The following is a 144,179-nucleotide window of genomic DNA, read 5'->3' as shown; positions in this document are numbered from 1 at the left end:
TTGTACCAGGATTAAGTGAAGTTTTTTACCACGCTGCGCCCATGGTTCCTCCAGTTAGCGTGGAGTTCAAAAACCATTGCTGAAACCAGAATGTGGTGACAGAATTTGAGGGCTGCCCACAGGAAAAAGCAAAAGGCATCCTATTGCTTTCCAAGTGGTCACTGCTTATTCTGGCATTAATCTGCTTCTGCCCATGATGTATTTTCTGTTCATTTTTCTTGTTATTTTACTGGTTGTGCACGTAAGGAAAAGAGACCTGGAGGAGAGTGCTAAAGAAAACAACTGTATCCTTCCATAATTGATGCCTTGGTGAGCTTTGAAGCACATTAAGCAGAGCCTGAAATCCTCCCTAACTATGGGTAAGTTTTGTCAAATTCAACTCCCATGTAAATGGCACCAGGTGCACGCAGTCAAAGAAGAGACACAGAACCAGTGAATGAGATATGGAGTTTTACTGAGGAGTTGCATAGAGGGAGAAAGTCCAGTATCAGTAGGTTTAGCAGGACAACCACCCCACTTGCAAAAAGCATACAGTTTGTACATTATTTTTATTTATCACTTTTTCTATACAACCTTTAACCTGTCCGCATTTATTTAACAATAACAACAACAACAGCAACTTAAATAAATAAATAAACAAATAAGGCCTCAATCCCCTTTGTGTTCCATGCCACAGGATGGAACAGAAAAGGAGCTCAGATGTTGCTTATAGATAAAGATGAATCTCCAGGTTGGCCTCTACTAGTTTGTGGTGGTGTTGTTTGTTTGTTTTGTTTTGTTTTTAGACAGAGTTTCGCTTTTGTTGCCCAGGCTACACTGCAATGGTGGGATCTGGGCTCATCTGAACCTCCATCTCCTATAGGTTCAAGTGGATTCTCCTGTTTCAGCCTCCCTAGTAACTGGGATTATAGGCATGTTTCACCAAGTCCAGCTAACACTGTATTTTTAGTAGAGATGGGCATTCTACATGTTGGTCAGGCTGGTCTTGAACTCCCAACCTCAAGTGATCCATTCACCTCAGCCTCCCTAAATGTTAGGATTAGATTAATGAGTCACTGTGCCAGACCAGGCCACTACTAGATTTTTTAGTTTCGAACTCTGAACACTCAGAAGCATTTTTTTATATAAGGTCAGTCTCCAGGTGTGCCCAAGTCAAGTTAACACTGTCAGTTGCATCCATCATACTGGCTGGTTCAGGCAGTGGAGGTTCTTTTTCCTAAGACTCTAGATTCAAAAATTTTTTTGCTTTTTCTTAAATTATTGGGTTGACAGGAGTTTATCTAAAAGGTCTGATGTGTGTGCACATTGATGGTACATTTCTCTAGGTTAATGAAATGGCTTCATACTTGGTAGGGTCTGTTTCTGTTACAGGTGTTTAGAGGCTGCTGAGCTTCCCTTCACCAGAGTTTTACTGGAAAATGACACTCTGGTACCTCAGTTTTACTATTCTTTAATGTGGGACATGCAGAATCAGACCCTGAAATTGTGATTCTGGGTGACCAACCAGGCTCACACTGCCATTTAAAAGGCAAAAATGCTAGGCTTGTGACTCATTTTGCTTCTCATTCCAACATATATATTTTTATGAAGACCAGAAAAGAATCAGTATGTGACAACTCTCCTGGGGTTGGTACTATTTCTATATGACTCTTAAGTGTCAAGGTAGGTTGGGAGATCTGTCTTCCTGCCACAGCCTGATTCAGGTAGAGCACTGGGATCCTTAATGCGTAGTACATGCAATCTTCAGAGGAATTTCAAAAGCAATAAGATGTAGGTAGTAGAGAAAGAGTAAATACAAAAGACAAGTTGGAGGCAGGAAAAGAATGGGACCTGTTTTGAAGAGTACACGTACTGCCTGGGTGCAGCTGAACAGTCAAGCCAGTTGTCTGATTCAGGCCTTGTGCCGTGGAGTTAACAGGCCCACTTCTGATCTGGCCTCAGTGCTGAACTTTTTGGTACCAGAACCAAAAGTGAATTCTGGACTCTAGATTTCCAATTAAGTTTCGCAGGTCGGTGGAGTGAGGAGTCTCAGGTGGGCCCACAAAAGTGACTGTGGGTGGGCTTAGCACACATGACTGGTTTATTCAGTGCCCACATTCACAGGGAAGAGGAAACTTCTTCCTCAAGGAAAATCCAGGGAGTTCTGAGGCTTATGGGAGCCAGTGAAGTAAAAGGTGATGTTTCAGTCCTGTGCTTTTGCCCTTCTGGCTTATGGCTTTGGGGGCTCAATTTTCTCCTCAGGAAAATGGGCCATGAAAGCCCCTCAGTGACTAGCTGCTCACCCCTCTTTTATCAGAAGACTTCACATGGCCAACCCTGCAGCTCCAGGTACATCCTGTGCTTGAACAGGAAAGGGTATCTCTGCGCTGAGTTCATAGTCCTGAAGGGGTTCTCCCACTTGGGGACCCCTCGTGCCTACCCCTTTATGCCCACATGAAAGAAAGTTCAGCATGTCTGCTGTATGCCACACATATTGTCTGCTCTTGCCAAACCTATGTCTCTCAGGATTACGTAGGAGCACATACTCAGAGAAGCCAAGGTGGCCTGTCCCTTCTTCCTCCAATCCGCAGCCTCAGGAAGATGCCACCAAAATTTTCTCCTAAAATGTAACCTCAGTGGGTCACAGCAGCACATTCTGCTCTAACTTATTGACTAGTTATACAAAAAGTCAGTTAATGTGCCACAAGTTTCAAAATTGGATTAAATAACATTATTGAATTGAAACAAAATATAAAATGTACTAAATAACAAACAACACACAGACTGTGAATTTATTCACAATGGGCCAGCTGGGAACAACATGAGCCAAGGAAACCTCCTCAAGTAGTAAATGTGAAAATTACTTTGTTAATACCATTAAATTTTATCAAAGTCACTTTCGTAATCTCCAAGGGAAATAAACAAATAACTTTTGTTGTCTGTTTGTTTTGAGACGGAGTTTCACTCTTGTTGCTCAGGCTAGAGTGTAATCTTGGATAAGTGCAACCTCCACCTCCTGGTTTAAGTGATTCTCCTGCCTCAGCTTCCAGAGTAACTGAGATTACAGACGCCTGACATATGCCCTGTTATCTTTTGTATTTTTAGAAAAAAAGGGGATTTCACCATGTTAGCCAGGCTGGTATCAAAATCCTTATATCTTGTGAACCACCTGCTTTTGGCCTCCCAAAGTGCGGCCATTTCAGATGTTAGCCACCACTAAAGGCGTCTATATGTTTGGAAGACCAGAGAAGTTATATGCTCAACAACAACAACAGAAAAGGTAGAATAAAATATTGTAAATAATTTTCAGAATTCAGAATCATATAGCTCCATTATACTCATATAATCTTCACAACCATTATAATAATATGTAGTTACATGAAAAACAAAAATGAAAGTTGTATTAACCATATTTTCCAAATTATTTTAAGATGAAGATCACTGACAAACAAATAGTGGCAGTCCTCATCCCATCCAGGCTCTCCCTTTTTCTGTTGTCCCTTGCTACCCCACACCCTACTCCCACTCCAGACTTTTTACTTCCTAACAAGACCCAAGATCCTTTATTCATTACTCATGACATGACCTTCAAACTCCTGATTACTCACCAGTGGGCACATTTTAATTAGTCATTGTCCTTCTGAAGTTGTGGTGGCTAGATCTTAATACAATGCTCTTAGTGATCATATGAAAACGTTTTACCAGCTAAATATTAAGGTTGTAAAGATTCCTTCTATTTCCTTTGTTTTCAGCCAGGAAGTTTTCAATGAAACACTGTAATTGTTAAGTCAATCATAAGGAAATCATAAGACATAAGAAAATTATCTTAGCAAGGAGAATGAGATAGTTATAACCACAAAATTGATTATGGTGAGGAAAGAGCTGATAGAGATGGGATGATTAAAACAACAATATTAAGCAGTCTTCTCAGGTATGTGCATTGTTCATAGCTACACTTGGGACAAAGAAATTACAAGAAGACTAAGGAGAGTAAGGAGAAGATACAGTGAAACACAAATAAAAGAACAAAGGATATGTGTATATGAATGCAGAAAAGGAAAATTCTGGAGTCTGAGAAAGTCAAGAAAGAATTTAACACAGAATTGTGAAGCCCTAGAAAAAAATGGAAACATTCACGGTTTCCCCATTCATTTCTGAGTGCAGATTTTTAAATGGAAAAAGGAGACCAGAGTTTTATTATAACTTAAATTAGCCTCCCCAAGCATTTAGGGATCAGAATTTTTAGAGATAATTTGACGGGAAGTGGCTTGGGAAGTAGGGGGAGATGATTGGTCAGGTTGGAGATGGACTCATAGATGGTGGAAGTGAGTTTTTCTTGATATCTTCTGTTCCTGGGATGGCAGAACTGGTTGAGCCAGATTACAGATCTGGGTGGTGTCAGCTGATCCATGGAGTGCAGAGTTGACAAAATATCTCAAGCACTCATTTTAGGTTTTACAATAGTGATGTTATCTGCAGAAGCAATTTGGGGAGGTTCAGAATCTTAGAACCAGAGGCTACCTGGCCCCTAAACTGTAATTTCTAATCTTATAGGTAACTTATTAGTCCTGCCTAGGCAGACTGGTCCCAGGCAAGAATGGGATCTTTTCTGGAAAGGCCTATTATCAATTTAGTTTCAGAATCAAACCATGAACTGAATTCTTTCCCAAAGTTAGTTCAGCCTATGCCCAGGAATGAACAAGAAGAGCTTAAAGTTTAGAAACAAGATGGAATAAGTTAGGTCTGATTTCTTTCACTGTCATAATTTCCTCAGTTATAATTTTCCAAAGGCAGTTTTCAATTTTCCAATTTATGTATATTTGGATCAGGTTTACATTAATCACAATGTTAACTCTTAGCAATTCTTATTTTTAATGAAAAACCTAAGAGGATGCATTTTTACTTATGTACCAAATGCAGAGCTTAGGATAAAAAACAGAGCTGCAGAGAAGGCACGGCCCTTTCCAGCTAAACCAAGATGCATAGCTGGGCCAGGGAGAGCTCCATGTGTTGTCAGTCTTTACTGTGGACATTTTCTTTAGAGCCTACACTTTTTGGACAAAGTATAGAAGAAAAGTAAGATGAGCTTCTATACATATATATATATATATTTCTATGCCTATATATATATATTCTATATTTTTTTTCTATGCCTCTATATATATGTGTGTATATATATACACACATGTACAGCATGGAAGTGGACCTGAGCAGGTTGCTGCTGCTGTCTCAGGTGGCCAACTTTTATTCCTTTATTTGGCTCTGCCCACATCCTGCTAATTGGTCCATTTTACAGAGCGCTGATTGGTGAGTTTACAAACCTTTATCTAGACACAGAGAGCTGATTGGTTTTTCTTCAGGATCAGAGATAGGAACCTTTTTAGTCTGGGATGTTTCCTTCTGAAATAGGAGATGCAAGTCCTGCAATGGTATACAGGTGTATCTAGGCTGGTCTGGCTGATCTTTGGACTCCTGAGCTAATAGTCCTGCAGGTTCCTTAGGGGGTGTCTAAAATTTAACTCGGGTGGTGAAATCAAGATTCCACTCCTGCCACCTTAACTACAGTGGGGTTAGGGAGGACTACCAAGTATGGTCCTTCCCACAAAGAGTCCTTAGATGCGGAGGTAGAAGGGAGAGATTTGACCAACAGTATATCTCCTGATTGAAACAACTCTGTTCACTTTTCTGTGACATCCTTCAGGCAGGTTTTTAATGTTTTGTTGATATTTTGCCAAAAAAAGTTATATCTTTCAAGTTGGCTGTTTCCTGATCAGGTAGGAGGTCACTTGTGGGAAACAGTCATCCATACAGCATTTCATATGCACTGAGCCCAACTTTTTGAGGAGAACTTTGGATTATCAACAAGGCCATGGGAAAAACAGTAAGCCATGGGAGATGAGTTTCTTGTGTTAGTTTTCTAAAGTGCCTCTTAAGTGTTTCATTTGCCTTCTCAGCCTTCGCTAAGGATTGTGGCCTCCAGGCACGGTGAAAGTGATATTATATCCCTAGCACCCTGGAAATTCCCTGAGTTATCGTGGCTTTAAAAGCCAGATCATTGTCACTCAGTAAGTTTTGGGGAAGCCGAGATCTAGGAATTATTTCATGAATTAGGACTTTAATGGCTTCCTGAAACTTCTCTGTCTTGCAGGGGAAAACTTCTATCCAATTTGTAAATATATCAACACAGACCAACAAGTATTGAAATCCCTTTGTCTTAGGCATATGGGTGAATTCTAACTGCCAGTCCTCTCCAGGATAGTGACCTATGTTTTGTTCCCCCACAGGGGCCTTATGGTGGACCAAGGGATAATTCCTTTGGCACACCTCACAGGCATTAGCTACCTGTCAGATGATCTGGAGGAGATTTGGCCTTATAAATAGGGATTTGGCCATTGATGAGTGTTTTCAATACCCATATGAAAAGTTTGGTCAAGAGTTTTAGGTATTTTCCACTGTCTAGCTTCAGGTATAAGTACCTTTCCTTCTTCTGTCATTAACCACCCCAAGGAGAGAAAACTATGCCTCCATGAAAGTCCCCATTCTGCTTCAGTCAGGGAATACTGGGGTTTAATGTCTTGGAGGGGTTTTTCCATACCAAATGTCCTTCTGTAGGTATTTCTAATGGGAGGTTATGCCTGGCAGCAATTTTGGTCTCAGCCTCTGCCCAATGGTTTCATTCTGCCTTTTCTTCTTCACCTTACTGATGGCTTTGAAAGTGTAAGACTCACACCTCCTTGGGTTTTTGCAATGCGTGTAATAACTCTGTAATTTCTCTCTAGTATTTAATGGGGGTTCCCCCCAGAGGTTAGGAACTCCCTTTCTTTCCATATTGCAGCATGAGCAAGTAGGATTAGAAAAGTATACTTGCTATCTGTATACGTGTTTATTCTTTTTCCATTTCCCAGTTCTATGGCTTGGGTAAGTGCCACTAATTCTGCTAACTGGGTGCTAGTCCCTGGGGCAAGAGGCTTACTTTCAAGTACAGTTACATCACTAAGTATGGTATAACCTGCCCTTCGTATCCCATTCTCCACAAATGAACTTCCATTGATATATACATTAAGGTCAGGATTAGCTTAGGGGACTTCTAAGAGATCATCTCAGGTGGCATAAGTCTTGACTATAATTTGTTGGCAGTTATGCTTGATTGGTTCCCCATCCTCTGGGAGAAAAGTGGCAGGATTGAGGGCCATGCATGTATGTATTTGAAGCACTGGTCCCTCAAGGAGTAGCACCTGGTATCTAAGTAGTCAGTTGTCTGATAGCCATAAACTTCCTTTGGCACCTAGTATGCCATTTATACCATGAGTAGTCCAGGCAGTGAGATTCTTTCCTGTATTATTTTGGTAGCCTCTGACACTAAGGCAGCCACCGCCACAGCTACCCAAAAACAGTGAGACCAGCATTGGCTACTATATCAATTTCCTTACTTGGGTATGGCACTGGTTGTGGGGTTGTCCCACGAGTCTGAGTAATGACGGCAAGTGCTATTCCTGCTCTCTCTGTGATGTATAAAGAAAAGTTTGATCCTATGGAAAGGCTTAAGGATGGAACTTGAATTTGTTCCAATGCCCAGACTTCAGGGTTGGTTCCCTTCTCAAACAGGGGACAACAAATGGATATCTTGTTCCCCATATAGCTCCAGATTTGACTAATATATCCCACTGTAATAAGGGTATGGGACTTTCAGGAATAACAAGAAAGCCATCTGGAAAGAGCAAATTTCACAATTACAACTGAGGAAGTGGGAGAAACACTTGGTTACAGGCTGTCCTGAGATTCCTCGGATGGTAACGGACCTTGAGGGCAGCTGTCCAGGACAGGAGATTAACACTGAGAAAGCTGAATCAGTGTCCATGAGGAAGTCAATTTCCTGGCCCTCAGTGGTTATACATACCCAGGGCTCAGTGAGAGTGATGACACGAGCTGGCGCTTGCCCCAGGTGCCCCCCATCCTGTTGTTGGATCAGCTGGTTGGGGGTTTCTGGCACAGGAACCTTTGTCCTCTGGGCAGTGTGCCTTCCAGTGATTGCCTCAGCATAGTGGACATAGGCGAGGCGGCAGCTTGTTTCTCATAGAACAATCTTTTAAAAAATGTCCTTGTAAATCACATTGATAATACACCATACCAAGCGATTGGCCTGTTCCATTTTCTGTTCTCTCTGAACCACCAAGGTTTGTTTATCTGAGGGCCATGACTAAGGCTGCGGCCTTTCTCTGATCTTGCTTTTCCTATTGGGCCTGTTCCTCTTGGTCCCTATTATAGAACACCGAGGTTGCCAAGTTTAATAATGCCTCCAGATTTTGTTCAGGGCCCAGGGCTCCCTTTTAGAGCTTTCTTCTGATATCTGAGGCTGATTGGGTAATAATCTTATCTTTTAGGATCAATTGACCGTCTAGTGAGTTGAGTGACAGAGGAATATAGTTTCCCAAGGCCCCCCATAGCCACTCAAGGAAGGCAGAAGGATTTTCTTCCTTTCCTTGAGTTATGGTAGACATCATTGAATAATTCATGGGCTTTTTCCTAATTATCCTTAGTCCTTCTAGAACACAGGTCAACAGACATTTATGACCCCAGTCCCAATGATCTGAGTTGTGGTCACAGTGGGGATCCATACTGGGGATGGCTTGCTGACCAGTAGGAAATTTGTCCCTTTCTTTGGCTGTTATTCTGTCATTTACTTGACTAAGATACCAAATATCTCCAAACTCTCAGACTGTAGCTAAAGCAGCATCCTTTTCATTAAAGGCCAGGGTTTGATCTAACAATAGTATGATATCTCTCCAACTGAGATCAAAGGATTGTCCTAGACCCTGTAGGATATCTATGTACCTATCAGGATCATCTGAAAACTTCCCCAGGTCTGCCTTGATCTGCTTTAAATCAGAGAGGGAGAAGGGGACATGGACATGGATGGGGACAAATTCCTGTCCCCATACAGCTTGAAGGGGACATAACTGATAGCCCAGAGGTTTTTGTGGTCCTTTGGAGACTTATTTGCTTATTTCCTTCTGGGAAGGGCAGATTAGAGGAGGCTTATAATTAATAGGAAGGAGAACTATAGGGAGGCTAGAATATGGGGTTAAGCTGAAACCTCCTCCTGTGGGATGTGAATTGCAAGCTTTGAATAGTCATGTATTCTCCTTCAATGAAAAGAAAGCTTGGACATAAGGTATTTCACTCCCTTTTCCTTCCCTCTTATAGAAAAGGTCAAGCTGCAGGATAATATTTTCATTTGTCCTTCCCTCAGGTGGCCATTTTTCCCCATCAGAGAGAGAAAATGGGGGTCAGGCCATAGTGTGGAAGAAATGAGTCACCTGTTTTTCAGGGTTTGTGAGTCAAATTGGTCCCAATGGCTTAGGATGCATTTTAAGGGTGAGCCTATTGAAGCCTGATTGTTTCCCATCTGAAAGACAAAACTGCCTAAGGTTTTGGATTGTTTCTCTCCCTGACCAAGAACCCGCAACAGTCCCTGGCCCCTGCTGATTGGAATAGTTGTGCTCACTGACACAGCAGCAGAAACGCTAGTTTTCCTCCTAGTACAAGAAGGACCAAGAAGGTCAGATTTAGTGGCCGCTACCAATGCATTCTCAAAAACCTGTACCCTTGCCTGTCCTCCTAGACCACAAAGAGGATGAAGAAAAAATTAGATTCATTGGCCCTTACCAAAGCATTCTCAAAAAACTGTTAGAGGTCTAAGCATTATCCTGTTAGTATTGGAAATTTACCTGTGCCCTATAATGATGTTATATCCCAAAAATGAAGTGGAGGGCCATACTCTGAGGAATAGGAGGGATCTCCAGAGTTGGAAGAGTGATGCCTTTTGTCCTCACTTGAATAGGAAGGATAGCATTTCTGAGGCTCCCCATATTCTACTTTCAGGAATAGCTTTTGTTAGGCCTACTTGTCTGAGGAGGGATCCTAAAATTCCAGATAGTCCCCCCATCATGGGGCTTTGGGCAAAAAATTTGTCTTCCTGATTGGTGTGTCTGGGTGGCTAAAGAAGGGAATAGAATCCTGAAGTTTATACTAGAAATCATTCTTATAGGAGAAACTAGAAAAGCACCAGAAACAGGGAGTGGTTTTTAGAAGTAGGACTAGACTCAGAGAAGAGAGGCAAGAGGAAGCTTGTCTGACAGGCATTAGGATCCAGGAGGCAAAGGTCAGGATAGATAGGATAGATGGGCAAGTCTCTCTTTGGTAACATGACTTTGAGAGTTCCACTCATGGTCGCAGGGTCAACCAACTTGTTATCAGACCCCAGAGTTGATTGGCTTTCCTCTCTGTTGACCCTCGGCTCAGCCTGGAAGTACAGGAAAAGCAGAAGCTCATTACAGACAAACCAATGCTCCCAACTCTGAAGAGTTGGGGGTTGTTAGAGAGCCCTTTCTCAGACAGCCTGACACCCATGTTTTCAGTCCAGCAGCTGTGCTAATCACTGACATTTAGCCCCTGAATTTTAAGGAAAAATAGGACAGAATAGCAAGTAAAAGTGGTCTGATGGTACTTACCACTTGGTAATAGGAAATAGTCACTTTGTGGTCACCAAAATGTGTCTAGACTTTGTTCCTTCTGGTGGGTTCTTAGTCTCACTTACTTCAAGAATGAAGCCGTGGACCTTCACTGTGAGTGTTACAGCACTTAAAGATGTTGTGTCCAGAATTTTTTTCCTTCAGGTGTTCAGATGTGTCCAGAGTTTCTTCCTTGTCGTGGGTTCATGGTCTCGTTGACTTCAGGAGTGAAGCTGCAGACCTTCACAGTGAGTGTTACAGCTCTTAAAGGTGGCACATCTGGAGTTGTTTCTTCCTTCTGGTGGGTTCATAGTCTCACTGACTTCAGGAATGAAGCCACTAACCCTCATGTGGAGAGTCACAGCTCAGAAAGTCAGTGCATACCCAAAGAATGAGCAGCAGCAAGATTTACAGTGAAGAGCAAAAGAACAAAGCTTGCAGGGTGTGGAAGGAGACCTGTGCAGGTTGTGGCTGCTGGCTCAGGTGGCCAGCTTTTATTCTCTTATTTGACCCCACCCATGTCCTGCTGATTGGTTCATTTTACAGAGTGCTGATTGGTCCTTTTTTACAGAGTGTTGATTGGTGTGTTTACAAACCTTTAGCTAGACACAGAGTGCTGATTGGTGTGTTTTTACAGAGTGCTGATTGGTGCATTTACAATCCTTTAGCTAGAAAGAAATCTTCTGCAAGTCCCTACCTGACCTAGAAGCCCAGGCAGATTCACCTCTCACTAAGGTGCAATAATAGCACAAAACTGAAGGTTTAAGCAAGTTATGGAAAGTTTATGTAATTGATCTTGTGAAAGGAATTCTGTGTGTGCTTAAATGAGCTAAAATATAAAAAGGATTATTTAGTTTTCCTATAAATTAAACAATATCAAACACAATCCCATGCCAGAGTATGGGATCCTGTGTCTGAATAACAGGGATTTGTTTCTTTGTTTGTGTTTTGCAGGATTGATCCATTCTTTAATAAAGATTCACAAAGTTTATAAAAGGCTTATGAAAATCTTGACTTACGGTCTAACTGACTGAGATCATACAGATTTGTTTATTTATAAGGTTTTGTGAAAAATTAGCTTTAATTCACTGTTCTCCTAAGGTAGGAAATGGTTGGGATTCCTGATCTGAAGAATTTTGTCTTGGGTAGTAATGGCTTCCAGGGATCTATTATTTGGGTACACAGAATTTGAAAAAGGAGTAAACTGGATTATGTTGGCCTCCACCAACTAGAACAGGACAGGCTGAAAGAATTGTTGACAAAAGAAAAAATAAGGAAAGACTGAGTGTTGGGTTTGATGGAAGAACTATGACAGTGAAGATCACACTTGGGAACCACAGTTGGATTTCGTGAACCATGAGGAATTAAGACACCACATCAAAAAACAGAAAAAGAGCACACTGGCCAGAACATATAGCACCTCTCCAAAAAATGCTAGGAAAAAAATATCCAGATCCACCAACAGCAGCTGTGGTAAGACCACTCCTAAATCACTAGGGATTAGCAAACACCATGAATCTAAAAACAGCCAGTTGTTTGCTGCTATCCAGAAGTTCAGGAAAAACACAGTTCCGTCTCCCACTAGCTGTTAGAATATTGACCTAGCAAAGTCAAGTCTCAAGACACTCCTGCTTACGAGCCCCACTAAGAGCAGGATCATAGTGGATAGCTTTCAGAACAAGAGCCCCAAGAAACTGGTGCCTGTTGCATAGTGTCAGGGGTACATGGTGGTACCTGAATAGCGAGTTGGAACTATAGAATAGTGGCAGGAGAATAGCAAGTTGGACCTTTTTGGACCCATGTGTATGGAGCAGGTCAGGATGGGAAGCAGGCCCTGAATACAACCAACAGTGTAGAGAAAGCACTAAAACAGCAGAAGCTATCAGAAACATCGTGAATACTTTCATACAGTTTCAGAAGCCTATTATTGTAATAGTCAATGGCCCAGCCATTGGGCTAGGCTCGTGTATATTGCCTCTGCAATATGGTCAGTACGAATGAAAAGACTTGGTTTCCAGCGCTCTCTACTACCTTTTGGATAGAATACAGATGACTTTTCTACTATTGTTTCCCAAGATAATGGGAGAGGCATTTGCAAATGAGATGTTGCTCAGTGGGTAGGAGATGACCACATGGGAGGCATGAGGCAAATGTCTGTTAGCTCAGGTATTTTGACCGAGGAACTTTTCCCAGGAAGTTACAATTTGAATTAAGGAGCTTGCCTCATGTAATCCAGTTGTGCTTGAGGTGTCCAAAGCCTTTGTGTGCTGTAAAGTGAAGATGGAGTTGGATCAAGCCAATGAGAGGGAGTGCAAAGTGCTGAAGAAAATCTGAGGCTTGGCCCAACTGATGGACTCCGTGTTAAAGCACTTGTAGAGGAAAAGTGATGAGTTGTGAGTGTCAAACTGCCTGCCTATGACACAAGGATAGGCTCAGCAGAAAAACCTCTTTGGTTGCCCTAATCCATCCTTGCAGCCAGAAATAAGCTCACCCATAGTTCACACTTGGAAGCAGGCCTGGAAACACCCGAGTTATTTATTATCAAGAAGCTTTTAAGTACTGTAAATAACTACAAAGCTGCTATGTCCAAATGTCATTATTTTATACTGATATACACACAAGTGTTAAAGTACAATGGTGAGAAGTAGACTGCTCTTGGAAGCTCTAAGTTTTGTTTTCTTTGGCTACTACAGGATTAAAAAAATGGAATTCTGTTTTGTTAGTTTTGAATTTCAGAAAAGTCTAGAATAATGTTTGATAATGCTTTTCTCATCTTTTTCTTCTAGAATAGAGAATCTAAAGAGGGTATTAGCCAGCCTCATTAGTACAGAGATACAGAATGTCTGAGGCATTGCCTTTGTCTCCAAGAAGGTACAAATACTTCAGAGATGGGAAACTCTAAATCAAAATGAGACTTATTTTTTAAGATAAATATATCTGATTGAAAATCCACTGATGAGAACACCCCTAAACCAAACATATGCTTAGGATTCATGCCAAGATAGCAACTGGTTTCCCCTTTTAAAAAAATATATGTCCAGCTCTTACCCAGTTAGCATGAAAAAATCACTGCTTCTCTAAAAGAAAGCTTGTTTTCTAGTATTAGTGAATCACTGAATTGCTTAATCATGAATATCTAAGTTATACGTTAGTCTTAACAAGCTTTAAATAGTTTTTCTTACCCTTTAAAAAATTACGAAAAGTTTTTTGTTACTGGGTCAGAAATACTATCTTATATACAGTTTTTACCTTCTATTTACAGGTATGATGGATGTATTATATCAAAATAAATCATTTTAGGTTTAAAAATGTAATTTTTAGGTTCACTTAGAATATATTTTATTTAATAGTTTTTTTATGATAACATTGACTACCAAAACTCCTTTCAAAACAAAAAAACTACCTTATCTTCAACATTTAGTGTTCTTGGCCTCTGCTTTTATATCTATGCAATATATTAATACAATATGGTGTCCAAGCATGCCCCGTGTGGATAGACATGTGCACTCATTCCAGGAGTGGGTAATGATTCCAGACTACAGATGGTTATTAAATTAGTCTGTTCTCACATTGCTAATAAAGACATACCTGAGACTGGATAATTAATGAAGGAAAGAGGGTTAATGGACTGACAGTTCCACCTGGCTGGGAGGCCTCACAATCATGGGAGAAGGCAAAGGAGAAGCAAAGTCATGTCCTACATGGCAGCAGGCAAGAGAGCTTGTGCAGAGGAACTCCCATTTATAAAACCATCAGATCTCATAAGACTTATTGGCTACCATGAGAACAGTATGGGGGGAACTGCTCCCATGATTCAGTTATCTCCACTTGGCCCCACCCTTGACACGTGGGAATTATGACAATTCAAGGTGAGATGGGGGTGGGAACATAGTCAAACCCTGTCACCTATTATTAGTTAGGCTTCTGAGTTGGCAATCATATTGAACGTATGAAGAATGAGATAAAAACAAAACCTTATTTCTATACAGTTTTGAAGTTTATACTTAAAAATGACTGCTACCCCAGCCATGCAAAGTTCTGTACAGCGTGTAAATCTACCTTTATCTTGGATTGATTGGTACACTAGTTTTGCATCTGTGGGGCCTAAGTTTTTCTCTTTTGAAAAAGATTTTCATGTAACATTAAGATAGAATAAAATATTTTTGTTCATGTTGTAACCCAAAAATGAAATTCTAAGCCCACAACTGACTAAATGGACCCGTCTCTTCGCCAAGGTGTTCCCAAAGAAACCTGAAAAACTAGTTCAGATGTGATGAGAAGTGGTTGCTGGAGGTAACATTGCTTTGGCCCCAAGGGCAGGATATCTTGATGCAGCAGGTCTCTAGGTCATAGGTGGAGTCAGAGATTCTTTGATTTACAGTTAGTTGAGGAAGCAAGGCTTTGTGTAAAAACTTAGGGTTAACAGAAAAAATGTTAATGTGTGCCCTGTGAATGTGAATTTCTCTAAATTTCTCAGGAAGAAATTTAGAACAAAGAATGGTGGACAGAGTTCAGTCTTCAGCTCCTTCTGTGGTCTACATGGCAGCTGTTGTCATTTCCCATCTGATAGGAATCTAGATTTCTGAAAAACAACCAAGGGATATATGTGAAGATTTCATCTTTAGTTTCTGTAGGGAACCAAACATCTTGTGACTCCAATTTTCTTAGGTGGCTACATGTTTTAAGCTATTGTTACCTTCTTGCTTATCAGTTTGCCTATTTGTATGTCAAAGATAACTATGTTCCTAGAATGTCTCTTGAAGGAACTCAACATTTTCCTTTATTTCCATGCTTCAGTTCCTTAGTATGGACCCTTGTTCTGTCTCAGCCTTGTTCCCAGGAAATGTCCTAGAAGGTGGAAGATCTCACAGAGAGTTCTTGGGGACAAAATGGTATGGAAGCCCTAGAGAAAAAATGATAGCATTCCAGGGGGACAAGGACAAGGAGGACACAGTAAGTCTGAAATGAATATCTGAGACCACAAACAGCTCCATAGTTGTTAGTGTGGACCACCAAGGACCAGAGTCAATCACCACTTCCCCTCCACAGCACACTTTACCCAGCACATAGACACCCCTTTCTCCAGCTTTTCCCATGGCAAAGGACAGATAAATAGGTGAAATCTGAACTGACTGTGTTTAAGTGTGATTTAACTATAAAAATATTGACCTGAGTTTGCTAACCAAGAGTTGACTAGAGTACATGTTGTAACAACTACTATAAATGGAGGTTGAAATGGAGAATAAGTGTTTTTTTAATCACCAACAGAACCCTAACTTTATTCGGAATGCTAATGAGTGTAACTAAAAACAACATTGCTAAGTATCCTTTGCAGGACATGTGGTCAACAGAGAAATTAGAAATTGTAGGGTAGATCTTGTTGGAAAATTCTCTTTAAAATGGTGTGTCTTGGTCAAGGACAGTGGTTCATGCCTGTAATCCCAGCACTTTGGGAGGCCAACGTGGGTGGATCACCCGAGGTCAGGAGTTCGAGTCCAGCCTGGACAACATGATGTAACCCCGTCTCTAATAAAAGTACAAAAATTAGCTGGTCATGCTGGCTCATGCCTGTAGTCCCAGCTACTTGGGAGGCTGAGTCAGAAGAATTTCCTAAATTCTTCTGAAGGTTGAAGATGAAGGTTGCAGTGATTGTAGATCACACCAACATGCACTCCAAACTGGGTGACAGGGCAAGATTCCATCTCAAAGATAAATAAATAAATGGAGTGCCTTGGATGGCAATTGCTCCTCTTCCCTTTTCTTTCCTTTTCTCTCCTCTTGACAGGATGGCTGCAGCAATAGCTACCACTTTGTGACCACAAAGGAAAGGCTGAGAGAATCACAAAGACCTTGATTCTAGTGTCATTTAACCACCTGCTTCCAAAATTGACTCCCCAATTTGCCTAAGCCTCTGTTTCTCAGGTTTCCAAATAGACAGCCAAATATAATTCTGAATTGATACAAAGAAAAATATTAAAACTTCTCAAGGTTTTTCCTACTTGATGAGTTGTTATATATTCTTCCAGACTTTTAAAACTTTCATTTATGTGCAATATTCTAAAAAGTAATATTTTATTAGTATCATAAAAATAAGGATTCCTTAAATCTTTAAGAATGAGAGCAAATATCTTTAAAAATAAGGTTCTACACAGTAGAATTTGGTGTGAACATGAAAGCCAAACTTTATTTAAATGACAAATGTCTTGAAAATCCACACAAACCTAAGCGTCTTTTATGAATCACACTTTATTGGATGTCTGTAGAACTTTGTAAATGATCTGTAGGAAGAGAAAAATAATTTATCTTCCACCCTTCATGAGTTCTTAGCTAGAACTCTGTTTAACTAAAGACAGATTAACAAGAGAAAAATAAAAAGTTTAATGGTATGTACCTCTTGAGTACAAAGGAGATAACCAGATCAATGTGTACATCTCTAGAGTGGATCTCAAAAGAGTAGTCTTAGAATTCAGGCTTAAATCCCGTTGTTCTCTGAAACAAAGAATGATATAGGGAGAGTTTCCATTAAGATGTAATAGCCATGAAAATCACTAAAACAAAGGTCAATTTCTTATGCAGATTTAATGGATGCCTTCTCCATTGATATGGAGTCTCTAGTAATTTAGTCATCCTTCTCATTTCTGGTGCAGACAGGAGGGCACCCTTACAAATGGAGAGCTCCTGAATGGAAATTCTGAAAATGGTAAGTTTTCAAGACTCCTCTGTCTGCAATTTCTCAAAATAACCAACTCAAAATAATCCTTATGCAAAGGAGGGATATTTGGGGTGGCATATTCTGGTCTTCAACAGTTACATTTTATGGATGATATGTCCTGGCCTGATCAGGTCAAATTCAAATGATGCTATTAAGTTATCTTGGATTTCAGTAATAATACAATTTTCAAAGACAGACATGAAACTTTCTGATTTATATTCTGAGAGTAGAAATGGAAAATTTAGAGAACAGATGCAACTAGTTATTTGTAATTTTAGGAGTCTGAAAGGACAAGCGAAAAGTCACACTGAAAATGCTAGTTTCAGATATATGCTTGTTAGCTGCAGTGGCTGTGAGAATGTTCCTTTGTGATCTCAAACTGCAGCGAGTAAAACTGACTCACAGCCCCAGGCACTGCACTTATATGTCCACTGCTGTGTTTGCACCAAGCCACACTTCCTATGGGTTGCTCTCCACCATGGATTGAGCAAAGGCAGAGATATTCATGCAGGCCTCAAGATGCAGGACTTCCCTGATGGATGACTTTGGCATAAGAACACTCTGACAGTGTTACCCAATTTTCACGAGGATGATACTGCAACCTCAGATGCTTCTGCCCAACCTTCCTGTCTTCCTTCTGCCTTCCCTTGGTCCTTCCCTATATTCTCTTATAAGTATTTCCCTTAATATATTTCTTGTGCATTTAATTTTGTCTTGGTGTCTCCTTCTTAGAGGACGCAAACTACCATATAATCTAGGGAAACAATAGCTTTAAGTAGGAAGCAACTATTTTAGGGGTGGGAAATGTGATATTTTTCCTCACACATTATAAGGGTCATGGCAGACTTTCAACCCTTAAAAGACAGGTTAACAACAAAGGAATATAAATCATTATATTATAAAGCCACAAGAACATGTATGTTTATTGCAGACCTTTTCATAATAGCAAAGACATGGAACCAACCAAAATGCCCAACAATGATAGACTGGATAAAGAAAATGTGGTATATATATACCATGGAGCACTGTGCAGCCATAAAATGGAATAAGATTCTGTCATTTGCAGGGAGATTGATGAATTTGGAAGCCATCATCCTCAGCAAACTAAGGTAGGAGCAAAAAACCAAACACTGCGTGTTCTCATTCATAGGTGGAAATTAACAATGAGAGCACAAGGACACAGGGAGGCGCCTGTTGGGGATGGAAGTGAGGGGAGGAAGCATATCAGGACAAATAGCTAGTGCATGTGGGGCTGAAAATCTAGGTGGCAGATTGATAGGTGCAGCAAACCACCATGACATACATATACCTATGTAACAAACCTGAACATTCTGCACATGTATCCTGGAACTTAAATATAAAAATAAAAAACAATGGGTTACCGTGATAAAAGCATCACAGATTTACTTAATCTGAGTATCACATGACTTGGAAGCCTTCAGAAATGAGAACCAAAAGACCCAGGGCAAACTATGTTTATGCCTTAGTTCAGTGAAGAATGGATAGCTATGTAGAAATGTGATTGGACAAAAAAGTGAATTATCTGATGATAACAGACTGAATGGGGAACCCAGCAGAGACTCTCTGTTCAGATTCTTCTGAACCTTTCTGTGCAGCATTCCTTCTTCCCGGTGTAGGGCAGGTCCCTATGGATTGAGGGTCTTATATCCTACTATTTTTTGTGGTCAGTTCCTATACAGAGAGGCAGGGGAAGGTTAGAGTAGTGTTCTAGTTTTTGTAACCCTCCTTGGGAAATACATGTTATATTTTACATGACCTGCCTTAGGGGCAAAAGGGGAGCAGGAGACAGGAAGGCAGGGGAAGATCAGAGAGATGCTTTGCTTCTGAGGTCCTTCCATTGTCCTTCAGTTCAAAGTACTTAGCATGCCAACACACCATACTTTGGGGCATTGTTTTCTAAGCTCACTATCATTCCCCCTATGAAAGTACCTCCTGCTTAAAGCTACATCTCATGAGTTAAGAGAACAAAGATGATCATAGCTTAGTTACCCCATACTTTAAGTTGCCATGTTATTTCTAGGTGTTGCCCTTTCCCAGAGCACTGAGAAACACACGTAAGAAGGTCATATGGTTTGGCTCCATGTCCCCACCCAAATCTCCTCTCGAAATGTAATCTGCACATGTTGAGGGAGGGAACTGTAATCCCCACATGTTGAGGGAGGGAGGTGTTGGATCATGGGTGCAGTATCCCCCATGCTGTTCTCATGATAGTGAGTTCTCATGATAATGAGCTCTCTGATGGTTTTATAAGTGTGTGACAGTTCCTCCTTCACACTCACTCTCTCTTTCACCTGCCACGATGTAAGACACGCTGCTTCCCCTTTCACCATGATTTTAAGTTTCCTGAGGCCTTGCCAGCTATGTGAAATTGTCAGTCAATTAAAGCTCCTTCTTTTATACATTACCCAATGTTAGGTATTTTTTTTAAAGCAGTGTGAAAACAGACTAATACAGAAGGTGTTACTCTCACTTATGCAATTTCAGCACACAATATACCTCCATACTAGGGTTTCTCAACCCCAGCATGATTAATGTTTAAGCTGGGTAATTCTTTGTTGTGAGGGATGGCTGTCCTGTACATTATATGATGTTAAGTCACATCCCTAGCGTCTACCCACTAGATACCAGTAGGATCCTCCCCAAAAGATGCCTCCAGACTTTACCAAATCTTCTGTGGGGGCACAAAAACACCCCAGAAGAAAACCTCTGCTCTATACTCAGAAATAAGAAACAGGATAGTGTAGCTTAATGACAATGACAGTCACACGTTATATGCTTGGTTATGAAATTGAGCTCCTGCCTGGACATATTGTAACAGAGACATCAAGTTGCAAACCCTAGCTCCAACACTTCTTAGCTGTGTGGTCTTAATGTTAGTTAATATCTGGAGTTATCCAAACTTGAGGTGAAAGACAAAGTCCTCCCAGACTGTCAAGTCTATCCAAGACTTCTGACACTAGTCAAGTTTGGGAGTCCCCAGGGTCACCCTCACTTCAGACCAGTTGGCTATAAATTCAAGGGCCCCACAAACCTCTTCATGTTCAATAAGTTGCTACATGACTTACAGAACTGAGGAAAGCACTATACTTATGATAACAGTTTTATAATACCAAAAAGGATACAAACCAGAATCCCCAAAGGAAGAGACACATCAGAGGAATCTGGGACTGAGAGGGCTTCAAACACAGAACATCTGTTTCCTCAGGATTGCTTGTCCCTTTGGTGTCCATGTGTAGAAGCATGTGTTTAGAGCACTACCAATCCTGGAAACTCAACAAATTATGGAATACTACCAACCCTTAATGAACCTTGAAAATCTGAGACACCTCTCAGTTAATATAAAAAGTTAATTTTGCCAAGGTTGAGGATGTGCACCAGTGACACAGTCTCAGGAATTCCTGAAAACATGTGCCCAAGATGGTCAGAGCACAGCTTAGTTTTATGTGTTTTAGAGACATGAGACGTCAATCAAAGTATGTAAGATGAACATTAGTTCAGTCTGGAAAGGAAGGACAACTTGAAGTAGGAAGGGGGCTTCCAGGTCATAGATAGGTGAGAGACAAAGAGTTGCATGCTTTTTTGAGTTTCCGGTTAGTCTTTCCGCCTTTTCAAAAGGGGTAATCAGATATACATTTATCTCAGTGAGCAGAGGGATGACTTTGAATAGAATTGGAGGCAGGTTTGCCCTAGGAAGTTCCCAGCTTGGCTTTTCCCTTTAGCTTAGTGATTTGGGGGCCCAAAGATTTATTTTCCTTCTGCATTTCCCCCTTTTCTTTTTAAAATCTTTTGGAGAAAGCATTTGAGAAGAAAACAAGTGTCTGTTCTCAGACTTTGTCTGATCTCTCATGGCTAGGAGAGTTTGTCCCTAGACAAGTAGGTCCCAAGTTATTAGGAAAACTAATTTTTAGCACATTGTGAAGTCTCGTGTCTCAGTGAAGAGAAAATAGGTGGAGGAAGGGATACAAACAACAACAAACAGAATAACAATCCTGGCAAATGAATATAGGTTGCATCACTCTAAAGTCCATACTTCAGTAGGCAGGTATGAAAGTGGTTAAGTATGTAAACAGGTTACCATTGTTTTTTTCTGAAATTTAAGTTGTCTAAGCTTCAGTTTTCAAGGCTTTACAAAAGCACAGCTTAGTGTTCAGTGACTCCAAATTAGGAAAAATAGATTAAAAAGGAGAAAAAAAAGAATACATTATTTTAAAGACTTGTAGCCAAGACAAATTAGAATTCAGTCCAAACTGAAGAAAACAATAAAAATTGAAAAATATTATGCAAGACTATAATCTAACAACAGGTATACTATAGTATTTGAAACATAATTTTTCTCCCTCCAGCTTATAATTTTTATTAAAGACAAATAATGGGCAGACTCATTTTCTTTGTTATATTTGGCCTAATTATTTGTATACAGTGCAGGAAATGTAGGATTTTAAATTGCCTTTAATGGAGCTTTATTCCATAGATGGAATCTCAAATAAGCCTTTTTTAAAGTCAAGTCTAGGCATGGATATGTACTATCAAATACCTGTGAGCTGGGTAATCCTCTCCTCTTGAGGTTCCAAGATAAACTCAGGGCTCCTGGGCCTGTCAGAAAGTGACATACTTTCCTGCCACAGGTCAGAACCCTGAACAGGGACTGTGTAGACAATGTGTGAGGCCAGTTTTTCCAAAGGGCTCTTATTGGCTACATAAGTCAAGTGTGATTCCTTTTAGAAAGGCACACCATTCCCATCAAAGCCTTGGTAAAATAACCAGTTTCTTCAAATGTGTCCTGTTACAAATGGAAACAGATTCTCACTGTATTGGCATAAGTTAAGAATATTCACCAATAATTTCCAAATTCTGGAGAAGTCAGGTAGAGAGAAAAGAAATATCCTTCAAAATTTGTTCAAAAGAGTATACTAACTTGTTAAAAGTTGTCAATAGCTCAAAAGAAAGGTTTTCTTCACTGAAGAAAACAAAACAAAGCATCAGCAACATTTTAAGCAAAACCTCAACATAATTACTTCAGTCTTCTATTAGTTCAGTCCATGCAGTTAATTTCTGTACTGTTGATACTTATGAACATTTCAGTTCTCCACGAGTCCTGAAATTTTTTTTTCTATTCTGATGTCACAGTCTCCAAAGTTATCAGTAACCTCAATTCAGCAGAACCTGTTAGAGTTTTATAGCTGATTACAAAACCACCTTCTAAGGAGGACCAAAACAAGGCAATAATTTTCCATGAATCACAAAAGACTATAGGGTAGCAAGAGTCAAAGAAACAATTGACAAGTAAATTTATTACCTCTGGGGCACACAACAATTACAATTATTACTGATACTTTACACTAATTCATATCAGAATTATAAGAGTTTTCTATAATTTTGGAATGCTTATAAATAACATTTACACAAATGCACCCCAAATATTGTCAAATATGACAATGTTTCTTCTATAATTTTTATGTAAAATAAGCCAAGTATGTTATTTCTGGACTTTAGGAAACCTAATACCTTAAAGGATTAATTAGGTAAGAAAGAGGCATAATTTGTAATTTGATTTTGGGAAGTTTGTCAAAAACCAAAGATTTAAAACACTTGATATCACAAAATTGGATCACAGGTCATTGTCAAATAAGGCATACATTTAACCAAAGCAATAATTCAAGGATATCAAAGAAAGGCAACACCTTCTGTTTTGAGTGGAGACTTAATTTTCCAATCAATAACCCCTAATAAAAGTAGCAGGAAGCCAAACTGTCTTTCAAAATTTTATAAACAATCTATAAAATTTTAACCTTGATCATGAGACATAGCATCCATAAGCCTTTTATAAAGTTTATAACCTTTATTAAGGAGTCAGTCAATGCTTAAAGAAAATCTTGTTAATCTGACACAGGGGCCTATATGCTGGCATTGCATCAGTGTGTTTTGGACATTAATGAGTATTTTATAGAGAAACTGAACTTATTTTATCTCTCAAAATCAGTTCTTATAATCTCACATGCTCACCTCTTCCATGATATTCCATGGGACTTGAGGAGCTGAATAGCTTTTATTTCTGGCCATGTGTCTCAGGAATGCAATTTATTTTAACTGGCATCTTCTACTGGGCCTGAAGATGGGGCTCTAATTGCTGTCAGTGTTTAAAATTTCGGAGGACTTGGTGTCCTTCTTAGACTCAGGAGTCAAAGCCTTATAAGTCAATGTCACAAGTACTTTAAAAGTGCATACATACAGGTACACAGATGTAATAACCTTAATTTAAAAATGTTTTAGTACCAGTTTTTTTCCTAAGCAAAACAAAACTTAACAATAATGACATAGGGGTTATTTCAATAAATGTAAAATCTGTCTGGCTAGTTACCAAAAGGCAAAAAAAACCTTCTGCATTGCACAGAACATTATGTTAGAAGAATATATTTCCTTTCGACCCTTAAGAAACCATTGTTAGCATGAGGCCACAACAAACAGAACTTAAGAAAGAAAACTTTTATGAGCTGAAAATGAATTGAAGACGAGCATTACTCTTCCTCGTCCTTTAAAGGGAGAGAGAAAACAGAAAACAATGAGATGCAATAAAAGTTGAACTTTGGTTTTAAAAAATTAAAATGTCTCATAATAAATTATGACTAAATCAGTCCCTTATGAAAATGTCATTGTTCTAACCAATTATTTAGTGCATCGGTGTATAGGCAATTCCTAGGACATTTTAAAAATTACTTTACCAATACTTTTAAGCTAGCTTATTTTTTAAAGATTTTACTTAAGTTACATAAACTTGACCAAGCATTTGACTAGTCTTTCCTTTTCTGATAAAGTCTTTGATTTAAATACTTTTATTTTTCTTTAAGCCAGAGTTTTAAAATATATATTTTAAGTAGTACAACATTGTGTACACAATACATAAATATGTAGACATATTAGGCATGCCAAAAGAAGTACATCTTATACATTCGTAGAAACCTTTTTTGTTGCTGTTGTTTGCTCTCTTGGACTTCCAGGTTCTTGATAACCTGTTTCACAACCCTAGGTAGTTGTCAGCTAAATAGCCTTACATTTGCATATTAAAGAAAGCAACTCCGGTGAAAATCAAATAGCAAAATTTACATCATAAGATGTAGAGAGCAAAAGTGTGGCGTGCTAGAGGGAGACTAAAGATGGATGCCAAATCAAACATAAAATTATGGAATTCTATTGTAGGAGTGAGTGCCTAGGGACTACTGGATCTCTGAGCTTTGAGCTCTAAGCAGAGCCCATACTGAATCCTGGGTTTCCAAAGGGGGCAATTATTATAAGGCTAGACCATGTGATGTTTTCCAGTTCACTTAAAAAAATTTTTTTAAGCAAAGGCATTTCTAAGTGTCTAAACTACACTATTCCTTGAAATCCAAGAGTAGCCTCTGTTGCAATAACTATTGTAGTAAAAAAAAAAAATCAGGAAAAACAATACAAAAGCAAGCAGTTGAAGAGTTCAGTCAAATTTGTGTATTTATACTCTTAGCCCTTGCACCTGGAACTGTTTGTTCTCCTGTAACCATTTATCTTTTTCCTGTTTTACTTCTGTAAGATTTCTTCAGCTAGCCAACCCACCTCCTTTCTAAACCAAAGTATAAAAGAAAATCTAGCCCCCTCTTCGGGGCTGAGAGAATTTTGAATGCTAGCCCTCTCTTGGTTGCCAGCAATAAAAGGACACCTGAATTAGTCTCAGAGTGTGGCATTTTTCTACAACTCACTGGGTTATAATACCAGGAGGGAGAAAAAGAAAAAACAACAACAGGGAAGGCTTTTTAAATACCAACACATACATGCACATATATGCACATGCATCTTGAATATTAGCTTTTAATTCAGCTGACTTTTAACCATGGAGCTCCTTTAAAAACATATTTAAAACCTCATTAATGTATTTCAGCTAGGGCAAATTGTTGCTATTTCAGAAGTACCAGGTGTCAAACCAAACCCAGGGTGTCATGGTAGTTAAAAAAGGAGGCAAAACCCATAGCAAAAGAACTGCAGCATGAGGCGACAGCCATTGTTCTTTCAGTTTGGCCTGGCTAGCAAAAAGGTAGCCCTTTTATATAAATAAAGTCCCTTAAGTAGTCAAAATAAATTTCTTCCTTTTTTTTTTTTTTTTGGCTGGCCATTTTTCTCTCCCAGTCATACCAACTTTTTGTGTGTGGTGGGGGAATTTAACCATTTCAGAAGTTTGTTCCCCATAATTTGGAATTTTGTTTCAGATTTGATCAAGTTGGGTAGAGTTGGTCAAACTTAATGGGAAACATGAAACAACAACAAAAACAGAAACAAAGAAACAACAACAACAACAAAGCTGTTAAGCCAAAAAACAAAGGATTGCACAATTTATAGCATTGCTGAACACTCTAATGATACGGAGAAATTAAGATGAAATGGTTGTTAATCTTAATTTTAGCCAAGACAAACCCCAGTTCAGTTACTTACCTAGAGATGAGTCTCAGGTTGAAGACTGCTATCTATCATTCTAGAAGCAGTAAAAAATAACTCATCTTCCCTTTTGAAAGCAAGCTCAAACTCCATAAAGGAGTTACCTGTCCCATTGTCATGGAAAACTTGCCTTCCTTGTGTTGTAAGCAAGTAAACGGCAAAATAAAGATTATAAAGATATACAGCAAAATAAACTTCAGGTCTTGACCAAATTGTGGGCAATCATGGGTTCTCTGGAGGAGGTGATTCCAGGCCTCAGCAAATTGTTCAGTTAGTTTGAGCCAAATAGACAGCTCATGCTGGTAGCCAGCACCAATAGGAGATATGTCAAGTGTCAAATGTCAGGGGTACCTCCACTCGTCAACCCTTCATGGTTAGGAAAATGTGAACCCCCAAAATCAGAGACAGGTCTCAGTTAATTTAGAGAGTTTATTTTGCCATGGTTGGGAATGTGCACCTATGACACAGCCTCAGGAGGTCCTAAAGACATGTGCCCAACATGGTCAGAGCAAAGTTTGATTTTGTACATTTTAGGGAGACATGAGACATCAATAAACATATGTAAGACAAGCACTTGTTTGGTCTGGAAAGGCAAGACAACTCGAAGATGCGAGGGGCTTCCCAGTCATAGGTAAGTGAGAAGGGAGGCAGATTTGTCCTAGGCAATTCCCAGCTTGATTTTTTTCCCTTTACCTTAGAGATTTGGGGGCCCAAATATTTATTTTCCTTTCACACCTGGAAACTCACCTAAGCCTCATCAGCATATTGGGGTTTCATTACCACATTAATTCAGTCATTGTTCATGTGGTTGAACTCAAACTCCAGCCCCCTCTCTTCCCAGAGGCTGGGCAGATATCACGTGGCTGATATCCCAACCATCTAATCACATGATTAGATGAGATTCTTTCATGGCCAGCCCTATCCAGAGTCACCTCATTAGCACAAACTATCGTGTGTGGTCCAAGAGGCCTACCATGAATAACAAAGACATTCCTATTACTCAGTAAATTCCAAGAGCTTTGGAGTTACCTTAAGTCCCTCCACTACTTCCAACCCCTGCCAGGATCTGAAACAAAGGCCAGGCCTCTCCTCAGGTAAGATTAGTTCTTCATTACACACTTATCCTCTCTGCAGCTTATATTTCTCATTATGAACTATAATGTAAAATATTTACCTTGCAACCTTGTTGTTAGTATTAAGAGAGACAACATACGTAAAGTTCCCACCACAGTGCCTGGTATACATTGGTGCTCCCATTCTTTTCCTTCTTTGGGTCCCCTGTGTGCCCAGGCCACTTCTGAGAGAAAGAAAAACAGAATAACTCTCAGTTATTTAACAATGTATATAATGACCTGAGAAAAATTGTATTCTATCAGATACTGGTGCCAGAATTTTATATCTTTGTTTGAGAAAATAATTTGATAAACTTTTATGGTTATGTGCTAGTCATGAGTACTATTCACTGATGTTTCTGTTTCTCCTTCTACTAGTACATGGTAGGATGAACTATTCCTCTTGAAGTTAGTCATGGACCTGTGAGTGGAAATGGCACATGGAAGGTCTTATGAATCAGTAAGAAAATTAGTCACATTCCCTTTCTCTTGCCACATTGACAACATTTTGAGTAGTAGGGCATCCTTCAGCTTGTGGCTTTGACAGAAAGTGGTGTAGAACAAAGTCCCCAGATGGGCTATAGTCAACTATATCATAAGCAATAAATAATTTTGATTGTTTTAAGCCACTAACTTTGGCATGTTGTTTGTTACCATAGCATAATGTAGACCATCCTGACTGATACTGAATATTAGGAGTTTAGGGGGAGAGACTGAGGGGACTGAGTTTAGATGTAATGTCTCTCTATGGAACAAGAGGAAGGAATGTTTTACTCCATTAATAGAGGTGGAGGAAGAAAAGAAGAGTAGGAACACAGAAGTGAAGCCATGAAGGCAGGGGCCAAGGCTGTGCCATCTGTGGAAGATGGCATATGCTATCTATTTCTAAAACAATCATTATTGAAATAAGATGTTAGCTTATCCTTCACAGCAGATAGTCCCTCAGCTTTTCTTGGGCAACAACAGATTATAACGAGAGATTGGTATTACCCAAGAAAACCCAAGGTCATTAAGAAGCTCTTCAAATTTGTAAAATGTTTAATTCTGATGTTAGATCACATTTGTGAATGTAATTATTTTATAGATGAGGTCTTTCATTTTTATAATGAAAGGGTCGGAGCTCCCTAATTCCATCCCATGCCAGGGCCAGGGAAACACAGCTGCCCCCTTCATGCCCCTGCCAACTCCAAACCCACAGGCCATTTGTTGGCTTCCATAGATCACAAGAGACACAAAAGCCCAAGTGGCTGAGAGCCTAGAAACTGGAATCAGGATACTGGGTTTGCCTCCTTCCTTGCCATTATCTTGCTGGGTAACTAAGTCAGTGAATTTCACTTTCCCATCTTTAAAATATAGAAACTGCTCTCTACCTATGAAGCATAGGTCTGTTATAAAGAATAAATGAATGACTGTATATAAATTGTCTGTATGTAGTAAGAGCTGCCCATCTAGTACTAAGTTCTCAATAAATGACACAATTACCTCTTTGAAGAATTGCTTTTTATGTGATACAGGATTTATATTTGCTAATGCAGGTAGGCTATACCATTTGTTTATTGTTGGTATGGGTTTTATCATGATATCTTTGTTATGAGGGACTATAGGGAATTAATTAATTGCAGAACCCATGTACTGAAAGTAACAGATCTTCTACTCTGAGTTAGAAATATTGATTGTCATCTTGATAACTCACTTTCCCCAAGTATTACCCTCCAATCCACATATTTCTTATATGGACCCATGTGACCTAGCATCTTCCTAACTGCCACTACCTTATGTCATACATGCTCACTCACATGCTGGGCTCAAGGCACATTGATGTGTCTAATAGTTGGCATTGTTCAAGCAATACCTGCTTCTTCCTAAGTACCTGCTTTGTTCTTCCATATTCTTCCATATTCTTCCTGTTCTATATTCTCTTCCATATTCTATCCTGTTCTTCCATATTCTCTTCCCTTGGCTAGCACCTGCATATCTTTCAGAATGCAGCTTTACTCCTCACTAGGTCTAACCAACACCAGAAACAGGGAAACTCCAAGCAATCAGGGTGCCCGGCCTGTTGCATGATCTGTGAGTCCCAACGGCTGACTAGCTTCTCCTTGAGGTCTTGCCCTTTGTCACCCCAAAATAGCATCCTTGCCCTTCCAGTGCCCCCTCTAGGGGCTTTTGTCTTCAGAGAGGACCACAGAGACTGTCTTACTAACAGTAATTCTCACCACAGCCACTAGTTCCTCTAGTGGACGCAGGAGCTCCTCACTGCTCTGATAAAGAAGTTGGTCACATCCTTTAAGACGGATGCTCCAGAGCAGTGGTCATCCAACTGCAGTAACCTGGAGGGCTTGTTAAAATACAAGTCACTGGGCCACAGCCCTAATTCAGTAAGCCTGCAGTGGGGCTTGGGATTCTGTACTTCTAACAAGTTCCCAGGTGATGCTTATGCTCCTGGCCTGGGATCACACTTCAAGAATGACGGCATTAGGGAAACAAGGCTGGGAAACCTTAGCATAGCACCCAGTTCTTCTGGCTCTTTCAGTTCTCTTAAGGATTTAAGACTGACACAGGCTGCTGTCCCTCTTTTGGCTCATGCTGTGTTCTCCTGTTCTTAATGGCTTTCCTGGAGCCTGTACCATCTGGGTCCTCTTCTGGTTCTCTAATGGTAGGTCCTGTGACCCTCCAGCTCCTGTTTTCTTTTCTCTTCTCCTACTCTCCATGATCAGTCCCTTGGAACCATGTCTGTTTTGCTTACTCTCGTATCCCTAGCATCTAAAACAGTGCCTGGCACAGAGTAAGCATGCAATCAATAAGTCCTAAATTGACCGAATGCCTTCAGAAGTATGTGGTTCTTACATCAGTCAGGAAAGACTAGGTTATGCTGCTAGAAAACAACTCCCAAATCTTAGTAGCTTTGGGAGGCTACTAAGATTTGGCAGGAGGCTCTTCTCCTCATTCCTGCTTCAGGACCCTGTCGGAGATGCCTGCACTATTTGGAACATTGCTGGCCATGACCGCAGATATAACAAGCATATAGAGAAGCTTGCTCTAGCTCCTAAATGCTTCCACCTGAAAAGGACACACACATTTGGCTCATATTTTATACTGAACCTCATCAGCTCTTCTACAAAACTATTTCAGGAGCCTGCTTGATAGTCCCCCTGCCTTCAGGCTCTGACCATCCATGCCACAAAAGAATTGGAAGAGCAGGATTAATCTTCCTACACAAAGGACTTATGTCATCCTCAAAAGTTTCAATGTGTCTCTATTATCTCAAAAATCAAGTGACCTTCAAAGCCCTCCAGTTTCACTCCACTCTATCTTTCTTGCCACTTTTCTCACTTCATTGATTTCGTCAAGCAAAATGAAATGGCTAACAGTTCTCATTATACATTGTCCTAGCTCTGGCTGCTATCACAAAATTCCATAGACTAGGTGGTTTGAACAACAAGCATTTATTTCTCACAGCCTGGAGGCTACAAGTCTGAGATGAGAGGGCCAGCATGGTCAGGTTCTTGGTGAGGACCCTCCTCATGGTCCACAGATGCTCCCTTCTCACTGTATCTTCACACGGTGGAGACAGACTAATTTTGTGTCTTTTCCTTTTCTTATAAGGGCACTAATCCCATCATGAGGGCCCTACCCTCATAACCTGCTCTAAGCCTAATTACTTCCCAAGGTCCACCTCCAAATACTATCGCAATGCTTATTATCACATCAATATATGAATTTTGAGGAGACACAAACATTTAGTCCACAACACACACTGTCCATTCTTTCCAATTCCCAGACCTTACCTTTACCTGGAATATCTCTGAATTCCTTGGGTCAAGGAGTCACATATTTTTCAGATACCAAATCATCAGTGAAGGTTTTCAGTATAAGCCCATCATAAGTAACTTCTCTCTCTTTGTAATGACAATGAGGCTCAATCTGACTCTGTTCTAAGGTACTTGTGTGGCTAATGTTTATATGTGTACTACTACCAGAATAAAAGCGGGATTTCTTTGCCTGGTGAGTAACAAAGGACTCTCCACAGAATGCAGGTTTTGATCAATAGGAGTTTTATTACTTTTTGAAAGTAAGGGGTGTACCAGCAGTGTTCTCCAAAGTAGTGTCTCCCAGAGTGAAAGTTTTATGGGAAAATGGAGAGGGGAGAGGATGCATAATTGTATATATAGAAGGGGTCCTCAGGCCAGGTGAGGCCAAGTCAGGTAGATCACCTGAGGTCAGGTATTCAAGACCAGCCTGGCCAACATGGTAAAACCTCATCTGTACTAAAAGTACAAAAATTAGCCAGGCATGGTGGCAGGCAACTGTAATCCCAGCTACTCAGGAAGCTGAGGCAGGAGAATTGTTTGAACCCAGAAGGTGGAGGTTGCATGAGCCAAGATCATGCCACTGCACTCCAGCCTGGGTGATACAGCGAGACTCCATCTCAAAAAGAAAAAAAAAAAGAAGAAAAGAAATGGTCCCCAGTGGCACAGATACTACGAGTCATCATGCCAGCATATAAGTCACACATTATGGTAATGAACTTACAGCTCCACCCTTGGGGGAGATTTCAGCATGGTCATGAGGAAAGTTCACTCAGGTTCATCTATAAGTTGCTGGAGTTGTCAGGAACCAGTTTCAGGCAACCAGATGATTGTATTCCACAAGGTGTTTGGATAAAAACAGGCAGTAGGGTAAGAGGCTGTAAAACAGACTGATTACTCAAGCTGGTTAAATTTCTATAATCCCTAGAGACCCTGCCTGTCTGCTTACAATATGTTACCCTGCAGGAGGCTGTAACTTCCTTCCTGGTAGTGTGAGGCTTCTTTCTCAGTACTGGTCAGTAGTGTTTTGCAGAGTAAGTTGCAGCTCTCTGTAGAGTCCACCACTGTCCCTAGTGTCTGGACCCAGGATTCTGAGAAGTTTGTTGCCCTCTGCACCACTTCTCCTTTTCTCATAGCAGATGACTTCAGAATGCTTTGAGAGATCCCCTTATTTTTTTCTAAAAAGAAGGATATCCATGACCACATCTACTCCCTGGAACTTTTTTCAACCTCTCAGTAAACCTTTCATGTCAAGCAAGATACAGGTTCCTCTCCTCCTAGCCTGGATCACCCACTGTTTGTCTGCTTTGAATGGATATGTTTCCAATTATCTACAGGACTAGGGGGCTAAGGTCCACTGAGTGGGAGCTCATGATGACTATGGAGACTACTGGCTTTGGTTTGAATCCTAGCTTTCCAATCTAGAGAGGCTGTGATTCTGGGCAAATTCCTTAAGCTTGTTGAATCTCTAAAATTCATCTGGATAATGCGGATATAAGGAAGCAAAAAAGAAATTTCTTTTACCCATCATAGGTTCTCCAGCTGAGGCCCTGTGAATTAGAGTGGCAAGAGAGAGAGTAACAAGGAAAAAAAGCCAGTTTATTAACATGTGCATTGGGCATGCATGTGGGAGCCTCCAGTGATAAGTAACCCAAAGGGTTGGTTAAGATTTGGGCTTCTGTATCATCTTAAGCTAGACAAAGGAAAAGGAGTTTGAGGCTTCAGGGCAGGAGAAACAAATATGACAAGGTGACCATGAAAAGTAGGGTAAACAATAGTTGTTTAATAAGGTTTGTAATGCAGATTTAAGTCAGTGCTTTCTCCATTGATAATAATTGTCAAGAGTCCTCCTCTTTTAGATAAGGTAGAAGGAGATAACTTTTTCAAATGAAAATTTCCTTTATAAATGTAAATTTCCCTTACAAAGGAAAAACTTGTGCCCTATTTTTAGAGGTTTTCCTGACTCTGCTGACTTTCAATGCTCAGTAGCTCAAAAACCCATGTGGCAAAGGGGCATATTCTGGGGTGGCATATTCTGGTATCCTTCAAGGATAATCATGCACCTGTCCCTCAGGCAGAATGGGAAAATAAATTAGATGTGCTTCATTTATTGTTTCCTTCAAAGTATATATCAATAAACTGTCACTATTATTCCAGTCTGTTTTGGTTACCCCTTGCTTTGTTCCTCCCCTTCCTGTCCTTTAACTATGGAACTGCCATCCATCCATCTCCTGCGCCACACCTCCATCTCCTCCTCCCCTACCCACATCCTATACCCTTCTCCTCTTGGTCTCCACTGTGTCCTCCTGAGGAAGGAAAGGGGCAGGTGGGGGAACTAGAATGAAATGGACAAGTTCCAGGGAAGCCTCATTTCAGACTCAGTTACTTCAATTTACTGCTTCTTTTGTCTGGAGAGCAGAGGGCTTTCATGTTTGATCTTACAGAGGGTGCTTTTCTGCTCCCCCAGTGCACACCTCATCCAATCATCACTTTTATGCAATGCCAGCTGCCACTAAGCAGCCAAGGTCCCCCAGCAGCTCAGCTCACTCCTGCGTCCCAGCCTGCTCACATTGTGTGGAAGCCCATAGGATTGAAGTGTATTCCTCTCACATGTCCAATGTGGACCAATCAAAACGTTAAGATTTTGCCTTGTTTTATTTCAGTGTACGATATTACAAATTTATTGTTTTCATTTTTCTCTCTGTCTCCCAGGCTTGAGTACAGTAGCATGATCTTGGCTCACTACAACCTCCACCTCCCAGCTTCAATAAATTATCCTGCCTTAGCCTCCAGAGTAGCTGGGACTACAGGCGGCCGTGACCACACCTAGCTAATTTTTTTTTGTATTTTTAGTAAAAATGGGGTTTTATCTTGTTGGTCAGGCTGGTCTCAAACTCCTGAACTCAAGTGATCCACCAGTCTCATCCTCCCAAAGTGCTGGGGTTACGCTGTGAGCCACCAGGCGTGGGCACCATATTATAGACTTTCTGCTCAAATACTGAACAGCAAAAAGGAAGGTCCCTAGAAAGTCCAAGCAAATATGTTAATGGACATATTTTAACAAATTCCTCATGTTTTTGGTCTGAGTTTAATGTGCTCAGGCTACGGGATCTCAAACAACTTTACCTCTGGGAGCCTGGGTTTCCTTCTCTACAAAAGAGGATAAACCAGAAATGTTCTCGGGTTTCTCCTACAGCCAACATTCTGGGAGTCTAGAGGTAGGTACAGATTTTATGAAATCTTCAAACCCAACTTCCCATGGGTGATTTTGGGTCAAGTCAAGACTATGATCCAATACCAAATATGCTAATTCCAGAGTCTCTTGACTCTATGCAGCTGATGTCCCTTGAAAGCACCAGTTATAATCAGTCAAAAATATCCAATAGCAAGGATATTAAGAATAATATCTAACACATGCCAGACAGGGAGCCAAGGCTTTTATCCATTAACCGTGAATACTCAGCCCTAGAAAGCACTTTTACACAGGAGCAAGCAGAGGGGTCCATATTCTGCATGGATAGACATACAACCCTCCTTCACCCACACTCTGTAGAGGGCATGCTTTTTAGATCCAACTAACATCATCTGATCATATTGTATATATTGTATATTATATGCATATGTTGGGAATTGCTAATTTATTCTGTTAATATTCTGCTATTTTTGTTTATTAAACATCCATTTTTATTATAGATCCAGGGGGTACATGTGCAGATTTGTTACAAGAGTGTACTGTGTGATGCTATTTGGGCTTCTATAGATCCCCATCTCCAGATAGAGAACATAATACCCAATAGGAAGTTTTCCAGACCTTGCCACTCTTCCTCCCTCCTTTTGTAGTCCTCAGTGTCTATCGTTACCCATCTTTATGTTGATATGTACCCAAGATTTAGCTCCTAGTTATAAGTGAGAACATACAGTGTTTGTGTGTTAACCTGTTCTCAAGCTGCTGATAAAGACATACCCAAGACTGGAAAATTTATAAATGAAGGAGACTTAATTGACTCACACTTCAGCATGGCTGGTCAGACCTCAGGAAACTTACAATCATGGCAGAAGGAAGCAAATGTGTCCTTCTTCATATAGAGGCAGGAAGAGAAGTGCTGAGCAAAAGTGGGGGAAACCCCTTATAAAATCATTGGATCTTCTGAGAACTCACTATCATGAAAACAGCAAGTAATTAAATTATTTTCCACCAGGTCCCTCCCATGACACATGGAGATTATGGCAACTACAACTCAAGATGAGATTTGGGTGGGGACACAACCAAACCTTATCTATTGGGTTTTGTATTTCTGCATTAATTCACTTACGTTAATGGCCTCCAGCTGCATCCATGTTGCTACAAAGGACATAATATAATATTTTAAGGCTGTATAGTATTCCATGGTGTATATGTACCACATTTTCTTCATCCAGTCCTCGATTTATGGATACCTAGGTTGATTCCATGTCTCTGCTATTGTGATAGTGCTACAATGAACATATGAGTGCATGTGTGTTTTAGGTATGATTTATTTTCCTCTGGGTGTATACCCAGCGAAGGGATTGCTAATTAAAATGGTAGCTCTATTTTTAGTTTTTTAAGGAATCCCCAAACTGCTTTCCATAATGGCTGAATTAATTTATATTCCCAACAACAATGTATAACCTTTCCCTTTTCTCTGCAACCTCACCAATATCTGCATTTTTCGACTTTTTCAAAAGAGCCATTCTGATTGGTATGAGACGGTGTCTCATTATGGTTTTTATTTGTGTTACTTTGATGATTAGTGATGTGGAGCAATTTTTCATGTTTTTTGTCACTCATGTATCTTCTTTTGAGAAGTGTCTGTTCATGTCCTTTGCCCACCTTAAATTAGGTTATTTTTTTTCTTGTTGATTTAAGTTTGTTATATTTATAGATACTAGTCCTTTGTTGGATACATGGTTTGCAGATATTGTCTCCCATTCTATAGCTTGTCTATTTACTCTGTTGATAAGTTTCTTTTGCTGCACAGAAAGTTTTTAGTTTAATTAGGTTCCACCTGTCAATTTTGGTTTTGTTGCAATTGCTTTTGAGGAATCTCTAAGTACTTTCCTAATCCAACAGAGATTTAACTAAGAGTCTGCCACCTTTTAAAGCCTGATAAGAGACATTTACCATCTATTCTAGATCATAAGAACCTTGATCTCCACAATCTCTTTTTCTGAATCCAGACACTCTTTTCTATTGATTCCAGGTGTTTAGATAATAACGTAACTCTTTCAACCAATTGTCAATCAGAAAATCTTTGAATTCACCTATGAACTGTAAGCCCCTGCTTCCAGTTGCCCTGCTTTTCCAGACAGAACTAGTGCATACCTTACATGTAGTGATTGATGTCTTATGTATTCATAAAACATATAAAACCAAGCTGTAACCCATCCACCTTGGGTACATGTTCTCAGGACCTCCCAGGATGGTGTCATGTGTCATAGTTCTCACACTTGACTCAGAATTATTATCTCCAAATATTTTATAGAGTTTGACTCTTTTCTTTCTTTCTTTTTTTTTTTTTTTTTTTGAGACAGAGTCTCACTTTGCTACCCAGGCTGGAGAGGCGTGATCTCGGCTCACTGCAAGCTCGGCCTCCTGGTTTCACGCGATTCTCCTGCCTCAGCCTCCAGAGTAGCTGGGACTACAGGCACCCACCACGATTATTATCATTATTATTATTATTTGTATTTTTAGTAAAGACAGGGTTTCACTGTGTTAGCCAGGATGGTTTCAATCTCCTGACCTCGTGATCCACACGACTCGGCCTCCCAGAGTGCGGGGATTACAGGCGTGCCACCGCCCCCTACCGAGTTTGACTGTTTTTCACTGATACAAAGGTATGATCTAACAATAATTACCAAGGATGAAAACTCAGCAAGGACTGTCTATTTAGACTCTTCTTGTTCTCTTGGTGTAGCATTTCTTCCTCCTGGGTATGGGGCAAGACCCCCTAGAATGAGGGTCTTCAAGGAAGAAGAAAGGAGAGGATTTTACTGCTTGCTTGCCGGGAGAGAGATTCTTGTTTCCATGACTCGCATTCTGGAAGAGGAATTCGGCTTTCTTTGACCGAATCTGCCTGAGTTCATAGACCTAGGAAGTAACAGGCCTGGGGTTAGATCACAGGGTTTGTTTGCTTCTAGAATCCATGCTGTTAACCACATAGCAGTTGGAGTTAAAGTGGCTGTATATGTAAAATCTTTGATTTAAAAAATAAGGAGTACTGGGGGCAGAGAGAGCAAAAGGAGCAAATCCATGGATCCAACAGGAAATCCAATAGGACCTAGTTTTTGCATCTGAAATCTTCCCTTAATTCCTCTGGAAACTGAAATTCTCAAGCCACAGGGAAGCAAAAGTATGAAATGTCCAGGAAGCCTTATTCAAGAACTTCACAGGGTAGGGGTGGGAAGCTTTGTGTCTCACCTCACACTTTCCTTTCTTCAAATTCATGTCATCTTTCCTGAACCCATATCATTCAGTCCCAACACTATCCTTTCTCCCTGCTTCAAAAACATCATCTGCCCTGTGGATAATTTTTATTGATACCCTATTCCCTTTGAGACTCTTGACTTACAGTAATGCATATTAAGAATTTATAAGCTTCCTTTCAAGACACCACAGGGACATAGCACAATTTTTTACATATTGCTTTGTCCCACTGGAAGAAAAACATAAGTGTACAATGGAATATAGCGAGTTAAAGGAAAGGTCTAAAGTGATAACAATTGATTTTCTGTGAAGTATTTTCTTAGAATGCCTTTTAGAGAACAGCAGGGGTCCTCCTACTTTCCAAGGTTCTCAGAACCATTTTTTCCTCTTATCTTGCTAGTAAAGGTGTCAAGTCACATGGGAGAGCTGTGGGGTTCAGCCCCAACCTTCATGATCTATTCCAGGAGGACAGCAGACTGCTCTCTAAAAGTTGTCTGAAACCAGCTCTAACAGCATACACCAGCAGCATTTAGTCAGACAATGTGGACATAATTACTGCCTTCAATCAAGTAGCCGGGCCGGGGGGGAAACAACCAATCAAAAGCCTTGTAATGTAGCTTCTTTATTAGGACAGGTTTCAGAGATGGCTGCTGCAGGAGAGAAGCCCCCTGGAGGATATAGCTTATGCCAGTAATGATTTCTGGATCGTCTCTTTAACAATTGAAAAGACACTGGGGAGAAATGTGACAAATGACTTTCTTCCTAAGAAAAGCCATTTGTTTTCGAAATTTTTAAGCTGAAGAAGCAATACTTTAGCATTTTCCAATGGACCCTTGAACAACACAGGGGTTAGGAGAGCCCAACTCCCACCCACTTGAAAATTTGTTTATCACATTGTTCTCCCTCAAAGACCTTACTAAGAGCCTACTGTTGACTAGAAGCCTTATTGGTAACAAACACAGTAATTAACACATTTTAATGTTATATGTATCATATAATGTATCCTTATATTAATAATAAATGAGAGAAAATAAAAATGTTAACTAAAAAATCCTAAGAAAAATATATTTACATACTTTTCATTAAGTGGAAGTCAACCATCTTTTTTCTGGTAATCTTCACAATGAGTAGGCAAAGGAGAGAAGGAAGAGGGAGGGTTGGTCTTGCTGCCTCAGTGGTCGCAGAAGTGAAGAGATGGAGGTGGTGGAAGGGGAAGCAGGAGAAGCAGGCACACTCGGTGTAGTTTCACGGAAGTTTATTGTAATTTCTGTCTGACTTTTTTGCTTTTTCATTTCTCTAAAAATGTTTCCATAGAGTACCAATACTTCTACTGTTTGCTTTAGTTTTAGTGCCCATACCATAGAAAGGTCATGTAATAAAAAAAGTTGAAAGCAATCTTGAACAATTGGAACCCTTCTGCCACATTGTCTAAGGTCAATTTGTTTTCTGGCTGATATGGCTTGGATGTGTGTCCCCACAAAACCTCAGGTTGAATTGTAACCTCCAGTGTTGAAGGTAGAGCCTGGTGAGAGCTGTTTGAGTCATGGGGCAGATCCCTCATGGCTTGGCACTGTCTTTGTGATAGTGACTGAGTTCTCATGAGATCCAATCATTTCAAAGCATATGGCACCTCTCGGCCAGCTCTCTCTCTCTCTCACTTGCTCCTGCTTTCACCATGTGACATTCCTGTTCCCTTTTTACATTCTGCCATGATTGTATGATTTCTAAGGCCTCCCTACCAGCTGACCAGCTCCCAGCACCATGCTTCCTATACAGCCTGCAGAACCATGACCAAACCTCTTTTCTTCATAAATTAACCAGTCTCCAGTATTTCTTTATAGCAATGCAAGAACGGCCTAACACAGAAAACTGGTACGGAGAGTGGGATATTGCTGTATATATATCAGAAAATGTGGAAATCGCTTTGGAACTGGTTAATGAGCAGAGGTTGGAAGAGTTCGTAGGGCTCAGAAACAGAGGGTGAGGGAAAGTTTGGAACATTTTAGAGACTGGTTAAATGGTTGTAAGCAAAATATTCAACCTCCCAGACTCCAGCAGTCTTCCCATTTCAGCCTCTCAAATAGGTGGGACTACAGGCATACACCACCATGCCTGGGTAATTTTTTGTATTTTTTCTATAGAGATGAGGTCTCACTGTGTTTGTGTTGCCATGGCTGGTAGCAAACTCCTGGGTTCAAGCACTTCTCCTGCCTCAGGATCTGAATGTGCTGGAATTACAGACAGGAGCCACTGCACGCATAGGTCCCACCTCTTAATGTGGTAGCATTCGAGATTAAATTTCAACATGAATTTGTAGGGGACACAAACATCCAATCCATAGTGTCTCTGAAGACACAAAGATACAGAGACAAATCTGACCAAACAGGCTTTGCTAAAATCCCTCCAGTTTATTGTGACTTAGGGCATATTCTTGTCCTCCAGTCACATTTCACAGCAACTGTCCACGCTTCATCAAGTCTAAGCACAAAAATGCAGAAGTTTACCTGTTTCTTGGGGTATTCATTTTCTTTTTTTTTTTTTTTTTTTTTTTTTTGAGACGGAGTCTCGCTCTGTCACCCAGGCTGGAGTACAGTGGCCGGATCTCAGCTCACTGCAAGCTCTGTCTCCCAGGTTTATGCCATTCTCCTGCCTCAGCCTCCCGAGTAGCTGGGACTACAGGCGCCCGCCACCTCGCCCGGCTAGTTTTTTTGTATTTTGTAGTAGAGACGGGGTTTCACCGTGTTAGCCAGGATGGTCTCGATCTCCTGACCTCGTGATCCGCCCGTCTCGGCCTCCCAAAGTGCTGGGATTACAGGCTTGAGCCACCGCGCCCGGCCCGGGTATTCATTTTCTTATATAGTTTCCTGTGTCAGGTGGAACTTTAATTAAACAAATGTGTATGCTTTTATCTTGTGAATCTGCCTTTTGTTAAGGGGACCTTAGCCATGAATGTAGTGATGGATGAGAAAAAGTTATTTATTTTCCTCTACACATGCTACCAGCGTGGTCCAAGATATCCTCTGCCCACTCTGGATACAGAAGACTTGTTTTAATACAGTAATTTAAACCAGCCTGTCTTACTTTAAAAACCTCTGATAACTCCCTATATTACACTGACTAAAAACCAAAGTCCTGTAAAACTAAATATAATGAGCCTTTCTTCTCCATTACCTCCCAGATCTCATTTCCACACTCATTCTCTCACCCACTCAGCTCAGCCACATGGGCCCTTTGCTGTTCCTTACTTATGCCAGGCACACTCTCGCTTATGGTCCTGTGCCCATGTGGACAATCTTCTTCTAGGTAACCACATCACTCCCTCTCTCCCTTCCTTCAGACCCTGCTCAAAGACCCTTTGCTAAGGGCTGCCTTCTCTGATCAATTTATTTAATCCTACCCTCTCTCCTCCATCTGTTTCTCACTCTACATTCCTGTTTGTTCCTCTCTTGATCTACTTCTTTCCCATAGTCCTGGAACACTCTTCCACCAGATATCTCACTCCCTCACCTAGCACATGGTACACAGGAAACACTCAAATATAACAAATGAATGAAATATCATTCTGCAAAATGAAGTAGACAAGTTTACAAAATGAAGCAAAATTTTTGATAGCTGAAAATATTTATTGAGCATTCCTTCCAACACAATCCACAGATAACTAATGGGAAATTTTGTAGTGTTTGTGACTTCATTATGGCAAAATGCGGGACTAGTTCTACACAAATGTATGCAATTGATAAAATTCCTCTTCTTTACCTTCCCATTTGGTCTTTCAACACCGTGCCCCCCTCTCTTTTATTTTCTATTCTGTGCATCTCCAACTCCAATTTAGTCCAGATATCATGAATGCAACAGAACAGTGATGAACATGTGCTTTATCTTCACCATCCAGTATGGTAGCCACCAGCCACATGTGACTATTGAGCACTCAAAACGTGCCTAGTGAAACTGAGAAGTCGAATTTTTAATTTTATTTAATTTTAGTTGGTTTACAGTTAAGTAGGCACATGGGGCTGGTGACTGGCTTATTATTAGAAAGTACAGATCCATCCTTAAATAACATTTATAAGCTCTTTAAAGAAAATCATGACTTTTTGCCAACGTGTCCTTACAAACATTTCACAAATCATTATATGGATTAACAAAAAACTAGTTGATACTCCCTCTTAGTTATTCCCTTTACTTATTTGGGAAAGTAGTGTATAAAAAAAATTACTTAGAATCAAATTTTAGATCAAATACAAAGTTTTAAGCCCAAGGTGGCCAGTATTGGGAGAAGGGAAATGGCAACAAAGGACACAGATTTCTTCTTCTTTCTTCCTTCACTGCCAAGAACAAAGATGATAATAACATCACTCCGTTGAGCACTGTGCCAGGCACTATGCTAGGATTTTTTATCAATAGTCTGATTAAATTCTTACAATAACTGTGAGACCCATTGAACCACTCTCACCTGCATTATACAGATGAAGAAACTGAGGTTCTGAGAGCATGGCTTCTCCACACAACTGACTTGAGACACTAACAATTTATGCAATCCCAGGGTCTAAGTACGGTGCTGAGTCACTTCTCTCCCTCTCCTCCCAGGGCTGATACTCTATCTTTAACTGTCTAACTTTAACTATCTTTAAAATAAATCAAAGTAAATAGAGAGCATCTCTATCACCTTTACTGCATTTTTATAAAAGAGTAGGTGGTTTAAAATGAGGAATTAAAGCTGACTTACAAGGCACTTATAATTTAGCTTACTTTTTAAAAAAGTAAGAGCAAGGAAATCAAAAAAGAGTAGACCACTGGGCTCTGGTTTTACAACGTGAACAGTTGTGCCCACTTGCTTTTCTCCCTTCATTGTGATTCCATGAGGGGGTACAGATCTTACCCAAGTCTTCATTTTCATTCATTTCTTGGTAAAAACGTGAATATAATAATTCACCCACAGTTAATAGCAATGAAGAATGTCCCACCCTTAAGCATTCTTGCCCCTGCTATGGGCTTTACTTTTCCACCCAGCAGGGGAGTCCCAGCACTTTATAATTACCCATTAATGAAGAACAGAACCCTTTCTCATTTTATTTTGCATTTTATTTCCAGAATAATTTGATGTGTGTGTGTATGTGTGTGTGTGTGTGTGTGTAGAGAAGAGAAGGTGTGAGGAAATGTAAACAGTGTACATTTATCACAGCTTTAATTTAGACCAGATCTCCCCCAGTCCAATTCGGAATCATACTGTTTATACCAGTGAGCAGTAAACACTAATAAAGATCAACTGCAGGAAGGCAAGGGATGGCATTGTTGCTGGGTGTGCCCACTGGTGCAAAAACAAACAAAAAAACCCAATATGTTTATAAATGACCATTTAATTTTGACCAATATATAGAAATCATGATAAAATTTTAGTTCTAAACTGTGTAGTTCTATGAGGTATACTCTTCCAACAATGTAGCTAACCACCTTCCTTCAGACTTACATCTATGGCCATATCCTTGACCTTGTTACCACCAAAACTCATAACAACCTTGAAGAGCCTTGAGGTTTGGTATATGAATGTCTAGCTTACTTCCTCTAATATTTTATATTATATTAAAGGGTGAGCATCACCAATCTAAAAACCAAACTCCGAAAATGCTACAAAATCCAAAATTTTGAGCAACAACATGATGCCACAAGTGGAAAATATCACATGTGATCTCATGTCATGTGTAAAACTTTATTTCAAGTACAAAAAGTATGTAAAATGTTGTAAAAAATTACCTTCTGACTATGTGCGTAAGGTGAATACAAAACATTAGTGAATTTTTGTGTTTAGACTTGAATCCTAATCCCAAGATATCTTATTACATATAAGTTAATATTCCACAATCCAAAATAAGCCCAAATCCAAAACACTTCTGGTCCCAAGCATTTCAGAAAAGGGATCCTCAACCCACAGTGTTTTCTTGCTGTTATAGCGAATCACCAGAAATTTCGTGGCTTAAACAACACAAATTTTTCTTACAGTCTGTAGATCAGAAGTTTGATGTGGGACTCACAGGGCTAAAATCAAGATGTTGGTAGAGCTATGTTTCTTTCTGTAGGGTCTGGGAATGATCCATTCCCCTGTCTTTTCCAGCCTCAAAAGGCCACTTGTATTCTTTGCTTCATAGCTCTTTTCCTCCAGCTTCAAAGCCAGCAATGGCACATTAGGTCCTTCTTACATCATGTCCCTCTGACCTTTATCTATAGTCACATCTGCCTTCAACTCTCTTCTACCATTCCATTTTCAAAGACCCTGTGATTACATTGAGTCCACTCTGATAATCTTCCTGTTCTAAGGTCTCTTAATTTCATCTGCAATCTTAATTCCCCTTTGCCGTATAAGGTAGCAAACATAATTACATATTCAGAGGACTAGTGCATGGACATCTTTGAGGGGCCATTATTCTCCATACATGTCCCAACTCCAGTAATACTTTCCTCAGGATCTAAAATTCATTGTTCCCACAACTTGAACTCTCCCTCATCCTCTTCATATCTTCATTTCCCTCCTTATCCAGCCTGAATTCCATGGTCAATTATTACAATAATGTCTTTCATAAACCCTTAACTCTTTTATCCCCCTACTCTTGCTTCATTGTTTTTACTTGGCAAAACAGCTGACTCTCTGCTTACTCCAAACCTGCATCCATGTGGCTAGAAAAATTACCAGAGCAAACCCATCATTACATAGGACTGCAATGCTACCCACCTGGTACATGGCATTTCCCTAGTTCATTCATTCTCCCATTCTCTTACACTGACAGTTTCATACCTTCTCTATCCTCAAACTTCCAGCACCACCTACCCATCCACACTTTCAGCCAATGACTGATTTCACTGAGAAAATAAAAGCAATCAGAAGAGAACTTTCCACAGATTATCTCCATCACGTTTACCTACTCATAAGTGTGTGTTCCCATGTATACTGCTTTTTCTTCTGATACCCCATGAACTATTTCTATCCAAGCCCAGTTCCTCCTCTCTGTCTGAATTCCAGCCTCTCTGCTGGATCATTCCCATTAGCACTAAAACATGCATTATCTCCCTTTTTCTAAAAGAAAACAAGCAAATCCTTCTGTTGACTCCACTGACCTTTCCAGCTAACACTCCATTATTCTCCTAGCCTTCAGAGTAAAAATACTTCTCAAAAGAGTTACCTATATTTGCTGTCTTCTACTGCTCTCGTTCAATTCTTTCTTAATCTTTTGAAGTCAGGCTTCTGATCCCACCATGCAACCCAGATTGCTCTTATAGGGTCACCAATAACTGCTATGTGGGTAAGTGCAATGATCAGTGTTTAGTCCCAATCTTACTTCACACATTGATTGCTCATTCATCCTTCAAATATTGTCTTCACTTGATTTTCAAGACCTCTTGCTTCTGTTCCTACTTCACTTGCGACTTCTCAGTCTGCCTTTGATGGTTCCTCCTGGGCTGAAGAACCATATTGATCCTCAGTCCTTATGTTCTTGTGAGCTTGTGAGACCATCCGTTCTTTGTGAGATCTTCAATCTTTTGTGGCTTTACATACATTTACATGTTGATGATACTCACATGTCTTTATGCAAAGCTAACAGTTCCCCTAACCCAATACTCATATCCAGCTGTTCATGTAATGGAGGAAAAACTTTCCCGTTACACTCTGAGAGTTCAATAATTGAGTCTATAAAATAAAATGACAGTAGACAAATTAACAGGAGAAAAGGTATACAAAATTATTACATGCATGGAGACATAATATGAAGGAAAAATGAATACCTTCCAAATGGAGTCAGATCTAGAAGCTTATATGCCCTCTTCATAGAAGACATGAAAATGGGGATATAGGAATAGTAAATGATTTTAAATTGGTCATCAGAAGAAATGTCTATGCATGGAGCATTCTTTCCTATGATCCAGTTCAATCTTCCCTGGTTAATAAGATTCCGGGGGAGGGGATTCATGACAACCAAGTTCCTTTTGAAGGATTCATCTTTAGGCAGATAAGGAGGGCTCAGAGAAAGCTTCTGTCTGTATTTGAAGTTCCTGAAGTAATCAGCATACCAAAGTGGCATATTTTGGCATATTCTGAACTCCTTTATTTCCCCTGTCTAAAACTTCTCTAGGAGTTTCAAAGACTAAAACATGAGTTGGTATAGAAAGAAAAGTCAGGTTAGTAGCCGAGTGGAAGGGACACGGGAATCGGTCAATCCAATTAAAGAGCTGTGTCTCATTTCAGGAAGTGGTGTTGCAGATGGGTTCCTGTCAAAATTAGGCCTCTTTATGGCGCACACAAACATGGATTTAATGCGATGCATTTCTATGGAAACAAAAGAAAAACAAAGCTGGTTGTTTGGAGCACTTTGTAAACTAGTTTCAGAGTCTGGAGGGTGTCCAGTTGTGAATATTTCTAGATTTTGGGCTTGAAGCACCTTTTTCCTGGTTTGCAGTTTATATCAGCGGTTCCAGTGAACCTTTGGAGTAGTCCATACTTCAATAGGCACAAATATTGTCCACATATAAGTTGCTGTGGTGAGTTCTCTGAAGTTTATATCAAGTCATCCAACTTTAGCTTGCAGAGCTTCAGGGAAAGGGCAGTTTTAATTTCACAATTTCCATGTCAGACGGGTGGAAGAAAAATTGCAAACATTAGTTTGGAAAGTTGAAGCCAGATATTGGAGGAAACTAGAGGAATTCAGGATCCAGTCCAGTCTGTATGTAAATAACAAACCCTGAAAAACAATAAGCTAGAATCTAATAACAGATGTACTATCGTTTTCTTCTCTAACATAATTCTTTCTCTCCATAGGACCCTCCTGTTTTTACCAAAGATAATCACAGAAAGATTGCAAATAAGTTTAGTATCACTGAATTTGGCCTGATTATTTATATACATGCAACAAGAATAATGATTGGCCTACAGGCTCTTTTAAAATCTGTTTTGCTTAAAGGAAATCTTATATTAGACTTTTAAAAAGCTTCTCTAGGCTAGGAAGCCAAGTCAATGACTCACTATAAGATTTGGTCTATAATACCTTTAGACTTGGATTAATTTTTCTCTTCTTTAACTTCCCCAAATATTTTTAAGTTCCTAAACCTACCAGGAGTTGACAGTCTTTACTCATCATAAGGCTAGGAACCCTGTAAAACAACCATGTATGCAAGCGACCAATACAGTTTTTACAGTGGGGGAGGCCTTATTGACTTCATAAAGTTAACCTTAGTTCCTTAAAACTGTCTGGTCGTGTATAAAAATATGGCATACTATTAAAGGCCTTGGTACTATAAGCAGTGATCTCAATTGTATCCTCTTACAAAGAGAACAGATTCTTACGAACTTAGGCAAATAACCTTATGCCATAAAATGAGAATACTCATTTTATTTCCAAATTTCCAAATTCTGGAAAGATCAGGTAGGGAGAAAATGTAAATGTTTCAATGCTGTTTACAAAAGTATAATTTACCAAATTGTTGTAAGCTATAGATAAATTAGGAGTTTCAAAAAAGTTTTCTTAAATCTGGAAAATAAAATCTTTTTTAAACCAACAAATTTGAAATCATAAAAATCATTATTGTCCAGGTGCAGTGGCTCATGCCTGTAATCCCAGCACTTTGGAAGGCTGAGGCGGGTGGATCACAAAGTCAGGAGATGGAGACCATCCTGGCTAATGCAGTGAAACCCTGTCTCTACTAAAAATTCAAAAAAAAAAAAAAAAATAGCTGGGCATGGTAGCAGGCACCTGTAGTCCCAGCTACTCAGCAGGCTGAGGCAGCAGAATTGCCTGAACCCGGGCGATGGAGCCTGCAGTGAGCCGAGATCGTACACACACCACTGAACTCCAGCCTGGCGACAGAGCGAGACTCCATCTCGAAGAAAAGAAACAAACAAAAAAAATCCTCATCAGTTCATCCAGCCCCATGGAATTAATTATTGTTCTGCTTAATAAAGTTATCTGTTTCTTCATTAGAATTTTAGAAATTCTTACCTGATACGAATAAAATCATCAGCAATCTGTATTCGATAGCACTTGTCAGAGTCCTTTCCTTAAATCTTCTTCAAGAGGAAGTAATTTTGGACTGTGCCTGACTGCAAATGCTTTTAAGAATAATCAAAGTAAAAGCATAACTCCTTATAGTTTACAAAATATTTTAAATGGCCATAGTTCAGTATATAATGAGAGTTCATTGTAATAATGGCATAACTGACAGGAAAATTTGGTTATTTCTGTAGTATGCAACGTTTTAACATAACCAAAATTGTGACTGATAATATATTGGATTTCAAGGAATTTCATACAATTTTTAGAATACTTATGTTAATAACATACACATAAATATAACTTAAAGAAGTTTAGCATTATTTACTATTTGGCAATGTTTCCCTTATAATTTAACATGTCAAATAAGTCTATTTCAATTTCTCTCTTTTATAGAGTGAAATATGTATCTTTCAAAGATTTTCAGGGGGCCAGCTAGAAAATCTTGACATTAATTCAAAGTCAAAAAGCATAATTTAGAATTTGCTTTGGACAGGTGCATAGACTAACGGAACAGAACAGAGAACTTAGAAATAAAAGCACACCTCTACAACCATCTGATCTTCAACAAACTTGACAAAAACAAGCAACGGGGAAAGGGTTTTCTATTTAACAAACGGTCCAGTGATAACTGGATAGCCACATACAGAAAATTGAAACTGGACCCATTTTTTACACCTTATAAAAAAATTAACCCAAGATGGATTAAAGGCTTAAATGTAATGCCCAAAATTATGAAAACCCTAGAAAAAAATCTAGGCAATAGCATTCAGGACACAGATGTGGTCAAAGATTGTATGATGAAATTGCCAAAAACAAAAGCAATTGCAAGAGAAGTAAAAATTGACAAATGGGATTTATTAAACTAAAGAGCTTCTGCACAGTAAAAGAAACTATCTTCAGAGTGAATAGGCAGAAGAAGGTGGAAGGAGCTGACTTGCTGAGTCTTCTCACGTTCATCTTTCTCTTGTGCTGATGCTTCCTTTCCTCAAACATAGAACTCCAACTTCTTCAGTTTTTGGACTCTTGGTAACTTACACCAGTGTTTGCCAGGGGCTCTCAGGCCTTCAGCCACAGACCGAAGGTTGCACTGTCAGGTTCCCAACTTTTGAGGTTTGGGGACTCAGTCTGAGCCACTACTGGCTTTCTTGCTCCTCAGCTTGCAGGTGGCCTGTCATGGGACTTCACCTTGTGATTGTGTGAGTCTACTCTCCTTAACAAACTCCCTTTCATATATACATATATCCTATTAGTTCTGCCCCTCTGGAGAGCCCTAACTAATATACCACCCTCACTCGACTGGACTCTACAGGCAGATATCCAAAAGACTGATATGGTAAGGAGTCTTACCTTTATCAGATGTCAGGGTTTCTCAGCTGCAGCTTCACAGTTAGCAATATTTGGCACCACCTTCACTGCCAGAACTTTAGGGAAGGAAAAACTTTCCCTCTTCTCTCTGAGAGTTAGATAATTGAGTCTATGAAATAAACTGACAGTAGACAAGTAAACAGGAGAAAGGTATGCAAATTTATTGCAGAAAAGTGAATATCCCAAAACACAGTGAGATCTAGAAGCTTCTCACCTGCTCTATGGCTGTCATTCTGCTCCAAGACACCATTATCTGACCTCAGTTATTACAATAACCTTCTAGTTAGACTTCCCTCTTTCCCTCTTGGCCCCAACCCCACCATCTTTTACAATACAGCAGTCCGAGTGATCCTTGTAAAATGTAAGTCAAATCATGTCCCTTGTGTACACAGTGGTTCTCCATTTTCCTCCAGATAAAAGCCAGAGTCCTCAAATGGCACACCAGAACCTGGAGTTTCTGGCCCTACTTATTCCCATATTCTCCCCTTGCTTGCTCCACTCTAGCTACACTGGCCTCTGTGGAGTTTTCTGAACCCACTAGGAATGCCACTCAGAGTTCTGAATTTGGTATTCCCTCTCTCTGGACTACTCCATCATCATTATGTCCATATGATAGTGGATAGAGATGGTCCTCTCTGGACTACCCCTTCATCATGTATAGCTCTATGATTTGCTCCCTTATTAATATCATTTTCTCAAAGAAATATTGGCTTTAAGCCTTTCCATGGCTCTTCCCTAAAGTAAAACCCAAGCTTGGCCTGCAAGTCCTGGAGCAATCTAACTGCTCCTCTTCTCTGAAGGCTCATCTCCCTCCTATCTTCTCCCTGTTTACTAGACCCAGCCACTGCAGCACTCTTAATAACTTTTTGAAGGTACCAAGTTCTTTGCTGTCCCTGCTTGGAACTCTTTTCCATCTACTTCTCACTCACTAGCTCCAACTAATCTTCTAGGTTGCAGAGCCCTAGTCACTTCTTTAGGAATGTCCCTCTTCACTACTGCTGCCATCTATATTTGATCTCTCTCTGTAAAGAGTCTATACTGTTCCTCCATAGAACTTCATGTATAACTTCATATTCTCCTTATGTGATTATTTGTGTAATGAATGTTTCTCCTACTCCACTCACTGTAAGTTCCACAAGGTCAAAAATCTTATCTGTCTGGTTGGTCACCAGATATCCCACACCAGACACATTGCCCAGCTCATAGCACGTATTTACAACTGAATATATCTGATTTTACCATACTTCTTACTTTCGCTAATTTTTCGAAAGGACATTCTTATCTCTTTATGAAAAAATGAAGCATTTGATCCAAGCTAATGATAGATTTTTACTTGGCTAAATGAAACATAATGTACTTTTAGGTTCTCTGGAACTAGAGAGTAGTTAAACAGCAAACGATTTTCATCAGTTTACCATTTATTTCTATAGAAATCACTTTGAAAAAATAGAATAAAAGTATGTTGCAAGTTTTTGAAAACAAAGCCTGTAACTGTTCCTCTAAGGCTTAGATCCTTAACAAAGCAAAACAACAACAACAAAAAAAATCCACTGTGATTCTAAGTCCCACTGAGTCTCTACAGCACTGTCCTCAGTTGATAGCTCCTGGAAGCACTGGCAGGACACATTCTACATTTCTACATGGCAGGTTTACACTGAGATTTTAGTTCAAGCATGCTTTTTGTGGATCTGATTGTCACTCTTCCAAAGGCAGTTACCTCACTAGGGTATTGAGGATCGGGGCCCGGCTAAAGTAGGGATGGCGCTGGAGACTGTTGATACGAAGGGATCATGAAAATGAATAAAGCTGTCCAGGAGACTCAGGAAGATTCAGCCATCTCTAAGGCAGCTATCAGTCTGGATTTAACCATTAGGAGAGAGATATATAATAAAGGATTTATTCAGGGATTTGATCTCTCATAATTATGAGATTTGGTTATAAAGGCTTTGTAAGGATCTGTCTCTAGTGTTAGAGCCTGAAGTTTTCAGCAAGTAGTTGGGAAGGGAATATGGTGATAAAGCAGGGGTTTTTAACCAGAGCCTATTTTGACCCCCAGAATATATTTGGTACTGCTTGGAGACATTCTGGCTTGTCACAATTTGGGTGTAGGCTATGACATGTACTGAGTACAAGCCAGGGAAACTGCTAAATATCCTACAATGAATAGGCCAGTCCCCTACAGTAAAGAATTATCCAACCCAAATGTCAATAATGCTGAGGTTGAGAAACTCTCACGTAAAGTGAGGAACAAACTGGAACCTATGAGTTTAAGCTGGTGCCCAAGAAGATGGACTAGAACCAATGCTTCCTAATGCTTCCAACTATAACAACACAGGTGTTCTGCAGCAGATGGGGGTGCCTTTTGTCAAAGAGCTAACTGTGCACTTCACTGGAGCCAGAAAAGCCAAAGAAAGATCCAGTGGCAGGTGGAAAAGCTGCCAGCTCAGCTGCTGCTCCACACCAAGGTGAGCCAACAGATAGCGACAAGATGTGTGAGCCACAACCAGCATCTTGTGCCTCTCCGCCAACCACCTCTGCAACCCCCAACTCTGCCCCTTGCACATAAAAGCAGTATTGCCACTGCTTCCAGATCCTAAGCCCAATATCTCTTGTGGCTCACCTTAAACATACAGGGAAGAAATTTGTGGAAAATGAAGTTTAGCCTTGCTAAGTTGATACTTCATAAAGGTACCCACAGGTTATGCATAGAGGAGTTACATATTAGTCGAAGCTCTCCAGAGAAACAGAAGCAATATAAGGTGTGTGTGTGTGTGTAGGGGTGTGTGTGTGTGTGTGTGTGTGTGTGTGTGTGTTTGGAGAGAGAGAGACAGAGAGAGAGGTGTATTATAGGAAATTGCCTCACATGATTATGAAGGCTATCAAGTCCCAAGATCTGCAATCAGCAAGCTAGAAACCCAGAAAAGCCGATGGTATAGTTTCTCTCCAAGTCTGAAGGTCTGAGAACCAGCATAGGCAATTGTTGAAGCTTATTCCAAAGTCATCAGGCTCAAGACCCAAAAAGATTCAATGTTTCCATGAGATGAAGGCAGGAAGAGACCAGTGTCCCAGCTTGACGGCAGGCAGAAGAAATTCTCTCTTAATCAGCCTTTTTGTTCTATTGGATGAGACACATCCACATTAGGGAGAGCAACCTGCTTTATTCAATCTTCCTACTCAAATGTTAATCTCACCCAGAGATTTCCTTACAGACACGCCAGAAAAATGTTTCATCAAATATCTGGGGATACTAGGGCACGATCAAATTGACACATAAAATTAACCATAACAGGTTGCTTAAAGCATTTCTTAGGCTGTATTTCAGCAACCTTTAGAAGCTGGAATAATGGTCGCTCTCTTCAGACCTTCTGTAGAATCTTGAGTGTGCTCTGTTATACTATTTATTGACTTTTTTACACTGTCTTTCACCTCATCCAACTATTATCAGACCCACTTTTATTCAGTTTTATATCTTTGGCTCCTAGCTAAGGGCTTGGCACATAGTAGTACCCAATTAATACAAGCTAAATGGGCACAGGCTTTTAACATGGAAAAACCCCAAGCTACACTGTAAATAATAATTCATTTCAGATGAATTCGGTCCACACAAAAAAATATTTGTTTTAGAATTTATGTTTTTCAGGCTTCTGAGAAGCCTGTTTTTCTAGTTTGCTAATACCAGCAATTTCAAAGACCTCCCCTGGGATATTCCAGCTAGAATGCTTTGTTAAAGTAAAAAAACAAATTGGTCTTTCTCTTGGTAAAAATAGAGTAAAGCAGAAATAAAAACATTAAGTGCTTCAAGTGTAACAGACACTTCAAAATGATTTTTCCCATTCAAAACATCTGATTAAGCAGCAAAAGAGTAAATTCTAAAATTTGAAATAAGAATTGACAGGAGGAAAAAAAGAGCAGCAGACAACCCCTGTTTTTAATCTAATCACAACAGATCACTGTGTTCAACTAGAGCAAGAGAAGCTTATAGAGATGAACATTCCCAGGAAAACAAAAATCATTGCTTCCCTGCTTTTTAATTTTTGTTTGTTTGTTTTTGTTTTAAGACGGAGTTTTGAACTCCTGACCTCAGATGTCTCGCTTCCCTGCTTTTTATAAATGTAAAAACTAAAACTGTTCAGAACTACATTGGTCACCAAGAAAAAAACATTATCTAAAGGAGTTTAAAGAAAAAAATCGTATTATATATATTACATGGGTTAAAGGATCAAAACTTCCATTTCTAAAAACTTTACGTTTCTATAATATTAATAATTTCTGAAATTATTGCGCACCATGAAACCAGAAGGTCATTTGGCATTCCTGAGGTTCTAGATGGGCTTATTTCAGGACCTATCAGCTAGTACCTTTTACAAAGAAATTACTACCAAGGAGGAATGTTTTCAAATCTGATTTAGAGATGTGCATAGAAAAACACTGCAATCTCTATTAAGATGGCATCTGTCATAAGAAATACTAGGTGTAAGAGGGAAAGCCTTGACTATTAAGTCAGTTTCAAAATAATGTGAGATGCCTCTGGTTTTAGGGAAAGAGTTCAAGATCTGGAGTTGGAAAACTTTAATTTAATATTTGGCTTTGCTGCAAGGATGTATTAGTCCATTTCTACATCACTACAAAGACATACCTTAGACTGGGTAATTTATAAATAAAAGAAGTTTAATTGACCCACAGTTCTGCATGGCTAAGTAGGCCTCTGGAAACTTACAATCATGGTAGAAGAGGAAGAGGCCTGTGTTACACAGCAGCAGGCAAGAGAGAGAAGAGGGAGTAGAGAAGGGTCAAGAGACCCTTATAAAATGATCAGATTTCATAAGAACTCACTCATCATCATGAGAACAGCATGGGGGAAACTGCCTCCATGAACCCCAATCATATCCTACCTGAACACATAGGGATTAGGGGGATTATGATACAAGATGAGATATGGATGGGGACACAGCCAAACCATATCAAAGGAGGAGTGCTATGTACAGAATTATGAGTTCCCAAAATTCTTATGTTGAAGCCTCAATGCCTAATGTAATGGTATTTGAAAGTGGGTCGTTGAGAGATATTCAGATTCACACAAGGTCATGAGGATGATACCCTCATGATAGGATTAGTATACTTGCAAGAAGAGACATCAGAGAACTTGTGCACTCTCTCTCTCTCTCTCTCTGACATATAGGAACACAGTAAGAAAGCAGCCATCTGCAACCTGAAAGACAGCCTTCACCAGAACCCTATCATGCTGACATCCTGATCACAGACTTCCAGCCTTCAGAACCCTGAAAAAATAAATTTATCTTTTGTAAACCACACAGTCTATCGTATTTTGTATGGCAGTCTAAGCTCACTGAAATAGGAAAGCATTAATCTTCTCTGTGCTTCAGTTCCCTGTTTGTAAAATGATAATTATAATGATACCTAAGCTATAGGGGTGCTGAGAAATTCAGTGAAACAATATAATATAGTACTGCAAAGAATAGAACAAATGTAAAGTCTTGTTCCAGGACGACTTGTAGAACAATAATTAATATTTAATAGCACTTACAGTTTATAATATACTTCTCAGCAATTTAATATGAAGACCTAAACAGTTGTGCTAAGTATACAAAACAGTGTGTTTATCTTGTTAGTGAGGAACTGAAAGCCACGATTTCTGACTAGGTCAGAAACTAGGTCTTCTGACTCCAAATCAGCAGTATTTCCACTCTGCTCTTAAAAGGAGTTCTGGTCGACTTCAACAAGACACTGACAAATGTCTGCAATGAAGGCTCAGTTGATGACACAGCCCTACATGAACCTAAGACGTTTTCTCAAGAGCTATTGCCCATAGGTAGAAGTACTACAGCATGTCCCTCCATTCAGAGTTCACTTGCTCAGGTGGTAGTGATAATTTTCTGGCACCAGTAAGAAGTGTGGGCACTTAGAATAATAAAGATACTTAAAGAAGATCCTTGAATGACTACAGTCATTCCAAGACATCTGGAAATTTGGCAGGTGAAGCAGAATGTTTTAAAAGGGAAATGTAGAGTATAGCTAATGACAGAGGTTTGTGATCCTAATCTCAGATTTGACATTTATAAATCATGTACTTTTTGGTAAGTTAACTTGAACAAAGCCTCTGTTTCCTTATCTGTATATGAGAATAATAACAATATCTATCATAGGGTTACCTTAATGATTAAATGAGTTGATTCATGCAACGTGCTTTGGACAGCTTTTGAGCACACAGTGCTCAATTTATGTGGCATTATGAGGCAAAGGACAGTTGCAAGGAAAAAATAGGTGACAAGACAACAGTGAGGATTCACACCTTTTTCCTGCCTTCTAAAAAGGGAAAAGCCTGTTTCCTTTAGCTTACCACCAGTGTTGGGGCCTGGATTTGCTAGTGAGAACATAGGTGGAGAGAACATATAATTGATACCTTTTGAGGGTAAAAGTGGGAAAAATTCAAATTAGATAACTGTGTGAAACATTTTTAAGTGACCATTTTATTAAATTGATAGTAATGTAGTACTATATATCTAATATAATCTATATATACTATATATAATACATATAATATAATCTATATATACTATATATCTAATATAAACTATATATCTAACATAAATATAGAACTTTAAAATAGTTCAAAAACTATTTTCAAAAATAAATTAATTTCAAAAAATAAAAGTAACATATTCTGTATACATTAAAGCAATATTTAAAACTGCTTTATTTTGATTATCTGAGTATTAAAATATAACCCAAGTAAAATAATTATTTTGGATACATGTTCATGCATTTAAATCTGTTTCTTAACTGTATCTGTCTCTAATACCATCAGTGATATTTCTCAATGCATTTTAATGTGGTCTTATCCTTTACATAAAATAACCTGTAATCTTCTTCATAGGTTTATGTTATGGTCAATAATTTAAAAATTGTTGACCCCCTCAGTGACTTTTTTCTGTATACTACACTATTCTTAATTGAGAAAGTATTCTTTCTGTTGGTGCTGAGGTACCTGGTAAATTCACAGTCAATTCTGTTAAATGGAAGACAGTCTCAAGTCTAGTATTTTAATCCAAATATGTAAGTCTTTCTGCCCAAACATTTTTCACATGTATTGTTTTATTGTCTCCATTCAGGATACCTTTATTTAACAAATGGGTTTACAAGACAAAACTTGTCAAATAAATTATCTCAATTTATTATCACCTTAGATACTAAAAAAATACTGGTCTTAATTTCATTGATTTCTAATAATGAATATAAATTTCTCCATTTAAAAATGGAAGCTAAGAAATAGTCAGAAAGGAGGTCCCTCCTAAGTGTCAATCCCCCTTCCCCTGAATAATTCTCATTGCCCCTCAGATCTCAGCTTTACCATCTTCCCTTCACTCAGCCACCACACATTTCCCTCCTCTCAAACTACTTAAAGCCCATTTTTACTTCTTTCTACTCCAACCTAGTGATGTTCAATTTAATGTTTTCTCTCACTAGATTCCACAAGGGTGGGGACCCCATCTATCATGTTCATGACCATTTCCAGCACAATGCCTGACACAGAGTAAGTCCTCATTAAGATAATAACTGAATGACTGAATGAGCAATTCATTTTAAAGACACATGAATAATCAGATCAATCTGTAAGAACCTAATAAGATCCTATGAAATGTGATTTCAAACCATTTTTTTTTCCTAATCGTAACTTCACATTGCAGAAACTTGGTAGGCCTATTTTGGCCATGTGATCAAAATTAGTATTACCAATAATAAGACATGTTGACACCATGTATCCGTTGATGAGATGTGCCAAGAAGACTTCACCACTTCAGTGGTATTCTTGCCAAAAGTTCATAATCTCCATCTGATCCTAAGAAAACACCAGGCAAACCCAAATTGAGGAACATTCTACAAAATAACTAGCCTAGACTCTCCAAAAGTGTCAAGGTCACGAAAGACAAAGAAAAACTGAGGAAATGTCTCCCTGTGGCGAACACTTAGGAGACATAATCACTACATGCAAAGTGGAATCCTCAATTGGATCCTGGACCAGTAAAACAACAGAGAGTAGTGGGAAACTGGAGGAATTTGAAAAATGTCTGCAAATTATTTAATTACATTTTACCAATGCTGATTTGCTGGGTTTGATAATAGTATTATGGTATATGATATATTATTGGGGAAGCTGCATGAAAGGTAAATGGCAAATCTCTGTACTATGTTTGCAAATTTCCTCTAAGTTTACTTCAAAATAAAAAGTTAAATATTTTTCCTAGTTACTTGTTCAAAGACCAAAAACAAATATTCTCTAAATAGCTACCTTAAACACCACATTTACAGTGTTTCTCTTGCCTGGGTACTTTTTGTTTCATCATTGTTGATTTATCAAGCCTATCCACTTCTGCCGGATCATCAAGGCCCCCTTCAACCTGTCCACCCGTGGGAGAAGATCCTTACCACTCATCAGCATAGCACCTCAGCATTCTCTTCTTGTCTTTGCACTCTCCAGGTCTCCAAGTGCTGATGTCTTCCTCTCTGCTACTTCTGCCAAAGGTATGATCCTTCTCCATCTTTAACATGGCTCAAAGGTCACCTCTAGAAGGCTTCTGGAATTTTCCCTTCTCAGAGCTGATGATTCCTTCTCCTCTCAAGTCTTGGATGATTATGTGCTCCTATGCATGGTTCTGAGATGTGCTGTTAAATCTTCCTTCACATGCATGATGTGATTCCCATTAGGGAATCTTCTGATGCCCATGACCTCCAAGGGTTTCTTCAGACCCTAATATTATAACAAGTATTGTCTGTAATAAATAGTTTATAAAATGAGTACCATAATGGCCCAGTGAGGGTAAGTGACTTACACAAGACGCTACTGCATGTGAGTGGTGGGGCCCAGAACATCCAGCTCTCCTGAGTGGCTGTGCAATGCTAAGTACATGTCTCAGGATTTTTTGGGTGGGATGCCATGGGGGTGTGTGTGTGTGTGTGTGTGTGTGTGTGTGTGTATGCTATAAGCATAAAATACACACCAGATTTCAAAGACTTAGTAGAGAAAAAGAATACAATATATAAATAATTTTGGTATGACTATATGTTAAAATATTTTCCACAATTCACTTAAATAAAATGCACTGTTAAAATTAATCTGGCCTGCTTCTTTTTCACAGTTTTAATAGTGATACTAGTAAGTTGGAAGTTACTTTGTGACTCTTTTTACAGTTCTGTTGGACAATGGCTAGACTAGAGGATAGACATTAGGGCCATTCACTAGTGGGGTTATCTTCCTTTCAGACACATAGGATTGCATGTCCCTGTCCACTTTGAAATAAGGTGTGGTCACATAGTTTGCTTTGGCTAATGACATGTAAGTGGAAGAGGCATGCTGCTTCTGGGCAGTGTATGTAGTTTGTAGTTACCCACACACAACACTGTAATGCCCTCCAAGGAAATGGCTGAAGTGAATGTGGAGACAGAACTGCTGTCATGCTGACAGCATGCTGAGGTGCTGACCCACCTGAGATATGTAAACTGAGCTCCTTTTTAAAAATAAGCAATTGAAATTGGGGATTGTAAATTCCTTTAGCCACAGTAACACACTGCCAGGTAAAGCTTTCTGATGTAAATATGCGCAAAGAACTATGCCACAGCAGCATTTCCCAAACTTGCTTGACCATAGAATACTTTGAAAGTGGAATTTATTAACAGGACATTAATGAGAGCCCATGAGGTATAATGCATACTTAGATTAGACTAATGAAGACAGAAAAAATAGTCACAATGATCAGTTTGTTGAGCCAGTGATCAACATTCAATTTGCATGTCTCATTTTTTACAGCACAAAGCAAAAAAGTCATTTTACCTTAAGAATAAACTATGTCAAGAACATTATTTTTACTTTTTAAAATAAATTATGCTTCACCAAAATTTTTCATGAGAATAGTGTTTTGTGACTTTTTAGAAATTATGAGCCTAATATTAGAAATAATTCTATTTATCAAAGACAGCATTTAGTCTATTCCTAAAGTTCATCTTTACTGTGTTATAATCTGAAAAAAAGAATATTTTTCCCAAGTTATAAAACAATATGATCAATGTACTTTGGGGACTAGTGAAGCAGGCTTCTCCAAAATTCAATTGTTTCATCCTAAATAGCTCACTTTCTTTTTTTTAAGCAAACACATCTGTGATTTTTTGTTTTCATTTTGAAGCATTCATTACTTTTTCTTGTTTAAGGCAGACACAGTTTGTGCACTATCAAGATTTTGCTTTTTAATTAAAATTTTCAGTATCAGATCCACAAGGGTCAAGTTCAGGTACTACAAATATTTTTACATTCAATGAAAACTAAATATTACTAGTTGATATTTACTGAAATATAATATACCACAACCTTTTAGTGTGGTTTTCAGTATAATCACAAGTCACGCAACTATCAGTACTAGTTTCAGAATATTTGTATCACCCCCAAAAGAAATCCCATTCCCATTAGTAGTCACTCCCCATTTACCTCTCTCTCCAACTTTTGGCAACCACTAATTTTTCTGTCTCTATGAATTTGCCTTTTCTGGACAGTTCTTATAAATGAAATTATACACGATGAGTCCTTTAGTCCCGGTTTATTTCACTTCACTTGGTGTTTTCAAGTTTCTTCCAAGCTATAGCATGAATCAGTACTTCACTCCTTTTTATTGCTGAATAATATCCCATTGTATGGAGGATATACTATATTTTCTTTATCCATTCATTAGCTGATGGTCATATGGGTAGTTTCCGTTTTTGGCTGTTAGGAAATATGCTGCTATGAGAATTGATAAATATATACAAGTATTTGTGTGAAAATATGTTTTCAGCTTGGGGGAATTGAAGTAAAATTTTAAGACAAAAAAAATAAGTTTTAATGCAAAACACTTAGCATAGAGTTGGATAAATGCTGTCCGTGTAACAAAGTGCAGATTAAACATCTTGCCTCTGTATCAGGGGTGGTTTGACTTCCTGGGGAACAGGGAGAACTGGGAGATTTCCAGATGGCTTTGTTTTCATCCAATTTGGTCCAGGCAGGAGCTTTCCCTTCAAGCCATAATCACCACCACCAAGTATGCATGCCCTACTCTGCATTTCAGGGGGGCTGCTGAGCATCCTCACTCATGGTTGAGATACTCGTCACTTGTGCTGGATAACTGATGACAATTGTGCTGACAAGAGTCTATTGGAAGCCCTCTCTGGACTGATACTAGAAGCACAGAAGGCCCATACTTAACTTTTGTAAGCCTTTGGGGACTGGTACCACATTGTGCTGATTCAGCGGGAGCGTACAGTCTCTCCTTTGTATGCTGCACCCGTTTCAAATGGTTCCTCCCAGTTCTTTCCCATATACACTTTTTCATCTCATGAGTTCTGCCTTTAACTACTTCTGTAATTTTTGACATATACCAGTTAAAGACTCAAAGACAACACCTTTATTTTCTTGTCTTCTGTGCCCCTATCGATCTGGTGGAGAGAGTGCCTGGATTGGGGGAAAGAAGACATGAAAGGTCCAGTACCACTTTTCTTAACCTGTTCAGGCTCTTATAATAAAAATATCTGAACCTGAGTGGCTGATAAACAGTATACATTTGTATCTCACAGTTCTGGAGACTGGCAAGTCTAAGATCAGGGTGTTAGCATGGTGAGGTTCTGGTGAGGAACTTTTCTGGGGTGCAGACTGCCAACTTCTTGCTGTATTCTTACATGGTAGAAGGAGTAACTAACCTCTCTCAGTCCTGCTTTCTAAGGGCATCAATCCCATTCACCAAAGCTCTGCCCTCATGAACTAATCACATCCCCAAATTTCCACTTCCTAATATCATCATCTCAGGGACTAGAGTTTCAACATATGAATAGGTGAGGGGTTGAGAAGGCAAAACATTCAGACTACAGTGTTGTTTGGGGCTTAGACTTGTGGTTTGGCTTGTTTAGTTACTTTCTTGAGAAGAAGAGATTTAATACTTAATTTTGTTTCACTATATTACCCCTTTCTTCCTCCTCGTAGTTTGCTAATATAGCATAATGGTTGAGAACTCAGACTTTAAAGTCTGACTGTGTTTAAATCACAGCTCTGATACCTACCAACTATGATCTCAGGGAAGTTATACAACCTCTGTGTAGCTCTACTTCCTTCATTGATGTTGTGTATGTTACCTGCCCAAGCTGTAGCTGCAAGAAAGGTTGAGAAAGTAAACTCTTTATTTCTAAGGTGAAGGATTCTCAAATGTAGGGGGGCAAATTGTTTATGACAAGTGCCCCTCTATGGCAATGCTTCTTGACCTTCATTTTGCACATGAGCCATTTGGAGATCTTGTTAAAATGCAGATTCTGATTCAGTAGGTTTGGCATGGAACCTGAGATTTGCCAGTACCCAGGTGATGTGAAGCTGCTGATCTGAGGATCATACTTTGAGTAGCAAGTCTCCATAGCACCAATTTTCAAATTTGGCTGCATATTGGAGTAACTAGAGAAACATTTCCTTAAAAAATTTACTGACTTTTGAACCCTGCACTCAGCCGATTTAATTGGTTTGGGGTGAGGCATGGACATATAAATTTTTCACAGTTCCCTAGATGATTCTAATGTACTCAGATACCTTTTACTGCATGCTCCAACTTCTTGTCTTTTTGCAAGGTTATTTTAATTTCATTTTTCTGAGACACAGTCTCACTGTGTTACTAAGGCTGGAATGCAGTAGGGGCAATCTTGGCTCACTGCAACCGCCACTTCCCAGGCTCAAATGATCCTATCACCTCAGCCTCCTGAGGATCAGGGATCACAGGTGCACATCACCACACCCAGCTAATTTTTGGTATTTTTGGTAGGGACAGGGTTTTGCCATGTTGCCCATACTGGTCTCAAACTCCTGAATTCAGGTCATCCATCAGCCTCAGCCTCCTAAAGTGTTAGAATTACAAGTGTGAGCAAGCAAGCCAACCTGCAAGGTTACTTCCTTCCTCCAGCTTCCAGAACTTCTATTTTCCCTGCCTTGTTTGGTTTCTCCCCTGGTAATTTGATTATTCTCATTTATTAGGCAGAACAATTTGAAACTCTACTTTTTAGTCCCATGGGCCAAACTTTGGGTATCTAAAGCTCCATACAGTTCTGCAGATCCAGTGTTTTCCAAAACTATGTTACCTGTTGCCCTGGCAGAATGTGGTATGAAGTGATGCATAAACAAATATTGTTTTAAATTCTAAATCATTCTGTATTTATTTTAATGTCATTGTTCAAAGTGTAGCTAAAACGGTACATCTGAGCTTGCAAATATTATTGTTTAGGATAAGAAGTTAATTTTAAAAACAGGTAAATAACAATAGAGGCTCAGGGCAGATACAACAAAAATCTTGAAATGATTTGCAAGTGATTGAAATTCAAGGGTGCCTATAAAAGCATAGCCTTCTTTCCAAAGCCATAGGCTTTAGAAGCACAGAAGAACTGGCAGAGGTGTTCAAAGACAACAGCATTTTTTCTTCTCCCCCAACATATAGGTAGCAATATAAAGATTTATTTCTGAGCTCATATGAATTATGCCACTAATCTTACTCAACACATTGACATGGATACAATTAGTTTTGATCACAATATTTTTTATTAAGAAATTTCACAAGATTTCGAGACAATAGCACCAACCTTTGAAAAATTCATGATCTAAAGAAAAGTAAATTCTAAGAATCACTCATGAAATATAAATACAAAAAATGTTTGATTCCTTAACCAGCTAATCTTTAACAAGAAAATGGGTGAAACTGTTCAGAATTGTTAAGAACTAATGCACAAATCCAGAAAGTGTTAAAACTCCGAAGCAGGATAAATTTTTTAAAACTCCACACCTATTGACATAATTGGGAAAGTTCAGAACACCAAAGAAAAATTGATCTTAAACAGCAAAAAGACAGACAGCAGTCCTTTTGACTCTCAGTAGCAATAGAGAACTAGAAGATAACAGAGTAAAATGCTCAATATTCTGACAGGGAAAATACTTGTAAACCTAGAATTGTCTATTCAGTAGAATTATCATGAAACAAAAGGGCAAAATCAAAATATTTCAGGTGGGAAAAAACCCAAGAGTACCACATCACACTGTCACACAAATCATAAGTAATTTGCTACAGGAACAAGGAAAATGATTCAGAAAGAAGATCTGAGATATGCAGAGAAATGGTAAGCAAAATATTATTACATTTGTGGGTGGGTTTAAAAAACGATGTCTACTTTATATGATGAAAACAGGATAGAGCTAAAGTAGTGAATAACTTATAAACTGAGAGAAGGGAGGGTATGCAGAGCTAAAACATCCTAAAGACCTTTGTATTATGAGCTTTATATTTTAAGTTTACATTTTAAAATATTAAAACAAACACTTAAATGCGCTTAGAGTGCATTACTCCAAATAGTGGGAAAAATAACACACACACAAAAAAACATACACACACACAATCCAAAAGAAGCTTCTTCTCTAAGTCTTATTCTGAGCATATTACCACTATCTTCTAGTTTCTATTGCTACTGAGCAGCTTCTTCTGTAAGTTTTAACTTTATTTTTTGTATGCCATTCTTATACAAGGTAAGTAGTGTGTATAATTTCTTATTGTGAGCGTATCCTTAAATAATCATTTTCTCATGAGAATCGCTTTCAGCCTAGGTTGTAGAAGCATTCATCCAAGTTGGTTTTATGTTTGCTTCTGCCAGGAATTCTTGATGCCCCATGTCTAGGATCTCTTCAGGCAGGAGACAGGGTGATGGTGTAGGAGGATCAATTTCTTGGCTTGCGGATTCCAATAATTTGTTATAGATTTAAACCATGAACTTTGATGACATGCAGGTCTAGGGTTTCAAAATTTAATCAGAGTTAAATACGTATTTTCTTCATCCAGAGATGGGACAAGCTTCCTCATATGCTCGTTCACGGGTGATTTGCATTTTTCCTACTCCATCCTTTTCCTAAGGATTTTAGGGACAATGGCTTTTTGCAGAGTACTCATTTCCAGTTGCCACCTCGAGCCCTTACCTCCTGCTCCTAAACATCCACACCTCAAGTTAGAGAGAGTAACTACATTTTGCCCACATCTGGGGGGACCAATCTTCCTGGTTTCCTTAGGGACGTTGTAATTTCTCAGTGCTAAAACCTGTAAGTTCTGGGCAAACTAGCATGACTGGTTGCCCTACAACCCAGCCCCCATATCCAGGGTGGAAGAAAAATCAGTTGAACAAGTCATTGCTCTTGTTTTCAGTTTATTTTTGGTACTTGGAATTTCCCTTCTTTTTTTATGGGTTTAGCTGCCTATTGAATAAAAACTTTTTTTTATCCCGCATTAGTAGGTGATAGTATGAGACACTTCTCATGTTATAGAACTCCACCATTTTGCCAGTTCAAAAAGTAACATTTTAATGCTTTCAGTCAGTACAGAAGTGAAGTCTGAGGATAAAGGTGACAGCCACTCAGCCCTGTGTGTATAACAAGGTGCTGCAGTGGTCCCCAAAGTTATGTGATTGGCTCCACCAACTGCCCCACAGCTTGATGCTGCTCTAGGCCCTGGCGCCAACCTTGAGAATGTTTCAGAATTCTCTAGGAAGGCCTAGCATCTTCCTGTAAGGCCTAGATTTTAAAATGTAAAATCCCTGAGCAAAGAGAGATTCTTTTATTCTGTTCACGCCTGCATCTGCAGTACCTTGTAATCACAGGCACTCAGTAACTGTTTCTTGAAAGAATAAACATCCTGGCCGGGCACGGTGGCTCAAGCCTGTAATCCCAGCACTATGGGAGGCCGAGACGGGCGGATCACGAGGTCAGGAAATCGAGACCATCCTGGCTAACACGGTGAAACCCCGTCTCTACTAAAAAATACAAAAAAACTAGCCGGGCGAGGTGGCGGCGCCTGTAGTCCCAGCTCCTCGGGAGGCTGAGGCAGGAGAATGGCGGGAACCCGGGAGGCGGAGCTTGCAGTGAGCTGAGATCCGGCCACTGCACTCCAGCCTGGGCGACAGAGCGAGACTCCGTCTCAAAAAAAAAAAAAAAAAAAAAAAAAAAGAATAAACATCCTGAATGTCAAAACTGGCATATTCTTCCATCCAACCCCTTCTATCTCAAACTTGACAGAAAGTAGTCCAAGCTTCTGGCCCGTCTGTCTCCTTCCGTTTTCCAGACTTGCTTCTTTTTATTTCCGTAGGCATTTAAAAAGATTTTGGGGTGGGTGTGAAGCTAACAGTGATTGTGCTAACCCTGTGCATTCCGGAAGTCATTTTGAAACTACTGCCTAGTCCCATTAGATTATCAAAACTATACCACATATTTCAGTATGCATACTTATTTCAAGGAAGTTTTGGAGGTGATGTGTGTGTCTCTCGGTCCATGTGAGGGCGGGACCCCAGGCACTGGCCCTGCACCCATGCACGGCGTACCCTGCGTATCGTACACAACCACAGCGTGTGGGACGCCGTCGTCCCCCGCAGGCCCCCACCTAACGCCAGCAGGGGGCGGGGGCGCTGCCACCCATTGGCTGAGGCCGATACCACGCGCCCCGATACCCGGCACTGGAGGCACCTCCCAGAATCCCGCGGCCCACGCCTCAGTCCGCCTGCGCTCCTCAGCCTGGCGGGTCCGCTTTTAGAGGCTCTTTAGCTTTGTCGCCTGCCCTTGATTTAACTTACACCTTCGCCTTTGGCTCCTTTGACTGCTCGAAGCCCCGCAGCCAGTTCCCGCGGACTTCACCAGCAGACCCAGAAGTGGTGGGTGAAGCAAGCGTCTGTTCCTCCTTGAGCCTGTCAGGAACTGCTGCCTGCCGCCATCATGGTGAGTTGAGGGAGAGGCCTGAGGGCCAACGCCTGTGGGGTCTTCACCGGTGGGCGAAACCAGGCCCCGCCTCACTCTCAGATTTCCCATTCTGGGGACACCCGCCTAGACGCACTATGAGTCGTGTCCGGCAGGGTGGGAAGAGGCAGCCTCGCAGTGGTGCGGCCTACAGAGAGGCCGGCACGGAAGTGGCGGGACACCGAGCGTGGCGTGATGGTGGGCCCCGGAGAAGCACTGCCTCATAGGCCACTTGCAAGGGCCACAGCCTTGGTGCGGCACCCATTTCCTGCCCTGGGTTCTCTCCTGGTAGCGGTTTGGGGTGCGGGTTCCACCCCTCCCACGCGCCCCGACCCCCCGCCAACCTCACTTCCTGCTTTCTCCAGGTGGCTCCGCAAGATGGTGGCGGGCCTCCTGACTGACCTTCTTGAACTGGGAGGGCCAGAACTTCTTCAGGAGTGATTCTCTCCTGCTGCTTGTACGGGGTGGGGTGTGGTGGGGTGCGGTGGGGTGCGGTTGGATTTGGGTTTGTGGGGGCTTTAGCGAGTCATGTGGGGTGTCCTGAAGGCACGTCCGGCTAGCTGAGGGGGTGGGTGGGACGTGCCTCTGGTGGAAGTGGTTCTCTCTTGGTCCTTGTACGGGGTAGGGTGGAGTTTGTGGGGACCTTAGCAAGGCGTGTGGGGTGTCCTACAGGCACGGCCCGGTAGCTGAGGGGTCTGGGCGGGAAGTGCCTCTGGTCCCCTGGTGCCTGCCAGCTGCTGGGTACTTGCTGATGGCGGCTCCCTCTTGCAGTGGCGACAGGCACAAAAGCTCGCCTGATGCCATCTTTGCGGCGTGAGGTCACCTTCAGTAGTTGCCATTGATACTTTTAAAATTTTTAAACTCCAGGCACAATTTTTCCCCTCTGGATAAACCAGGCATCTTTGACAGAATGTCCATGTGGTAGATAATGTTGAGTGTGCATTTCCGTGAGTTTGGTAAATGCCCAGCGTTGTTTGGGAGCCACCGCAGATGCGGCTCTGAATGCGCTAACCAACCACTGAGTCACAAACGCGAATTACTTGCTGTATGTGTGTGTGTCTGCTTTGATAATTCTGTCTCTTCGTTTTTAGAGATAAGAGGAGGAGATTTATACACAGTTTATATTACCAAGTATAAACATTAAAATAAAAATATATAATTAAGCAGCCATTATGTGCAATAAGTGTACTACATGTAGTTATCCGTGCTGATAGAAATAATCACTTTGAGTTATAAGTAATAAATATTTATAATAATACTTTTCGTTTTTAGAAGTAAAGGGAAGAAATCCTAATAGTTTCATCAATTTTTTCTGATTATGAAAGTATGTTTATTCATTTGGAAACAATCACACTAAGAAAATAGTAATCCATCTTAATCCCTTTCACCAGTTTTTGTCTGATTATAATAGTATGTTTACTCATTTGAAAACAGTCACACTAAGAAAACAGTAATCCATCTTAATCCCAACATATATAACCGCAGTTAATTTTTGATACATGAATGGCCTTCCAGCTTATTTTTATGCATGTATTGCTATTGCATATAGATAGGCCAACTTTTAGAAAGGTTACATCATGCTGCTTAATACTGTTTTACAACTTGCATCTTTCAATTAATATGGACGTTATTCTGAAGGTAACTTTAATTTTCAATATATGTTAAAAATTATATTATTATTTTACGAAATTACCTTATGATGAATAGTTTTTCAGTGTTAAAACTGTCACAGGCTGGGCACAGTGGCTCACGCCTCTCATCCCAGCTCTTCAGGAGAATGAGGCGGGCGGACCATTTGAGGTCAGGAGTTCAGGAACAATGATGAAACCCTATTTCTACTAAAAATACAAAAAAATTAGCCAGGCATGGTGAATGCACTTGTAATCCCAGCTACTCAGGAGGCTAAGGCAGCAGAATCATTTGATCTTGAGAAGCAGGTTGCAGTGAACTGAGATAGTGCCACTGCACTTCAGCCTAAGCAATAAAGTGAGACTGTCTCAAAAAAAAAAAAAAATGCTATGAATATCCTTGTGTAAATATCTTGGCACGCTTGTACTATTAACTCCTTGAGATGAATTACCATCAGTAGCATGGTTGGGTGAAACCGCTTTGCCCTTTTATAACAATATTAAATTAGGCTCCACGTTAGTGTAGTGGTATCTCCACATATCAAATTATGATACACCTTTTCCAAGGTACTCTTGGTAAAGCATGTATCAGTATTTTCTCACTGACGGTGTGTAGAGTGATCTCTCTTCCACACCCTTACAGTGAACGGTATTAAGATTTTTTAAACTGTCAACCTAATAGCTGGAAAATATTACATTGTGTTGATGTGCAGTTTTAAAAATCATCAATGAATTTAATCATGTATCATTAGCTTTTTAATTTTCCTTTTTAATTTTCTTTTTCTTACTGATGCATAAAAACTTTATTACTATTCACATTTGTCATACATAGTGGAAAAATATATGTAGTACTAATAAGGAGGTGCCCTGGTGCCCTTAACTTACCCCTATTTTCAATGGAGATGGCTCTAGTATTTCACTTTAAGGTTAATGGTAGGATAATACTAGATTGATAGAAAAGGACATACCTCTATATTTTACTTAGGTTTTTAAAAAATTTTAAAATGAATGCTGTATTTTATTAAATACTTTCTTAATGGTGAATTAAAGTAACATGTCCTGAGAATGGAGTATTCTTGCTTTGCCAATAAAAACTATATTCTTTATTCCTGGAATTTTGCACTTGTGTTGAGGGGAGGGATGGACCATCTTGATTAGGCCTTGTTACTTATATGCTGTTAGCTTTGTAAAATGCATTGAGAAATACTTTTTTCCTCTTTGAAAATTGAAGAGAAGGTTTAAATTTCTTGATCTCTTCTTCTGTGTTTTCTGTCTTTATTTCAGGTTTCTGGTGTGTGTGCACACCTCTCTCTGACACACACACATACACCCAAGATATCTATTTCTAAGTTGAAAAAACTCCCAGGGAAACTGAGCCAGATAACATTAGGTATTCTTTTTAAGACTGTTTGGTAAAAATTGAAATTTCACTACGAGTTTACCATGTCGTTGATTTCCAAATTTATTTGTATAGAGTTTGTATGTAGCAGTCTTTTATAATCTGTGGCCACAACCTGTTTTTCAGGTCTCATATATACTTTTGCTGTCTTGCTTTTTCTTGCTTAGTTTTGCCAGGATTGTTTATTGCTTGAATTTCAACCTCGCCACCCACCACTCCCCGAGAATCTACTCTTCGATTTACTTCTGATTTTCACATCATATTTTCTTAAATTTATCACTCTCTATATTTACTTATCTTCTTGTTGCTGTGAATGTAACTTTGATGCCTAGGGAATAAAACTTTGATGACTACAAATGATAGGCTTTTTCAGGGTCAGTTTATATAAATATCAGTTTGCTTACATGTTCACATAGTAATTGAAGTAGATTATACTGGCAAAGGAGTAGGATGTGCAGTAGTATCCCTGGCCTTCAGCCCATCAGATTCCGGGAATACATCTCAGTTGTGACAGCCCATCTCTAAACATCACTAAATGCTGCTGGGGCTCAAAAATCTTCACCAGTTGAGAATCAATGCATTTCCCTAACCACTAATAATCTGACATAGTTTTCGGCCAGATCTTACACCTCTAAATTAAAATACATCAAACACTATGGTGCAGAGACAATACTGTAATATAGCTTATCAAAGAAAAACGTATCCGAAGTTCATCCGCAAATCAAGGGGAAATTGAAAAGGAGAAAAAGAAACTACAGAAGTTTCAGAATTCCTTTTGTTTTGTTTTATTCTGTTTGTGATTTCTGAATGAACTGAGAAGGGATTGGTAAATTATCTATAGGGAAGGGAAATCTAATCAAGTCCCCAATAGTTCAGGATAATGCAGCTTAATGTCATCTAGAAAAACAATGATATAAGACATTTTTAGAAAGGAAGAACTTTAGACATAGTTTTTTAAGTTTTTCTCTCACATCATTGTCATGAAATAGCCCTATTAAAGGAAAGAATTAGGAGTTAGTAACAAACCCAAAATAGCAAGTATAAGCACAAAAGAATAGAGAAAAGCAATAAACTCACCTTCAGATGATTTGAGAATTTAGAGATCATCTCTACCAAAGCTGTGTAGAATCAGTAACCTCTAGCATCTTATTAACAAAACAGGAACTCTACTTTCTTATTAACTTCTGTGACATCACTGTGCTTTACAAAAAGACGTATAGTTTCTCTTGTCTTTTGTTTTCTTTCAAACAGGTATATTTTTGCTAGCTTTCTGTTTTGCAGCCTTTTGTACTTACCTTTTGTAGTCAACAGGCACTTCACCAAAGATTTTTAAATTAGCGATGTGCCATAGTTTCATGGTGTTTCAATTAGTTCTTAATTAAAATTTCTCCAAAATAAGTCAGCTAAAATAGTAAAGCCAAAAAGAAACTTGAAAAAAATTTACTGAAATTAATTCAAATAACAGGACACTAACTTACATTGGCATACCGCTTTTACCACTTTATACATACAAAGTGAATTCACAGATGTTATCTCATTTCATTCTCAAAGCAGTTTGCCCAGAGATACACAGCTGGCAAGTAAGTGGCTTATAACCACTTACCAGTAAGGAACATAAACCTAGATCTCCTGACTTGATTAATTTTTGTTTCCCTATGCTAGATTGTTTCTGCAACATTACTTATGAATACTACTTCAGAAAATTTTACATTAATCTTAGAGTTTACTGTGGAAATAATAAAGACAGTTCTAATCAGAATCTAGAAAATTAATGAATTATATGTATTTTTCTATCTGAAAATAAAGATGGTATCATATATATCTGTCAGCCCACTGTGAAAATTAGAATTACCAGTTGGACTGATTTGGTGTTACCCAGGAGAAAAATGTTATTTCAAAAGAAGCTTTGAACACCCTACTATGAGGGAAGAGGATTATAACCTGTTTTTTAGAAGGAGCTGTGACATGTGAACAATACTGTTTGCATGAGCCATTTCTAAAGTAAAGCAGGTATACTAATACAGGGAGTGCTAACATTGTAAAAACTCATGTTAATTATGTTGAAAAAGGCAAAGCAAGACAAATTGGTTTAAAACTTTGAGGCTTATTTTCTTTTTGATGCGGCTCTTTTTTTTTTTTTTAAGGTTTATCCTTAGTATACTCAGTAAAGTGAAAAGTTTATGAATATAGAACAGGGTGATTTTAATAACTTTATATAAATCTGAACTTTCTAGTTTTGGATTTTTTTTTAACTAATTCGCAGAGTATTTTCACAAATACTAAATAAGTATTCTTTCACAGCATTGTACAAGACTCGGTGATGAGCAACACTGGGCTTAAGAAAGTACTATATCCTTTGGTTAAATTCCATCCGGATGTACTCTGATTAGTTTAGATCCTGAACCTGAACTTAGCTGCAGTGGTGACTAATTTACAATGAAAATACTTTTTATAAAATATTTTACACTTAAAACACAAAAATTATATTTCACATTATGTATGGGTTTTGCCTGTATATCTAATTGTGATGTCTACTTTCCAAATTACAGCCTGCTGCAAATCCTGAGACTCCAAACTCAACCAGCTCCAGAGAAACTAGCACCCAGTCTTCATCTGCTGCAGTTAGCCAAGGCTATGTTTTACCAGAAGGCAGAATCATGCCAAACACTGTTTTTGTTGGTGGAATTGATGATAGGGTATTGTATTCATACCTCATTTTTGCCTTAAAGTGCATTATGAACAATGGGATTTGGGCCCTGTTACAAACTTAATTTTTTTTTTTTTCTTTGTACTTCATGGAGGCTTAGAGTTGGGTTTACTTTTGACCCATAGGTACTAAAAATATCTTTGACAAAGAGCTACCGGTCATTTAGGTAAAACTGGGGGAGAAATTTTCACCTCATTGTAGTAAAATTGTAGTAAAATGGAAATTTTTGAATGCTGAATTTTTACTCTTGGAATTCAATTCTTTTCCATAGATGGATGCAACTGAGATTAAAAGCTTCTTTGGTAGATATGGTTCAGTGAAAGAAGTGAAGATAATCACAGATCGAACTGGTGTCTCCAAAGGGTGAGTAATTTTATCAAAAATACCTGAACTCTAGTCACCTATAGTGTGTCAAAGAAGACTTCAAAAGTGATACTGTGACACATGTATAAATGAAATTTTTTGCCGTGTTAGTTTCTTTCATGTAGGGGATAAAAGGTTATTGCCAACTCTTTTATTTATTCATTTTTCTAATGTTTATTTTTAAATGTCTGCAATTCCTGTTTCATACAAATGAGTTACCAGTTTTGTCAAATAATTGTTTTCTTCATACACTGCACAATGTCTTAAATTTTAACCGTCTTGTCTTAGATAGTAAGTTAATTTCAGGTTCACAGATATGAATTCTTTGTTAATCAATAAAGTTTTCACACTGTCCTAATCTTAGCACATTTTGACATAGTTCCGATTAGGAAAAAGAAGTATTTGTAGAGGATCTGTCATGTACATCTTAACAAGTAGTTATCATGGTATATTATTTATCTTTTGTCACGATCACTGCTGTATATAGAATAGCAGAAGTTCTGAACTATGTACTGCCTGATGGTGATTTTATACTTCATTTATCTGCCTTTATAGCTATGGATTTGTTTCATTTTTTAATGACGTGGATGTCCAGAAGATAGTAGAAGTAAGTAATCTAATAGAAAAATCTATTATTTATTTTATTGATACAACATTTAGTGTTAGTGATATACTAAGTCTTGTGTAAAATTTGGAGAAAGATATACTTTCTGTTCAAAATCCAAACTTAGAGTAGCCACATAACTTGTTAGATCCTGTTTATTTTTGACTGGACACCTAGGTTCATGAACTACAGGCAGGAAGGGTTGTAGAAAGGGTTGTAGAAAGGGTGATGAAAAGTTTTTGATCACCTTTCACTTGATGCCTCTTGACACTGATTAGAGTAGTAAGGATAAGTAAGGTAGCTTCATGATGACAAATTATAATTTGGTGTGTATCTATATATACTATATAGATATACTATATTATCTGTATAGAAGATATACGGATCTTCTATAATAATAGAAACTTCAGAAGACTTTATATATTTACCCAAGTCTTGGAAGTCAAGACTTGAAAACTGAGTCTAGTTTTGTTACTGTTTTATTTTCAGTCACAGATCCATATCCAGGGTAAAAAACTGAAGCTGGGCCCTGCAATCAGAAAACAAAATTTGTGTGAGTAGGAAAAGACATTGTTCTTTTTGACACGTGTAGATTTTCAGATAACTAAAAATAGGCTTTTTCCTTTTTGCTTTTTAAAAAGGTGCTTATCGTGCGCAGCCACGTCGTTTGGTATTTAATCCTCCTCCTCCACCGCAGTTTCAGAATGTCTGGAGTAATCCAAATGCTGAAACATATCTTCAGCCCCGAGTCGCGCTGAATCCTATAACTCAGTACGTTCAGGTGAGAACTGCTTACGTTCCTGTTGTCTTATTTTAGTCATCATTCCTTCTGTGCAATTGTATCTACACTTCCCATAGTAGGTGGCAATAGAATCCCTGTTTGAATACCTTGAGTGATGGGAAATTTATTATTTCTGTTAGAAATTTCTTCTTCTTAATGTTTGTTATATGAGCAAAAAATCTACATACATTGTCAGTCTTTCTATTAGGAATGACCTCTATAGACACATGAACAAATCTCTTCCTATCTCTTCCTTTTTCACCCCACGTAACTAATTCCTAAAGTATTTGGAAGCAGCTCTCCTCATGTACCTGCCTAGTTCATTTTTCTGTAAGATTAGGAATTCATCTAGCTATTCTTTACTAGAGATGATTTCCAGATGCCTCCTCATGTAAATTGCTGACTTCTGGATATATTCTGGTTCTGGAATGGGTAGATTTCTGATCTGTTTTACTGTTGTCTATAAAACCCATGAATTTCGGGCATCTAATTTCTCTCATCCTGGTTACTTTGATGTTTAAAGTAGGATTTGACATGCTCTATCACTTACTGTTGATAAATAATATTTATTTTCTTCTTAGTTCATTTTATATTTGTGTTAGTTAAAAGACATTTTCTTTGATGGAAAATAAAGTAAGAAAATAGTAGTGGAATAGTTCTTCAGTATCTCTCGTTTGTTAACATTTTCCGTGTATTTGAAACGTGTGGGGACCTCTTCTTCTTTTTCCTTCCCTGAACAATGGCTAGAAAAAAAGCCCTACTTGTTTCTGTCATTTACTATGAGCCATTACTGATTCTGAGTGTATTCTTTTGTGCTGCTACCTGTATGTTTTTAATTAGTAAGTATTTATTGAAACAGCAGATATTACAGTGTCTCTTTTCCAGTTGTGGATTATTTACTGCCCTTAGTTTTTTGAAATAAAGTACAGAGAAAGCCATAACATCTGTAGAAGAACTACAGTACTACCCTGTATTATTGTCAGATACAAAACAATCTGGAAGTATTTAGGCAAGGAAATAATAAATGTATTAATTTAACTTACGTTGAAATCTGTCTTAGTAGAGCCTTATTACCAATATAAGAAATAACTGCTGGTTGGGCATAAGTACACAGAAGTAAGGTAATCTTTGAATGGTGAAGTAGTCAGTTATTTTGTAATTTGTCTCTTCCCCCTCCCCACTCACAGGATAGCACTTGACACAGAATATTTTTCTTCCTAAAGTCAGTCATTCATTTAGAATTCTGCATTGTTGTATATAGAAAAACAATTAATATTTTAAAGTTTTTCCTTTTTTTTGTTATATTGGGAATGATATTTCTTTCTCATTTTAAAAAAAATGTTTTACCATAGCTAATCATTCTTTCTGTAAACTTTATTTTCAGGCATATCCTTCTTATCCAAATTCACCAGGTCAGGGCATCACTGGATATCAGTTGCCGGTGTATAATTATCAGGTATTTGAAGAGGGAGTAACATGATTTACTTCAGATATTATTGAGGCCTTTAACTTGTTTATACAAATTGCCTGAATAGTCAGTCATTTTAAACTAGTGAAATGTAGCTTAAATTGAAGAAAACACTTAGAATTGATCAGAATGAAGACCTCTGTATTATTTTGAAGTAATGGAATAACATTTTGACAGGAATACAGTTAGCAGTAACTTTTCTGTAGAACAGATTTTTGAGATTTGATGTCTCCTATACTGCAGCATGTATTTTTTTTATCTTTGCTATCAAAGAGTTGAAACATCCAGACTGACTTCCATGAATTTTGTAGAGATACAGAGTGAAATAAAATTATTACTCAAGTCTTAGATCCCAGAATTGCAATCAGATTTTTATTTTAGCTTGCTGCTTCATGATAGTAGTTCTCTGGGTCTCTTTTCAGAGATATGACTATATCTATGACCCATTCTTGTATCAATCATAATAAATTCAAAGAACTGGTATCTTTGAGAGTTCCACAATGCTATCTCCAGAAAATTTGGAAAAAAGTTGAGGCTTTATATGTGGAAGTAACAACAAGAACTTCAGGAATTGGTAACCTATAGCACTTCTTTTTTCCATTCTGTTTCTTTTATTATAATAGCAAATGAGCCAGCATGATACATACTTCAATATTGTATATCTGATGTGTTTTTGAAAATGTATAGGAATATTTGAATCATTTTGGTTTCCATTTTGTTTTTTCAAGATGCCACCACAGTGGCCTGTTGGGGAGCCAAGGAATTATGCTGTACCTCTGGTAAAGTCAGTTAGCCAAACATATACTCCCTGTTCTTTCCTGATTTTTTTCTGTGTTATATATGCCTACAAATATTTTTAAATCGTTCTTTATATTGATGTGTTATGTTTTGTTACCTTCTTTTTAACGTAATTATAAACTCCCTGGGAGCAATAGTGCCTTTTTCTCTCTCAGGTTTTGTGTGTCTAAGCAATGGCTGGTTCACGTAATGATCAATGTTCAGTTACTTGTTGATAGACTGTATAATCCCAGAAAGATAGTATTAATATGGCTTTAGAATGAGCACGTATCTGCCTGGAATCTACCTCTGGCTTTACCGTCCTTAAAAAAAAAGTGTTGAAGAGAAACAGAAATGTTTTGCTGTTAATTACTCCTAAATAAGTGTAGGAACAAAAAAGAGTATTACTTCTAAAACACCTGAACTGCTTTCCCCCAATATAATGAGTTCACGAAAATGTTTGATAGCAACTGTCTGTATGTGTCTGCCTGGTTGTTTCCTCTCTAAGGTTAGCAATTCATCCAGCTATTCCTTACTGGGAATGATTTCCAGATGCCTCCTCATATAGATTGCTGGCTTATGAATATATTCTGGTTCTGAATTGGGTAGATTTCTGATATGCTTACTGTGTCTGTAAATCCCGTGAGTTTCTGGCGTCTAATTTCTCTCATCCTGGTTACTTCAATATTTAAAGTAGGATTTGACGCACTCTATCACTTATTGGTGTTAAGTAATATTTATTTTTTTTTAGTTTGTTTTAATTTTGTCTTAGTTTAAAAGACATTTTCTTTGACGGAAAATAAAGTAACAACATAGTAGTGAAGTAGTTCTTCAGTGTCTCTCATTTGTTCACATTTTCCATGTATTTGAAACGTGTAGGGTATACCTCTGCTTCTTTTTCATTATGTGAACAAAGGCTAGAAAAAAAGTCCTACTTGTTTCTAACATTTACTTTGAGCCGTAACTGAATCTGGTTGTATTCATGTATGATGCTACCTATATGTTTTCAAACTGTAAGTATTTATTGAAACATAGGAGACATTATACTGTCTCTTTTCCAGTTGTGGATTATATACAGTGCTTAGTTTTTCAAAATGAAGTACAGAAAAAACCATAACGTTTGTAGGGGAACTTCATGTTACTCTATAATATTGGCAGATACAAAACTCTTCATAATATTTAACATAGAAATAGCAAATGTATTAATTTAACTGACATTCAAACCTGTTTACATTCAAACCTGTCTTAATAGAGCCCTATCACCAGTGTAAGAAATAACATCGGGGTTGGCATAAGTACACAGTATAAATAAAGTAAACTTGTCTGGTGAAATAGTCACTTATTTTGTCATTTGTCTGTTCCCCCTCCCCACCCAAAGCATAGCACTTAACAGAATATTTATTTCTTCATAAAATCGGTCACTCATTTAGAATTCTGCAATGCTGTATATAGAAAAATAATGAATGTTTTAAAGTTTTTCATATTTTTAATATTTGGAATATTTCTAATTAAAAAAATGTTTCTCTGTATTCATTTATTCTTACTGTAATCTTTATTTTCAGGCATATCCTACTTATCCAAATTCACCAGGTCAGGTCATCGCTGGATATCATTTGCCTGTATGTAATTATCAGGTAATTTAAGAGGGAGTAAAATGATTTACTTTCAGATATTGATGCCTTTGTTTATACAAATTGCTTTAATAGTTTGTCATTTTAAACTAGTGAAATGTACCTAAAATTTAAGAAAACCCTTAGCATTTGTCTAGAATGAAGAACTCTGTATTATTTAGAAGTAATTGAGTAATATTTTGAAAGGATTGTACTTTGCAATAACTTTACTGTAGGACAGTTTTTTGAGATTTGGTGTCCCCTTCTGTATTGTAACATTTTTTTTTTTCATATTTACTGCCAAATAGCTGAAACATCCAGACTGACTTTTATCAATTTTTTAGAGAGACAGAGTGAAATAAAATTATTACTCAATTTTTAGAGCACAGAATTCGAATTATGTATTTTTTTTTAGCTGACTGCTTCACATTAGTAGTTCTCTGAGTATCTTCATAGATACGACTGTATATTGACCCATAATCATATCTGTGGTAATAAGTTCAAAGAGCTAATATGTTTGAGATTTCCACAATACCAACCCCAGAAAATTGGTGAAAAGTTGAGGTTTTATGTATAAAAGTAACAACAAGAATGTCAGGGATTAGAAACCTAAAGTACTCTTTTTTCCGTTTTGTTTCTTGTATTATAATAACAAAGGCTTTGGTATCCGGATGATGTTGGCCTCATAAAATGAGTTAGGGAGGATTCCCTCTTTTTCTATTGATTGGAATAGTTTCAGAAGGAATGGTACCAACTCCTCCTTGTACCTCTGGTAGAATTCAGCTGTGAATCCATCTGGTCCTGGACTTTTTTTGGTTGGTAGGCTATTAATTATTGCCTCAATTTCAGAGCCTGCTATTGGTCTATTCAGGGATTCAATTTCTTCCTGGTTTAGTCTTGGAAGAGTGTAAGTGTCCAGGAAATTATCCATTTCTTCTAGATTTTCCAGTTTATTTGCGTAGAGGTGTTTATAGTATTCTCTGATGGTAGTTTGTATTTCTGTGGGGTCGGTGGTGATATCCTCTTTATCATTTTTTTATTGCATCTATTTGATTCTTCTCTCTTCTTTATTAGTCTTGCTAGTGTTCTGTCAATTTTGTTGATCTTTTCAAAAAACCAACTCCTGGATTCATTGATTTTTTGGAGGGTTTTTTGTGCCTCTATCTCCTTCAGTTCTGCTATGATCTTAGTTATTTCTTGCCTTCTGCTAGGTTTCGAATGTGTTTGCTCTTGCTTCTCTAGTTCTTTTAATTGCGATATTAGAGTGTCAATTTTAGATCTTTCCTGCTTTCTCTTGTGGGCATTTAGTGCTATAAATTTCCCTCTACACACTGCTTTAAATGTGTCCCAGAGATTCTGGTATGTTGTATCTCTGTTCTCATTGGTTTCAAAGAACATCTTTATTTCTGCCTTCATTTCGTTATGTACCCAGTAGTCATTCAGGAGCAGGTTGTTCAGTTTCCATGTAGTTGAGCGGTTTTGATTGAGTTTCTTAGTCTTGAGTTCTAGTTTGATTGCACTGTGGTCTGAGAGACAGTTTGTTATAATTTCTGTTCTTGTACATTTGCTGAGGAGTGCTTTACTTCCAATTACGTGGTCAATTTTGGAGTAAGTACGACGTGGTGCTGAGAAGAATGTATATTCTGTTGATTTGGGGTGGAGAGTTCTATAGATGTCTATTAATTAGGTCTGCTTGCTGCAGAGATGAGTTCAATTCCTGGATATCCTTGTTAACTTTCTGTCTCGTTGATCTGTCTAATGTTGACAGTGGAGTGTTGAAGTCTCCCATTATTATTGTATGGGAGTCTAAGTCTCTTTGTAAGTCTCTAACTCACACCAGTTAGAATGGCGATCATTAAAAAGTCAGGAAACAACAGGTGCTGGAGAGGATGTGGAGAAATAGGAACACTTTTACACTGTTGGTGGGATTGTAAACTAGTTCAACCATTATGGAAAACAGTATGGTGATTCCTCAAGGATCTAGAACTAGATGTACCATATGACCCAGCCATCCCATTACTGGGTATATACCCAAAGGATTATAAATCATGCTGCTATAAAGACACATGCACACGTATGTTTATTGCAGCGCTATTCACAATAGCAAAGACTTGGAATCAACCCAAATGTCCATCAGTGACAGATTGGATTAAGAAAATGTGGCACATATACACCATGGAATACTATGCAGCCATAAAAAAGGATGAGTTTGCGTCCTTTGTAGGGACATAGATGCAGCTGGAAACCATCATTCTTAGCAAACTATCACAAGAACAGAAAACCAAACACTGCATGTTCTCACTCATAGGTGGGAACTGAACAATGAGATCACTTGGACTCGGGAAGGGGAACATCACACACCGGGGCCTATCACGGGGAGGGGGGAGCGGGGAGGGATTGCATTGGGAGTTATACCTGATGTAAATGACGAGTTGATGGGTGCTGACGAGTTGATGGGTGCAGCACACCAACATGGCACAAGTATACATATGCAACAAACCCGCACGTTATGCACATGTACCCTAGAACTTAAAGTATAATAATAATAAATAAATTTTAAAAAAATAAAAAAAATTTTAAAAAAGTATAAAAAATAAATAAATAAATAACAAAGGAACCAGCATAAGTACTTCAATATTGTGTATCTCATGTGTGTTTGAAAATGTGAAGGAATGTTTGAATGACTTTTGTTTCCTGTCTCTACTAACAATACAAAATAAATTAGCCAGTCGTGTTGACGCACACTTGTAATCCCAACTACTCGGAAGGCTGAGGCAGCAGAATCACTTGATCCTGGGAAGCAGATTGCTGTGAACTGAGATCATGCCACTGCGCTCCAGCCTAGGCAACAAAGGGGAGACTCAGTCTAAAAAATAATAATAATAATGCTATGAATATCTTTGTGTAAATATCTTGGCATGCTTGTACTATTAATTTCTTGAGACTAGTTATTATAAGTGTAATTGCTGGGTGAAAGCGCTTTGCCCCTTTTATAACAATTTTATCACTAATTCTCCTAATTAGTATAGTGGTAAGTATCCCCGCCTATCAAATTATGATAAACTTTTTCCGAGGTACTCTTGGTAAATCAGAAAGTTACTAGGAGTTTTTAAATTTTCAACCTAATAGCTGAAAAATACATTATGTTGATGTGTGCTTTTTTAAATCATCCATGAAGCTGATCATTGATCATTAGCTTTTCAAATTACTTTTTAAATTTTATTTGTCTTCTTGATTCATAAAAACTTTGTATTAATATTCAGTTTTGTCATACATAGTGGAAAAAATATTTAGTAATAATAAGGAGGTTCCCTGGTGCCCTTACCTTACTCCTGATTTCAAAGGAGTTGACTCTTCTAGTATTTCACTATAAGTTTGATGATAGAGTAGAATTAGATTGATGGAAAATAAAAGTGCTCTTATTTCTGTTTTACTTCAGTTTTTAAAAAATTTAAAATGATAGTGTATTTTATCAAATGGTTTTACAATAATGAATTAAAGTAACATATCCTGTGAATGGAGTATTCTTGCATTTCCAATATAAACTTAACACTCTATATATTGCTGGAATGTTGTGTTTGTGTTGAGGGCAGGGATGGATCATCTGGATGAGGTTTTGTTACTTAGTATGCTTTTAACTTTGTTAAATGCATTGAGAAATACTGTTTTCCTCTTTGAAAATGGAGTTTGCGCGTAGCTTTCTTTTATTATTTGTGGCCACAATGCATTTTTCAGGTCTCATATAGTTCTGCTTTCTTGTTTTTTCTTGCTTAGTTTTGCTAGGATTATTGCTTGAATTTGATCCTCCCTACCCACAACTTTGCTAGAATCTGCTCTTGAATTTACTTGAAGTTTTAATTCTGATTTTCATATCATATTTTCTTAATTTTAATGTTCTATTTATTTGCTCTTCTTCCTGTTGCTGTGAATGTAACTTTGATGACTACAAATGATAGGCTTTTTCCTGGTCAGTTTATATAAATACTAATTTGCTTATATGTTCACGTAGCAATCGAAATAGATAATACTGGCAAAAGAGCTAACATCCCAGGAGTTTAAATAATGATAAATTATTCCAACTTTTAGCTGTCTTTGTCACTTGGTTGTCCACATATAACAGGGAATATATTTGCTATAAATAGCAATGAGAGTTGTGTATGTGATGGTCTTGAAGCTCACCCCGTTCCCTGTTCCAACATTTCTCATTTCAAAATTCACCAACTCATTTAAAAGTATGATTAAGAAAATTACTTCTTTAATGTAGTTTCTTTTCAGGACGCTATTGATGGTTATGATGGTACTTACTTTAAAATTAAACTTTTGCTTATCTTAAGCAAATTCATTTATATTTTTGTCCATAGTTTAAAATTAATCACAGTTGTCTATTGATATTGGATTTTTGTATGTACATTATATAATTATGTATACATACACACACAGTAGGAATTGAACAATCACTGCTAATCAAGGCAGATAAGTATGAAGTACATTGCTTACTTCGATGTAAGTAAAGCCACCTCCTGACTGAGGACAAGGACATCATGATGACTTCCTTAATTTAAAATGTTATGACACTATTAAAGTGATTCAGTGAATTTATATGTATGATTCCAGTTAAGCAGAGACAGCCAATTTGTAAGATCCAAGCTAAAGTCCAACTTCTCATAATATCAAATGCATTTTTTATTCTATACCAAACTACCCTTGTTTCAAGCATCTGTTTTAGTGTTGTATAGAGTATGAGAATCAGAAGATATCAGAGATGTTTTCCAACCATTTGTTTTCAAGCACGGAAACTGAATCTGAGGTCATGAAAAGATACACTTTACTGACCGATGAAAATCAGGTTCTTCCTAAACAATAAATTTCCTCTTCAATTCTTGTGGCACTGTCACAAGGTTTCTTAACCCACACCCTTTTAAAATTTGGGACCAAATAATTCCTTATTGTAGGAGGCTGTCTTTACATTGTAGGATGTGCAGTAGTATCCCTGGCCTTCAGCCCATCAGATTCCAGGAATACATCTCAGTTGTGACAGCCCATCTCTAAACATCACTAAATGCTGCTGGGGCTCAGAAATCTTCCCCAGTTGAGAATCAGTGCATTTCCCTAACCAGTAATAATCTGACATAGTTTTCTGCCAGATCTTACATCTTTAAATTAAAATACATCCAACATTATGGTGCAGAGACAATAGCTTGTTTATCAAAGAAAAACGTATCCAAAGTTCATCCACAAATCAAGAGGGAATTGAAAAGGAGAAAAAGAAACCACAGGAGTTTCAGAATTCCTTTTGTTTTGTTTTATTCTGTTTTTGATTTCTGAATGAACTGAGAAGGGATTGGTAAATTATCTATAGGGAAGGGAAATCTAATCAAGTCCCCAATAGTTCAGGATAATGCAGCTTAATGTCATCTAGAAAAACAATGATATAAGACATTTTTAGAGAGGAAGAACTTTAGACATAGTTTTTTAAATTTCTCTTTCACATCGTTGTCATGAAGTAGCCCTATTAAAGGAAAGAATTAGGAGTTAGTAACAAACCCAAAATAGCAAGTATAAGCACAAAAGAATAGAGAAAAGCAATAAACTCACCTTCAGATGATTTGAGAATTTAGAGATCATCTCTACCAAAGCTGTGTAGAATCAGTAACTTCTAGCATCTTATTAACAAAGCAGGAACTCTACTTTCTTATTAACTTCTGTGACATCACTGTGCTTTACAAAAAGACGTATAGTTTCTCTTGTCTTTTGTTTTCTTTCAACAAGTATATGTGTAGTAGCTTTCTCTTTTGCAGCCTTTTGTACTTACCTTTTGTAGTCAACAGGCACTTCACCAGTGATTTTTAAATTAACGATGTGTAATATTTTCCTGGTGTTTCATTTAGTTCTTAATTAAAATTTCTCCAAAATAAGTCAGCTAAAATAGTAAAGCCAAAAAGAAACTTGAAAAAAATCTACTGAAAATAAAATCAAATAACAGGACACCAACTTACATAGGCATACCGCTTTTACCACTTTATACGTACAAAATGAATTCACAGATGTTATCTCATTTTGTTCTCAAAGAAATTTGCCCAGAGATACACAGCTGGCAAGTAAGTGGCTTATAAATAACCACTTACCAGTAAGGAACATAAACCTAGATCTCCTGACTAGATTAATTTTTGTTTCACTATGCTAGATTGTTTCTCCATATATGTGTGTGTGTGTGTGTGTGTATGTGTGTGTATGTATGTATATGTATATATGTATATAACTTATGAATTCTGCTTCAGAAAATTTTACATTAACCTTAGAGTCTACTGTGGAAGGAATAAAGACAGTTCTGATCAGAACCTAGAAAATTAATGAGTTATATGTATGTGATTTTTTTTCTGAAAATAAAGATGGTATCATTTATATCTGTCAGCCCATTGTGAAAATTAGAATTATCAGTCGGACTGATGTGGTGTTACCCAGGAGAAAAATGTTATTTCAAAAGAAGCTTTGAACACCCTACTATGAGGGAAGAGGATTATAACCTGTTTTTTAGAAGGAGCTGTGACATGTGAACAATACTGTTTGCATGAGCCATTTCTAAAGTAAAGCAGGTATACTAATACAGGGAGTGCTAACATTGTAAAAACTCATGTTAATTATGTTGAAAAAGGCAAAGCAAGACAAATTGGTTTAAAACTTTGAGGCTTATTTTCTTTTTGATGCGGCTCTTTTTTTTTTTTTTTAAGGTTTATCCTTAGTATACTCAGTAAAGTGAAAAGTTTATGAATATAGAACAGGGTGATTTTAATAACTTTATATAAATCTGAACTTTCTAGTTTTGGATTTTTTTTTAACTAATTCGCAGAGTATTTTCACAAATACTAAATAAGTATTCTTTCACAGCATTGTACAAGACTCGGTGATGAGCAACACTGGGCTTAAGAAAGTACTATATCCTTTGGTTAAATTCCATCCGGATGTACTCTGATTAGTTTAGATCCTGAACCTGAACTTAGCTGCAGTGGTGACTAATTTACAATGAAAATACTTTTTATAAAATATTTTACACTTAAAACACAAAAATTATATTTCACATTATGTATGGGTTTTGCCTGTATATCTAATTATGATGTCTACTTTCCAAATTACAGCCTGCTGCAAATCCTGAGACTCCAAACTCAACCAGCTCCAGAGAAACTAGCACCCAGTCTTCATCTGCTGCAGTTAGCCAAGGCTATGTTTTACCAGAAGGCAGAATCATGCCAAACACTGTTTTTGTTGGTGGAATTGATGATAGGGTATTGTATTCATACCTCATTTTTGCCTTAAAGTGCATTATGAACAATGGGATTTGGGCCCTGTTACAAACTTAATTTTTTTTTTTTTCTTTGTACTTCATGGAGGCTTAGAGTTGGGTTTACTTTTGACCCATAGGTACTAAAAATATCTTTGACAAAGAGCTACCGGTCATTTAGGTAAAACTGGGGGAGAAATTTTCACCTCATTGTAGTAAAATTGTAGTAAAATGGAAATTTTTGAATGCTGAATTTTTACTCTTGGAATTCAATTCTTTTCCATAGATGGATGCAACTGAGATTAAAAGCTTCTTTGGTAGATATGGTTCAGTGAAAGAAGTGAAGATAATCACAGATCGAACTGGTGTCTCCAAAGGGTGAGTAATTTTATCAAAAATACCTGAACTCTAGTCACCTATAGTGTGTCAAAGAAGACTTCAAAAGTGATACTGTGACACATGTATAAATGAAATTTTTTGCCGTGTTAGTTTCTTTCATGTAGGGGATAAAAGGTTATTGCCAACTCTTTTATTTATTCATTTTTCTAATGTTTATTTTTAAATGTCTGCAATTCCTGTTTCATACAAATGAGTTACCAGTTTTGTCAAATAATTGTTTTCTTCATACACTGCACAATGTCTTAAATTTTAACCGTCTTGTCTTAGATAGTAAGTTAATTTCAGGTTCACAGATATGAATTCTTTGTTAATCAATAAAGTTTTCACACTGTCCTAATCTTAGCACATTTTGACATAGTTCCGATTAGGAAAAAGAAGTATTTGTAGAGGATCTGTCATGTACATCTTAACAAGTAGTTATCATGGTATATTATTTATCTTTTGTCACGATCACTGCTGTATATAGAATAGCAGAAGTTCTGAACTATGTACTGCCTGATGGTGATTTTATACTTCATTTATCTGCCTTTATAGCTATGGATTTGTTTCATTTTTTAATGACGTGGATGTCCAGAAGATAGTAGAAGTAAGTAATCTAATAGAAAAATCTATTATTTATTTTATTGATACAACATTTAGTGTTAGTGATATACTAAGTCTTGTGTAAAATTTGGAGAAAGATATACTTTCTGTTCAAAATCCAAACTTAGAGTAGCCACATAACTTGTTAGATCCTGTTTATTTTTGACTGGACACCTAGGTTCATGAACTACAGGCAGGAAGGGTTGTAGAAAGGGTTGTAGAAAGGGTGATGAAAAGTTTTTGATCACCTTTCACTTGATGCCTCTTGACACTGATTAGAGTAGTAAGGATAAGTAAGGTAGCTTCATGATGACAAATTATAATTTGGTGTGTATCTATATATACTATATAGATATACTATATTATCTGTATAGAAGATATACGGATCTTCTATAATAATAGAAACTTCAGAAGACTTTATATATTTACCCAAGTCTTGGAAGTCAAGACTTGAAAACTGAGTCTAGTTTTGTTACTGTTTTATTTTCAGTCACAGATCCATATCCAGGGTAAAAAACTGAAGCTGGGCCCTGCAATCAGAAAACAAAATTTGTGTGAGTAGGAAAAGACATTGTTCTTTTTGACACGTGTAGATTTTCAGATAACTAAAAATAGGCTTTTTCCTTTTTGCTTTTTAAAAAGGTGCTTATCGTGCGCAGCCACGTCGTTTGGTATTTAATCCTCCTCCTCCACCGCAGTTTCAGAATGTCTGGAGTAATCCAAATGCTGAAACATATCTTCAGCCCCGAGTCGCGCTGAATCCTATAACTCAGTACGTTCAGGTGAGAACTGCTTACGTTCCTGTTGTCTTATTTTAGTCATCATTCCTTCTGTGCAATTGTATCTACACTTCCCATAGTAGGTGGCAATAGAATCCCTGTTTGAATACCTTGAGTGATGGGAAATTTATTATTTCTGTTAGAAATTTCTTCTTCTTAATGTTTGTTATATGAGCAAAAAATCTACATACATTGTCAGTCTTTCTATTAGGAATGACCTCTATAGACACATGAACAAATCTCTTCCTATCTCTTCCTTTTTCACCCCACGTAACTAATTCCTAAAGTATTTGGAAGCAGCTCTCCTTGTTGGAACCGAACTGTCGATTCCCTCCTGGGCAGGGGTCTCCGCGAAGGATCACCGACACGAGATTCACAGCAGAGAGTTATTTATTACTAGAGCAGTAGGGTCCCAAGCTCTAAGTTGGCCCTGGGACCCCGAGTGCTTGTTACAGGTTGTTTATATAGGCAAACACAAGTTCAAACACAGCTTAAGGCGCGAAATTCAAACAAAGCTTTAGGCGCGTGGTAATTGGGTCTAGCTATGGCCTGAGCAAGGTGTCTTGTTCTAATTGGTTAGAGCAGGACCTTATGAGGTTTTTTCTTGGAGTTGCTGATTCCGGGAACTTCGAGGCAGGGTGGGACCCCCGGAATTGGCAGGGTGGGACCCCATGAGGTTGTTTCCCGGAATTGGCAGGGTGGGACCCTATCAGGGTGGGACCCTATCGAGGCAGGGTGGGACCCTATCCAGAGCCACCTGGTGTTAATTTTTTTTTATATGAGGCCTAGTTTCTAAGTTTTATGAGGCCTAGTTTCATTCCCTCCTCTTTTTGTGTCAGAGGCTCAATCTTGAGCCTTTTCTTCAGTCCTGAGGGTCTGGTATTGTTGGGTCAGAACCATAGCATGTACTATGTTTAATCTATTTTTAATAAGGGTGAGTAAGCGGTTGAGTATGCATGGCCCGAAAGTCAGGATGAGCGTGAGCAGGATGAGGGGTCCTAAGATGGTGGAGATTAGGGTGCTAAACCAAGGGGATCGGTTGTACCAATATTCAAACCAATTTTGCTGAGATTCTCTCTCTTTTTTTTTCTTGTCTAATCTTTCTCTTAGTTTTGCCATAGAATCTTTAATTACTCCTGAATGATCTGCATAAAAACAACGTTGCTCTTTCAGGGCTGCACAGAGCCCGCCCTCTTTCAGAAAGACAATTTCTAGTCCTCGTCGGTTTTGTAATACAACTTCAGACAGAGAAGTCAAGGACTCTTCAAGTTTTGTGATAGATTGTTCTATGGCTCTAAGGTCTTCATCTATGGCTATTCTAAGTTGTTGCAGATGATGGTTACCATGCACTAGGGCTGCTGTCCCGGTCCCAACTCCAGCCGCTACCCCAATTCCTAACATAACGGCGAGGGTGAGGGAAATAGGTTCTCTCTTTGGTCTAGTATGAGTTTTTTGCTCATACCGGAGATCAAAGGAGTCTCCAGAGTGATAGTATACTCCGGGAACAACTTGTACCAATACGCAATAGTGGGTGCCGCTGCTAAAAACGGCTGTGGATACACAGGAGGTGAGCCCAGTGTTGCAAGCCCACCAGTCCGTCTCGGAGGGGACCAAATAGTGATTGGAGCTGGGTACTGTCAAGGTTACATTACAAAGATGCTGGTGACTAGGGGGCACTCGGCCTATGCAGGTCCCCGACCCAGAAACCTCAGCCAGGGTTAGTTTTCTTTGTTGTTCCCACGCGCATCCAGTAGGATTGGCGGAGTTAGTGAAATTATTAGTGGAGGCGATGCCTTCATAGTAAGTGGGGCCTGTTGCCAGACATAGCCAGCAAGAGGAGGTAAATTCTGGCTTTGTCTGGTTTAAAGCGAAATAGGAGCCTTTTATGAGATTTAGGAGGCTGTCACCTATTCCCAAGTCAAGGGGCCCGCGGGTGACGTTTTGGGCTGAGGGTGTGTATTTAGAGGAGGTGGAGATTAAGGGCGGGGAAGTGCTTTTAGGAGCTCTTGGTTGGGGCTCTCTCGATGCAGGAACCAGGGGCTTCCCTGTTTCTGATAAAACTTGGTTTGGTCCTACTGCGACAGGGGCTGTGATAGGGTTGACTATTAATTTGATTTGGATAGGGATTCCATACAGTGGCTTTTGGTATAAATATAGGCCCCATGTTAACCCGGATATCCAACGGTTATCAGATTTTGCTGCATCTTCAAACTTGATGCGGACCAGATTGCAAGTTTTTGAATATCGGGTTCTGGTGCAGCGCTGGACAAAGGACATGGTTATGTACCAGGGTTTCGTGGCCCATTTCCATTCTCCATCATTAGTAGTTATACAGGACCAACTAGCGCAAAACAGGGCATCTATTTCTCCACAAGTTTTTCTCATTTCTCCTGTCCTGAATCCGGGACAGGCATAGAACCCGTTCCGGCTTACGGACACCCTTCTAGCCTGTTTTCTCCATTCTCCCCCTTCCATGTCATCTATCTTTGCTATTTTGTCTAGGTTGAAATAGAGGTCAGGGAACCAAGTCCCTATAGGAGCAATTTTTGAGGTTTTATCTAAGACCTCATGAGTACTAAAATCAGTTACCTGCCAGGTCAGGTTATATGGCCGGTGGGGGTTATTACTGCCAGCAACGCAGGGAAGGAGGGCTAGTAACAAGCAAGGGGCTAGATACGAGAGAGTCTTATCTTGAGCGGGTCCTCGGAGCGTCGGAGTCTCCATGTCTCAGGTGGTGTTGGTCCGGGCGTCCCTGGAGCAGCCTTGGCGTGGGATGCGTGGATCCAAGTGGAGATTCCGTCAACCTTTATGGCTGTGGGCGTGGTCAGGAGAACAATGTAGGGTCCTTTCCACCGAGGCTCTAGTCCTTGAGTGCGATGCTGTCTAACGTAGACAGAGTCTCCCACCTGGAAGGGGTGACTGGTTTGTGGATGTCCTGGTTGGTACAGTTCTGCCAAGGGGGCCCAGATTTGGGCCTGTACTGCTTGGAGTCCTTTTAGCCGGGCCTGTAGGTCAGTCTTAGGATCGGAGGGGGAGAAGGAGTTAAGCAAGGTTGACAAAGGGGGAGGTCCTCCGTAGAGGATTTCATATGGAGTGAGCCCAAAACGGTTAGGCGTATTTCGGGCCCTTAACAGAGCTAAGGATAGGAGGCATCTCCAATCTTTTAAACCAGTCTCTAAGGTCAATTTAGTAAGGGTCTCTTTTATTGTTCTATTCATTCTTTCTACCTGTCCTGAGCTCTGGGGTCTATAGGCCAATGTAATTTCCAATTAATCCCCAATATCCTGGCGAGCCCCTGACTTACCTGAGAAACGAAGGCCGGCCCGTTATCTGACCCAATTACCTTGGGAAGTCCGAATCTAGGAAAGATTTCTTCCAAAATTTTCTTGGCTACTATGTGTGCCGTTTCTTGCCGGGTGGGGTAGGCTTCTACCCATCCTGAAAAGGTATCTATAAACACTAGTAAGTACTTATATCCAGCATAGTGAGGTTTTACTTCAGTGAAGTCTATTTCCCAATAGACTCCTGGGCGGTTACCACGAGTTCGTTTCCCTTCTGGCACTCGGGTAGCCCCAGCGTTTACTTGCTGACAGACCTTACAGGCAGATGTCACTTGTTCTACAAGGGTAGTTGCCTTTGGGATTAGAAAGTCAGTTTTTTCAATCAGTAATTTTAGCTTTCGACTACTCAAGTGTGTCCAGGCATGCATCTGCTGGATCATTGCCAGGGCCTCCTTTTGGGGAAGGACTATTTTTCCTCCTTTTTCCCAGTTTTTAGTGTCTTTGTTTTCTATGGCCCCTATGGCTTTTGCTTTTTCCTGGTCTTCTGGGGTATAAGTATGTTCAATAGTTATATGGCTGGTTTCGTCAGATTCTGTGGCTAGGGTCAGTACTTCCGCCATGGCGGCTTGCCTGGCTACTTGGTCAGCCTGTCTATTTCCTACTGCGACTGGATCCTGTCCTTTCTGATGCCCGGGGCAGTGAATTATAGGCACTTCTTGAGGAAGAAGAAGGGCTTTCAATAAGGCAATTATTTCAGCTTTGTTCTTGATTTCCTTTCCTTCTGAGGTTAGGAGACCTCTTCTTTCATAGATACTTCCATGAGTATGAGCCGTTGCAAAGGCATATCGGCTCTCAGTATAAATGTTAGCTTTCTTTCCCTTGGACAGCTCTAGGGCCTTGGTTAGTGCTATTAACTCAGCCTTCTGTGCAGACGTGCCAGGAGGTAATGATTGTGCCCAAATGGTGTTGTGACCATCTACTACTGCCGCTCCTGCCCTCCGGGTACCTGAGTCAAGGTAACTGCTGCCGTCTGTGTACCAGGTGTGATCCGCGTCTGGGAGTTCTTGGTCTTTAAGATCTTCTCGTGTTCCATGGGTCTCAGCCAGTACTTGCCGACAATCGTGTGGGCTTGGTTGGTCTTCTGGTACCGGCAGCAGCGTAGCAGGGTTTAGGGTGACCGGAGGGCCAAACTGGACGCGATCCGTGTCCAGTAGGAGGGCCTGGTAGTGGGTTAGGCGTGCGTTGGTTATCCACCGGTCCGGAGGCTGCTGCACTATGGCCTCTAGAGCATGTGGGGTAATAACAGTCAGTCGCTGCCCAAGGGTTAACTTAGCAGAGTCCTTGACCAGCATAGCGGTGGCTGCCATGATACGGAGACACGGGGGCCAGCCGGCCGCTACAGGGTCTAGCTTCTTAGACAGGTGTGCTACCGGTCTTTTCCAAGGCCCTAATTTTTGGGTCAAGACCCCTTTGGCAATTCCTTGCCTCTCGTCCAGGAAGAGGGTAAAGGGCTTTGAGATGTCCAGTAACCCAAGGGCCGGGGCAGACAAGAGTGCTTGTTTTAGTGCCTCAAAAGCCAATTGATGCTCTGTCTGCCAGGTGAAAGGGGTGCTCTCCTTGGTGAGTGCATAAAGCGGGGCGGCCAGTTCAGCAAAACCGGGTATCCACAAGCGACAGAACCCAGCAGTTCCCAAGAATTCACGTACCTCCCTGGGATTTTGTGGTGGTGGAAGGCGAGCCACTGTCTCTATGCGCCCAGGGGTGAGCCACCTTTTCCCTTCACTCAGGATATACCCCAGATATGTTACCTTGGTCTGACAGAGCTGTGCCTTCTTGGCGGATGCCCGGTATCCTTTTTCACCCAGTGCCTGGAGTAGATGCCTGGTACCTTGTATACAGATTTCCTTTGTAGGAGCAGCCAAGAGGAGGTCATCCACATACTGGAGTAGAGTCACGTCTGGATTTTGGGTCCGGAAGTCAGTCAGGTCTCGATGAAGAGCCTCATCGAAGAGAGTGGGAGAGTTCTTGAATCCTTGGGAAAGCCGGGTCCAGGTCAATTGGCCTGAAATTCCTTTCTCAGGATCCTTCCACTCAAAGGCAAAGAGTTCTTGGCTTTGGGGGGCCAGAGGTAAACAGAAGAAAGCATCTTTTAAATCTAATACTGTATACCAGTCATAGCCTGGTTTTAAGGTGCTGAGTAAGTTGTAAGGATTGGGGACCGTGGGATTGATGTCCATGGTTCTTTTGTTGATTTCTCTCAAGTCTTGGACAGGCCTGTAATCCTGAGTACCAGGCTTTTTTACTGGCAGAAGAGGAGTGTTCCAGGGCGAGCGACAAGGTCGCAACACTCCGAGTTCTAGAAATTTGTTAATGTGCTGCCGAATTCCTATATGAGCCTCTCAGCTCATGGGATATTGCTTGATAGACACGGGCACCGCCGTGGGCTTCAGATCAATTATGATTGGGGCTTGATACTTAGCTAGCCCGAGTCCTCCCGTTTCCACCCAAGCTTGGGGAAAATCTTGCAACCAAATATCAGGGAGGCTAGTGATGACCGGAGCGTTGAAAAGCCGATGCTCATCTTGCAGAGACACAGTTAAGATTTGGATGGGCTGACCGTCCCGATTTAATACCTGGGCCCCTGTCTCGGAGAAATGGATTTGGGCTCCGAGCTTGGTCAGAAGATCTCGCCCTAGGAGGGGGTAGGGGCATTCAGGTACCACCAAGAAGGAATGTGTCACCATTCCTTGTCCAAGGTTAACTGTCCGGTGGTTAGTCCACTTGTGCAATTTTCCCCCTATTGCCCCCTGGACCCAGGATGTGCAGGAAGACAGGGGCCCGTCTGCCTTTGTCAAAACTGAATGTTGGGCGCCTGTGTCCACCAAGAAGGTGGTGGGTTGCCCCCCTACAGAGAGAGTTAGCCGGGGCTCAGGGGGGGCTCCAGAGCCTTGACACCCCTATTCGCTATCTTCACCTAGGGTGAGGACAGCGGCAGGTTTCTTTTGGTCTTTAGGACGCTTGGGGCAATCTTTGATCCAATGTCCCCGTTCTTTGCAGTAGGCACACTGGTCGTTTTCCACTTTTGGCCGCCTTTGCTTTTCTCCCTCTCTTCCTGGTCCTTTCTCTTTCACAACTGCTGCCAGGATTTTTGTTAAATGCTTATTTCTCACTCGGTCCCTACGATCCTCTCGCTCCATCTGTTCCTTCGCTAACCTGGCTTCCCTTTCCTCAGGGGTTTCTCTCTTATTACTTTTTTCTGCCTCCCTAACCAATTCCTGTAATCCATAGGTTTGGATTCCATCTAGTCTTTGGAGTTTTCCTTTGATATCTAATGCAGCTTGATCTATGAATGCCATAGCTACGGTAGCCTTATGTTCTAGGGCCTCTGGATCGAATGGGGTATACATTCGGAACCCTTCCAGAAGCCTTTCCATGAAGGCTGCCGGGCTTTCATCCCTTGCTGAGTTATGGTCCTTACCTTGGCCAAATTTGTGGGGCGCTTTCCTGCCCCTTTGAGACCCGCCAACAGAGCCTGGCGATAGATTCGGAGACTCTCCCTACCTGGTGCCGTTTCATAGTCCCAGTCTGGGTGGGTGAGGGGAAATCCCTCGTCTATTTCATTGGGAAGTTGGGTTGGGAGGCCTCCTGGTCCTGGCACATTTTTCCAGGCCTCCAGGAGGACTCGCTGCCTTTCTTCAGTGGTTAGGAGGACCTGCAAGAGTTGCTGGCAATCATCCCAAGTGGGCTGGTGAGTGAGGAGAATGGATTCTATTAACGAGGTTAGGGCCTGGGGGTCTTGGGAAAAGGAAGGGTTATGGGTTTTCCAGTTGTAGAGGTCAGAGGCAGAGAAGGGCCAGTACTGGACCGTGCGATTGACAGTACGGAGGGGAAAAAGGGAGGATTGCCAAGTAGAAGGGCCCTCTGGGTCCTCAGTCCGCCGCAAGCGGAGACGAGGAGGTGTCGGCGGCGGCGTCCGAGGGGTGAGCTTGGGCGGGGCTGGAGAAGGAGACGGGGTGGAGAGAGGGGCCGAGGGAGAAGTTGGAGAAACGGTAGGGGCCGAGGTGGTAGAGGAAAGAGCCGGGGACAAGACAGGGGGCAAGGGTGAAGCGTAAGGTGGAGGTCCCAGAAGGGGGTTTTGAGGTGGAGGAGGCAGGGGGTCAAGAAGGAGGAGGTCCCTCTGGGGTTCGTCTGGGAGGACTGGCTTATGCGGGTCTGGATCCTGATTCTTTGGGGCTTCTAAGGCAAGGAGGGTAGATTGGGATGGGGAAGGGGGATGGAGGAAGGGTTTCACCCAAGAGGGAGGATTTCGGACCAGATCCTCCCAAATAATTATGTAGGCCACCTGGTCTGGGTGTCCGAGTGGCCCAGGATCCATCACTTTTGCTTTAACCTGCAAGATAATTGAGAGGTTAAATGTTCCGTCCCGGGGCCACTCCCCATGGAGGGTTGGCCATTCGGACGAGCAGAATGTTTTCCATCGTCCCTTACGGACTTCTACAGAGAGATGGTGGGCTCGAGCCCGGACGTCAGGGAAGTGAGTCAAGGTTAGAGACAAAGGAGTCATCAACGTCTGTCCCATTCCGTCCACGTATAACAAGGACAAAACGAAAGAAACAAAGACAAAGACCAGACAAGTAAGGAGAAGCCGCGCGGCCAGAGAGTGGCGCCACAGGATCACAAAATATTCAGATGGCAGGAGCAACTTGCCTACGGATTTAAGAAGGCTGACTGAGTCGTCAGCCTTTCCCCAGACTACCGCCAGGGCGTCCCCTGGGGGCATAAGTGGGAAGGTGCTGGACACGTCTGTTCCCCTTCCCCACTTAATTCAGAAGGAGTACTCCCCAGAGCTCAGAGTTAGCCGGCAAGACAGACAGAACAAAACGAAAGTACCTGGTGGGTCCGTTCAGTCAGCAGTCCGTGGCCCGGGCCAGATGGGTCTCCGCCGGATGGGTCGGGGGTCCTTGGACGAACTGTTGATTCCCTCCTGGGCAGGGGTCGCCGCGAAGGATCACCGACACGAGATTCACAGCAGAGAGTTATTTATTACTAGCGCGCTAGGGTCCCAAGCTCTAAGTTGGCCCTGGGACCCCGAGTGCTTGTTATAGGTTTTTTATATAGGCAAACACAAGTTCAAACACAGCTTAAGGCGCGAAATTCAAACAAAGCTTTAGGCGCGTGGTAATTGGGTCTAGCTATGGCCTGAGCAAGGTGTCTTGTTCTAATTGGTTAGAGCAGGACCTTATGAGGTTTTTTCTTGGAGTTGCTGATTCCGGGAACTTCGAGGCAGGGTGGGACCCCCGGAATTGGCAGGGTGGGACCCCATGAGGTTGTTTCCCGGAATTGGCAGGGTGGGACCCTATCAGGGTGGAACCCTATCGAGGCAGGGTGGGACCCTATCCAGAGCCACCTGGTGTTAATTTTTTTTTTATATGAGGCCTAGTTTCTAAGTTTTATGAGGCCTAGTTTCATCCTCAAGTACCTGCCTAGTTCATTTTTCTGTAAGATTAGGAATTCATCTAGCTGTTCTTTACTAGAGATGATTTCCAGATGCCTCCTCATGTAAATTGCTGACTTCTGGATATATTCTGGTTCTGGAATGGGTAGATTTCTGATCTGTTTTACTGTTGTCTATAAAACCCATGAATTTCGGGCATCTAATTTCTCTCATCCTAGTTACTTTGATGTTTAAAGTAGGATTTGACATACTCTATCACTTACTGTTGATAAATAATGTTTATTTTCTTCTTAGCTTATTTTATTTATGTGTTAGTTTAAAACATATTTTCTTTGATGAAAAATAAAGTAAGAAAATAGTGGAATTGTTCTTCAGTATCTCTCATTTGTTAACATTTTCCATGTACTTGAAACATGTATGGTGTACCTCTTCTTTTTTCTTCTCTGAACAATGGCTAGAAAAAAGCCCCACTTGTTTCTAATGTTTACTGTGGGCCATTACTGAATCTGGGTGTATTCTTGTATGCTGCTGCCCATATGTTTTCAATCAGAAAGTATGTATTTAAACATAGAAGATCTGGCCGGGCGCGGTGGCTCAAGCCTGTAATCCCAGCACTTTGGGAGGCCGAGACGGGCGGATCATGAGGTCAGGAGATCGAGACCATCCTGGCTAATACGGTGAAACCCCGTGTCTACTAAAAAATACAAAAAACTAGCCGGGCGAAGTGGCGGGTGCCTGTAGTCCCAGCTACTCGGGAGGCTGAGGCAGGAGAATGGCGTGAACCCGAGAGGAGGAGCCTGCAGTGAGCTGAGATCCGGCCACTGCACTCCAGCCTGGGTGACAGAGCAAGACTGCGTCTCAAAAAAAAAAAAAAAAAAAAACATAGAAGATCTTACAGTGTCTTTTTTCCAGTTGTGGATTACATACTGCCCTTAGTTTTTTGAAAGAAAGTACAGAGAAGGCCATAGCATCTGTAAAACAGATTACAGCATCTGTAAAACCCTGTAATATTGTTGAATACAAAACAGTCTAGAAGTATTTTGACATAGAAATAGTAAATGTGTTAGTTTAACCTACATTGAAATCTGTCTTAATAGAGCCTTATCACCAGTTTAAGAGATAACTTCTGGGTGGGCAGAGGTACACAGTAGGAATAAGGTAAACTCTGCCTGGTGTAATAGGCACTTATGTCATTTGTTCTTCCTCCCCTCCCAAAGGGTAGCTATTGAGAGAGAATGTTTCTTTCTTATTAAAGACAGCCATTCATTTAGAATTCTTCATAGTTTATATAGAAAAAGAATTAATATTTTAAAGTTTTTCATATTTTTGTTATATTGGGAATGATATTTCTTTCTAATTAAAAGAATATTTTACCATATTCATTCATTCTTTCTGTGAAATTTATTTTCAGGCATATCCTGCTTATCCACATTCACCATGTCAGGTCATCACTGAATATCAGGTTCCTGTATATTATTATCAGGTAACTGAAGAGGGAGTAAAATGTTTTACTTTCAGATACTGTGTAGGCCTTTAACTTGTTTATACAAATTGCCTGAGTATTTTGTCATTTTAAACTCGTGAAATGTAAATAAATTTAAGAAAACACTTAGAATTGGTCTAGAATGAAGACCTCTGAGTTATTTTGAAGCAGTGGAATAAATTATGACAGGAATATACGAAGCGATATCATTTCTGTAGTGCAGTTTTTGGAGATTTGGTGTTCGCTTCTGTATTGCAGCATGTATTTATTTTTTCATTCTTGCCATCAAAGAGCTGAAATATCCAGAGGGACTTCCATGGATTTTGTGGAGATACAGAGTGAAATAAAGTTATTACCCAATTCTTAGACCACAGAATTCCAATTATATTTTTATTTTACCTTGCTGCTTCATGATAGTAGTTCTCTGGGTCTCTTTCCATAAATACGACAATATTTATGACTCATTACTGTATCTATCGTAATAAATTCAAAGAACTAGTATCTTTGAGATTTCCACAATGACATCTACAGAAAATTTGGGTAAAATGTGAGGTATTATATGTAGAAATAACAACAAGAACTTCAGGAATTCAAAACCTAAAGTACTTCTGTTTTCTATTGTGTTTTATTATAATAACAATGGTGCCGGCATGATAAGTATCTCAATATTGTGTATGTCATGTATTTGAAAATGTATAGGAATATTTGAATAATTTTGGTTTCCTTTTTGTTTTTTCAAGATACCACCACAGTGGCCTACTGGGGAGACCAGGAGTTACGCAGTACCTCTGGTAAAGTGAATGAGCCAAAATGATACTCCCTGTTCTTTCTTGATTTTATCCACATCATATATGCCCTACATATGTTTTTAAATCTTTAGGTGGGCAGATCACAAGGTCAGGAGATTGAGACCTTCCTGGCTAACACGGTGAAACGCCATCGTGTCTAAAACACAAACACCAGTTTAGCTGGGCGTTGCAGTGGGCATCTGTAGTTCCAGCTACTTGGGAGGCTGAGGTGGGAGAATGGTGTGAACACAGGAGGCACAGCTTATAGGGAGCCAGGATGGCATGACTGCACTCCAGTCAGGCTGACAGAGTGAGACTCTGTCTCAAAAAAAAAAAAAAAAATCCTTCTTTATATTAATATGTTATTTTTTTTTGTTTTTAACCCAATTATAATCTCCCATGGGAGCAACAGTGCCTTTTTCTCTTAGCTTTTGGGTGCTTCAGCAATGGCTGGTCCACATAATGATCAGTGTTCAGTTACTTGCTGATAGACTATATAATCCAGGAAAGGTGGTATTAATGTGACTTCAGAATGAGCATGTATCTGCTTGGAATCTGCCTCTGACTTTACTAGCCGAAAAAAACATTTCTTGAAGAGACACAGAAATGTTTTGTTGTTAATTACTCTTAAAAAACAATAGGAACAAATAAAAGGTACTCTAATACATCTGAACTGCTTTGCCCCCATGTAGCTAGTTCTAAAAATATTTGAAAGCAGCTGTCCTTCTGTGTCTGCCTAATTTATTCTTCTCTGAGGTTAGCAATTCACCTAGCTGTTCTTTACTTGAGATGATTTCCAGATGCCTCCTCATATAGGCTGCTGAATTCTGGATGTATTGTGGTTCTGGAATGGGTAGATTTCCGATGTGTTTTACTGTATCTATAAATCCCATGAGTTTCTGGCCTCTAATTTCTCTCATCCTGTCTACTTTGATACTTGAAGAAGGATTTGACATACTCTGTCACTTACTGGTGGTAAATAACATTTATTTTTTTCTTAGTTCATGTTATTTATGTCTTAGTTTAAAAGACATTTTCTTTGATGGAAAATAAGTAACAAAATATAGTGAAATAGTTTTTCAGTGTCTCTTTTGTTGACATTTTCCATATACTTGAATAATGTAGGGGTATACCTCTGCTTTTGTTGCCTTCTCTGAACGATGACTAGAAAAAAAGCCCTAGTTGTTGCTAACATTCCGTGTGAGCCATTACTGAATCTGGGTGTATTCATATATGCTGCTACCTATATGTTTTCAATCATTAAGTATTTATTGAAACATAGAAGACATTATACTGTCTCTTTTCCAGTTTTGAATTATATACTGCCCTTAGTTTTTCAAAATGAAGTATAGAAAAAGCTTTAACATCTGTAGGAGAACTTACCTATAATATTGTTACCCTATTATACTGTCAGATCCTGTTTATTTTTGCCTGGACACCTAGGTTCAGTCAAAATAGTGTTACCCTATAATACTGTCAAATACAAAACAGTCTAGAAGTATTTTGACAAAGAAATAGCAAATGTATTAATGTAACTTACACTGAAATCTGTCTTAATAGAGCCTTATCACCAGTATAAGAAATAACTTCTGGTGGGCAGTATGTATAAGGTAAACTTTGCCTGGTGTAATAATGACTTCTTATGTCATTTGTTCTCCCTCCCCTCCCAAAGGGTAGCAATTGACAGAGAATGTTTCTTTCTTCTTAAAGACAGTCATTCATTTAGAACTCTTCATTGTTGTATATAGAAAAATAATGAATATTTTAAAGTCGTTCATATTTTTGTTATATTGGGAATGATACTTCTTTCTAATTAAAAGAATATTTTAACGTATTCATTCATTCTTTCTGTGAAATTTATTTTCAGGCATATCCTACTTACCGAAATTCACCGTGTCAGGTCATCACTGGATATCAGTTGCCTGTATATAATTATCAGGTAATTGAAGAGGGAGCAAAGTGTTTTACTTTCCGATACTATGTAGGCCTTTAAATTGTTTATACAGATTGCCTGAGTATTTTGTCAGTTTAAAGTAGTGAAATGTACGTAAAATTTAAGAAAACACTTAGAATTGGTCTAGAATGAAGACCTCTGTATGATTTTGAAGCAATGGAATAAATTTTGGCTGGAATATACGAAGCAATATCATTTCTGTAGAACAGTTTTCAGAGATTTGGTGTCCGCTTCTGTATTGCAGCATGTATTTTTTTTTCATCCTTGCCGTTAAAGAGTTGAAACATCCAGACTGACTTCCATTAATTTTGTAGAGATACAGAGTGAAATAAAATTATTACCCAATTCTTAGATCACAGAATTCCAATTATATTTTTATTTTAGCTTGCTGCTTCATGATAGTAGTTCTGTGGGTCTCTTTCCATAGATATAACTATATCTATGATCCATTAGCATATCTATCATACTAGATTCAAGGAACTAGTATCTTTGAGATTTCCACCTCCAGAAATTTGGGTAAAAGGTGAGGTATTATATGTAGAAATAACACCAAACACTTTGGGGATTCGAAACCTGAAGTACTTCTTTTGTCTATTGTGTTTCTTTTATTATAATAACAAAGGAGCCGGTGTAAGTACCTCAATGTTGTGTATATCATCTGTTTTTCCAAATGTATTGGAATATTTGAATAATTTTGGTTTCCTTTCTGTTTTTTCAAGATGCCACCACAGTGGCCTGTTGGGGAGCCTTGGAGTTATGCAGTACCTCTGGTAAAGTGAAAGAGCCAAACATATACTCCCTTTTCTTTCTTGATTTTTTCCATGTCATATATGCCCTACAAATATTTTAAATCATTTTTAGGTGGGCAGATCACAAGGTCAGGAGATTGAGACCTTCCTGGCTAACACGGTGAAACCCTGTCTCTACTAAAAATATGAACACAAATTTAGCTGGGCATTGTGGTGGGCACCTGTAGTCCCAGCTACTCAGGAGGCTGAGGCCGGAGAATGGTGTGAACCCAGGAGGCACAGCTTACAGTGAGCCAGGATGGCACCACTGCACTCCAGTCTGGGTGACAGAGTGAGATTCTGTCTCAAAAAAAGAAACAACAACAACAAAAATCCTTCATTATATTACTGTATTATGTTTTTTTGCTTTGTTTTTAACCCAATTATAAACTCTCATGGGAGCAACAGTGCCTTTTTCTCTCTCTGGGTTTTGGGTGCTTCAGCAATGGCTGGTCCACATAATAATCAGTGTTCAGTTACTTGTTGATAGACTATAAAATCCAGGAAAAGTAATATTAATGTGGCTTTAGAATGAGCATGTATCTGCCTGGAATCTGCCGCTGATTTTACCAACCATAAAAAAATTTCTTGAAGAGAAACAGAAATGTTTTGTCATTAGTTACTCTTAAAAAAGAATAGGAATTAAAAAAAGTTATTACTTCTAATGCATCTGAACTGCTTTGCCCCCATGTAGCTAGTTCTAAAAATATTTGAAAGCAGCTGTCCTTCTGTGTCTGCCTAGTTTATTCTTCTCTGAGGTTAGCAATTCACCTAGCTGTTCTTTACTTGAGATGATTTCCAGATGCCTCCTAATGTAGGTTACTGAATTCTGGATGTATTGTGGTTCTGGAATGGGTAGATTTCCGATGTGTTTTACTGTATCTATAAATCCCATGAGTTTCTGGCATCTAATTTCTCTCATCATGGCTACTTTGATATTTAAAGAGGGATTTGACATACTCTATCACTTACTGGTGGTAAATAACATTTATTTTTTTCTTAGTTCATGTTATTTATGTCTTAGTTTAAAAGACATTTTCTTTGATGGAAAATAAGTAACAAAATATAGTGAAATAGTTTTTCAGTGTCTCTTTTGTTGACATTTTCCATATACTTGAATAATGTAGGGGTATACCTCTGCTTTTGTTGCCTTCTCTGAACGATGACTAGAAAAAAAGCCCTAGTTGTTGCTAACATTCCGTGTGAGCCATTACTGAATCTGGGTGTATTCATATATGCTGCTACCTATATGTTTTCAATCATTAAGTATTTATTGAAACATAGAAGACATTATACTGTCTCTTTTCCAGTTTTGAATTATATACTGCCCTTAGTTTTTCAAAATGAAGTATAGAAAAAGCTTTAACATCTGTAGGAGAACTTACCTATAATATTGTTACCCTATTATACTGTCAGATCCTGTTTATTTTTGCCTGGACACCTAGGTTCAGTCAAAATAGTGTTACCCTATAATACTGTCAAATACAAAACAGTCTAGAAGTATTTTGACAAAGAAATAGCAAATGTATTAATGTAACTTACACTGAAATCTGTCTTAATAGAGCCTTATCACCAGTATAAGAAATAACTTCTGGTGGGCAGTATGTATAAGGTAAACTTTGCCTGGTGTAATAATGACTTCTTATGTCATTTGTTCTCCCTCCCCTCCCAAAGGGTAGCAATTGACAGAGAATGTTTCTTTCTTCTTAAAGACAGTCATTCATTTAGAACTCTTCATTGTTGTATATAGAAAAATAATGAATATTTTAAAGTCGTTCATATTTTTGTTATATTGGGAATGATACTTCTTTCTAATTAAAAGAATATTTTAACGTATTCATTCATTCTTTCTGTGAAATTTATTTTCAGGCATATCCTACTTACCGAAATTCACCGTGTCAGGTCATCACTGGATATCAGTTGCCTGTATATAATTATCAGGTAATTGAAGAGGGAGCAAAGTGTTTTACTTTCCGATACTATGTAGGCCTTTAAATTGTTTATACAGATTGCCTGAGTATTTTGTCAGTTTAAAGTAGTGAAATGTACGTAAAATTTAAGAAAACACTTAGAATTGGTCTAGAATGAAGACCTCTGTATGATTTTGAAGCAATGGAATAAATTTTGGCTGGAATATACGAAGCAATATCATTTCTGTAGAACAGTTTTCAGAGATTTGGTGTCCGCTTCTGTATTGCAGCATGTATTTTTTTTTCATCCTTGCCGTTAAAGAGTTGAAACATCCAGACTGACTTCCATTAATTTTGTAGAGATACAGAGTGAAATAAAATTATTACCCAATTCTTAGATCACAGAATTCCAATTATATTTTTATTTTAGCTTGCTGCTTCATGATAGTAGTTCTGTGGGTCTCTTTCCATAGATACAACTATATCTATGATCCATTAGCATATCTATCATACTAGATTCAAGGAACTAGTATCTTTGAGATTTCCACCTCCAGAAATTTGGGTAAAAGGTGAGGTATTATATGTAGAAATAACACCAAACACTTTGGGGATTCGAAACCTGAAGTACTTCTTTTGTCTATTGTGTTTCTTTTATTATAATAACAAAGGAGCCGGTGTAAGTACCTCAATGTTGTGTATATCATCTGTTTTTCCAAATGTATTGGAATATTTGAATAATTTTGGTTTCCTTTCTGTTTTTCCAAGATGCCACCACAGTGGCCTGTTGGGGAGCCTTGGAGTTATGCAGTACCTCTGGTAAAGTGAAAGAGCCAAACATATACTCCCTTTTCTTTCTTGATTTTTTCCATGTCATATATGCCCTACAAATATTTTAAATCATTTTTAGGTGGGCAGATCACAAGGTCAGGAGATTGAGACCTTCCTGGCTAACACGGTGAAACCCCGTCTCTACTAAAAATATGAACACAAATTTAGCTGGGCATTGTGGTGGGCACCTGTAGTCCCAGCTACTCAGGAGGCTGAGGCCGGAGAATGGTGTGAACCCAGGAGGCACAGCTTACAGTGAGCCAGGATGGCACCACTGCACTCCAGTCTGGGTGACAGAGTGAGATTCTGTCTCAAAAAAAGAAACAACAACAACAAAAATCCTTCATTATATTACTGTATTATGTTTTTTTGCTTTGTTTTTAACCCAATTATAAACTCTCATGGGAGCAACAGTGCCTTTTTCTCTCTCTGAGTTTTGGGTGCTTCAGCAATGGCTGGTCCACATAATAATCAATGTTCAGTTACTTGTTGATAGAGTATAAAATCCAGGAAAAGTAATATTAATGTGGCTTTAGAATGAGCATGTATCTGCCTGGAATCTGCCGCTGACTTTAACAACCATAAAAAAATTTCTTGAAGAGAAACAGAAATGTTTTGTCATTAGTTACTCTTAAAAAAGAATAGGAATTAAAAAAAGTTATTACTTCTAATGCATCTGAACTGCTTTGCCCCCATGTAGCTAGTTCTAAAAATATTTGAAAGCAGCTGTCCTTCTGTGTCTGCCTAGTTTATTCTTCTCTGAGGTTAGCAATTCACCTAGCTATTCTTTACTTGAGATGATTTCCAGATGCCTCCTAATGTAGGTTACTGAATTCTGGATGTATTGTGGTTCTGGAATGGGTAGATTTCCGATGTGTTTTACTGTATCTATAAATCCCATGAGTTTCTGGCCTCTAATGTCTCTCATCCTGTCTACTTTGATATTTAAAGAAGGATTTGACATACTCTATCACTTACTGGTGATAACTAACATTTATTTTCATCTTAGTTCATTTTACTTATGTCTTAGTTTAAAAGACATTTTCTTTGATGGAAAATTAGTAACAAAATATAGTGAAATAGTTTTTCAGTGTCTCTTTTGTTAACATTTTCCATGTACTTCAATAATGTGGGGGTATACCGCTGCTTTTTTCGCCTTCTCTTAATGATGACTAGAAAAAGAGCCCTTGTTGTTGCTAACATTTCGTATGAGCCATTACTGAATCTGGGTGTATTCAAGTATGCTGCTACCTATATGTTTTCATCATTAAGTATTTACTGAAACATAGAAGACATTATACTGTCACTTTTCTAGTTTGGGATTATATTCTTCCCTTAGTTTTTCAAAATGAAGTACTGAAAAAGCCATACATCTGTAAGAGAACTTCATATTATTACCCTATAATGTTGTCAAATACAAAACAGTCTAGAAGTATTTTGACAAAGAAATAGCAAATGTATTAATTTAACTTATATTGAAATCTGTCTTAATAGAGCCTTATCACCAGTATAAGAAATAACTTCTGGGTGGGCAGAGGTACACACTATGAATAAGGTAAACTTTGCCTGGTGTAATAGTGACTTCTTATGTCATTTGTTCTCCCACCCCTCCCAGAGGGTAGCAATTGACAGAGAATGTTTCTTTCTTCTTAAAGACAGTCATTCCTTTAGAAATCTTCCTAGTCGTATATAGAAAAATAATATTTAAAGTCGTTCATATTTTTGTTATAGGGGAATGATACTTCTTTCTAATTAAAAGAATATTTTAACGTATTCATTCATTCTTTCTGTGAAATTTATTTTCAGGCATATCCTACTTACCGAAATTCACCATGTCAGGTCATCACTGGATATCAGTTGCCTGTATATAATTACCAGGTAACTGAAGAGGGAGCAAAATTTTTTACTTTCACATACTATGTAGTCCTTTAATTTGTACAGATTGCCTGAATATTTTGTCATTTTAAACTAGTGAAATGTACATAATTTTAAGAAAACACTTAGTATTGCTCTGGAATGAAGAGCTCTGTATTATTTTGAAACAATGGAATGTATTTTGACAGGAATATATGAAGCAGTATCATTTCTGTAGAACATTTTTCGGAGGTTTGGTGTCTGCTTCTGTATTGCAGCATGTATTTTTTTTTTCATCTTTGCCGTCAAAGAGCTGAAACATCCAAACTGACTTTCATGAATTTTATAGAGTGAAATAAAATTATTACCCAATTCTTAGATCACAGAATTCCAATTATATTTTAATTTTAGCTTGCTGCTTCATGATAGTAGTTCTCTGGCTCTCTTTTCATGGATATGACTATATTTGTGACCCATTACCCTATCTATCATACTAAATTCAAAGAACGAGTATCTTTGAGATTTCCACAATGACATCTCCAGAATATTTGAGTAAAAGGTGAGGTATTATATGTAGAAAAAACAAGAACTTCGGGGATTTGAAACCTAAAATACTTCTTTTGTCTATTGTGTTTCTTTTATTGTGATAACTGAGGATCCGGCATGATAAGTACCTCAATATGGTGTGTATCATGTGTTTTTAAAAATGTATAGGAATATTTGAATAATTTTGGTTTCCTCCTTGTTTTTTCAAGATGCCACCACAGTGGCCTGTTGGGGAGCCCAGGAGTTACGCAGTACCTCTGGTAAAGTGAATGAGCCAAACATATACTCCCTTTTCTTTCTTGATTTTTTCCACATCATATGCCCTACATATGTTTTTAAATCTTTTAGATGGGCAGATCACAAGGTCAGGAGATTGAGACCTTCCTGACTAGCACAGTGAAACGCCATCTCTTCTAAAAATACAAATACCAATTTAGCTGGGCATTGTAGGGGACATCTGTAGTCCCCGCTACTTGGGAGGCTGAGGTAGGAGAATCGTGTGAATCCAGAAGGCACAGCTTACAATGAGCCAGGATGGCATGTCTGCACTCCAGTCTGGTTGACAGAGGGTGACTTTGTCTCAAAAAAAAAAAAATTCTTCTTTATATTAATGTGTTATGTTTTGTTTCTTTGTTTTTAACCCAATTATAATCTTCCACGGGAGTGACAGTGCCTTTTTCTCTCTCTGGCTTTTGGGTGCTTAAGCAATGGCTGGTCCACATACTGATCAGCGTTCAGTAACTTTTCGATAGACTATATAATCCAGGAAATGTAGTATTATTGTGGCATTAAAATGAGCATGGTGCCTGGAATCTGCCTCTGACTTTACCAGCCATAAAAAAATTTGAAGAGAAACAGAAATGTTTTGTTGTTAATTACTCTTAAAAAAGAATAGGAACAAAAAAAGAAGTATTACTTCTAATACATCTGTACCGCTTTGCCCCCATGTAGCTAGTTCCAAAAATATTTGAAAGCAGCTGTCCTTCTGTGTCTGCCTAGTTTATTCTTCTCTGAGGTTAGCAATTCACCTAGCTATTCTTTACTTGAGATGATTTCCAGATTCCTCCTCATATAGGTTGCTGAATTCTGGATGTATTGTGGTTCTGGAATGGGTAGATTTCCGACGTGTTTTACTGTATCTATAAATCCCATGAGTTTCTGGCCTCTAATTTCTCTCATCCTGGCTACTTTGATATTTGAAGAAGGATTTGGCATACTCTATCACTTACTGGTGGTAAATAACATTTATTTTCTTCTTAGTTTATTTTATTAATGTCTTAGTTTAAAAGACATTTTCTTTGATGGAAAATAAGTAACAAAATATAGTGAAATAGTTTTTCAGTGTCTCTTTTGTTGACATTTTCCATATACTTGAATAATGTAGGGGTATACCTCTGCTTTTGTTGCCTTCTCTGAACGGTGACTAGAAAAAAGCCCTACTTGTTGCTAACATTCCATGTGAGCTATTACTGAATCTGGGTGTATTCAAGTATGCTGCTACCTGTATGTTTTTAATCATTAAGTATTTATTGAAACATAGAAGACATTATCTGTCTCTTTTCCAATTTTGGATTATATACTGCCCTTAGTTTTTCAAAATGAAGCACAGTAAAAGCCATAACATCTGTAGGAGAACTTCATATTATCCTATAATATTGTCAAATACAAAACAATCTAGAAGTGTTTTGACAAAGAAATAGCAAATGTATTAATTTAATGTACATAGAAATCTGTCTTAATAGAGCCTTATCACCAGTATAAGAAATAACTTCTGGGTAGGCAGTATGTATAAGGTAAACTTTGCTGGGTGTAATAGTGACTTCTTATGTCATTTGTTCTCTCTCCCCTCCCAAAGGGCAGCAATTGACAGAGAATGTTTCTTCTTAAAGACAGTCATTCATTTAGAACTCTTCATTGTTATATATAGAAAAATAATTAATATTTTAAAGTTGTTCATATTTTTGTTATATTGGGAATGATATTTCTTTCTAATTAAATGAGTGTTTTACCATATTCATTCATTCGTTCTGTGAAATTTAGTTTCAGTCATATCCTACTTACCGAAATTCACCATGTCAGGTCATCACTGCATATCAGTTGCCTGTATATAATTATCAGGTAATTGAAGAGGGAGCAAAGTGTTTTACTTTCCGATACTATGTAGGCCTTTAAATTGTTTATACAGATTGCCTGAGTATTTTGTCAGTTTAAAGTAATGAAATGTACGTAAAATTTAAGAAAACACTTAGAATTAGTCTAGAATGAAGACCTCTGTATGATTTTGGAGCAATAGAATAAATTTTGACTGGAATGTATGAGGCAATATCATTTCTGTAGTACAGTTTTCGGAGACTTGGTGTCCGCTTCTGTATTGCAGCATGTATTTTTTTTTCTTCTTGCCGTCAAGAGTTGAAACATCCAGACTGACTTCCATAAATTTTGTAGATCTACAGAGTGAAATAAAATTATTACCCAATTCTTAGATCACAGAATTCCAACTATATTTTTATTTTAGCTTGCTGCTTCATGATAGTAGTTCTCTGGCTCTCTTTTGATGGATATGACTATATTTGTGACCCATTACCCTATCTATCGTAATAAATTCAAAGAACTAATATCTTTGAGATTTCCACCTCCAGAAAATTTGGGTAAAAGATGACATATTATATGTAGAAATAACAAGAATTTCGGGGATTTGAAACTTAAAGCACTTCTTTTGTCTATTGTGTTTCTTTTATTATAATAACAAAGGAGCCAGCATAAGTACCTCAATGTTGTGTGTATCATTTGTTTTTGCAAATGTATTGGAATATTTGAATAATTTTGGTTTCCTTTCTTTATTTTCAAGATGCCACCACAGTGGCTTGTTGGGGAGCCCAGGAGTTATGCAGTACCTCTGGTAAAGTGAATGAGCCAGACATACACTCCCTGTTCTTCCTTGATTTTTTCCATGTCCTATATGCCTTACAAATATTTTTAAATCATACTTTAGGTGGGCAGATCGCAAGGTCAGTAGATCAAGACCTTTCTGGCTAACACGGTGAAACCCTGTCTCTACTAAAAATATGAACACAAATTTAGCTGGGCATTGTGGTGGGCACCTGTAGTCCCAGCTACTCGGGAGGCTGAGACCAGAGAATGGTTTGGACCCAGGAGGCATAGCTTATAGGGAGCCAAGATGGCACCACTGCACTCCAGTCTGGGTGACATAGTGAGACTCTGTCTCAAGAAACAACAAGAACAAAATCTTTCATTATATTACTGTATTATGTTTTGTTACTTTGTTTTTAACCCAATTATAAACTCCCATGGGATCAACAGTGCCTTTTTGTCTCTCTGGGTTTTGGGTGCTTCAGCAATGGCTGGTCCACATAATGATCAGTGTTCAGTTACTTGTTGATAGACTATGTAATACAGGAAAGGTAGTATTAATGTGGCTTTAGAATGAGCATGTATCTGCCTGGAATCTGCCTCTGACTTTACCAGCCGTAAAAGAAATTTCTTGAAGAGAAACAGAAATGTTTTGTCATTAGTTACTCTTAATAAAGAATAGGAACAAAAAAAAAGTTACTACTTCTAATACATCTGAACTGCTTTGCCCCCATGTAGGTAGTTCCAAAAATATTTGAAAGCAGCTGTCCTTATGTGTGTGCCTAGTTTATTCTTCTCTGAGGTCAGCAATTCACCTAGCTATTCTTTACTTGAGATGATTTCCAGATGCCTCCTAATGTAGGTTACTGAATTCTGGATATATTGTGGATCAGGAATGGGTGGATTTCTGATGTGTTTTACTATATCTGTAAATCTTATGAGTTTCTGGCATCTAATTTCACTCATCCTGGCACTTTGATATTTAAAGAATGATTTGACATACTCTATCACTTACTGGTGATAAATAACATTTATTTTCATCTTAGTTCATTTTACTTACTGTCTTTGTTTAAAAGACATTTGCTTTGATGAAAAATAAGTAACAAAATAGTAATGAAATAGTTCCTCAGTGTCTCACTTGTCGACATTTTCCATTTACTTGAATAATGTAGGGGTATACCTCTGCTTTATTCGCCTTCTGTGAACAATGACTAGAAAAAAAGCCCTACTTGTTGCTCACATTATGTATGAGCCATTAATGAATCTGGGTGTATTCATGTATGCTGCTACCTATATGTTGTCAATCATTAGTATTTATTGAAACATAGAAGACATTATCCTGTCACTTTCCAGTTTTGGATTATATACTGCGCTTAGTTTTTCAAAATGAAGTCCAGAAAAAGCCATAACATCTGTAGGAGAACTTCATGTTACCCTATAATATTGTCAAATACAAAACAGTCTAGAAGTATTTTGACAAAGAAATAGCAAATATATTAATTTAACTTATACTGAAATCTGTGTTAATAGAGCCTTATCACCAGTATAAGAAATAACTTCTGAGTGGGCAGTATGTATAAGTTAAACTTCGCCTGGTGTAATAGTCACCTCTTATGTCATTTGTTCTCCCTCCCCTCTGAAAGGGTAGCAATTGACAGGGAATATTTCTTTTCTTCTTAAAGACAGTAATTCATTTAGAACACTTCATTGTTGTATGTAGAAAAATAATTAATATTTTAAAGTTGTTCATATTATTGTTATATTGGGAATGATATTTCTTTCTAATTAAAAGAATGTTTTACCATATTCGTTCATTCATTCTGTGAAATTTATTTTCAGGCATATCCTATTTACCGAAATTCACTGTGTCATGTCATCACTGGATATCAGTTGCCTGTATATAATTATCAGGTAATTGAAGAGGGAGCGAAAGGTTTTACTTTGTGATACTATGTAGGCCTTTAAATTGTTTATACGAATTGCCTGAATATTTTGTCAGTTTAAAGTAGTGAATGTACGTAAAATTTAAGAAAACACTTAGAATTGGTCTAGAATGAAGACCTCTGTATGATTTTGAAGCAATGGAATAAATTTTGACTGGAATATACGAAGCAATATCATTTCTATAGAGCAGTTTTTGGAGATTTGGTGTCCGCTTCTCTATGGTATCATGTACTTTTTTATTTTATCATTGCCATCAAAGAGCTGTAACATCCAGACTGACTTCCGTGAATTTTGTAGAGATACAGAGTGAAATAAAATTATTATCCAATTCTTAGATCACAGAATTCCAATTATATTTTTATTTTAGCTTGCTGCTTCATGATAGTAGTTCTGTGGGTCTCTTTCCATAGATATACCTATATCTATGATCCATTACCATATCTACGTTACTAAATTCAAGGAACTAGTATCTTTGAGATTTCCACCTCCAGAAAATTTGGCTAAAAGGTGACTTATCGTGTGTAGAAATAATAACAAGAACTTCGGGGATTCGAAACCTAAAGTACTTCTTTTGTCTATTTTGTTTCTTTTATTATAATAACAAAGGAGCCAGCATAAGTACCTCAATATTGTATATATCATCTGTTTTTCCAAATGTATTGGAATATTTGAATAATTTTGGTTTCCTTTCTTTATTTTCAAGATGCCACCACAGTGGCTTGTTGGGGAGCCCAGGAGTTATGCAGTACCTCTGGTAAAGTGAAAGAGCCAAACATTTACTCCCTGTTCTTTCTTGATTTTTTCCATGTCATATATGCCTACAGATATTTTTAAATCATTCTTTAGGTGGGCAGATCACAAGGTCAGGAGATCAAGACCTTCCTGGCTAACACGGTGAAACCCCGTCTCTACTAAAAATAGGAACACAAATTTAGCTGGGCATTGTGGTGGGCACCTGTAGTCCCAGCTACTCGGGAGGCTGAGACCAGAGAATGGTGTGAACCCAGGAGGCATAGCTTATAGGGAGCCAAGATGGCACCACTGCACTCCAGTCTGGGTTGCAGAGTGAGACTCTTCTCAAAAAAAGAAAAAAAAAATTCTTCATTATTTTTTGTGTTATGCTTTGTTACTTTGTTTTTAACCCAGTTATAAACTCCCATGGGATCAACAGTGCCTTTTTGCCTCTCTGGCTTTTGAGTGCTTCAGCAATGGCTGGTCCACATAATGATCAGTGTTCAGTTACTTGTTGATAGACTATGTAATACAGGAAAGGTAATATTAATGTGGCTTTAGAATGAGCATGTATCTGCCTGGAATCTGCCTCTGACTTTACCAGCTGTAAAAAAAAAATTTCTTGGAGAAACAGAAATGTTTTGTTGTTAATTACTCTTAAATAAGAATAGGAACAATAAAAAGAGTATTAAGTTCTAAAACATCTGTACTGCTTTGCACCCATGTAGCTAGTTCCAAAAATATTTGAAAGCAGCTGTCCTTATTTGTCTGCTTAGTCTATTCTTCTCTGAGTTTACAGTTCACCTAGCTATTCTTTACTTGAGATGATTTCCAGATGCCTCCTCATATCGGTTACTGAATTCTGGATATATTGTGGTTCTGGATTGGGTAGATTTCTGATGTGTTTTACTGTATCTATAAATCCCATGAGTTTCTGGCATTTAATTTCTCTCATTCTGGCTACTTTGAAATTTAAAGAAGGGTTTGACATACTCTCTCACTTACTGGCGGTAAATAACGTTTAGTTTCTTCTTAGTTCATTTTATTCATGTCTTAGTTTAAAAGACATTTTCTTTGATGGAAAATAAGTAACAAAATAGTAGTGAAATAGTTCTTCAGTGTCTCATTTGTTGACATTTTCCATGTACTTGAATAATGTAGGGGTATACCTCTGCTTTTGTTGCCTTCTCTGAATGATGGCTAGAAAAAAAGCCCTACTTGTTTCCCACATTCCGTGTGAGCCATTAATGAATCTAGGTGTATTCAAGTATGCTGCTATATATGTTTTCAATCATTAAGTATTTATTGAAGCATGAAGGACATTATACTGTCTCTTTTCAGTTTTGGATTATATACTGCCCTTAGTTTTTCCAAATGAAATACAGAAAAAGACATAATGTCTGTAGGAGAACTTCATATTGTCCTATAATATTGTCAAATACAAAACAGTCTAGAAATATTTTGACAAAGAAGTAGCAAATGTATTAATTTAAGTTACATTGAAATTGTCTTAATAGAGCCTTATCACCAGTGTAAGAAATAACTTCTGGGTGGGCAAAGGTGGTACACTGTATGAATAAGGTAAACTTTACCTGGTGTAGTAGTCACTTCTTACGTCAATTGTTCTCCCTCCCCTCAGAAAGGGTAGCAATTGACAGAGAATGTTTGTTTCTTCTTAAAGACAGTCATTCATTTAGAATTCTTCATAGTTGCGTGTAGAAAAATAATATTTTTTAATTGTTCATATTTTTGTTATAGGGGAATGATACTTCTTTCTAATTAAAAGAATGTTTTACCATATTCATTCATTCTTTCTGTGAAATTTATTTTCAGGCATATCCCATTTACCGAAATTCACCATGTCAGGTCATCACTGGTGGATATCACTTTCCTGTATATTATTATGCGGTAATTGAAGAGAGACTAAAATCTTTTACTTTCAGATACTATGTAGGCCTTTAAATTGTTTATACAAATTGCCTGAATATTTTGTCATTTTAAACTAGTGAAATGTACATAAATTTAAGAAAACACTTAGAATTGGTCTTCAATGAAGACTTCTGTATTATTTTGAAGCAATGCAATGAATTTTGACATAAATATACAAAGCAATATAATTTCTGTAGAACAGTTTTCAGGGATTTGGTGTCCACTTCTGTACTGCGGCATTTATTTTTTTTTTCATCTTTGCCATCAGAGAGCTGAAACATCCAGAGTGACTTCCATGAATTTTGTAGAGATATAGAGTGAAATAAAATTATTACCCAATTCTTAGATCACAGAATTCCAATTATATTTTAATTTTAGCTTGCTGCTTCATGATAGTATTTCTCTGGGTCTCTTTTCATAGATATGACTATATCTATGACCCATTACCATATCTATTGTAATAAATTGAAAGAACTAGTGTCTTTGAGATTTACATGATGCCATGTCCAGAAAATTTAGGTAAAATGTGAGGTATTATATGTAGAAATAACAACAAGAACTTCGGGGATTCAAAACCTAAAGTACTTCTTTTTCTATTGTGTTCCTTTTATTATGATAACAAATGATCTGGCATGATAAGTATACCAATGTTGTGTATCTCATGTGTTTTTGAAAATGTATAGGAATATTTGTGTAATTTTGGTTTCTTTTCTATTTTTCCAAGATACCACCACAGTGGCCTGTTGGGGAGCCCAGGAGTTATGCAGTACCTCTGGTAAAGTGAATGAGCCAGACATACACTCCCTGTTCTTCTTGATTTTTTTTCCGTGTCGTATATGCCCTACAAATGTTTTTAAATCATTTTTGGGCAGATCACAAGGTCAGGAGATCGAGACCTTCCTGGCTAACACTTGAATCCCCATCTCTACTAAAAATACAAACACCAATTAAGTGCTTGTGGTCGTAGGCCCCTGTAGTCCCAGCTACTCCGGAGGCTGAGGTGTGAGAATGGTGTGAACCCAGGACGCACAGCTTATAGGGACCCAAGATGGCACCACTGCACTCCAGTCTGGTTGCAAGTGAGACTCTGTCTCAAAAAAAAAAAAATCCTTCTTTATATTAATGTGTTATGTTTTGTTACTTTGTTTTTAACCCAATTATAAACTCCCATGAGAGCAACAGTGCCTTTTTCTCTCTCTGGGTTTTGGGTTCTTCAGCAATGGCTGGTCCACATAATGATCAGTGTTCAGTTACTTGTTGATAGACTATATAATCCAAGAAAGGTAATATTAATATGCCTTTAGAATGAGCATGTATCTGCCTGGGATTTGCCTCTGACTTTACCAGCCGTAAAAAAAAATTGTTGAAGTGAAACAGAAATATTTTGTTGTTAATTACTCTTAAATAAGAATAGGAACAACAAAATAAGAGTATTACCTCTAAAACATCTGAACTGCCTTGCCCCCATGTAGCCTGTTCCAAAAATATTTGAAAGCAGCTGTCCTTGTTCGTCTGCCTAGTTTATTCTTTCTGAGGTTACAGTTCATCTGGGTATTCTATACTTGAAATGATTTCCAGATACCTCCTCATATAGATTGCTGAATTCTGGATATATACTGGTTCTGGAATGGGTAGATTTCTGATGTGTTTTACTGTATCTATAAAGCCCATGAGTTTCTGGCATCTAATTTCTCTCATCCTGGCTACTGTGATATTTAAAGAAGGATTTGCCTTCTTTATATAGTTGATGGACTATATTATCCAAGAAAGTATCTATCACTTACTGGTGATAAATAACATTTATTTTCTTCTTAGTTCTTTTTATGTAGGTCTTAGTTTAAAAGACATTTTCTTTGATGAAAAATAAGTAACAAAAGAGTGGTGAAATAGTTCCTCAGTATTCATTTGTTGACATTTTCCATGTACTTGAATAATGTAAGGGTATACCTTTGCTTTTGTTGCCTTCTCTGAACAATGACTAGAAAAAAAGCCCTACTTGTTGTTCACATTCCATGTGAGCCATTACTGATTCTAGGTGTATTGATGTATGCTGCTACCTGTATGATTTCAATCAATAAGTATTTATTGAAACGCAGAAGACATTGTACTGTCTCTTATCCGTTTTGGATTATGTACTGACGTTAGTTTTTCAAAATGAAGTACAGAAAATGCCATAACATCTGTAGGAGAACTTCATATTACCCTATAATATTGTCAAATACAAAACAGTCTAGAAGTATTTTGACAGAGAAATAGCAAATGTATTAATTTAATTTACATTGAAATCTGTCTTAATAGCGCCTTATCACCAGTATAAGAAATAACTTCTGGGTGGGCAGAGGTACACACTATGAATAAGGTAAACTTTGCCTGGTATAGTAGTCACTTCTTTTGTCATTCATTCTCCTTCTCCTCCCAAAGGGTAGCTATTGACCAAGAATGTTTCTTTCTTCTTAACAACAGTCATTCATTTAGAATTCTTCATGGTTGTGTATAGAGAAATAATTAATATTTTAAAGTTGTTCATATTTTTGTTGTATTGGGAATGATATTTCTTTCTGATTAAAAGAATGTTTTACCATATTCATTCATTCTTTCTGTGAAATTTATTTTCAGGTATATCCTACTTACCGAAATTCACCATGTCAGGTCATCACTGGATATCACTTTCCTGTATATTATTATGCGGTAATTGAAGAGAGACTAAAATCTTTTACTTTCAGATACTATGTAGGCCTTTAAATTGTTTATACAAATTGCCTGAATATTTTGTCATTTTAAACTAGTGAAATGTACATAAATTTAAGAAAACACTTAGAATTGGTCTTCAATGAAGACTTCTGTATTATTTTGAAGCAGTGCAATGAATTTTGACATAAATACACGAAGCAATATCATTTCTGTAGAACATTTTTTGGAGACTTAGTGTCCGCTTCTGTACTGCAGCATGTATTTTTTTTTCATCCTTACTATCAAAGAGTTGAAACATCCAGAGTGACTTCCATGAATTTTGTAGAGATACAGAGTGAAATAAAATTATTAACCAATTCTTAGATCATAGAATTCCAATTATATATTTATTTTAGCTTGCTGCTTCGTGATAGTAGTTCCCTGGGTCTCTTTTCGTAGATATGACTATATCCATGTCCCATTTCCATATCTATTGTAATAAATTGAAAGAACTAGTATCTCTGAGATTTCCACAATGACATCTCCAGAAAATTTAGGTAAAGGGTGAGGTACTATATGTAGAAATAACAAGAACTTCGGGGATTCGAAACCCTAAAGTACTTCTTTTTTGTATTGTGTTCCTTTTATTATGATAACAAATGATCTGGCATGATAAGTACCTCAATATTGTGTATCTCATGTGTTTTTGAAAATGTATAGGAATGTTTAAATAATTTTGGTTTCCTTTTTGTTTTATCAAGATGCCACCACAGTGGCCTGTTGGGGAGCCCAGGAATTACACTGTACCTCTGGTAAGGTGAATTAGTCAGACATATATTCCCTATTCCTTCTTGATTTTTTTCCATGTCATATGTGCCCTACCAGTGTTTTTAAATCATTAGTTGGGCAGATCACAAGTTCAGGAGATCGAGACCTTCCTGGCTAACCCTGTGAATCCCCGTCTGTACTGAAAATACAAACACCAATTTAGGTGAGAGTGGTGGTGGGCACCTGTAGTCCCAGCTACTCCAGAGGCCGACGTGGGAGAATGGTGTGAACCCAGGAGGCACAGCTTACAGTGAGCCAAGATGGCACCACTGCACTCCAGTCTGGGTGATAGAGTGAGAATCTGTCTTAAAAAAAAAAAAAATTCCTTCTTTATATTAATGTGTTATGTTTTGTTACTTTTTTTTTAACCCAATTATAAACTCCCATGGGAGCAACAGTGCCTTTCTCTCTCTCTGGGTTTTGGATGCTTCAGCAATGGCTGGTCCACATAATGATCAGTGTTCAGTTACTTGTTGATGGACTATATAATCCAAGAAAGGTAGTATTAATGTGGCTTTAGAATGAGCATGTATCTGCCTGGGATCTCCCTCTGACTTTATGAGCCATAAAAAAAAATTTTGTTGAACTGAAACAGAAATATTTTGTTATTAATTACTCATATATAAGAATAGGAACAAAAAATAAGAGTATTACCTCTAAAACATCTGAACTGCTTTCCTCCCATGTAGCTAATTCCAAAAATATTTGGAAGCAGCTATCCTTATGCGTCTGCCTAGTTTATTCTTCTCTGAGTTTACAATTCACCTAGTTATTCTTTACTTGAGATGATTTCCAGATGCCTCCTCATATAGGTTGCTGAATTCTGGATATATTGTGGTTCTGGAATGGGTAGATTTCTGATGTGTTTTACTGTATCTATAAATCCCATGAGTTTCTGGCATCTAATTTCTCTCATCCTGGCTACTTTGATATTTAAAGAAGGGTTTGACATACTCTGTCACTTACTGGCGGTAAATAACGTTTAGTTTCTTCTTAGTTCATTTTATTATGTCTTAGTTTAAAAGACATTTTCTTTGATGGAAAATAAGTAACAAAATAGTAGTGAAATAGTTCTTCAGTGTCTTACGTGTTGACATTTTCCATGTAATGGAATAATGTAGGGGTATACCTCTGCTTTTTTTTGCCTTCTCTGAACGATGACTAGAAAAAAAGCCCTACTTGTTGCTCACATTCTGTGTGAGCCATTAATGAATTAGGTGTATTCAAGTATGCTGCTACCTATATGTTTTCAATCAGTAAGTATTTATTGAAACATAGAAGACATTATACTGTCTCTTTTCACTTTTGGATTATATACTGACGTTAGTTTTTCCAAATGAAATACAGAAAATGCCATAACATCTGTAGAAGAACTTCATATTGTCCTATAATATTGTCAAATACAAAACAGTCTAGAAGTATTTTGACAAAGAAGTAGCAAATGTATTAATTTAAGTTACATTGAAATTGTCTTAATAGAGCCTTATCACCAGTAAAAGAAATAACTTCTGAGTGGGTTGAGGTATACACTATGAATAAGGTAAACTTTACCTGGTGTAGTAGTCACTTCTATGTCATTTGTTCTCCCTCTCTCCCAAAGGGTAGCAATTGACAGAGAATGTTTCTTTCTTCTTAACGACATTCATTCATTTAGAATTCTTCATAGTTGTTAATAGAAAAATAATTAATATTTTAAAGTTCATATTTTTGTTATATTGGAAATGATATTTCTTTCTAATTAAAAGAATGTTTTACCATATTCATTCTTTCTTTCTGTGAAATTTATTTTCAGGCATATCCTACTTACCGAAATTCATCATGGCAGGTCATCACTGGATATCACTTGCCTGTATATAATTATCAGGTAACTAACTGAAGAGAGTGCAAAATGTTTTAGTTTCAGATACTATGTAGGCCTTCAAGTTGTTTATACAAATTGCCTGAATATTTTGTAATTTTAAACTAGTGAAATGTACTTGAAATTTAAGAAAACACTTTGAATAAGTGTAATGAAGACCTCTGTATTATTTAGAAGTGAGGAAATAATATTTTGACAGGAATATACTTGGCAATAACTTTTCGTAAAACAGTTTTCTGAGATTTGGTGTTCCACTCTTTATTTCAGCATGTATTTTTTCATCTTTTCTGTCAAAGGGCTGAAATATCCAGACTGATTTTCTTCAATTTTTTAGGGAGATACAGTGAAATCAAGTTTATTACCTAATTCTTGTAGCACATAATTCTAATCATATTTTTATTTTAGCTTTTTGCTTCATGATAGTAGTTCTCTGGGTCTCTTTTCAACGATACAAATATATCTGTGACATACAATCATGTATGTGGTAATAAATTCAAAGAACTCATATCTTTGAGAGTTCCATAATGTCGTCTCCAGAAAATTTGGAAAAACCACGAGGTTTTATTTATAGAAGTGACAACAAGGATGTCAGGATTAGACATCTAAAGTACTTCTTTTTTCCATTCTGTTTCTTTTCTTATAATAACAAAGGAGCCATCACGATAAGTACTTAAATATTAGGTATCTGATGTGTTTTTGAAAATGTGTAGGAATATTTGAATAACTTTGGTTTCCTTTTTTTTTTTTTTTTAAGATTCCACTACGTTGGCCTGTTGGGGAGCAAAGGAGTTATGTTGTACCTCTGGTAAAGCAAATTAGTGAAATGTATACTTCCTCTTCTTTTTTGATTTTTTTCCATGTCACATATGCCTATTAATTTTTTTAAATAGTTCTTTATATTAATGTGTTACAATTTTAACCCAACTGTAAACTCCCATGGGAGCAACAGTGCCTTATTCTCTCAGGATTTTGTGTGCTTAAGCAATGGCTTATCCACATAATGATAAGTGTTCAGTTACTTGTTGATAGACTGTATAATCAAAGAAAGGTAGACCTAATGTGCCTTTATCAAAGAAAGGTAGTATTAATTTGGCTTTAGAATAACATGTATCTGATTAGAATCTGCATCTGGATTTACCAACCATAAAAAATTTGATAAAGAAATTTGCAATGTTTTTCTGTTAATTACTCTTAAATAAGGATTAAAAAGTGTATTACCTCTGGAACAACCGCGTTGCTTTTCCCCAAATAACTAGTTCCTAAAGTATTTGAAAGCAGCTCTCCTTATGGTCTGTCTGCCTACTTTATTCTTCTCTAAGTTTAGCAATTCATCTAGCTATTCTTTATGTGAAATGATTTCCAGATGCTTCCTAATGTAAATTGCTGACTTCTGGATATATTCTGGTTCTGGAATGGGTAGATTTCTGATATGGTTTAACATATCTATAAATCCCATGATTTTCTGGCATCTAATTTCCCTGATCCCTGTTACTTTGCTATTTAAAGAAGGATTTAACATACTCTTATCACTTATTGGTGATAAATAATGTTTATTTTCTTCATAGTTCATTTTATTTATGTCCTAGTTTAGAAGACATTTTCTGTGATGGAAAATAAAGTAACACAATAGTAGTGAAATAGTTCTTGGTGTGTCTCACTTGTTGACAGTTCACGTACTTGAAACGTGTAGGGTATACCTCTTCTTCTTTTTCCTTCTCTGAACAATGGCTAGAAAAGAGGCCCTACTTGTTTCTAACATTTACTATGAGCCATTTTTGAATCTGGGTGTATTCATGTGTGCTGCTACCTATATGTTTTCAAACAGTAAGTATTTATTGAAACATAGAAGACATTATACTGTCTCTTTTCCAGTATTAGATTGTATACTGCACTTAGTTTTTCGAAATGAAGTACAGAAAAAGCTGTAACATCTCTAGAACTACATATTACCCTATAATATTGTCAAATACAAAACAGTCTAGAAGTATTTTTACAGGCAAATAGCAAATGTATTAATTTAACTTAAACTGAAATCTGTCTTATTACAGCCTTATCATCAGTGTAAGAAATAATTTCTGAGTAGACATAAGGACACAGTATAAGTAAAGCAAACTTACCCTGGTGAAATACTCAACTCTTTTGTCATTTGACTGTTCCCCCTCCACACCCAAGGGTAGAACTTGACAGAAAATCTTTCTTTCTTCATCAGTCAATCATTTACAATTCTGCATTGTTGTACATAGAAAAATAACTAGTATTTCAAATTTTTCATATTTTTGTTATGTTGGGATTGATATTTCTTTCTAATTAAAAAAAATGATTTACCATGTTAATTCATTCTTTCTGTGTAATTGATTTTCAGGCATATCCTACTTATCCAGATCCACCAGTTCAGGTCATCACTGGACATCAGTTGCCTGTATATAATTATCAGGTAACGTAAGAGGGAGTAAAATGATTTGCTTTCAGATATTATTGAGGCCTTTAACTTGTTTATACAAATTGCCTGAATAGTTGGTCATTTTAAACTAGTGAAGTGTGCATAAAATTTAAGAAACACTTGGCATTAGTCTGGAATGAAGACCTCTGTATTATTTAGAAGTAATGGAGTAATGTTTTGACAGGAATATACTTGGCAATAACTTTTCTGTAGAACTGTTTTCTGAGATTTGGTGTCCCCTTCTTTATATCAGAATGTGGTTTTCATCATTACTGTCAAATAGCTGGATGAAATATCCATACTGACTTTCATGAATTTTTTAGGGAGATAGAGTGAAATGAAATTACCACCCGCTTTTTGGAGCACAGCATTCCAATTATATTTTTATTTTAGTTGGCTGTTTCATGATGGTAGTTCTCTGGATCTCTGTTTATAGATATGACTATCTATGACCCATAATTATATCTATGGTAATTAACAGAAAGAACTAGTATCTTTGAGATTTCCACAGCGCCAACTCCAGAAAATTGGGAAAAATGGGAGGTTTCATGTATGTGAGTTACAAGAACGTCAGGGACTAGAAACACAAAGTATTTAACGTTTTTCGATTCTGTTACTTCTTTTAAAAAAAGGAGATAGCAGAATAAGTACTTCAATATTGTATGTCTCATGTGTTTTTGAAAATGTGTAGGAATAATTTAATAGTTTTGGTTTCTTTTTTTTTTAAGATGCCACCACAGTGGCCTGTTGGGGAGCAAAGGGGTTATGTTGTACTTGAGGTTAAGTGAATTAGCCAAACATACACTCCCTGTTCATTCTTGCTTTTTTTCTGTGTCATATATGCCTATAAATATTTTTAAGTGGTTCTTCATATTGTTGTTTTATTTTATTTTATTTTTTTACTTTCTTGTTAACCCAATTATAAACTCTAGAGGGAGCAACAGTGCCTTTTTCTCTCTCAGGTTTTTGTGTAGTTAAGCAATGGCTGGTCCACATGATGATAGACTATATAATCTAAGAAAGGTAGTAGTAATGTGGCTTGAGAATTAATATGTATCCCTCTAGAATCTCCGTCTGGCTTTACCAGCAATAAAAAATTTCTTGAAGAGAAACAGAAATGTGTTGCTGTTAATTACTCTTAAATAAGAGTAGGAATAAACAAGAGTATTACCTCTAAATCACCTGAGCTGCTTTCCCTCCATATAACCAGTTCCTAAAGTGAATAAAAGCAGCTCTCCTTTTTGTCTGCCTACTTTATTCTTCTCTAAGGTTAGCAAGTCATCTAGATATCCTTTATTTTAAGTGATTTCCAGATGCCTCCTCATATAAATTGCTGACTTCTGGGTATATTCTGCTTCTGGAATGGGTAGACTTCTCATGTGGTTTAGTATATATCTGTAAATCCTATAAGTTTCTGGCATCTAATTTCTCTGATCCTGGTTACGTTGATACTTAAAGTAGGATTTGACATACTCTGTCACTTATTGGTGATAAATAACGTTTATATTCTTCTTAGTTCATTTTATATATGTCTTAGTTTAAAAGATATTTTCTTTGATGGAAAATACAGTAACAGAATAGTAGTGAAATAGTTCTTCAGTGTCTCTTATTTGTTGACGTTTTCCATGTACTTGAAACGTGTAGGGTATACCTCTGTTGCTTTTTCGTTCTGTGAACGAAGGCTAGAAAAAAAAGCCCTACTTGTTTCTAACATTTACTGTGAGCTATTATTGAATCTGGGTGTATTCATGTATGCTACTACCTACATATTTTCAAACAAGAAGTATTTATTGAAACATACAAGATACTGTACTATGTCTACTCTGGTTACGGATTATATACTGCACTTAGTTTTTCGAAATGAAGTACAGAAAAAGCTATAACATCTGTAAAACTAAATATTACCCTATAATGTCTAATACAAAACAGTCTAGAAGTATCTTTACAGGGAAATAGCAAATGTATTTATCTAACTTACATTGAAATCTGTCTTAATGGAGTATTATTGCCAGTGAAAGAAATAACTTCTGGGTGTGAATTAGTACACAGTATAAATAAACTTGGCCTGGTGAAATAGTCACTACTTTGTCATTTGTTCCCCCACCCAAAATGTAGCACTTAACAGAGAATATTTTTCTTCATAAAGTCAGTCATTCCTTTAGAATTCTGCATTATTGTATATAGAAAAACAATATTTTAAAGTTTTTCATGTTGTGATATTGGCAATGATATTTCTAATTTTAAAAAAATGGTTTATCGTATTCATTCTTTCTATAAACTTTATTTTCAGGCATTTCCTACTTATCCAAATTCACCAGTTCAGTCACCACTGGATATCAGTTGCCTGTGTATAATTATCAAGTAATGTAGGAGAGAGTAAAGTGATTTGCTTTCAGATATTGTTGAGGCCATTAACTTGTTTATACAAATTTCCTGAATAGTTTGTCATTTTAAACTCATGAAATATACCTATAATTTAGGAAAACATTTAGAATTAGTCTAGAATGAAGACCTCTGTATTACTTAGCCGTAATGGAGTATTTTGACAGAAATATACTTGGCAATAACTTTTCTGTAGAACAGTTTTTTGAGATTTGGTGTCCTTCTATATTTCAGCATGTAGTATTCACCTTTCCTGTCGAATAGCTGAATGAAACATCCAGCCCGACTTTCATGAATTTTTTAGGGATATAGAGTGAATAAAATTATTACCCAATTCTTAGAGCACAAAATTCAAATTATATTTATTTTCATTTTAGCAGGCTGCTAAAATGCTAAAACAACGATAGTTGTTCTCTGGTTCTCTTTTCATAGATATGACTGTATCTGTGACCAATAATCATATCCATTATAATAAATTCAAAAAACTAACATATTTGAGATTTCCACAATGCCAAAATCCAAAAAATTGAGGAAATAGGTTTTATATGTGGAAGTAGCAACACGAGTGTCAGGGATTAAAACCATAAAGTATTTCTTTTTTCCATTCTGTTTCTTTTATTATAATAATAATAAAGGAGTCAGCATAAGTACCTCAATATTATGTATCTCATGTGTTTTTGAAAATGTGTAGGAATATTTGAATAATTTTGGTTTCCTTTTTTTTGTTTTTAAGATGCCACCACAGTGGCCTGTTGGAGATCAAAGGAGGTAAGTTTGTCCTCTGGTAAAGTGAAGTAGTCTACCGTGTACTTCCTGTTGTTTCTTGATTATTTTCCATAACATATATGCCTATAAATATTTTAAGTGGTTCTTCATATTAATGTTTTGTTGCTTTCTTTTTAACCCAATTATAATCTCCCAGGGACACCACAGTGCCTTTTTCTCTCTCGGGTTTTAGTGTGCTTAAGCAGTGGCTGTCCACATAGTAAGTGTTCAGTTACTTGTTGATAGAGTGAGTAATCTAAGAAAGGTAGTATTAATGTTACTTTAGAATTAGCATCTGCCTAGAATCTGCCTCTGGCTTTACCAGCCGCAAAAAAAAAAAAAAAAAAAAAAATTGAAGAGAAATGGAAATGTTTTGCTGTTAATTATTCTTAAATAAGAATACAAATAAAAAGGAGTATTACCTCTAAAACACCCAAGCTGCTTTCCCCACTTATAACTAGTTGCAAAAATATTTGAAAGCGGCTGTTCTTACGTTTCTGCCTAGTTTATTGTTCTCTAAGGTTAGCAGTTCATCTAGCTCTTCTTTACTTGCAGTGATTTCCAGATGACTGCTCATGTAAACTGCTGGATAAATTCTGGTTCTGAAATATGTAGATTTCTGATGTGTTTTACTATACATATAAATCCTGTGAATTTTTGGCATCTGATTTCTCTGATCCTGGTAATTTTGATAATTAAAGTAAGATTTGACATACTCTATCACTTACTGGTGATAAATAATGTTTATTTTCTTCTTAGTTCATTTTATTTATGTCTTAGTTTAAAAGACATTTTCTTTGATGGAAAATAAAGTAACAAAATAGTAGTGAAATAGTTCTTCAGTGTCTCTCATTTGTTGGCATTTTTCATGTACTTGAAACATGTAGGGTATACCTCCTCTTCTTTTTCCTTCTCTAAACAATGGCTAGGAAAACAGCCCTCCTTGTTTCTGACATTCACAGTGAGCCAATACATGGTGAATCCGGGTGTATTCATGTATGCTGCTACCTATATGTTTTCAAACAATAAGTATTTATTGAAATATGTAAGACGTTGTACTGCCTCTTCTCCAGTTTTGGATTATATACTCCCCTTAGTTTTTCAAAATGAGGTACCAAAAAAACCATAATATCTATAGGAGAACTACATATTAACCTATAATACTGTCAAACACAAAACTGTCTGGAAGTATATTGACAAATAAATAGCAAATCTATCTTAATGGAACCTTATCACCAGTGTAAGAAATAACTTTTGGGTGGGAATAAGTACACAGTAAGGTAAACTTTGCCTGGTGAAATGGTCACTACTTTGTAATTTGTCTGTTCCCCCGCGCCACCCAACGGGACTTAGCACTTGACAGAGAATGTTTCTTTTTTCCTAAAGTCATTCATTTAGAATTCTGCATTGTTGTATATAGAAAAGTAAGAAATATTTTCAAGTTTTTCATTTTTTTTATATTGGGAATAATATTTCTTTCTAATTTAAAAAAATGTTTTACCGTATTAATTAATTCTTTCTGTAAACTTACTTTTAGGCGTATCCTACTTATCCAGGTTCACCAGGTCAGATCATCACTGGATATCAGTTGCCTGTATATAATCATCAGGTAATTGAAGAGGGAATAAAATGTTTTACTTTCAGATATTATTGAGGCCTTTAACTTGTTTATACAAATTGCCTGGATAGTCATTTTAATCTAGAGGAATGTACCTAAAATTTAAGAAAATACTTAGAATTGGTCTGTAGTGAAGACCTCTGTATTATTTAGAAGTAATGGAATAACTATACTTAGCAATGACTTTTCTGTAGAACAGTTTCCTGAGATTTGGTGTCCCCATCTGTATTTCAGCATCTATTTTTTTGTGTGTTTGCTATCAAATAGCTGAAATATCCAAACTGAGTTTCATAATTTTTTTTTAGGGAGATAGAGTGAAATAAAATTATTACCCCATTCTTAGAGCACAGAATTACAGTTTTTTATTATTTTAACTGGCTGCTTGAGGATAATAGTTCTCTGGGCCTCTTTTCATAGATATGACTGTATCTGTGACCCATAATCATGTCTATAGTAATAAATAATAAATTGAAAGAACTAGTATCTTTGAGATTTCCACAATGCCAACTCCAGAAAATTGGGAAAGCGGTGAGGTTTTATATACAGAAGTAACAACAAAAACATGAGGGAATAGAAACAAAGTACTTCTTTTTCCTACTCTTCGCCTCTTTCATTTTAATAACAAAGGAGCCAACATGATAAGTGCTTCAATATTGTATATCTCATGTGTTTTTCAAAACGTGTAGGAATATATGAATAATTTTGTTTTCCTTTTTTTTTTTTAAGATGCCATCACAGTGGCCTGTTGAATAGCAAAAGGGGTTATTGAGTAAAGTGAATTAGTGAAACATACTTCATCTTTCTTGAATTTTTTTTCTATTTCATATATGCCTATAGATATTTTTAAATGGTGCCTTATATTAATGTTTTACATTTTGTTACCTTGTTTTTAACCCAGTTGTAAACTCCCATGGAGCAACAGTGCCTTTTTCTCTCTCAGATTTTTGTGTGCTGAAACAATGGCTGGTCCACATATCTGATAAGTGTTCAGTTACTTGTTGATAGATGATATAATCCAGGAATAGTAGTGTTAATGTGGCTTTAGAATTGGCATGTATCTGCCTAGAATATGCCTCTGGCTTTACCAGCCATAAAAAATTTGTTGAAGAGAAACAAATGTTTTGCTGCTAATTACTCATAAGAATAGTAATGAAACCAAAAGTATTACCTCTAACACACCAGAGCTGCTGTCTTGCATCACAATTGGATATTTGAAGGGTATAATAAGTGCTAAAATTCTCAAACACTCCCTTACTGCATTCGTTTCTTATAGTCCTTCTAGTTCTGATTATGTTGATTTCTGGAAGACATTTTAAAACAAAAGGCTGCCTTAATGTATTTCAACTTTTCATTTAAAACAAGATTTCTGAAGTAATACAATTGAATTTCAACACAGCCTACATTGAAACTTTTGATACCAGCTCACCTTTTTGAAGAATAAATAAGTGGCTTTTAAAAGTTTCATGTATCTGTTTAATTATATTTCATTATTTTAAATATAGGCTTAATCAGCTCTTTATTATCACTGTAGTAAAGTTGATACAGGAGGTGATGTTGTGCCAAATGAATGCTTAATTCATGAAACTACTACACCCTCTGGAAATGGCCCACAAAAGGGAAACATCTATTCTGCTCCTCAAAAGAAGAATTAGTATGAATTTTGTTTCCCTTTTCTTTTACAACAATTTTCATCTTAAGCAGTGGAAAATATTTATGGCATGCTCTCCATAACGTGTGGCAGAAGTTCCCAACAGTGAAGTCAGTAGTAATTATTCAAATATTGAAATAGACAGGGTTGTTTTTTCATTTTATCATTACTGCAAATTTCTGTAATAACAATACTGTCACTCTTGCATCACGTAAGTTCTGTTAAATAGGTGAGAGTGTGGAAGTAGTTGATGTGCTGGTAATATGTATAATACTGAAGAAGTCCCAATGGAATGTAAATTCCTTGATTTGATACCTGATTTAAAAATGCAAATAAATATTAAAACATAATGTTACAGTATAATTGTCAGGTTTTGTCCTGAGTATTTTTTCTTGAAACATTGGAGTTCAATTAGGGATTTAAAAAATTGGGCTTTTTAAACCAGTATTCTGTCACTAAAGTTCTAAAGTAATTCTTTGATTTGTCAGAAAACTACACACTGAGTGATGTGTGGTAACAACTGTGAATCTCATTTTTATGAATGTCTTTTTTTTTTTTTTGAGATGGAGTCTCACAGTGTTGCCCAGGCTGAAAGTGCAGTGGTGTGATATCGGATCACTGCGACTTCTGTCTCCTGGGTTCAAGCAGTTCTCCCTGCCTCAGCCTCCTGAGTAGATGGGATTACGGATGTCCGCCACCACACCCAGCTAATTTTTAGTAGAGATGGGGTTTAGTAGAGACAGGGTTTTGCCATGTTGGCCAGGCTGGTCTTGAACTCCTGATCTCAAGTGGTCAGTCCGCCTCGACCTCACAAAGTTCTGGGATTACAGGCATGAGTTACTGCTCAGAGCCTCTTTTAGCTTTTTTTTTTTTTTTTTTGCATTTCTTTAGAAATAAACTAATATGTTCATTAAACCATCAAAAAAATAAAAGTGAGTGAAAGAGTTATCTTTATATTACTGAAAACTTCTATGTTTCAGAAATCTGTGGACCGAAGCATACAAACGGTGGTATCTTGTCTGTTTAATCAAGAGAACAGACTGATAAATTCTGTTGTTACTCAGGATGACTACTTCAAGGTATGAAAGGAGCAGTATGCATAATTTAAAAGCACCTGTTAGCCTTAAACTGTTTTCCTGTGGTGTATGTATTTTGAGATTTCTTAGAGCATTTAATTGAACTGTTGGCATTTGATTGTAACCCAGTAAACCAGAGTGGGTTTTACCTGGAGTGCATTTTCTGCTGCCGAACCTTGATACAGTGTAGTGACATTTAGGGAAGAATCTTGCAGCAGAAATTTGTGACTGCAAGGGTTTACTAGAGAAGAGGGTTAATTGACTGCCTTGACGAAATAGTAAAAGAAAATTTTAGATACAGAAAGCAGATCTTGTCCAGGTGCAGCCTGTAATCCCAGCACTTTTGGGGGCTGAGGTGGATGGATTGCTTGAGCTCAGGAGTTCAAGACCACCCTGGGTAACATGGCAAACCCTATCTCTACAAAAAATACAAAAATTAGCCAGTTGTGATGGTACATGCCTGTAGTCCCAACTACTCCAGAGGAGGCTGAGATAGGAGGATCGCTTGAGCCTGGGAAGTTGAGGCTGCATTGAGCCATGATCGTGCCATTGTACTCCAGCCTGGGCAACAGAGTGAGAGACCTTGTCTCAAAAAAAAAAAAAAAAAAAAGACGAAGAAGTAGAACTTAATGCATACATATTGAACTAAAGAAAAGAAATGGTTTACTCAGATGATACACCTGAACAGTGTGAAGGGATAAAGTGAAGCAGTAAAAAGTTGAGTAAAAAGAAGTATAGGTTGATTCAGAGTTGGTGAATTAGAAGAGAATGTGGCTAGTTGAATTCCAGAAAGATCTGATTTCTGATCCCACTTTCTATGTTGAGTAGATAAATCTTATTAAATCTCCAGTTTTTACAACTCTAAAATGAGAAGGTACAGTACTAAAGGTTTCTGGGTACTTGTAGTTCTAAGTCTATGAATATGAAAAGGAACTAACTTGGTCAGTCCAATGGGAAAGAAATATTCTGGTTAATAAAGGGAAGGTGTTTTTTAAATAATAGATTTATTGAAATAATATGAGAAATACAATTTACCTACTTAAAGTGTGCCCTTCACTGTTTTTTCATATATTTGAAGTTGTGCAGCCATGACCACAATCATTTTCAGAATATTTAAATCACCCCAAAAATCACACGCCTACCTTAGCAGTCACCTGCCATTTTCCTGGAACTCGTGTATCCCTAGGCAACCACTAATTTACTTTCTTTCTGTAAGGATTATCCTCTCCTGGACTTTCATGTATATGGAATCATATATAATGTGGCCTTTTGTGACTGGATTTTTTCACTCAGCATAATGTTTTCACGGTTCATCAATATTCTAGCATGTATCAGAACTTCACTTTTTTATTTATAGATACTTCCTCATTCTGTTCATCCATTCATCTGTTAAAGACATTTGGATTATTTCCACTTTTTAGCTGTTATAAATAATGCTGTGAACATTCATGTACAAGTTATTGTGTGGATGGATGTTCTTATTTCTCTTGCATATACACTTGGGAATGGAATTGCTAAGTCATGTTTAACCTTTAGTGGAACTGCCAGATTTGTCAAAACTGGCTACACAGTTGACATACAAAAGGAATGTTTAACCATTACTTTGTGCCTTAAAACAGAACTAGCTTTTTTTTTCCCCCCATCTGTGACTGGATATAGGATGAAGCTCAGCCTTTTTAAAGGGTTATATTATTGATCTCCTGTATAATGTAGAAGAGTAGAGCCATATGGCAGCATTAAGTTCTTAACATCATTGCAACAGGGAGTAAACATATTTAAAGTTGACGTTGGTTCTCTTGTTGCTTCATTCTACAATTTAGAAAAGAAAGAACTGGAATTGTAATCAGCTTACCTTGCCCAAAGTTCTAATGATTACATTGGTGTCTACAGTACTACTTAAATGATTTTCAAAGCAGAAGATAATCTTTTTTTTTTTTTTTTGAGTTGACCTCGTTTGGTCACCTTGGCTGGAGTGCAGTGTCGCAATCACGACTTACTACAACCTCAATCTCCTTCACTCAAGGGATCCTTCTGCCTCAGCCTCCGAAATAGTTAGGACTACAGACATGCACCACCACACTTGGCTAGTTAATTTTTTTTTTTTTTTTTTTTTGAGACAGCACCATCTCAGCTCACTGCAAGCTCCGCCTCCTGGGTTCATGCCATTCTCCTGCCTGCACCTTCCCAGTAGCTGGGACTACAGGCACATGACAGCACACCTGGCTAATTTTTTTGTATTTTTATTAGAGACAGGGTTTCACCTTGTTAGCCAGGATGGTCTCGATCTCCTGACCTTGTAATCCTCCTGCCTCGGCCTCCCAAAGTGCTGGGATTACAGGCATGAGCCACCACGCCCAGCCAAAAGATTTTTTTTTTTTATTTAAAAGAGAGAGCATCTTACCGTATTTCCCTGGCTTGTCGTGAACTCCAGGGCTCAAGTGATCCTTCTGCCTCAGCCTCCCAAAATGCTGGAATTACAGGTGTGAGCCACCATGCCCAGTCCAGAAAATATTTTTAAACTTGAGTTCTCACCCGGTGTTAGACAGAAGACTCCCTTTAAAACTTCAGAGTTTTCTGCTTATTTGGGAGAGGAATCAGAAGTTGGCATCCTGCAGTTGTCTGACATCTAGACCTACTTTGATTGACTACATGTTGTTGTATTGAATTAGAATGCCTGAGGTATTTTTGAATGTACTTAACAATTTCCGTAACTAATTTCACTCTTCGTTGTCTTAATTCTCTATCCCCTTCACAATCTTGTTTCCTACATGACCTCTGAAAATACATGTTGGTGACCAGTTTTCTAGATTTTAACCTAAATAGTGTATCACTGTTTTGTCAGATGAGGTAACTTCCAGAAACCACTTTTATTTATATGACAGTGAAACTGAAGTCTTAGAAAAAGGGCACAGTTAGCTTTATAGAAAAGGAAATACTATTATATTATTACTTGTTTGCTCATTCCCATTCCTCTGTGTAAGGCATCTCACTTCTCTCTGCACCGTAGGGAACATAGAGTGAAAAGAAAGTTTTGCATGTATTTTAAATTTTTATCTTCATTTCTAAATATGATATACCTTTATAGGTTAATGATATGTCTTAAAATGCCAAAAACGTACATATTTTAACCTAAAAACATGAAATTTCAGATTGGAGAACTGTTTGCAAGCTGTGGTTCCTATTAGATGCAGTTCAGTTAGTGAAAACAGTATTCTTTACAATTTCATTTTCTACAGCTGTCTTTGGGACATTACTGCAAAATTATTAACTAAGAAGTAAAAAAAAAAAAAATGACATTGAGTCTAAGTCCTGTTATTCCTGAGTTTACTGGGATTTATTATTGATTTCTTTTTTAACTAAACTGTTTAATAAAATTAGCCATCTTGGTATATTTATTATCCCAGTGTTCAAAAATCCTTCTCAAAAAGAATCATCTTTTTATCTCATTATTTGTAATGTTTAAACCCAAAACAAATGGTTTAAGTTTTGACAATTTTCAGATCCATGGTAGTCATCAGAAATTTTCGGTAAAATAAAATTACTATTTCTATGTTTTCCAGGTTAAAAGAGTGCATCACTTTAGAAGAAGCTGGGCAGTATTTAAATCTGTTTGATCTTCTCAGCTATCCAGTTTCATGGGAAGTTGCTGGTTTTGAATATTAAGCTGAAAGTTTTCCACTATTACAGAAATTCCGAATTTTGGTAAATCACACTGAAACTTCCTGTATAAGTTGTATTATTCAACTCTAGTTTAATCTTACATTGAAACTGTTCTTCATTAGATGTTTGTTTAGAACCTGGTTCTGTGTTGAATATATTGCAGAAAGTAAAAATAATTGAGACTGAAAGTAAATTAAGATTTATCTGCAAGGATTTTTAAAAAGTTGAAATTTGCATTTTAAGTGTTAAAAAGGAAATACTGATTTTCAAAAAAAAAAGTTTTTAAAACCGAATTTGAAAGACAAGAATTTTGATAGTCTGAATACAAGCATTTCATTTCTGCAAGTACCTGTGAACAGTACAGTATTTACAATATTGAGTTTTGCATTTATGATTTATCTAGAAATTTACCACAAAAGCAAAATTTTTAAAATGGTATTTTTAATTAGTGGCACTCAATATGTAGTTAGCTTTATTGAAGTTTTCTTATCTAAACCCAGTAAAACAGACTCCAAGCAAACAGTCCAATCAGTGAGTCATACATATGTTTATTAAAAATATTTTATCTTTTATCTAGAATCTACACATACGTATCTAATTTGATTGAGATAGTAATTAAGATAACTAAAATTCTGGGCCCAATTTTTTAAAGAATCCAAGACAAACTAAACTTTACTAACAAACTAAACTCTTTCTCAAGGAGTTACCATTCTTTTTTGTAAAAACATTGTTCTTTGAAATGCTAAACTTAATGACTATGTCTAATTGTGCAAAAACTGGTATTAAAGAATGCTGTAACTTCTTTATGTCACTCAAAGGTTAATCAGAGTATGCGAAAAAGAATTGTTTTTATAAAAACATTGAAGTATTAGTTATTTGCTATAGATTTTTATTTTTGTTTTTTAACCTGTTATATTTCCTTTTGTAAAGTAAAATATGTCCAGAAGAGTCAAAGTAGGTAGTTTTAATATTTCTAAACCACGAAAGTTGTTTAGTTATATATAACTATACCTGTATATGAAGTTTAGTAAGTATATCTTAAGAACGTGCTAGAATTCTTAACTGAGTAAGTTAACATTGTTTCTAGATTAGCAGGTGTCCTCATTTTACATTGTGACACACAGCTGGAGCCCCAGAGCTCTTTTGCTATACCCACAGTCTTGTTTTCCCCACCTCTTTTACTAGTCTTTTAGGAGGTTTGCTCTTAGAACTGGTGATCTAAAGAATGAAAGTAGCTGTATGAGCAGTTCAAGGGCCAAGCCCTGGAATGGTAGCCATGGGATATAATACCTTTCTAAGGGAAACAATTGTGTCTTTATCATTTTATCTGCCATGGACATGAGTTTAAAGTGGCTTTCTGGCCTTTCAATGGCTTCATCCCTAAAACATGGAGACTCTAAATTAATGTAGTTACTATGGGCCATATTACTAGCGCCCAATGGGGTCTATTTTTTCTCAAAATTTTCATTCTGAATCTGAAGGAAAGAGTCTTTTAACTTTAGAATTCCCAAGAGGGCTTTATTACACCTGAGAAATTGAAAGCACCATTTGTCCATTAAAAAATTATCTGTAGCTTTTTTAGTGCTTTGACATTCTGACATATATCATTCTGTGATTAAGTCTCCAGATTTCTATAAATGATACCTATATTCTAAAGAGCTAGTTGTAATTATTCCAATATGACCTTAAGGAAAAGTTAGGGAATAAATGTTTGCCTTTGTTGGAGTGAAGTATTTAAAAGAGTAAGATAAAAGTGATAAAGTCCTGAACCTTTCAAAATGGAAAATTAATTCTAAACTTAGAAATATGTTTCTGTTACCTATTGCTGATACTGTCTTTGCATAAATGAATAAAAATAAATTTTTTTCTTCAAAAGTGTTTTTTGAAGATTTCTGATGTAATAATCAGAAATTGTGGGGAGTTGGGTGGGAACTGTAACAGGGTTTAGATTTGTGTAACAAGGTTTAGATTCTTAAAATGCAAAAGGGTAAAGTTCAGTTTACTAATCTGGCAGAGTTAGCTTATAAAAGCAAATTTAGGTACAAAGATAAATTTAAGAGGTTCATCAATAGCAGTGTGAAGTAGGAGTGTTGACACATACATCTGACTCTGCTGTCTCATGGCTATTGTCCCCCTCATTTTGGACCCTATGAAACATGCTGTGTTTTTGTACACTTTGGACCTAGTCTCTACATAATTTATTTTGGGGTACCATATTTGCCTAATAAGGCTGAAATGTTTTATATTGCATATACTTCACATGGATACAATCAAAAAAATCAATACCACCTCTTATAACTCTAGTTTTAGTACTCAGTTCTGTAAGTGAGTCCAGTGGAGAGGAAACTCTCCTCAGACACTCCTGTATTTCATTAGTTCATAAGCTTACTGATTCATAACCATAAATATGACTCCAAAGTGCTGCAGGGTACCAACCAGTGCTTTCTGCATAACCAAAGGTTAAACTGTGAAGTTTAGTGTCCAATAATAGGCTAAAAATTCATAATTCTTTTATGTGAATATGTGTATATATGTATACATATGTGTGTCTGTATATGCATGTATCTATGGTTACATATGTAATAACCATTATCCAGAATATTTGATTCTAGCTGATCAAGCTGAATAAGTTTATAGTAATTTCAGACCCCAAAACCAGACTACATATGGGTTAAGATAGTTGCTTTACACCAGTTTTGTTATCTCAAGCATGTTTGTATAGTTTAGTATTAAATTATTAACACAAAATCAAGTCTTTGGAATTGAAAAATACAATTCAGCACTTTTTTGTAAAAACTTCAAGTTACAGCAAAATCAAGCAACTCTAAAAAGGTTGGTCACCTCTGTAAGTGTATTCTACATGTTGGTTTTTTTCTTTTTCTAAAATCAGATTACCTTTAATTCAAAATAACTTCAAAATTGATAGTAACTGTCTTGCAAGGAAGTCATTGACTTTTAAAAATAAATACTCCACAGCACTTCCCTCTCATGATAAAGCACCTCTAGCCCCTCTTCACTAAAATTTTCTTGGCCTTAAACATAAACTAATAAAAATGGGTTGCCACATTGCTTAATCACCTTGCCTGCATTCATTACTGTCAATTGAGGATAATTAGGGAACAGGAATGATAAGACAGCATGCCACTCTGCTTTCACAAAGATGGCAATAGAGAAGGTGGAGAAACATATGGGAGAGAAAAGGAGCAGTATTTTCCATTGACCAAGTCTTGCAAATGGGGCCAGCTGTTGAGTATGATCATTTGGAATTCCTAGATGAGGATTGTTACTGGATATATTTTGGTAACTGTAATATATCACTTCCCAGCGTTATTTGTAGTATGTCTCTGTATGTAACTGATGGTTGTGAGCAATTCCTCACCACTTATCAAAGACAGAATTTTCCATCTGTAAACAGTACATTTTGTAGTAGAAAACAATAGACATAAGTTCAAACCATAAATGGGTGTTTTTGAATGTTCGTGAAATATTCAATCTGCATAGCAAAGAAATGATAGGTAATTCTACATTGCGTTTAGAGTTAAAAACATCTGTCCAATATGGCTGTAGCTGTGGGCCAGTCCCAAAAAAATGAAAAAAAAAATTGTCTCTTGATACAGAAATTGAAACTTAACAGTGTACAATTAAATTCTATGGTAGCTTATATTTTACATTTTAACTGGTCTGAAACAAAATTATCTAGTTAAGTCTGTAGTTCATTTTTCCAAGACAAGGCTTTGTATCTTATGTACACCTTCATTAAGGCCGCATGCCAGAAATGTGCATTTTTCCACGTGTAAAACTTCCAGATACCAGTTCACTAAGTATTTAACAATTGAACAAATGCTTGCATGACTGGGATATTCAGGTCATACACAGTCTTTATAAATGTGAAGCGATAGTAACATTTTAAGCACTTCGGAAAGTTGGAGGTTTTATAATCCTTAATTAGCTCTTTTTATGGAAAAATGTAGCAAAATTACACTAAGGTTCTAATTGTATCTATTGTATTTACTCAAAATAAAATGGATAGAGACACCCTCTCTTCTGGCTCAATCTTAGATGAAACTCTACTGTAGAATAAAGGCAGTTGATACTGATACAACCAGTCCAGCTGTTTAAATGGACATGTTTCCTCTCCCCTTTTACATTTGTTTAAAATTTTTTATGACTCTTCCCGCCTCCACACCCTCCATAAGTCTGACTGGGCCAATAAGAATGGAGAGAGGTAATTTAAAAGGCAGAGGACATTTTCTCTTTGTTTTTGGTCTCTCTATGCTGATCTGCTACGTAGTGTTGGAGCAGCATCACTGTGTGAGTAAAATCTGAACAGTGTTTAAGCAGTAAACCTGCTATATGAGAAAAGCTTGACCTTGCATTTTTTTTTTCCTGGACATAACTTGGTTGCTGCTCATCATTCTAGTTGGTGATGTGTCTTCTTTCTTTGACAAACCTATATGCTCACCATCCAATGTTGTGTCCATGATTATATCAGCACAGTATTTCATAGGGCAGGTTTCCTCGATACCAATTTTACATGGAAATTAAGCAGCATCAGAACTATCATCAGGGGTGTTTTTCAGAGAGGTCAAATTCTGGGCTCCATTCTCAGACGCTCCTATTTTAATGCTCTGTATGGGCCCAGTAATCTGCATTTTTAACATGTGCCCCAGGTGATTCTGACCACTGTGACACATACTTTGAGAAATATGGCCTCAATTGGGGAGCTCTCATATCATCTCAAGCTACCCCTGAATTTAGGATAGAAACAGCCCTGTCAGGTCCATTATGACTTTCGTAAAGGATTTCATTGGCTTAATTTATCGAATTCATCTTTCCCTGCCTAGCTTATGCCTGGAAATGCAAGCTGTCCACAAGCAAGAGTGACTCATGAATGGGCTAAACCAGATTGAATAAAAAGGCTGAAAACCAAGACTTGTGGCCAGAAATCAGTGACAGGAGGGAGTGACTACAGAGGCAAAGCTGGATTCCAAGGCCAAGAGCAGGGAAGCCAAGGGTGAGAGACTAGGCTCGAGTGGGAGGGGTGGAGTGGATATCATGGGATTAGACACTCCTTGCCTCCTGGAGTGAAGAACTGTGCCTGTAACCCATTTGACAGATTTTACAAACAGTATTACCAATGGTTTTTAGAAAAGTATGGCCTGTCATTGCTCCTTTTCCTGCTGTGGAATTAACTAATACCTCTTACATCTTTAATCGAGAATGATAACAAATCAGTATCAAAAATATGTTGAGATCAAGTTCCAGAGACAGCCTTAGCATCTGATATCCATATTCTTTTTGTATATATGTGTGTTTTAAAAATTATAAAAGTATTTATGTAAAGAATAATACCCAAGTTAACTTGAGAAATAGAACATTTAATTAATTAAAACAAGGTGCCCTCCCTGATCACACCTTCTTCCTCCCCAAGAAGAAGAAACCACTAAATTGAATTTTGGTTTAATCATCTGCTGAAGAAAGTGTTTCTTTTCACATGATTTTGAACTTTAAAGGAACATATACTGAAACTTTTTTTTTTTTTTTTAAATGAAGTCTCGCTGTGTCACCCAGGCTGGAGTGCAGTGACGTGATCTCAGCTCACTGCGAGCTCCACCTCCCAGGTTCATGCCATTCTCCTGCCTCAGCCTCCCAAGTAGCTGGGACTACAGGCTTATGCCACCATGCCTGAATAATTTTTGTATTTTTAGTAGGGATAGGGTTTCACGAATGTTAGCCAAGATGGTCTCGATCTCCTGACCTTGTGATCCACCCTCCTTGGTCTCCCAAAGTGCTGAGATTACAGGCATGAGCCACCACGCCGGGCCAACTTTTTTTTTTTTCTTTTTTTCTTTTTGGCACATTGTTAGACTCATGCGTGCTGACTGGGAGATTGTATTTATTTTCACTGCTTTTTAGTTGAGATTGTATTTATTTTCACTGCTTTTTAGTTGTATCAGTTGAAAATTTTATGGTTTATTATTTCCCTTGCTTGGAGGGACAGTTGGATTTTCTGTTTCATTTTAAAATTTTAAATGTTTAAATTGTATTGATTGGTTGATTGCTGTTACAAACCATGCTACTACAAACATTCTTAAATGCCTCTGATCACTTAGATACTATAATGTCATAAAAAACAGTGAACTTTACATCCTAGCCCCAAATACTTCCTCAGTAAGCTTGGACAAGTTTCTCACTGACCCTCTGTTTCCTCCTTTGTAAAACAACAGTACTAATATCTACTGTATAATGTTACTGTGAGATTAAATTAGGCAACACATCAATGCGGTTAGCTTCCTATCCACCAGTCTACCCCCCTGCCTCCCTCTGAAACCCACCTAAATTTTATCTAGCCTTTACATTTCAGTAACTAGAACTTCACAAGTGGTCTGTGTACAGAGCAGCCATAGTTTGGTGAATGACTGTATCCTGACATGTAGTCTTTTGTGTACGTTCTTTGGTAATAGGAAGTAGCTCATTATGCTAGGCTCTTTGGGATATGTTCTAGAATGATTCCCTTTTTCCAAGAGGACCTTGAATGAGTAGAACACTAATAAATGAGTGAATAATTGTACATAGTCCAGCATTCCCTGAGTATAATTTCTATTTTTCCTTCATGAAATGCTGGAGGTGGCAGGGAGGATTTCATATCCCATTCTTACTACATTAGCCTACTCTGATATTTGCATAGGATTTTAGGGTTTTCAGAGCTACTTCATATTCATGATTTTTTTTTAATTATACTTTTAAGTTCTAGGGTACATGTGCACAACATGCAGGTTTGTTACATGCGTATACATGTGCCATGTTGGTGTGCTGCACCCATTAACTTGTCATTTACGTTAGGTATATCTCCTAATGATATCCTTCTCCACTGCCCCCACCTCAAAATAGGCCCTGGTGTGTGATGTTCCCCTTCCTATGTCCAAGTGATCTCATTTTTTAATTCCCACCTATTAGTGCAGTGTTTGGTTTTTTTGTCATTGGAATAGTTTGCTCAGAATGATGGTTTCCAGCTTCATCCATGTTCCTACAAAAGACATGAACTCATCCTTTTTTATGGCTGCATAGTAGTATTCCATGGTGTATATGTGCCACATGTTATTAATCCAGTCTATCACTGATGGACATTTGGGTTGGTTCCAAGTCTTTGCCATTGTGAATAGGGCCGTAATAAACATACATGTGCATGTGTCTTTATAGCAGCATGATTTATAATCCTTTGGGTATATACTCAGTAATGGGATGGCTGGGTCAAATGGTATTTCTAGTTCTAGATCCTTGAGGAATTGCCACACTTTTTTCCACAATGGTTGAGGTAGTTTCCAGTCCCAACAACAGTGTAAAAGTGCTCCTATTTCTCCACATCCTCTCCGGCACCTATTGTTTCCTGACTTTTTAATGATGGCCCCTCTAACTGGTGTGAGATGGTATCTCATTGTGGTTTTGATTTGCATTTCTCTGATGGCCACTGATAATGAACATTTTTTCATGTGTCTGTTGGCTGCATAAATGTCTTCTTTTGAGAAGTGTCTGCTCATATACTTTGCCCACTTTTTGATGAGGTTATTTGTTTTTATCTTGTAAATTTGTTTGAGTTCTGTGTAGATTCTGGATATTACCCGTTTGTCAGATGAGTAGATTGCAAAAATTTTCTCTCATTCTGGAGGTTGCCTGTTCACTCTGATGGTAGTTTCTTTTGCTCTGCAGAAGCTCTTTGTTTTAATTAGATTCCATTTGTCAATTTTGGCTTTTGTTGCCATTGCTTTTGGTGCCATTGTTATGAAGTCCTTGCCCATTCCTATGTCCTAACTGGTATTGCTTAGGTTTTCTTTGAGGGTTTTCATTCATCTTGAATTGTTTTCTGTATAAGGTGTAAGGAAAGGATTCAGTTTCAGCTTCCTACATATGGCTAGCCAGTTTTCCCTCCACCATTTATTAAATAAAGAAATCTTTCCCCATTTCTTATTTTTGTCAGGTTTGTCAAAGATCAGATGATTGGACATGTGTGGAATTATTTCTGAGGGCTCTGTTCTCTATGTATTGGTACCAGTACCATGCTGTTTTGCTTTCTGTAGCCTTGTAGTATTGTTTGAAGTCAATTAGTGTGATGCCTCCAGGTTTGTTCTTTTGGCTTAGGATTGACTTGGCAATTTGGGCTCTTTTTTGGTTCCATATGAACTTTATTTTTTTTCCAATTCTGTAAAGAAAGTCATTGGTAGCTTGATGGGGGTGGCATTGAATCTGTAAATTACCTTGGGCAGTATGGCCATTTTCACGATATTGATTCTTCCTATCCATGAGCATGGAATGTTCTTCCATTTGTTTGTGTCCTCTTTTATTTCATTGAGCAGTGGTTTGTAGGTTCTCCTTGAAGAGGTACTTTACATCCCTTGTTAAGATGATTCCTAGGTATTTTATTCTCTTTGAAGCAATTGCGAATGGGAGTTCACTCATGATTTGGCTCTCTCTCTTTGTCTGTTATTGGTGTATAAGAATGCTTGTTATTTTTTGCACATTGATTTTGTATCCTGAGACTTTGCGGAAGTTGCTTATCAGCTTAAGGAGATTTTGGGCTGAGATGATGGAATTTTCTAGATATACAATCATGTCATCTGCAAACAGGGACAGTTTGACTTCCTCTTTTCCTAATTGAATACCCTTTATTTCTTTCTCCTGCCTGATTGCCTGGCCAGAACTTCCAACAGTATGTTGAATAGCAGTGGTGAGAGAGGGCATTCCTGTCTTGTGCTACTTTTCAAAGGGAATGCTTCCAGTTTTTGCCCATTCAGTATGATATTGGCTATGGGTTTGTCATATATATGATTTCATTTGGTCTTCATCAGCTCCTTTGAAAGTACTAGGCTTGTCTAGGTTTAGGTGTAATTTTCTTAACTTTATACACCCTGAGATTCAGATAAATGAGAAACAGACTTTACATCTGGGCCATTGCTTTTTATACTGTCTCATAGATAGCAGACTCTACAAATCAAAGTACAGAAATTTTTTTACTGATACATAGTAATTATACATATTTATGGGATGCATGTGACAATTTGATACTTCCGTACAATGTGTGGCGATCAAAACAGAGTAATTGGGATATCCATCACCTCAAACATTTATCATTGTTTGTGTGGGGAGCATTCCTAATTTTCTACCTATTTGGAACTGCACAATACATTATTGTTAATTATTGTCACCCTACTGTGCCATAAAACACTAGAACTTACTCCTTCTAACTATATTTTTGTATCCAGTAAACAGCCTCCCTTAATCCCCAGCCCCAGCCCCAACACTCACTCTTCATAGCCTCAGTTAATTACCGTTCTACTCTTTACCTCCATGAGATAAATTATTTTGGCTCTCACATATGAGTGAGAATAAAAGCATTTGTCTTTCTGTGCCTGGTTCATTTCATTTAACATAACATCCTTGGTTCCATCCATGTTTTTGCAAATGACAGGATGCCGTCCTTTTTAATAGCTCAGTAGTACTCCATTGTGTAGATGTATCACATTTTCTTTATCCAATCATCTGTTAAAGGATACTTAGGTTGGTTCCAAATCTTGGATATTGTGAATAGTATTGCAATGAACATGAGAGTGCAGAGATCACTCCAATATGCCGTGCTGTTTTGGTTACTGTTGCTTTGCAGTTTGAAATTCACTAGTGTGATGCCTTCAACTTTATTCTTTTTGCTCGGGATTGCTTTCACTACTTGGGAGTCTTTAGTGGTTTCATAGAATTTTAGGATTTTTTTTTCCTAATTTCTATGAAGATGTCTTTGGCATTTCATGGGGACTGCAAGAAATCTGTAGATAACTTTTGGCAGAATGGTAATTTTAACAATATTAGTTCTTCCTATCCATGAACATGGGGTGTCTTTCTACTTCTTTGTGTCCTATTTATTTCATAAGTTTTTAAATAATTTTCCTTCTGGAGGTCTTTTACCTCATTAATTAAAATTATTCCTGGATACTTTGTTTTAGTTTTTGTACCTATTATAAATGGGATTGCTTTCTTGATTTTTTTTTCCTGCTGGCTTGTTGTTGGTACACAGAAATTCTACTGGTTTTCATATATTAATTGTGTGTACTGCAAATTTACTGCATTCATTTCACTTCTAAAAGTTTTTTGGTGGTGATTTTAGGGTTTTATATACATGTATGATAATGTCGTCTACAAACAGGGTCAATTTGAATTCTTCCTTTCCAATATGGATGCTCTTTACTTTTTTATCTTGCCCAGTTGTGACTAGGGCTTTGGGTACTATGCTGAATAAAAGTTATGAAAGTGGGTATCATTGTCTATTCCAGATCTTAGAGGAAAAGTTTTGAAACTTTCCCTGTTCAGTATAATGTTGGCTGTGGGTTTGTTATATATGGCCTTTATTGTGTTCAGATGTGTTCCTTTTACATCTGACTTATGGAGAGTTTTTATCATGAAACCCTATTGCATTTTATCGAATGTTTTTTCTGTATCTATTGAAATGATCAAATAGTTTTTGTTCTTCACTCTGTCAATGTGATGCATTGTATTTAAGTTGGTTTGCTTTGTTGAACCATCCTGTCATTTTTTAAATTATTTTCTGGTTGTTTTGTATAACCTTTGTTGATTTTTTCTGTCTTAATGTTTCTCGTTGCCATTTAGTATTTTCTTATAGTGATGAAGTTTGATTCTTTTTCCTTTCTCCATTGTATATCTGCTCTACCAAGATGAATCCCTTGCATCCCTGGAATAACTCCCACTTGGTCATGGGGAATGATCTTTTTAATGTGCTGTTGGTTTTAGTTTGTTCATATTTGGTTGAGGTTTTTTGTGTTTATGTTCATCAGAGATACTGTTGTTTAGTTTTCTTTCTTTGTTGTGTCCTTGTCTGGATTTGTTATCAGAGTAATGCTGACCTCAAAGAATGAACTTTGTAGAATTCTCACTTCTTCAATTTTCTGAAAGAGTGTGAGAATAATTGCTATTATTTATTTAAACCTGTGGTATAATTCAGCATTGAAGCCCACAGTTCCTCAGTTCTTTGATGGGCGGCTTTTTATTGCAGATTCAGTCTTGTTACTGATAATTGGTCTGTTCAGTTGTCTGTTTCTTATTGGTTCAATCTTTATGTGTTCAGGGATTTATCTGTTTCTTTCTGCTAGGTTTTCCAATTTTTTGGTGTATGGTTGTTCAGAATAATAGCTTATGATCCTTTATCTTTCTGTAGTAGGAGTTATGTCTCCTATTTCATTTCTGATTTTATTTATTTGGACCCTTTTCTCTTTTATTCTTGGTTTTTGTAGCTAACCGTTTGCCAATTTTATCTTTTCACAAAACCAACATTATCTTTTGTTGATCTTTTGTATTTTTGTCATATCTATTTTATTTCTGCTCTGATCTTTATTATTTTTTTCTTCTACTAATTTTGGTCCTGGTTTGCTCTTACTTTTCTGGTTCCTTGAGATGCATCGTTAGGTTTTCAATTTTCTTTTCACTTTTCAGATAGAAGTATTTATAAGTTTCCTTCTTAATATGGCTTTTGTTGTATCTCATGGGTTTTCAAATGTTGCTGTTTTCATTGTTTCCAGGTATTTTTGAATTCTTAATTTTTTCATTGATCTACTTTTCATTAAGGAGCGTGTTGTTTAATTTCCATGTATTTGTGTAATTTCAAAAGTTACTCTTGTTACTGATTTCTGGTTTTATTCCACTGTGGTAGGAGAAGATGCTTATGACGATTTCAGTTCATTTAAATTTGTTGAAACTTATTTTGTGGATGAACATGTGGTCTCTTCTCAAGAACGTTCCATGTACTGAATGTACTGATGAAAAGAATGCGTATTCTGCAGGTGTTGGATGAAACGTTCCAGAAATATCTTTTAGGTCTGTGTGGTCTCAGATTCATTTCCTATGTAATGTTTCTTTATTGATTTCTGTGTATATATCTGTCCAAGGCAGAGAAAGAGTGTTGAAGTCCCCAACTATTACTATATTGAAGTCTCTCTCTGCCTTTAGATTTAATAACATTTGGTTTCTATGTATCTGGGTGCTCTGATGTTGGGTGAATATATATTCACAATTGTTATATCCTCTGGCTCAATTGGAACCTTTGTCATTACTTAATGACGTTTTTGGTCTCTTTTCACAGTTTTTGACTTTAAGTTTGTTTCATTTGATATGTATAGCTACTCCAACTCACTTTTGGTTTTTGTTCACAAGGAATATCTTTTTCTATTCCTTCACTTCCAGTCTATATAATCACACAAGTATCCTTACAGGTGAAGTCAGTTACTTGTAGGCAGCATACAGTTGGGTCATTTTTGTTTTTTTTTCAATCCATTCTGCTAGCCTAAGTCTTTTATGTGAGGAATTTAATCTGTTTAAATTCAAGGTATTATTGATAGGTGAGGACTTACTCCTGTCATTTTGTTAATTATTTTCTGGTTGTATTGTATATCCTTTGTTCATTTATTTCTGTCTTGTTTATCATTGCAGTTTGGTAGTTTTCTATGGTGGTAAGTTTTGATTATTTTTCCTTTCTTTGTATATCTGCTCTACCAGTGATCTTTATACTTGTATGTGTCTTTATAGTAGTGATTATCATCTTTTTACTTCCAGATATAGGACTTCCTTGAGCATTTCTTGTAAGGCCAGTCTAGTAGTGATGAATTTCCTCAGTTTTTGCTTGCCTTAGAAAGACTTGATTTCTGCCTCATTTATGAAAGATTGCTTTGCTGGGAATAGTATTCTTGACTGATTTTTTTTTTTAGTACTTTGAATTATATCATCTCATTTTCTCCTGGCCTGTAAGATTTCTGAAGAGAAATCCACTGCGAGTCTAATGGAGACTCCCTTATTTGTGACTTATACTTTTCTCTTGCTTTTGTACAGGGAGACATTCATGTGCATCTGAGTTTTAATGTGCCAGTTGAGAAGGGTATAGTGACTGCGTTTCAAGACAGGTGCAGTGGTGTGACCTCATGTAGCTTCTTTGGCTGCATTCAATGTCAGCAGTAGCTGTAGGTACCTCAGTTGCCTAGGCCATAAAAGTTTGTGGTAGTCTTGGTGGCATAGGTTGTTAATATCCTCTGTGTCAAAGGTATTGGGGGGTTTCTTCATTCTCATTTTCCACACATTGGGGAGATTTAGGCTAGAGTATCCCTTTAGGAGACAGATCTGACATGGCCTGTAAGTAGCTATAGCTGGGTTCCAGGTTTAGGTGCTCTGAATGGTGCTAGCATCC

General features: G+C 37.8%; 1 protein-coding gene across 1 annotated transcript; it reads left to right on the top strand.

Moving 5' to 3' along the window:
• The first annotated feature begins 66,018 nt into the window (after positions 1 to 66,018).
• Positions 66,019 to 132,823, top strand: LOC100271729 (uncharacterized). Its single transcript, XM_077989808.1, is given in 37 exon segments — positions 66,019 to 66,051; positions 66,053 to 66,085; positions 70,844 to 70,990; positions 71,273 to 71,364; positions 71,920 to 71,971; positions 72,458 to 72,521; positions 72,610 to 72,749; positions 74,134 to 74,205; positions 74,946 to 74,996; positions 76,557 to 76,613; positions 83,738 to 83,884; positions 84,167 to 84,258; positions 84,814 to 84,865; positions 85,352 to 85,415; positions 85,504 to 85,643; positions 95,788 to 95,859; positions 96,600 to 96,650; positions 98,515 to 98,586; positions 99,321 to 99,371; positions 101,259 to 101,330; positions 102,065 to 102,115; positions 103,934 to 104,005; positions 104,737 to 104,787; positions 107,376 to 107,426; positions 109,238 to 109,309; positions 110,046 to 110,096; positions 111,908 to 111,982; positions 112,728 to 112,778; positions 114,620 to 114,691; positions 115,435 to 115,485; positions 117,294 to 117,365; positions 118,114 to 118,164; positions 119,722 to 119,793; positions 122,915 to 122,949; positions 124,484 to 124,555; positions 127,193 to 127,291; positions 130,849 to 132,823. Coding segments are annotated over 36 exon segments (2,517 nt in total). The 3' UTR covers positions 127,257 to 127,291; positions 130,849 to 132,823.
• The last annotated feature ends 11,356 nt before the right edge of the window (positions 132,824 to 144,179 follow it).

Source organism: Macaca mulatta, chromosome Y (assembly GCF_049350105.2).
Source record: "Macaca mulatta isolate MMU2019108-1 chromosome Y, T2T-MMU8v2.0, whole genome shotgun sequence".
In the NCBI taxonomy this organism is placed as follows: Eukaryota; Metazoa; Chordata; class Mammalia; order Primates; family Cercopithecidae; genus Macaca; species Macaca mulatta.
The sequence above is the reverse complement of the archived record's forward strand: the minus strand, read 5'-3'. Positions and strand labels throughout refer to the sequence as shown.